The sequence below is a fragment of the Meriones unguiculatus genome, chromosome 14, assembly GCF_030254825.1.
Source record: "Meriones unguiculatus strain TT.TT164.6M chromosome 14, Bangor_MerUng_6.1, whole genome shotgun sequence".
NCBI lineage: Eukaryota > Metazoa > Chordata > Mammalia > Rodentia > Muridae > Meriones > Meriones unguiculatus.
In genome coordinates, this window is record NC_083361.1 from 83,622,547 (window position 1) to 83,754,591 (window position 132,045).

At 41.9% G+C, this 132,045-nt stretch overlaps 1 protein-coding gene across 1 annotated transcript; it reads right to left on the bottom strand.

The window, feature by feature from the left end:
* Positions 1-16,381: 16,381 nt before the first annotated feature.
* On the bottom strand, positions 16,382-95,566 carry Acer3 (alkaline ceramidase 3). The gene is made up of 11 exons (XM_021627093.2): positions 95,342-95,566; positions 63,115-63,225; positions 60,409-60,461; positions 58,327-58,379; positions 56,137-56,218; positions 50,998-51,033; positions 41,257-41,315; positions 28,971-29,072; positions 26,412-26,516; positions 22,245-22,290; positions 16,382-21,392 (listed from the first exon to the last, which is right to left on the bottom strand). Exons 1-11 carry the CDS (start codon positions 95,442-95,444, stop codon positions 21,339-21,341), a joined length of 804 nt encoding a protein of 267 aa, XP_021482768.1. The 5' UTR covers positions 95,445-95,566; the 3' UTR covers positions 16,382-21,338.
* Between the last annotated feature and the right edge of the window lie 36,479 nt (positions 95,567-132,045).

Genomic DNA, 132,045 nt, shown 5'->3' on the forward strand with positions numbered 1-132,045 from the left:
TCATGCTCACTGTCACAGTCAGGGCTTTTTGTTAGATTAGAATCACCCTAGGTATAGGACCTGTTGTTAACATAGAGCATTCTTTAAAGTCTTTATTAGATAAGTTGCATATAGGGGCTTGGGAGATAGCTCAGTAGGTAAAGTGCTTGGCATGTAAGCATAAAGGCCTGAGTCCCTAAAACCCTTGTCGAAAGCCAGGCATGGTGATACCTGCCTGTAATTCCAGCTCTGGAGAGACAAAGACAAGAGTAATTGGGGCCTTGCTGGTCAGCTTTAGGTTAATGGTGAGAGACTGTCTCAGAATTTAAGGGGGAGAGTGATGGAGGAAGGCACTGTAACCTCTGATTGGCACATATACCTGCACATGTACACACACTTTAAAACACAAAATGACATTAGCGCATACTGATTTTAAGAGTAGGGGTGCTGGAACCTAGGGCCTTATGCACACATGACCCCAGCCCTCAAGAAACTCAGCATATCTTGGGAGACAGAAATCATCTGCAAAATGAAAATGAAATTATAAGGCATGAGTAGAATGGCAGAGGAAGATTAGGGAAGGGCACCAAAGTAAACCCAGAAGACTTCCCATTTGAGCTGCAGACAGCCACAGTCAGTATTTCTCAATATTCTGTGGTTTGATGCAAGTGTCTTACGCTGGACCCACAAGCTTCTTCCTGCGGCCATCTGTATTCAGTGAGTGGTAAGCTAAGGGCTGGCCCAGCTGGCACTGCTGAATTTCTTGGCACTGTGGCCTCTGGGCACTGGAACATACATAGAGTCATTCCAAACAGCTCAGGGTCATAGAGCAGCCCAGATGAAAGGGGCAGAGAATCCAGAAATTCATGGTGATATTTAACCGATCACACTGAGGTCTGAAAATGGTAAGGGGTTCTTAGAGCAGACAAGGAGGTGTAGAGGGGGAGGAGGCACTCGGTAGGGGAGCATGCTGTGAGGCACTCCAGCTGTACCAAGGGTGGAGGGAGGACCATTAGGCCTGACGATGGAAAGACAGGTGAGAGGGCTGGGGAGAAGGGCTTTGAATGTCATGTCTAGACTTTTGCTTGATTCTCTAGAACTTTCACAGGTCCTGACTATTCTCATGGGTCTTCTCTAGCAGCCTACACTGTAGGTAAGATTAACAGATGGAGATAATCTAAGGTTCAGGGGACAGGGATAATGCTTACTGCTGAGGCCTACGTAGGAAGGGGCTCTCAAGGGTAGAGGGGGCATCTTCATAGCTTGGTGACTTACTGGAGGGTCTGTATGAATATTCACTCCTCAGGCTCCTTGTTTTTCTTACCTGGAGGGTCTGTTAGGGTCTGCATGGATGAGTGAGGGGTGAGAACAGGGCGAGTGGAGGTGGGAGGGACAGAGCAAAGGTTTCTAACGGACTGGTCATGGAACTCTGAAGACTTAATGGAAACTTCATGGAAGGGTGAAGTTCTGAAGGGGCTGTGAGCACTAGTGAGATCTGGGTAAGACCAGTCCCAGGAAGGGATTTAACCACATTACTCTCCAGGACTAGAGCCTACCATGTTTGAGGCCATAGCTGGGTGGCTGACTGGATTTGAACCCATTTTCAGTAACCCCCCTGAAAACTTGAGAGTAAGTTGAAGTAGAGAGAAGGATTCTTGGGTGCAATGTTATTAAAATAAAATAAAAACCTTAAAGGCGAACAGTTGTGACCTCTCTAAGTTTCTGGAGTGGCCAGAACTAATGGAGGCAAGGGTGTGGGAAAGAGTGCCTTTGAAAATATATGTGCTGTTCAGAGGGGTTATTAAAGCAAGCTCACGTCTTTCTTAACCTTCTCGTTTATAGCAGGTGGTATAAAAAGTCTTGTCCAGTGGCTATTCTTCCACACCTTAGCGTGAAAGACAGGAGTGTAATTTATTTCTTACTTCTTACTTACTTCTTTATTTTTCCAATACAAACAGGGTTTGTGGGCACAGGCCAGCCCTGATGTTTGTTCTAGGCCACACAGATCAGTGAGAGGGGATGGGGACAAGCACTGACTTTTTGTGTTTGCCCAGAAGTTATGAGGTACTCAACAGTCCCGGGCCAGGCAATCTATAACAAGGATACTGTTTAGAAGCCACTATTGGACTTATGTAACAGAGTGCCATTTCACAGATACAGAATCTAAATATTCGTTAAGTGACTTGGCCGCAATTACACAGCTCTTCAGTGGAGGACCAGGATCCTAGCCCAGGTTTTCACACAGGAAGCAGGGAAAGGCCGAGTCTAGCAGAGGATGGCCTGTGCGCTAAGCCCCCTCATGCCAATCATGTAGCTAGCTCTGCTGACAGCCATTCCCTGCTCAGCCTCGGGGCTCTCCAGGCTGTCCTCTGAGTGGCTGGTGTCTCTTTGAGTTGAGGTTCTGTTGACTTTGATCAACCTATTCATATCTGCATCCGTGAGAAATGGGATCTAAAGACCTGAAGGAACGGGGCGACTGCAGACTGTAGACAGCCTTTTTGCAGCTCCAGTGTACTTTTATACAGGAATGAACAAAGAAAGAAATGATCCAAGGAAGGCCGAGTTCAGAAAAACATGTAAATAAGCACCAGTAAGCATATACCAGATATTAGCCGAGCAGAACTTTCTCAAGGACAGACCAATATAGACACAATTGTCTGGCACATACTACACCTTATATCCAGGAAAGCATGGAAGCAAGGAAGAAAGCCATATCCAGATCAGGGTACAGTGAGATCGTGAAAGGAAAAGTATCGGCTCAAGACCAAGTTCAAGTTCTCAGCAAAAAGATTTATGTGCCCTAGAGGGACAGAGGGCAAGGATAAGGGACAAAAACAGGTGACAGAGGAAGAGGGAGCAGGGAGGGAATAAAGGAGAGAGGAGAAAAGGGCCAAGGGAGAAGGATAATGGGTTATTTGTCCTAGAGTGGGGCAAAGGACTTCCTCTAGATAGAGAGGAGACAGATGTGGCACTCAGCATATCCTTTTACTAAACTGGTTTCTACAGCTACAATCTGACATCCAACAAGAACACAAACATATCTCATAAATTGAATGCAAATATTTGTCACAGGAGGCAAGAAATCATGTCCAAAAACAATCCAGGAAACAAAATACACTTGAGGGTAAAAGGCCTTCTGCCTTTTTTCCTGGAGCCTCTCTACAGTTCTCTAAGCCATTGCTCACTATGCACCATTCTTTTGACCTTGTTCTGACAAGGGTCCCTTATCCTTCACCATTCCTCTACTGCATTCTGGGGTGACTCAGTTTCCAGGGCTCAGCCAGAAGTTCCTTCCGTGAGCTCCCTTATTTCCATTATTAGCTATGTTCTTCAAGTTTATGAGTTCAGCCCAAATTTCAGCTGAAGGTCAGACTTGTTATCACTATTATACTTCCCACCAGCATGCTCATACTGTACACCCAGGGAAGCCTTCTGGGGTGGTGGCCAGGCCTATGACTCCCACACTTGGGAATTTGAGGCTACTCTGGGCCACTTGTCTTACACTTTTTATTGATGTGATAAAACACTATGATCAAAAGTGACTTGAGGAAGCAAGGGTTTATTTCAGCTTACAACTTTCAGGTCACATTCTATTGATGAAGAAAGACAAGGCAGGCACTTAAGATAGGAACATGGAGGCAGGAGTAAAGCAGAAGGCATAGAGGAGCACTGTCCAGTGGCTTGCTTTCCCATAGCTTGTTCAGGGTCACCTGCCAGGGGTGATACACCCACACTATGCAGGGAACACCCACGTCAATCATTAGTGAAAACGATACTCCACAGACTTGTCTACAGGCAAATCTGATGGAGGCATTTTTCTCAATTAAGATTTCCTCTTCCCAGATATATTTGGTCATTGTGGAGCTCCTATCCTTTCCATATCACTAACTCCCCTTCTGCTGAAGGTTTGGTTATGAGTCTTAGTATCTGTTTTGAAACACTGCTAGGTAGAGTCTTTCAGATGCCTTCTGCAGTAGATTCCTGTCATATGTCCAATCTCCACCAAGAACCATGTATGGATATAACCTAGAACCTCTGCTCAGATGAAGCCCGTGGTAGATCAGTAACCAATTGGTTTCCCATAGTGAGGGGAACAGGGACTATTTCTGGCAGGAACTCAATGGCAGGCTCTTTGACCTCCCCACCTCCCAAGGGAGGAGCAGTCCTGCTTGACCACAGAGGAAAACTTTGCAGCCGGTCCTGAAGATACCTGATAAAACAGGGTCAGATGAAAGGGGAGGAGGTCCTCCCCAATCAGTGGACTTGGAAAAAAGGCAGGGAGGAGTTGAAGGAGGGAGGGTGGGATTGGGAGGGAATAAGGGAGCGGGATACAGCTGGGATACATGGTTAATAAAATGTAACTAATAATAAAAAAATAAAATTAAATTAAAAAAAAGATTTCCTCTTCCCAGATATGTCTAGGTTTTTGTCCAGTTGACAAAAGCCAGACAGTATAACTGAACCCTTATCAACTTGACACACAAACACATATCTATTCTATATTAGTTACTTTTCTATCACTGTGGTAAAACACTGTGAGCAAGGCAACTTAAAAAATAAAGAGTTAAAAATAGGGCAGTGGTGATGCATGCTTTTAATCCTAGCATTTGGGAGACAGAGGCAGGCACACCTCTGAGATCAAGACAGCCAGGGTTACACAGAGAAACCCTGTCTGGACCCCCCTCCCCAATAAAGTTAAGTTGGGCTTACAATTCCAGAGGTCAAAGAAAAGAAAATGGGAGACCAAAACCATTAGTACACAGCACTGATATGGAAGTCACAGTCTGCTTAGCTTTTGCTCTGAATTCCGGGATCTGTTTCTTCTTGTAGTACACCTTTGGTGGAAGGCGCTGTCTCTTACAGTTTCTACATTTTCTTCAACAGTGTCAAGATTTCGAAGGCAGAAGTGCACCTTTAATTTGAACATCAAGAGAAGCAGTGTCCTTACAAAGCTGACTGCACGACTGTTTTGAATCAGGAATGTCTAGCATGCTCACGTAGGCCTCTGCAACACCAACAGTCCACCCACATGGAGCTACAATCAGACCTCAAAAAGAAAAGCTGGGCAATGGTGGAGCACACCTGTAATCCAGCTACTCAGGAAGTTGAGGTCAGGAGAATCATGGGTTTGAGGCCAGTGAAATAGACAGGTGAAATAGACAGGTACACAAACATAAACAAACAAGCAAATAAAATATTTTTTTCATTCTTTTAAAATTTTATTTTATTTTATTAATTACACTTTATTCACTTTATATCCCCCCCATAAGCCCCTCCCTCCTCCCCTCCCGTTCCCACCCTCCCTCCCCCTTCTTCACGAATGCCTCTCCCCAAGTCCACTGATAAGGGAGGTCCTCCTCTCCTTCCTTCTGATCTTAGTCTATCAGATCACATCAGGAGTGGCTGCATTGTCATCTTCTGTGGCCTGGCAAGGCTGCTCCCCCCTCAGGGGGAGATGATCAAAGAGCAGGCCAATCAGATTATGTCAGAGGCAGTCCCTCTTCACATTACTATGTAACCCACTTGGACACTAAACTGCCATGGGCTACATCTGTGTAGGGGTTCTAGGTTATCTCCATGCCTGGTACTTGGTTGGAGTATGAGTCTCTGGGAAGACCCCTGTGTTCAAATTTTCTGGTTTTTTTGCTCTCCTTGTGGGGTTCCTGTCCTGTCCAGATCTTACTATTTCCCACTTCTTACATAAGATTCCATGCACTCTGCCCAACAGTTGGCCATAAGTCTTGGCGTCTGCTTTGATAGTCTGCAGGGCAGAGCCTTTCAGAGGCCCTCTGTGGCAGGTTCCTGGGTTGTTTCCTGTTTTCTTCTTCTGATGTCCATCCTCTTTGCCTTTCTGGATGGGGATTGAGCGTTTTAGTCAGGGTCCTCTCTCTTGATTAGTTTCTTTAGATGTACAGATTTTAGTAGGTTTATCCTATGTTATATGTCTATATGAGTGAGTATATAGCGTGTGTGTCTTTCTGCTTCTGGGACAGCTTACTCGGGATGATCCTTTCCAGGTCCCACCATTTACCTGCAAATTTCATGATTTCCTTATTTTTCATTGCAGAGTAATATTCCATTGTGTAGATGTACCACAATTTCTGCATCCATTCTTCAGTTGAGGGGCATCTGGACTGTTTCCAGCTTCTGGCTATTACAAATAAAGCTGCTACAAATATGGTTGAGCAAATGTCCTTATTGTGTACTTGAGAATCTTTTGGATATATACCTAGGAGTGGTATGGCTGGATCTTGAGGAAGCGCTATTCCTAGTTGTCTGAGGAAGTGCCAGATTGATTTCCAGAGTGGTTGTACAAGTTTACATTCCCACCAGCAGTGGAGGAGGGTTCCCCTTTCTCCACAACCTCTCCAGCATGTGTTGTCACTTGAGTTTTTCATCTTGGCCATTCTGATGGGTGTAAGGTAAAATCTCAGGGTTGTTTTGATTTGCATTTCCCTAATGGCTAATGATCTTGAGCATTTCTTTAAGTGTTTCTCTGCCATTCAACATTCCTCTACAGAGAGTTCTGTAGAATGTTCCCCATTTTTTAATTAGATTACTTGGTTTGCTGTTTTTCAGCTTCTTTAGTTCTTTATATATACTGGAGATTAGCCCAACAGATAAAGGGTTGGTGAAGATCCTTTCCCAATCTGTAGGCTATCGTTTTGTTCTGATGACAGTGTCTTTTGCTTTACAGAAGCTTTTTCAGTTTCATGAGGTCCCATTTATTGATTGTTGCTCTTAGAGCCTGTGCTGTTGGGGTTCATTCAGGAAGTTGTCTCCTGTACCAATGAGTTCTAGGGGTTTCTCCACTTTTTCTTCTAACTGATTTAATGTGTCTGGTTTTATGATGAAATCTTTGATCCACTTGGACTTTAGTTTTGTGCAGGGTGATAAGTATGGTATCTTTTCCTCCTTCTTAAAGGAAGTGCAGTGGTTTACATAGCCCTGGAGCTTCCCAGTGAGATGAATAATGACAAGTTTTTGTTTTTTCTGCTTTGCAGTTCCTTATAAATACCAAGGGCATTGGCCTCTTGTAACTTTCAGTACTTGGGAGGTGGAGGTAGAAGAGCTTAAGATCAACTACAAGTCTATACAGCAAAGAGAACCTGACACAAACAACTGCAAAAACAAAACAAAATGGCCCCTTTCATAAACATTTTAAAGTACATTTAACAAAATTTTAGTTTCTTGCAAATGGTGACTAAGCTCTAATTTTAGACAAAAAAAAAAAAAAAAAGACAAAACCCCCATTACATCACTGATATGATGCTGAAAAGACAGAGGTAAATCATTGGCAATTATAGTATCAACTGGCACCACCTTCCTCTGTTTTTTTAAATTTATTATTATTATTATTATTATTATTATTATTATTATTATTATTTTCAGACAGGCTCTCACTAGCCTATGCTGGCTTTGAACTCACTATGCAGCCAAGGATGAGCTTGAGTTTCTGACTCTTCTGTTTCCACTTCCTGGGTACTGGGACTCGAGACTGCATCACTGGGTTTTATAAAGTGCTGGGAGTGGGATTCAGAGCTTCTTATATGCTAGGCAAGCAGTCTCCCAACGGAGCCCCATCTCCAGCCTAACAGGCAAAAAATAAATAAACAAAGTGTTTTTCCTCTCTTGAAAATGTGGATTTGGGAATTAAAACTGTAAGATTTAACAAATAGTTGCTCTCAAGAGCAGAATAATATGGAACCACAAGATTCAGAATAAATCCTAAGACAAATGATTAAGACAGTCTTGGGGACAGACCAATTTCAGGAGATGTTGGTGTTATAGACATTTGTATAGGTATCTAGAGATTTTTGTGTGCTATGTACTAAAGGTTTTGCTCTCCCATTTTTTTTTTTTTTACTTACACCTCGTCTCAAAAAAAGATTCCTGTGTAAGGAAAACCCAAAGTGACTTGGAATTTTGACTAAGGCTAAATTGTAACATCTGATCTACTTCTGTTAGACTCCATACTAGCCTTTCAACTGTAGATTGTAAAACACATGCTTCTCTGTGATCCCCAGGAATCAAACAAAGGGGGAAAGGACTATGTCCTCTGATGGAGATGTTCCATGAATGTACCAAGGTTGGGTCTGCAACTATAGTGATTAATCTGATACAATACCTTTCATGTAGTTTTTTCCTCTTTAAAAAAAACTTAATTAATTAATTAATTAATTATGTATACAGGGTTCTGTCTACAGACCAGAAGAGGATACCGGATCCCATTATAGATGGTTGTAAGCCACCATGTGGTTGCTGGGAATTGAACTCAGGACCTTTGGAAGAGCAGCCAGTGCGCTTAACCTCTGAGCCATCCCTCCAGCCCACTAATTTTTTTTTTTTAAAGGGAATTGATTTCTATTTTCTAGAGTGAAAATGGCACACAGGATATTACCACATGCAAATCATCACAAAGTATTCATGTTAATCGTCACAAAGTATTCGTGTTTACCTTGGTGAGACACAGACAAACCACTCCCTAGGTATTTAACACTCTGGTTAAGAGGAGGTCAAAGGAAGGGAAGGGAGGAAAATACTGTCCAAACCTTATAATATCCACAAAAGAAAGACAAACAAAGGCATGGAATAAAGGTGAATTAGCCACAGCCTATAAATCAGCAGTGATCTCCACACAAGGGGAACAGAAACCTTTTTACTGTGTGAGGCCTGACTTTGGAACGGAAAATACCTGGCTTTCCGATGTCCATTCCATTTGCCTTTCTGAGTGAGGACTGATCATCTTACCCAGGGTCCTCCTCCTTGCTTAGCTTCTTTAGATGTACAGATTTTAGTGTGTTTAACCTTTATTGTATGTCTAATATCCACTTATAAGTGAATATATACCATTTCCTTTCTGCTTCTGGGTTACCTCACTCAGGATCATCTTTCTAGTTCACACCATTTGCCTGCGAATTTCATGATTTTCCTGTTTTTAATTGCTGAGTAGTATTCCAATGTGTAAATATGCCACAATTTCTGTATCCATTCCTCTGTTGAGGGACATCTGGGTTGTTTCCAGATTCTGGCTATTACAAACAGAGCTGCTACGAACATGGTTGAGCATATTTTGGATATATGGCTAGGAGTGCTATAGCTGGATCTTGAAGAAGTACTATTCTTAATTGTCTGAGAAAGCACCACATTGATTTCCAAAGTGGTTGTACAAAGTTACATCCCCAGGAGCAATGGAGGAGGGTTCCCCTTTCTCCACATCTTGTCCAGTATGTGTTGTCACTTAAGTTTTTGTTCTTAGCCATTCTGATGGGTGTAATGTGAAATCTCAGGGTTGTTTTGATTTGCATTTCCGTGATGACTAAGGACGTTGAGCATTTCTTTAAGTGTTTCTCTGCCATTCGATATTCCTCTATTAAGAATTCTCTGTTTAGCTCTGTACCCCATTTTTAAATTATATTATTTGATTTGTTGTTTTTTAACTTCTTGAGTTCTTTATATATTCTGGATTTTAGCCCTCTATCTGATATAGGGCTGGTGAATATCCTTTCCCAGTCTGAGGGTAAAAACTGGGAATAGGAAAGGAGCCTACCACAGAGGGCCTTTGAAAGACTCTACCCAGCAAGGTATCAAAGCAGATATTGAGACTCATAGCCAAACTTTGAGTACAGTGTAGGGAATCTTATGAAAAAAAGGGGGAGATAGGAAGACCTGGATGGTACAGGAGCTCCACAAGGAGAACAACAGAACCAAAAATCTGGGCAAAGGGGTCTTTTCTGAGACTGAAACTCCAACCCAGTATCATGCGTGGAGATAGCCTACAACCCCTGCACAGATGTAGCCCATGGCCACTCAGTCTCCAAATGGGTTCCCTAGTAATGGGAACAGGGACTGTCTGTGACATGAAATCAGTGGCTGGCTCTTTGATCACCTCCCCTGAGGAGGGAGCAGCCTTACCAGGCCACAGAGGAAGACAATACAGCTAGTCCTAATGAGACCTGATAGGCTAGGGTAAGAGGGAAGGGAAGGAGGACCTCCCCTATCAGTGGACTTGGGGAGGGGCTTGGGAGGAGATGAGGGAGTGTGGGAATGGGAGGGGATGAGGGAGGGGGCTACATCTGGGATACAAAGTGAATAAACTGTAATTTATAAAAAATAAATTTAAAATAAAAGAAAGTGTCTGGCTTTGGCTTTCACACAAAAGGTCTCCAAGATTTTTGAATTAGGATGGATTTTTTTTTGTATGATAGTTCCTGTCCTCAAAACAAAATTTATGAAAGATAGGAATTAAAAATGATGCTGTTTAATAAGATATTAAAGGTGCACCCTCATGTGTTCAAATGCAAGAACACTACCTTGCTCTGGCAGCTAAACTTTGTAACAAAAGAGTCACCCAAGTGGTATTGGTTTTAAAGACATAAAGGGGTTGTGGAGAACAGCTGAGACTTGCCAGTGTGTGACAGGGTCAGAGTTCCTAAAGAGGACTAGCCACCAGAAACAGCAGCTACAATTAGTGGAGCTGGCTGGATCCTAGACGGCAGGTTAAGTTACTGCCAAGGGTGGGGAGAGAGAAGTAACCCAAGCCCTTCGGGAAAGCCCAAAGGATTATGAGTGAATCTGATAATGAGCATTGAATTGTTTGCACTGTTGGAGCTTGGTTTTTGCCTTGTGCAGATTGTGGTTATGTCCTGCTTTTTCCCTCTTGAAGTAAAAAAAGGTACTTTATTTTTAATATTGCAGGAACACACAGTTGAGAGATTTTGAACTTCTTTAAGAGGAAATGTTGGAGTTTTAAAGAAAATTTAAATTAAAAAAACTGGATATTTTAAAAGAAATAGCTTTTAAAATATTTAAATTTGAGGTTATGGGACATTTTAAGTTTATAGCATGTCTTATACACGTGATCATCAATCAATCACTCAATCAAAGGAAGGCAGGCTAAAGAGTTAGGGCCACAGCTATGAACAGCAAACACTAAACACCAGAAACTGGGATATTTCTCTCTTATGATGCAGCAAGACAATGACCTAAGCAGTCTGATAAAATTTTTGGAGCACTGTTAGCTATAAGTCTCAGCATCTCCTCCAATACCGTGGTAGGTAGAGTCTTTCTGAGGTCCTCTGTGGAAGGCTCCTGTCCTGTTCCTTGTCTTCTTCTACTTCCGATGTCTGTCCTGTTGGCCCTTTTCAATGAGGATTGAGCATCTTCCCTAGCGTCCTCCTTGTTGTTCAGCTTCTTTAGGGCTATAGATTTTAGAGTGTTTATCCTATATTATATGACTAAAATCTACTTATAAGTGAGTATATATCATTTGTGTCTTTCTGCTTCTGGGATACCTCACTCAGGATCATCTTTTCTAGTTCCCACCATTTGCCTGCAAATTTCACGATTTCCCTGTTTTTAATTGCTGAGTAGTATTTCGTTGTGTAAATGTATCACATTTTCTGTATCCATTCCTCAGCTGAGGGGCATCTGGGTTGTTTCCAGATTCTGGCTATTACAAATAGAGCTTCTATGAACATGGTTGAGCAAATGCCCTTATTGAATGGTGGGGCATCTTTTGGGTATATGCCTAGGAGTAGTATAGCTGGATCTTGAAGTAGCAGTATTCCTAATTGTCTGAGGAAGCACCACATTGATTTCCAAAGTGGTTGTACAAGGTTACGTTCCCACCAGCAATGGAGGAGCGTTCCCCTTTCTCCACAACCTTTCGAGCATGCATCTTAGCCATTCTGATGGGTGTGAGGTGAAATCTCAGGGTCGTTTTGATTTGCATTTCCCAAATGACTGAGGATGTTGAGAATTTCTTTAAGCGTTTCTCTGTCTTTCAGTATTCCTTTGTTGAGAATTCTGTTTAGCTCTGTACCTCATTGATTATTTGGTTGTTGCTTTTTAACTTCTTGAGTTCTTTATATATTCTGGATATTAGCCCTCTGTCAGATATAGGGTTGGTGAACAGAGTTTTTCCCAGTCTGTAGGCTGTCATTTTTTTTTTTCTGATGACAGTTTCCTTTGCTTCACAGTTTCATGAAGCTTTTCAGTTTCATGAGTTCCCATTTATTAATTGTTGATCTTAGAGCCTGTGCTGTTGGTGTTCTGTTCAGGAAGTTGTTTCCTGTGCCAATGAACTCAAGGCTCTTCCCCACTTTTTCTCCTAACAGATATAGTGTGTCTGATTTTATGTTGAGGTCATTGATCCACTTGGACTTTAACTTTGTGCAGGGTGATAGGTATGGGTCTAGTTGCATTTCTCTACATATAGACATCCAGTTAGACCAGCACCATTTGTTGAAGATGCTGTCTTTTTTTTCATTGTATGGTTTTGGCTTCTTTGTCAAAAATTAAGTTTCCATAGGTGTTTGGGTTTATTTCTGGGTCTTCGATTTGATTCCATTGATCCACCAGTCTGTTTCTATGCCAGTACCATGTCGTTTTTTGACAAAGAAGCCAAATTTTGGGCAGGGTGCCAGAATCTTTATGGAAGAAGAGGAAAGTCCTGGAGGGGTTCAGGAAATCTACAAAAAGAACAACAGGGCCAAAATACCTGGGCCCAGAGGGTCCTGTAGAGATGGACACTCCAACTAAGGACTATACATGGAGAGGACCATACATGGAGACCCCCTGTTCAAAGGAAGCCCATTGGCCACTCAGTTTCCAAATGGGTTCCCTAGTAAGGGGTGCAGGGGCTGTCTCTAACATGAACTCAGTGGCCAGCTCTTTGATCACCTCCACCTAGGGGGTGCTGCCTTGCCAGGCCACACGGGAATATGATGCAGCCAGCCTTGATGAAACCTGATAAGATAGGGTCAGATAATAGGGGAGGAGGTCCTCCCTTATCAGGGGACTAGGTCAAGGGCATAGGGGGAGAATAGAGAGGGTAAGTGGGACTGGGAGGAGATGAGGGAGGGAGCTGCAGTGGGGATACAAAGTGAAGAGATTGCAATAAATAAATATATACATAAAATTAAATTTAAAAAAGAAGAAAAAAGTTTGGAGCAGCAACCTATGGGTCATGACCCGTTTGGAGTTGAAAGACCCTTTCATTCGGGTAGCTTAGGACTGTCTGTATGGCAGATGTTTGTACCGCAATTCTTAACAGTGGCAGAATTGCAGTTGTGAAACAGCAACAAGAGAGCTGCCTAGGTGGCTGCGTAGTAAAGGGTTACAAATGTTGAGCAAATGTTGGAGCTGTGGTGTTGGAGCTGAAGCTCTAGCTGCATCGACACATGGGGCACCTGTCTGTGGGCTTCCACATGGGCTGGGGCTTTCCTTCAAAGCAAAATTTGTGTGGAACGGTTTTTCATTTCACTGGGGCCTCCAAATGTAAAGCCAGAGATTTGCAAGAAAAAAACCAGCTCCACAATTTTGAGCCAAATTGAAGCAAGCTTTAGATATTGGTCATAAAAATGCACTCTGGCCAGGTCCACTGCTGGATTCCCAAGAAATGGCCATGAGTCACATTTTGCAGAAGACTTGAAAAGGCAAAACCCATAATTCATTGAATTTCCTATTAGGTCCAATAAGGGGCAAGAGTACATTCTGATGTATTTCCTGCCTATGTAACTCCTGCCCACAAGTGCTCAAGCACATGCAGTGCAAACAAATTTGTTGAGGGGATCAAAATATATGGCTCATTATTTTCCAAGAACCATAGCTCCCAACATTCCAGGAAGTTATCTTCCCTTGGGCATGTGGGGCTTACAGGTTAACTTTGGCCCTTATACATACTCCCACACAAAAACTAAACAAAACTTTAAGAAGCACACAATCCTTTCCAACTTTTTTCCTTACCAAGATTCTTTATGGAATCTATTCCTGTCTTCCATCCCTGTCTTACTTCCACCTGGAGCACTTGGAAATGATGGGCAAGCTCCCAATGAGTAGGCACCAGCTCCAATCTATCCCTTCCCCCTTCCTTCCTGTCAGTGGTTTATGGTAACCTGTGGTGGTTTGAATAAGAATGGTCCCCATAGCTAATATATTTGAATGCTTGGTCATCAAGGAGTGGTACTATTTAAAAGGATTAGGAGGCATGGCCTAAGAGGAAATATGTCATTAGGGGTGGGATTTTAACTTTCAGAAGCCCAAGCCAGGCCCAGTGACTCTTCCTGCTGCCTGTTCCTGATGTAGAACTCTCACCTACATGGTCTGCTTGCATGCTGCCATGCTCCCCACCATGAGGATAATGGGCTAAACTGCTGAAATTTTAAGCAAATCCCAACTAATTCTTGCTTTTAGTAAGAGTTGCCATGGTCATGGTGTCTCTTCATGGCAACAGAACACTGGTTAAGACAAGTGCCCTAGGACCACAGCTCAAAGAGCTCACTTAGGACTTGGAAAGTTGAGAGTGGCTTTTTGAGGCAGGCCGTTATGTGGATTAATCATTGTAGCACTGGCTACTTACAACGATTACAAAAACAATTAAGGTTCCCTACAAAAGACTTGACTTGTGGTGTACATCCCTCCCAGGCTGACAGCCTGCTGGGCTTCAAGGGGCAGGTCCTGGGCAGACGAGAGACCATCCTTCAGCAGCATCTAGCTGTGGTCAAGTGCATTTCCACAGCAAGGAGCCACAATTGGTTCCAGGACAACTGAAAAGGTCCATGTTTGAAAAGCAGCTGGGGTAAGATGCTCTGCCTCGGGCCCTGACAACACAGACCCTTATTTACCCAACATTAACTACTTCCCCATTCACACAGCTTAATTTGCAGGCCAGAGGGACAGACCTACTACTATGCTTTTAGCAGCCCATACTTCCCCTTGCTGTGGTTTCACAGTGATATCTCTGGGAGTAGGCCAAGCCACCTCTCCTACGGCATAGCCATTCTCATTCACTGCTCATGGAAAGGGTTGGAGACAGAATGAATTCTTGCCCCTGTGCCTGGGCAAACAGAGCTGGTAGGACCAAGTGATGGGGGTAAAGGTTACTTTAGAATCTGTTACAGTGAGTTTGATCAGCGTCGGATTTAGGTGAGATCTAAGTGTTCAAGTTTAAACTTGGCCACCTTTCCCAAGTTAAGTTAACTTAACAGTTAAACACAGTAATAGAGAGGGACATTTTTAAAAATTAAACTTATTTAGTGTGTAAGTATATGTCATGACACGTTAGTTGAGGTCAGGGAACAACTGACCTCAAGAGGGTTGGTTCTCTCTTTCCGCCACATGGATCACATTCAAGGATTAAAGTCATGAGGCTTAGAGACATGTGCTTTAACATACTAAGTCATCTCACAAGCCCAGAAGAAGTTTAAACATGGTCATACTGGGAGAATAGATGAATCTGATGGTCCCCAAAGCATTTTGTACATACTGGCATGAGCTTAAAGCTTGAATAAGAATTGAAAGAGACAACACATTATCTGGCTGGTGTTTTTCTCAATTCTGGTTCTACACGATGGTTCAAGAAGTTCTTAATGCTTGAGGAGATTTGACCTGTGTCTGTAACACATTTGGCAAGCCACCAGCCAGGAGTTAAGAAGAGGATATAGATTTCATGAACTGGGGTTACAGGAAGTTGGAGCTGCCTGATGTGGGTACTGGGAAGTAAACCTGGGTCTTTTGCAAGAACAAAAAGTGCTCTTAACTCTCCCCATATTCTAGTCCTATAAAAACTTTATGAAACTGTTACAAGGTGGGGATATAATATTTGGGCAATCTGGATCTGTTCCTAGGTCATGGTTATTCATGTTTGGTTCCAGAATAAACTTAGTCCCTTTGTATAAACTTAGCCAGATCTGTGTTGTGTTGTGCATGCGTGTGTGCATGTGCCTGTGTTTCTGGGAATTGAACTTAGGGCTTCACACATGCATGATGGGTACGTACTCTACCCACTGAACTATCTTCCCAGCCCTATGTACGTATGTTTGGCACTAAACATGGTGCTCCAAGAATGATACCCTTTTACCAGAAGAGTAGCCTGGCTTGCTGTCAGGTACCCAAATGTGCCCACTCTGCCCAGCTGCTTAGTGTTACCTCCTCAAATAGATGCTATTAAGCTTTTCCAGGGAGTTGGAATTGCTTGGCTTAGGCCACAGTCGACTGGTTTATTTTGAGTTGATGCATAGGAAGCAGTTACGGTGCCACTGTGGCTGTTTTCAGGGCAGAACATTTGGTTTCATTTTGTTTTCAGAATGTTTGGTTGTTAACTTCCTAGCATCAGCCTTTTGTCTCTTTGCCACTCCTCTGTTGTCTGATTTACAAAAGAATATTTCCAAAGTTGTCATTTGGTATCCCAGATGGTTTTGTTTCATAACTGTGCAAATTCAACTTATTATTTAAAAATTAGATAAATATAACTAAAGATAATTTTATTTTATGCTTCCCAAAATAGGGAAATTTCTGTCTCTCTCTCTCTCTCTCTCTCTCTCTCTCCCCCCCCCCTCTCTCTCACACACACACACACACACACACACAAACACACAATTGGAAAACCTGGGCAACAAGATCACAAATGGATAGCCTACTTTAATTGAAGTTTTAAAACATCTAAAGAAAAAACTGAAATTTTAATTTATAATTAATGAGAGTTTTAAAACTATATCTAAGGTAAATAAATGTTAAAATTAGTAAAAAAATTAATAAAAAACTTTAAAATTGTATAAGAACTAAAGACGAATTCTCAAAACAAACAAACAAAAAAAACCCTTAAGCGTTCTCAGGTTGTGTTTTTTCTCTATCAAAGAAAAGAACTGTTGCAGTCTATTTTAGGATAAAGCCTAAAGAGAAGAGACCCCATCCTAAAAACTCCCATCCTATCTAACTTCTTTACCTTGACGCTTTCTCCTCTCACTAGACCTTTCACCACCTCAACGAGGGAGTCTGAATTCTTCCGTATGAGTTCTATTTGCTGCCTGAAACCTGCTCTAATTGTGTCATGTCTGTTCATGGTAACTGTTTTCATGTAATCATCATAATTTTACATTCAGAAAGAACTAAATGACAAAAGTATGTGGCTATTTCATTCATACATTTAAGAAAACCCTACTTTATTATGTTTTTCTCTTAGCATGCTTAATTTCTTTCAAGTTTTATTTTATGTGTATGAGTGTTTTGTCTGCATGTATATGTATGCACCACATTTATGACTGGTGCCCTCAGAGGTCAGAAGAGAGCATTGTATGCCCTGGAACTGGAGTTATGAATGGTTGTGAGCCACCTCTGGGTGCTGGGAATTGAACCCAGGTCCTCTGCAAGTGCAACAAGTGTTCCTAATTGCTGAGCTATCACTCCACCCAACTGCCATCCTAATTTAAAACATGTAAGTAAACATGAATGTCTAAGAGATACGTAAAAAGGCCTAATAAGTACACACTGCCTTATAATAAATAGGGACCATTAACTCCCTGAACTTATTAAAATTATACTTTTTGCCTAACAAATGTTTCATGAAACTTTAAAATGCTACTTGTATATATAAGATGAACAACAATAATTGGTGTCACAAAACAAAAGCTCTATTAAGCTACTAAATCTTATACTGGATTCACAGATTTTCTTCCAAAATCAGTTCTGAGAAAGATTAAAATTTTATTTCATTTTTTAAATCAAGGTAAACAAAAATAAAACAGCATCAAAATGATTTATGTTGATCCAATTTTCTGAATGTTGAGTTAAGAATTCTTCTGTTGAGCCATGTGGTGCATGCCTGTAATCACTGCACTCAGGGAGGCAGAAGTAGGCAGATCTCTGTGAGTTTGAGACCAGCTTGGTCTACAAAGCAAATCTAGGACAGCTCGGGCTTGATAAAAAAAATAAAAAATAAAAAAAATTCTTCTGTTGGACTGATTCCTTCATAGGATTGTTCTTAGTGTACAAGTGATTGATGAATGTAAGATTTCAGGTAAGGCTGAGATACATCTAGAATGATGGTTATGTTTGCCAAAGATCTTTAAATTGAACTTCCTTTCCATAATGAAAATTATAGGAGTTATAATACCATCAAGCAGTAACATCAGAGTGGGTGTACTTTCCCTGTATGTTATAAAAAGGACATACTATTAAGTCTTACCAAAAAAGGAAAGTCTCTCTTATTTTGGTTACAACTCAGCACATTGCTAGAATCTTATTTCTCAGAAGATACAGGACAGAGACATTACACTGTGTCTGACACTTGGCTAAAAAGGGCACTGGATGTTTGGAGACAGGATGTAGACTGTAGAGGTTACTCTAAGGATACCAGTGTCCATAAGGCACAAGTCTCCACAGCCTCAAGAACCTTAGAGACAAGGCCACCTACACCTAGAAGTCACTCAAAGGATGAAGGACTTAAACGATCTCTTTAGAAAACAAACAGGATGCTTTAACTTCACAAAGGAAAAGATAAACTCTATTACAAATCTATCAGTACTTATAACCTTATGTTTTGGTTTTTTATTTTATTTTTTTCTTTTGGCACAGTTGGTACTCAATGGATACAGTCCCATGCTATCTTCCCTTTAATCCATTCCACTACTAGATTTTTTTTTTTTCTAAAAAATTGTTCTTTTGCATTTTGCCATGATTTTAATGCATAACCACCATTTGGGTATTTTTTTGTTTGTGGGTTTTTTGTTGTTGTTTTTAACAGTTTCAAGGATTATATCCATAACAATTTACACAAGCATAGCTATGGTTTTCCTCACTCTGGTCCTTTCTGGGGCCATTGGTTGGGTTGGCAGAGTCATATTTTTCTTGCTTAGATTCTTACACTGACATTTTAAAAAATGTATTTAGTTTAGGTGCATGGATGCTTTGCTTCCATATGTATGTGCATGCCCCACATGCATGTCTGGTGTCTGCAGATGTCAGAAAAGATCATTAGAACCTTAGAAACTGCAGTTATGGATTTTTGTGAACTACCATGTGGCTGATAAGAATCAGACCTAGGGCCCCTGCAAGAGTAGTTAATGCTCTTAACTGCTAAACCATCTCTCCAGAAAAAAAATTCTTGCATTTTTTTAATCACATAAAATTTATGTCTTCTAGGATATGACAGTTTCAAACTTAACTCATTATAATACAGGGATCAAACCAACTCCCACAACAAAAACTCCAAAGCCTTCTCTCCAACCAACAGATAAAATAGGAAGACAGTTTTAGTCTCTCTTTGGTAAGGATTACACCCTTCATTAGCATGGAAATTATACAAACTATATTATCTCCCTTTAGCTCCTCAAAAAAGATTTTTGGAACCACAGCTCTGAGGATGGGGGGTAAAGTGAGGTAGGAGAATAGGATGCTCTAGAGGCCAACAAACAAAAACCAACCTAAAGGAAGACTGGTTTCTTATACACTCAAATACAAATTTGCCTCACAATGAGATTTTACTGCTATTACTTAGTACTCTAAGTCCTAGATGTTGCAAAAGTTACAAGTTAGCACTGCTTCAACCCTTGTATTTCTTCTCCTCAAAAAAAAAAAAAAAAAAAAGAAAAAAGAAAAAAAAAGAAGGAGTGAACCCCTATGCATAACAAAACAATGTGCTTTAGAAAGCCCTACCTTCTCTAATTGCAGAAAAGATGGAGGGTATGGAAATGGCCTATAAAGGGTGGAGTTTCTCTTGGCCAGGGCCGTGGACACCCTTCCCAGTCTTTGGACCCACTCCCATTCTGGGGAACATTTTTCTTTTATCCTAATAAAAGGTCTCTATTTCTATCACTACCCATATGTCCCTGGTCCAGTTCTTGTTCCAGGACACAAGAACCTTGGAATCTCACTGCATGTATTGTGGACTCTGATCCACACCTGTAATGGAAGTACAACTTAGGTTCTTTTAGGTTTATGTTTGGTGTGTCTTGCTTTCCTAAAAGGTGTGTTTGTTTAATGGCCATCCGGGATGCTAAAGGAAGGAAACTAGTACTTGGGCTTTAAAAATGCCAGTGAGCAAAGGAAACATTTTTTGTTTTAAAAATATACCAAGGCTACTTAACGAATCAAACCTTTTTTTTCTTCCTTTCTTTCTTTATTTTTGAGACACAGTTTCACTATGTACCCCTGCCTGGCCTGGAACTATGTTAGGCCAGGCTGGCCTTAAATTCACAGAGGTCTGCCTACCTTTGCCTTTTGAGTGCTTGGATTAAAGGCATGCATCACCCTGCTAGGCTAAGACTACTCAGATTGAAGATTGAAAAAAAAATGAGAAGTTTTTTAAAAACCAATTTTACATGAAAAAAAAAAACAAAAAAACAAAACAAAACAAAAAAAAAAAAACAAAACCAACCTACTTTTCTTTTGAAGCCATAGCTCAGGATGTAGTTAATAGATATATGATTCTTCATTTACTGTTTGTGAGAATCAATTCAATTTCTTATAGACTCAAATCCAAACTGGAGCCGTTTGCCTCACAATGAGATTTTACTGCTATTACTTAGTACTCTAAGTCTAGATGTTGCAAACGTTACAAGTCAGCACTGTTTCAACCCTTGTATTTCTTCTCCTCAAAAAATGAAGGAGTAAATATTTTAGTACAGTTCATGCAGAACAGTCCTGACCATTTTACTTCTAGTTAACTTATGTGCCAGGGTATAGCCTTGACTTCTCTGAGAACTGGAAAATACTACATAATGCAAAAAGTGAAAATTTTACAACTTTCCCTGATAACTTTACTTAAACTATGCTGGCATACAGAATATGGGTAGGCTAGACCACCAGTTAATTTTGCTAGACACAAAAAGAATAATTTGAAGATCAAAGAAAGCAAAACACGAGCGTTAAACTGGTGAGAGGGGCCACGTTCCACAGGTGCCATAGAGAGCTTCTGAGGGGATGTTACACGGCCCACCCCTTGGATTGGCTATTGCCACAAAGCCCAAGACAAATTCTTGGAGGTAATGAGAACAGAGCCCACTCACTGGCAGGTCGGAGTTTGCTTATAGCACTCCAGCTAGCACCAAGGCAGACAGTGAGGAGCCACCTAGAAACCCACAGCCAGGACTTCCCCTTCTTTATAATATTGGAAAACCATCTGTGACGTTCTAAGTCAAAGCTGACACAACTAAGTGCTGGCTCACAATCAACCATCTGGATTTTGGATTTTGCCAGTCCTTAATGACTTTGTTCAATATTTAATCAAAATTAATAAAGGTATAATTAATATGCTACTCTTGTAAAAAAATAAAAAATATTAATTTTCCATAAATGACCAGCGCAAACTGTTAACGTGTTAAGAAAAGCCCAACCTTTCCACCATTCTAGAATATAAATATACACTATCTGTTTCTCTGTAAGCATCTTAGGTCCAGAACAAATGAGATAAAGCCAGGAGATAAACACCCAATAGACCAATTGCTCATTCTCTGTGTAGCTGAGTCATTCCTCTCTTTTGATGGGCATGTTGTCTTTGAATGGACAAGTCTTTGGGGATTTCTTGACCATCTCGCCAGAACCACAGTAGGTGCTTTGTGTTTTCTTGGTAAAACAATTCATCAGTGCTTCCTCTGAGGTTCAAACATGATCACTGGCCAGATTCCAAAGAGAAACTGTAGAAACAAGTGAGGACAAAGTGAGAGAGGGAAAGATTATTCTATGCTGAAAAGAAATGAGGAAGAACAATCCCTGGAGTCTGGGTGTAACAAATGTTAGGTTTGTTACTGTCAGTCGCCTGAACATACAGCAAGGGCCTCCTGACTTGCATCAAAACTACTTTCACTTAATGTATTTAAATGTATTTAAGCATCCACTTTGTCAAGCATAGAAGTAGGCATTCAATCTGTATGTCTTAAAGGAAATTTAGGTATGTGTGTTTATGTGTGTGTGTATGTGTGCATGTGTGTATGTAAATGCAGTGCTGTGGAGGCCAGAAGAGGGTATTGGGTACCCTAGAGCAGGAGTCAGAGGTGGTAATGAAGCACCTGACATGGGTACCGGGAATGGATATTGGGTCCTGTGAAACAGCAGGACGTATTTTTACTGCTTAGCCATCTCTCCGGCTCCTTAATTTCCAATTCTTAAAATAATGCTTTTTATTACATAAAATAATTATTATGTAAATTATTATATGTAATTATTATATAAATAAAATAATGTAAACAGCTCCATTTTGTCGAAGTAACTCAGGCTTAAAGAAGAGGCTTGTCTAAGATCTCAAGAGTAGTAAACGGACAATGACCACTTCAGATTTGAGGTCTACTGTCTACTGCTTCCAAAGTCTGTGCTGCCCCTCTATTGTTCCATAGCTCTCTTCCATCTGTGAAATGGCTGTATCATTTAAGGGCCTGAATTAGTTCACCATTCACTACCACATCTTGTCTACTTCTTACATCTGCTGCCTCTTACATCTGTTTGACCTTCTCAAGACTACCACCACCCTACCCTTTACCACATACACTTACCTTCACTTTTGGCCTGTACCTCAGGTAAAGTGTTCTTGTATATAAACTGAAATAAAAGTGGAAAAATTTCTCAGACAAATCAACTCATAGCCTCTAATTTCAGGATGTTTGTAGTTTAGAATCTAGCATGACATTTTAATTCCCCATATGATTGGTATCACAATTCCATCTTTGAAAATGCAGCTGTAAGCATTAATTAAATAAAGGTATGAGAAATGCAGAGAGGTAACAGGTGTTTTGGTGTCTCTCTTTTAAGTAATTCTCTCTGGGAGGTGAGATTAAATCAGCACATATGACAAACATTGCTGGATTTGTCCCTGAAAGATAATAAGTTGTCTGTAACATAAAACATATATAGTTTTATGTATACTACACTATTTAAATGTATTCAAATAGTAATAAAATATATCATGACAACATATACAAAACCTAATTTTCTAGTATTTCAAATAAGAATACAAAACTCAAAAGAACCTACTAGTTAAATTTATAAAATTTAATATGACTATCCTACATTTTCCTGTCCTAAAGCTAGAACTGCAACAAACGACCGTTTAGATGTAACCTGGACATTGGCTAGTTGTAAGACTTTGAACTTGTTAATTGATGATATTTTTAAGTATTTATCCAACAAAAAGCCTAGACAATTGCTTTTAGCAGAAAGTTTGTTAGCATAGTCTAGGCTGACATTAATGCAAAGGTGGGTGTGGTGGCAGTTTCCTGTAACCCTGGTACTCATTAGAGGAAAGCAGGAGGGCCTTGAGTTTGAGGCCAACCTGCAATAATTTCAGGCCATCATTAGTCTACATAGTGAGAGCATTAGCCACCACAGGGATACAATACTGGGAGTCTCCAGAGAACCTGCCCAGCCCATGGACTGACTGTAAAGCCAAGTGTGTCCAGCTGAGACTCTTGTTACCCAAAGAAGCTACTAAAATGAAGACAGCTTTAGTGAATCTTGACTAGGAGTCCAATATAGGTGCCTCTTGGGCATAAACTATAGCAAAGATGAGTGTCTACAAGCTAAAGTAGGCCCTTCCCTACCTATGTCTATCATTGACCATCTACAAGTTTTGAGAGCATATAAAGAAGCTGTTCTAAGGCTTGCTCTATTTCTTTTTCCTGTTTTTTTCTGCCTCTGTGCATCCTCCTTTTACTTCACTTTTAGTGGTATTTCCACTTTAATATATATATGTTTAAAAAGCAAGACTCGTATTTTCACTCCCTCTCCTCCTCTTCTTGGTATTTTGAGGAAGGGTTATATGTAGTTCAGACTTGCTTGCAATTCACTATGTGGATGAGGACGCCTGATCTTGAACTTCTAATCATCTAGCCTCTATCTCAAGTGCCACTATGCCCCATTTTATGTGGTGCTGGGGACAGAACCAAGGCTTTGTGCATGCTAAGCAAGTATCCAACAACTGAGCTACATTCATATCTTTCTTGCCCTTTTTGCCACTGTTTCCCTCCTTTCTACTATATTATATACTTTTACTTTACCGAATTTTTAAAGCTTTTATATTTTTATTTTTTTATCTCCCTTCTTACATTTATCTAATTTTATTTTCAAACTTTGAATAATGGGAACTCTCTTGTTGCTGTTTTGAGACAGGTTATTATGTAAACAAAGCTGGTCTCAAACTCACCAGGTACAGCTGAGAATGACCTCTGAACTCTCAAACTCCTGATCATTCTGCATCTGCTTCCCAAGGACTGGGATTACAGGTGTGTGCCACTGTGCTCAGCTCGGTTTTTTGTTTGTTTGTTTTCCTTTTTCTGACCTCTTAATCTTTTTCCTGTTCTTTTTTTTTAAATCATAGAAAAATGTACTCTGCTTTTAATTTTGTAAAACTTGTTTCCTTTGCTACCTTAAATTTTTGCTCAGATATGCATGCAGACATATCAATTATTTAAGGACCATTGATTTAAAACGCATCATACAAGGCTGAATGGACTGAGGTAAAAGAAACTAAGGTATTGTCAAAGCTTTACATTAATAAATGGCCATCTTTTTACAACATTCCAGATAAACGAATGGAGACCTAGAAATCTTCAGTCACTTGCCCTAAACCTGAAGGTTTAACTAATTAAAGTCTGTCCTTTCTGACTTTCTTTCCCTTAGTCATTCTCTCCTGGATCCCAGAAACAACAGTTCTGATCAATAGGCCTTATCTATAAACAACTTGTGATGATTTGAAACTAGACTCCCAACCCCAGCTCTGCATGGCCATCTGAAGTTAATAATAAGATCAAGATTGCTTACCTATGCATGTTTCTTGATCCTATTACCACTTTTGTTCCTTCCCATTTAAAACGAGAAGGTCTTCAGGACCTCAAAGATTGAACTGAAGACACTGGGTCTTGTGGTACTTTCTGCCTATAGCTGTAATGAATATAGTCTATAACATCTTTACAAAGATGCTATACCATACCAGAGATCTCCAATGAACAGCCATAGTACTCCACAAGACTAAGGCACCCTCCTAAATCAACATAAGACACTTCTTCTAAGCAGGTTATTAATAATTAATAACATTTAAGCTATAGCCCTGATTTCCATTTTAATTGTCCCAAGGATTTCCTTTTCTTTCTGTGCTAGGCTCTTACCCAGGCACACGTACCAACATGCTGTACCTTAACAAGTTTGTTTTCCCCAGCTACAATAGTTCCTCAGTTTTGTTTCTCATGCACTTGCTGGTCTTAAAAAAACATGGTTTTCATTCTGTAGAATGACCTTCAGCCTCCATCAATTTTCCCTCTAGATAGATCAGACCAAAGCCATGAATTTTTGGTTTAAAGAAAATTTTCTTTTCTTTTCCTTTTTTCTTTCCTCCTCCTCCTTCTCCTCCTCTTCTTTTTCTTTTTCTTCTTTTGTTTTTGACAGGGTTTCTCTGTGAAGTCCTGGCTGTCTTAAAACTTGCTCTTTACACCAGGCTGGCCTTAAACTTGGAAATCCGCCTGCCTTTGCCTTCTGAGTGCTGCGATTAAAGGCATGCACCACCACTGCCTGGCTTCTTTTTTCTTTTAATAGTTCAGTTTGTTCCCAAGAAGAATCTAAGGCTAAGTGTGCTATTGGTGAAAGATCAGAACGTATACATTCATCCATTAAGGAGTGTTACATACTAAGAGCAGACTACAGGCCAGGGGTTACTCTGCACATTTGGAAAGTGCCAATGAATAGGTAAGCCCCTGATCCGGATGAACTTAACCAGAATTTCGGACAAAAACAAGTAAATGCAAATATAACTTGTCATAAACACTTTGAAGGGATAGTTCAGCAGTTAAGAGCACTGGTGGCAGACTGGAGAGATGGCTCAGTGGTTAAGAGCACTGTCTGCTCTTCCAGAGGACCTGGGTTCAATTCCCAGCACCCACATGGCAGCTCACAACTGCTGTAATGCTGATTCCAAGCGCTCTGACACCTTCACACTAATGCACATAAGAGAAAATCAAATAAACCATTAAAAAAAAAAAAGAGCACTGGTGACTCATAATCATCTGTTGCTCTAGTTCCAGGGTATCTGATGTCCTCTTCTGGCCTTTTGAAGGTACCAGGCACACACATGGCACACAGAAATACATGTAGGCAAACCATATAAAACATAAATAAATAAAATTTTTAGAAACAAACAAACAAATGAATAATGATTTGAAGAAATATAAGGTCTCCTAAGCGGGAAAAGAGTGATACGTAGGCCTGACTGGATGGGTGACCAGTGAGAACTTAAAGTCCATTTTTGCCGTAAGTGTCTAATCCTAAGAAGTCTCCTTAAAGGGAGCAAAGGGGGCAAAGCGATAAGCAACTTACTTCTTGAAAAGGGTCCCCCTGCCCCTGGAAGGTCCAGACTGAAAACTCTGAGATCACATACCATCACTCCCTGTTGCCACTCATCAAGGCTTGGGTATAACTGGGTTTCTTGGATACTAGTCAGCTGTGAGCCATTCACTTTCAGAATATATACGATAGAATCCCCAATTATCAGCAGCTCCATGACCCCATACACATGACAAAAATGTAGGAAAGGATTTCTTATGGTCACCAAATGGCAAAGGCAACACTGGAATATAAATCCTGATTCTGTCTCCAACATTTTATATTTACACCTTCTCACTTGATGTCAAAAAAGTAACATTCTTCCCATGCTAGGTTAAAAGCCTTTTTCTTACCTGAAAAGGATGTGAAGATAAGAACCCAGGCCAGTTAAAATATGCCACCATGCATGAAACTGTGTTGTAACACCTAAGAGAGGGTGCACTCTCTTTCGAAAGTTCCTGTGTGGAGAAGGGGGAAACCACAATGTTACAATTGAAGATATACTGGTGCTGATATTACATTTTGAAATATTCTAAAATACAGTAGTTATTTAATTTCTTTATATCTACTTTTCTAAAAGTGTATTGTGAAAAACAGTATTTCCAGAAGTTTTATGAAGAAATGACTCAAATTAATGTATAAAACAATTTATTGACAGATTATTTTAGTGCATATTAATTAAAGGCCTTGAAAAGTCTTACCATAGAATCTATCTTTTTGTTCCAGGTAACCACGGATCTATGGAAATTGTTTTTTAGGTAATACTTTATTACTACTCTGAAACAACTATTTCCTGGAATACACTATGAGAAACACTAATCCAGCCAGCCATCTGCTCAGGAAAGAATACGCACACATTTCCTTTCATCTCAGGATACCACTATACAGTCTATAAATTCCTTTCATTTCTATGGTTTCACATCTTAAGTGCTCCATTGAGGAAGCAGTCGTTAGCAAAACTATATATGGCAGGAACTTTAAAAAGGTAGATTAATTTAGGCCCCCAAGTTGACCCTAGTAGTTCAGGTGGGTCCCAAATTCTTTTGATTAAAGAAGTATATATCATACTAATATTTGTTAGAGAAGAACACCAATGTGAAATGCCAACCCGAGGCCATAATGTAGGAGGTGAGTGGATCAGATCCAGGGGATGACTACCCGCTTAGTACACATGTTCACTCTCTTAGGCATTCTGCTGGGTATTTCTAATTCAGAAGCATGTATTAAGATCTTGGTTTCTTACTCTTCTTTCCACCCCGGACCCCAGGGTTTCATGTAGCCTAGGCTAGCCTTCAAGTCCTGGAACTCCTGCCTACAGTGCTGGGATTACGGGCACACACCACCATATCCAGCCAGATCTCAGTGTCTGCTTAGATACAGGGAGTGCATTTACTCGTCTACATTTGCTTACACAACTTTTTACTGCAGGGATCTAAGCAAAATATGTATTTACTTAGCTACCTTTAAAGTCTCACATTTATATATGCATCTTTCTAATACAGGAATCTACAGAGAATGTCAGACATATGCAGAGGTATGCAAACTACGAGCCATTTGTGGTGGCACATGCTTGTAAGTCTACTACTGGGGAGATGGAGGCAGAATGATAAGGAATTCAAGATCATTCTTGGTTACTCAGTGATCTCAAGGCCAATGTGAGACCCTGTCTCAAAAAGAGTCACCCTCGTCAAAAATAAGAAAATAATAACACATCTATTATCAAGCTTCAATAATTATCAAATTATGCTAAATCCATGGTATCTGAACCTTTGTCTATGTCTCTCTCCCATATTACTTTGAGGAAAATTCTATATATTTTATATAGAATTTATGTATTTTCTATATTTAAATAGAATTTATATATATTTTATCACTAGATATTTCAGTAGATGCCACTAGAAAAACTTCTTTAAACCATAGTTACAATACTATTTTCACATCTAAAATATTAACAATAACCCTTTAGTATAAAATATGTAATTATTAATCAAGTAAACATTTGTTTATGCTTCCACAGTGAATCAAGATCACAAATGGCTAAAGCACTGTTAACCAATGGCCCCTACATTCCTTGCTTTTGTTTTTTGGTGTTGGCAATCCAACCCAGGGTCTCATGCATACTAGACAAGCACTCAAGCATCTGAACAATGCCTTTAATATTTCTCGTTAGTCTTACTGTTAGGTTATACTTCCCTCCTTCTCCCCTCCTGTAATTTATTTGCTACAGAGACCAGGACATTCAACTTCTAAGTTTCCAATAGTCTAAACCTTGCTGATTGGCAATTTCCTTCAAAAGTTTTACATGCATTTCAAATGCTTATTAAAAATCATTTGTGTTTACTCAATGAAGCAGACTAGACAGCTTTCCTTCCTTCCTTCCTTCCTTCCTTCCTTCCTTCCTTCCTTCCTTCCTTCCTTCCTTCCTTCCTTCCTTCCTTCCTTCCTTCCTTCCTTCCTTCCTTCTTTCTTTCTTTCTTTCTTTCTTTCTTTCTTTCTTTCTTTCTTTCTTGAGACAGGGTTTCTCCATGTAGCCCTAGATGTCCTGGAACTCACTCTGTAGACCAGGCTTGCCTTAAACTCACAAAGATCTGCCCGCCTCTGTCTCCCAACTACTGGGATTAATGGTATGTGCCACCATGCTGGCTTGTTGGGTAGTTTTCAAAGATACAGTAAATCTGTGATTAACTACATAGGTTTGTGATGCACACATAAAAAAAAAAAGATTATAAAATATTCTGAGGTTAAACCTTCAGGCAATTTAAATAAGTATTTCCAGAGTTTAATTTTACTGTGCTATACAATGTCAACATTGGTAAAAATTCATTTTAGGACACTTGTTTCTATACGCCTACAAATTCTCTGCTTAATATAATGCCGCCAAGATTGTTTCTAGGAATGAAAATATATCTTACCTCAGTGAATCACAAAAGATGTTATCTACATTCCACAATAAAAATCCCAATAAAAAGATAGTCAAGGATGTATAGCCTAGTCCTCTAAGCCATGGATAAACCCTGTGGAGAAAAGAGAAGCAACATGACAAATCTTCAAGTCACATCATGATCAGAAGAAAGAGCTGGAAGTCATTATTTTTGTGAGAAAGGAAAGTCCTCAGGAGACCAAGAGCAACTCATTTATTAACCTAATACCTTTGCCAATCCTATGTTACATACTTTAAAAAGATTTTTTGAGATGGGTCTTGCAATGTTGTCACTCAGGCTGGTCTCAAATTTAGGGGCTCCTGCAGTCCTCTTGCCTCAGCCTCCCAAGAAGCTGAGACTACAGCAGTTCACCACTGTGCCTGGACATTTCCTGAACACTTAGCTATTTAAATGTACTGAGAGAACATGACCCATCAAGACTGTTAAGTAAAAAAAAAAAGACTGCTAAGTATATGAAGTAGATAATCCAATATACTTGCCCAACAGTTTTTCAGTGGCGGGAAGAGGTAAGGGGAAGGGGGGTTTAGGGGAGGGTGGCTCCAGCAGGGGAGGGTGCTACCCTTGAAGAAGACTGAAGACGTCCTCCTCTAGTCAGGAACTGCCATCCACTTCAAGGGATGCACATGGAGCAGTGAGGAAGGGAACACCCGTATAGCCCGTGAAATCAGCCAAATCAACCCTGGTGATCAACTGGGTGACAAATGTCACAGCCAGATCAGCCTCTCATCCAGCAGCTAGCTGCTCTTCCAGAGGACCTGAGTTCAAGTCCTGGCATTCACATGGCAGCTCACAACTGTCTTTTCAAGGGATCTAACACATTCTCACACTGGCAAAACATCAATGCACGTTAAAAAAAAAAAAAAAAAAAAGGAATTACCATACATTGAATCACTTTCTTTGCCACACTGGCCTACACACACACACTCCTAAATCACAGAATATATACTGAGTTCTTAATGTGTCAGGCATAGTTCTAAGCATTTCAGTGGAAGGCAGTTAATATGAAAAGGCCCTGCTCTCAGGAAACTCACAGTATGGTTAGGCAAGAAATGAAAACAGTATTAGTTATGTTTTGAGGAAAAGTAATTGGGAGGTGATATAGAAGTGTTTGTTTGGATGGGGAACGTCTCTGTCAAATCTGCATGTATATACCTGTGAGGCAGGTATTTTTTGCTTCACTGCTGAAGAAGCCAAAAGGTAGTGAATTGCTTAAAATATAACAGCAGCTTATTCATTTTTTATAGCTTTAATAAAGTACAGTTATTTATTTGTTTGTTTGTTTTTTGAGACAGGGTCCTGCTAGATAGTCCTGGCTGGCCTGCAACTAGGCTGATCAGACTAATCTTGAACTTTTAACTATCTTCCTGCCTCTGCCTCCAACATACTAGGATTATAAGCATATACACCAGCATATCTGGTTTAGAACATACATATTTAAAAAGTACATCTAGGGACTAGAGAGAAGGCTCAATGTTAAGAGCACATACTGAGTTTGGTTCCCAGTATACATGTTAGGCAGCTCACAGCTACCTGTAATTCTAACATCAGTGATTCCAACACCATCTTCTAGCCTCTGAAGGTACTGTCACTTACTTGCCCATACTCACATACAGACACACCCACATAAACACAATTAAGAATAAAATAAATTTCAAAACATGTACATGTGAATCCAGGCTCAGTGGCTCACATCTCTAATCTCAGACTTGGGAGGCTGAGTCAGACAGATGCTGTGGTGGGAGGCTACCCTGGGCTGTGGGGAGAACCAGTCTCAGGAAGACAAAAACAAATTAACAGAAGGTACATGCAACTACCAGTGTGATAAAAAATAACGTATTTCAGAAAGCTAGAGTGGTATGGGGAGGGGGAGAGGGCAGGAAGACAGAGACTGAGGATGGAATCATACTAAGGGTTCCCCTTATTTGATGACTTCTTTCATTTGGTATTGATACTTCATAGCATATACATAGCACAATTTGTTTGGCTGTCCAAATGTTTTTTGTTTCCAGTTATTGACCATTACAAATAAAGCATCATGAACATTCCTAATTAAGACTGTGCACTTAAGTATAATTTCATTTCTCTTGGGTTAAAGGTAGGAAAGAAATGGCTTGATTGTATGAGATAAAATGCTCAGCTTTTCAAGACCCTGTTCAAGCATTATCTCCCTTTTTCCCTTTCCCATCTCTCATCCCTGGGAAGTCCCCCAGGCAGTGGGGTTAAGAGATGGTACTAATTTACACTCTACCAGCAAGGTACAAGTGGTTCCCGTTGTTCTGAATCCATGCACACCTGGCCTGTCTGTCCCTTTCATTTTAGCCATATCTCTAGTAGTACAGTGGTATTTCATCGTGGTTTTTTTATGTCATTTCCCCCCAAAAGTAATAAGGGGTATTGCTTTCTGTACTTATCTGTCATCCATGTATCTTCCTCAACATGGTATTTATTGTTTGAATTGTAAGAATCCTTTACAGATTTGGGATGTAAGCCCTCTGATGCATATATATATTGGAGATACTCTGCCTTTTGTTTTCTGAACAGTCTTTAAAAACCAAGTTTGTCATTTTTTTCAAGCCAAGTTCTTGCGAGGGTTGCCTAGCATGGCCTTGAGCTTGAGCTACAGGCTCACGTTATCCTCCTTGATTACTAGCTTGGCTTCTTGCTCGTGCTACATGGTCTGGCAAAAGTTTGTTAATCTTAGTTAACTTAAAACTTGAATTCATTATTTTTTCTTTATATTTTGTGTCCTAATAAATCTTTGACTAATTAAAGTTTGCAAAAACTTGTCCTGGAAGTTTAATAATTTTATCTTTTACATTTAGTGACATGACTCGTGTCTGTTGTACTTTTATAATGGGCTGAGAACACAGTTCATTTCCCTAGCAGGCATTTAGGGTGTGCAGTTGAAGGATACCTTCATTTATAAGACCAGGTATAGTGGCCCACACCTGCACCTGGGTGGCTAAGGCAGAGGTTCATACACTTGAAGTCAGTCTGGGCTACATACCAAGAGAAGCTCTGCTTCAAAAAAAGAACTAGTACAACTGGCTGAAAAGATCTTTTCTATTAAGTGACTGTCCCACATATTAATTGAAAATCAAGCCAGTATGGTATGTTAGTCTGCTTCAGATGTCTCATAGTCTATGCTTACCAGCTATAGTACAACAGCACCTTGCTGGTACAGTAGAATAAAGCAAGCTTTGAAGTTCTCCCCATCCTCTCTTTGGTGCTGAATGCAGGACCTTGTACATGCTAAGCACATACTCTACTATACCCCAAGCTCCAGACTGCTAATGCTGTTCTTATCTTTACAAACCATTCCATCCATTCTTGGTCTTTTGTAGCCTATGTAAATGTCAGAATCAAGTTTTACATTAAAAAAGAATTCTTTTATTACTTTATGTTTATGGGTGTTTTGCCGATGTGCATGCCTGTGCACAAAGTATGTGCCTGTTGCCAGCAGAGTCCAGAAAAAGACATCAGATCCCCTGAAACTGGAGTTACAGAGAGTTCTGAGCTATTATGTGGGTGGTGGAACTTAAACCTGGTTGTCTGGAAGAGCAGCAAGGGCTCTTAACCTCTGTGTCTGGCCTGGTTTGTTTGTTTTAAGACAAAGTCTCATAATGGAGCCCCAGTTGGCCTGGAGGCCTCTTATATTTTCTTTGTATTGTTTTGTTTTTCAAGACACGGTTTTTTTGTGTAACCCCAACTGTCCTAGCTCTGTAGACCTGGTTGTGCTCAAACACACAGAGATTCACCTGCCTCTTTCCCCCCAAAGCTGAAAACACCTGGAATTCTCTATGTGGACCTATGGTTAGCCTGCTTCCCCAGTGCTGTGACTGAAGGTATATACCTCTAACCTGTAAGGGAGTGGATCTCTCAATTTATGTAGTTCCTTTAGTTTCTCAGCAAAAAACTGTTGTTTTCAATGCACAGGTCTGGCACATGTTGGAAAACTGTCCAAGAATGGAGTCATGTGGGAAGAAGTCTGAGCATTTGTGAGAAAACTTCTAGAAAACAAGACAAGAGTTTCTTCAAAAACACATTGTTCTTGGAATGTTACCCCTTCCAGGTGTAACAGATAGGAATGAGCTTATTTCAGATTGTTTATTACAACTGGGTGTTGTTATTTGCTTATATGCCTCTATGGAAGAACAGGTTTTGCCACATGAGGCTTGTCCTTGTGATTGTACACTTTACTCTATGACTCTTCTTAACACTCAGAGTCTAAATTCTCTGATTCTCTGAATAAAGTTGGCTATTGCATGAGACTTTAGTTTGCCTCACTTATTCAGCTCCATCCTCCCAGGTCCCACCGCCTCTAGAGCAATAAACATACACACATTCATTACTTTTACTCTAAACATTTGATGTTGTTATACATTTACATTAAAAATATCCACTTTCTATTCATTCCCATTAATACGTAGGATAATTTCCCACCCTCCTCAGGCTAGAAGGATGGTTCAGTGGTTAAGAGCCCCTGCTGTTCTTCCAGATGACCCATGGCAGGTGGCTAGAAAGCACCTCCAACTCTAGTTCCAGAGGAATGCAATCCCTTCCCTGGCCTCCACGGCACCTGCGCTAATATGCACATACACACATGAACCTAGAAATAAAAATAAAGTAACTCTTAAAAAGAAATACATTTTCTTCTGAATCCTGACTAGCCTTCTATAATTGATTCATTTCACTCATTTCCACTAGGTTTTTTGTTGTTGTTGTTTTGTTTTGTTTTGTTTTTTACTAGCCTTTTGGGTACATTAGTCTTTTAGGTGATTTTTTTTTTTTTGGTACATTACCTATGTTATCCTCAAACATGTTAGGCAGGATTTCCATCAGCATAATTCTGAGTAAAATGATGATATTATAATAACCTTATTTATTCTAGATATTTTAAGAATTAAAAAAACTTCACATCTTTGGTATGGTATATGCTACAGAATTTATAGGCTAAGAAAATTCCTTTTTGCTACCGATTAGTAAGGTACTTTGTTTTTAGATTGTGAACATGTATTGAATTTTCTAGGATACTTTCTGTAAATCTACAAGCATATAGTTCTTTTTCTTTTTAAGATATGATAAATAGTAACAGATTTTTATTTTATTGTTTTAGCTGTAAATATTTGCGTTTACATGATTTATTTTCATGTCTTTATCTACGTTCACTTTTTGTGGCAGGGGCAGCCACGGAACTAAGGATAGCGTGGTACTCATAGCGGATGATGATCTTGAACTTCTGGTCCTCCTGTCTCGCTACCAAGCGCTGTGATTACAGGTATGTACTACAATCCCTGGCTTAGCGGTGGTTTTCTAAACTTACCATTGCCAATCTTCAGCTCTCAGGAGAAGAACAAAGCAAAATTCTTCAGTGGGGTGAAATGAATGTCTTTGGTTATCCAGGTAGCAGGGCACGAAGGAGAGAGCAAGAACTTCATCAGCACATGGTCCGTGCATGCTCAGTACAGACAAGATCATGGAGACACACTACCCATACAGCAGGGCATGGGAATAAAATACATAGAGTTCTCGAAATACTGTGTCTGATGTGATAAGGCTTCATTCCACACTGGCTGCCAGAATGGTATAAAGCTGTCATCTAAGAAGTCCTTCCCTTGAAACCTGTCTTCATCTCTCTCCTGGGTTACTACCTGTCTGGAATCCCATGCCTTCTTCCTGTTTGTATTATTCTCTTTTTGGTGAAACAAATTTTCTAATAGGAAGATGTTTCTGACCAACAATCTATTGAATTTAAATTTTTTGAAAACTTTAACATGAGAACATATTTTTCTCCATATTTTGATGCTAGTTTGGTTGACTACAGAATTCTAGGTTAGAATTCTTTCTTTGGAAATTCAATGGCACGTCTTCAAGTTTCTAATGTGGCTTTTGGAAATTCAAAGCCATTCTGATTCTACTCATATTTCCCATGCTGCTTATTCCTGCTATTGCCTGAAACCTGAAAACATTCTGTCATGCAAGGTGAGGTTCTTGGCTTAAGATTTGGCTTTCTAGGTCAATCTAATAATGTTACTAGAAATCTCTAGTTTTTAAGATATTTACTGACTCAAGGGGAGCGAAGGTGGAGTGCCGAGAGGACACTGTGTCTGATGAACAGGACAGCAGTCACTGAACACTGACCAACAAACCAAACTCTGGGCCCTAAAACACCAGCGATTGTGTTTCCCAGGTGAGAGGAAATCCCACAACCCCACAGTGTGGAAAGCAATCAGGTCCATTCTCAGGTCACCCAGCTAAATCCTGGAAGAGTTCCTGGGTTCCGGCAGGTGCTGAGTCACCAGCCCAGAGCTACACACCGGCGTGTGCTGATCACTGTCCCAGACTGAACTGTGGGCCCCACAACACCAGAGACTGGGATTTCCAGTTGAGAGAAAACCCCATGATGAAGGAAGCAATCGGGACCCATCTCAGGTCACCCTTGGACAATCCCTGGAAAAGGTCCTGGGCCGCCAGCCCAGAGCAGGGTGCTCAACCACCAGCCCTGTGACCTGCCTGTGTGCCTCACTCACCATCCCAGAAAGAACTGTGGGCCCCAGGGCACTAGAGACTGGATTTCTCTGTAGGGAGGAAACCCCAGGGTAAGGGAAACAGCAGGTTCAACCTCAGGGCAGTCAGCCGACTCCTCAGACTCAAAATTTCTGCGGAAAAGTTCCTGGATTCCTACAGGTGCCCAGTTGCCAGCCCGAAGCCACTTGCTTGCACCTGTGCGCTCTACTCACCATCCCAGACTGAACTGTGGACGCGAAAACACTACAGATTAGGTCTCCCTGTCAGGAGGAAACCCCACAGTAGGCGAAACATCAGGTCTTCCCTCAGGACACCCAGCTCTGGAAAAGTTTCTGGGCTTCTGCAGGCTCCAGGCTCTAGCCTCCAGCTGCATGCATGATTCCTTTGCTCACCTCCCATTGATTACCGCTTGGGTACTGGGGCACAGAGCTCCAACCTCAGACCTACAGAAGCCTGGGATCCATGGGATCAGCCCCAGACACTGCACCAAGGCACAACCTGTCTCCCTAGCTAAACGGACCAAACCGCGGGGCTCCCTGCTTCTTCAAGTGGGCTGCGCCCAGCAAACACAGTTTAAGAGCAGCAGCAGCAGCCCACTAAATTCAGAGCAAGAAACCCAGCAGCAGGGCAGCTGTCTCCAAGACTTCTCCTGGTGAGAGGAGAGCCTCCCTGACTACCAATGACCAGTTACCACACAGGTCCAAACACCTAAGGTGAGCTGTGGCAATTCCTGAGAAGCACTGGCCATTTCGTGACCATACCTAAAAAAGATGAGAAAGCCTCCTTCAGAAACAACCATCTTCCTGTCAAGGGGATTCTCCCCACCCCAGCACTCCAGGAGGTACCAGAAACTAACAGCCAACACCTGAGACAACCAGATGGATAGAGGCCAGTGTAAAAGCACAACCAACAAAAGCCAAAGCAATATAGCATCTGCAGAACCCAGCCATCCAGGGGCAAGCAGCCCTGGAGACCCTATCATAAATGAAATCCAAGAAGATGACCTTACATCTATGCTTATGAAGAGGATAATGGGGGGGGGCGCAAATAAAAAACGTAAAGAACTAGAGTAAGATAAAGTCAAACAGATTATGGCCATCCATAAAGAAATGGAGAAAGATAAAGTCCAACAGATATGGCCATCTATAAAAAAATACAGGAAGATGCAGCCAAACAGTTTGTGACCTTCAGAGAGGAAGTAATTAAGTCACTGAAATAAACAAAAGAAACAGAGGAATGTTCAAACAAACAGGTGAAGGAATTGAAGGAAAAACAGGAAAATACAGTCAGACAGGTGAAGGAAATCAACAAAACGATTCAAGATCTGAAGATAGAATTGGAAAAATTAAAGAAAACACAAACAGAAGAAATCATGGAGAGGAAGAACTTAGAGAAGAAAATGGGAACTACAGAGGTAAGCATAACCAACACACTACAAGAGATAGAAGAAAGAATCTCAGGTGTGGAAGATACAAAGGAATAAGTTGATGTATCCATCAAAGAAAATGTTAAATCTAAAAAATTCCTAACATATACCATCCAAGAAATCCAAGACAATATGAAAAGACAAAACCTAAACATAATAGGAATAGAGGAAAAAGAAGGTTCCCATCTCCAAGGCACAGAAAATATTTTCAACAAAATCACAAATTTCCCCAATTTAAAGGAGAGGCATATAAGCATACAAGAGGCCACAGAACACCTAATAGACTAAACCAGAAAAGAAAAATCCTCTCACCACATAATAATCAAAACAGTAAGTATACAGAAAAAAGAAAAAAAAATAGTAAAAGGTGCAAGGGAAAATGGCCAAGTAACATATAATGGCAAAACCATCAAACCCATCTCTGACTTCTCAACAGAGACCATGAAAGTCAGAAGGGCCTGGATGGATATCATGCAGACCTTAAGAGAACACAGATGTCAGCCCAGGATACTATACCCAGCAAAACTCTCAATCATCATAGATGGAAAAAACAAGATATTCAGTGACAAAAACAAATTTAAACAATACCTACCCACAAATCCAGCATTACAGAAAATACTAGAAGAAAAAATACAATCCAGGAAAGCTAACTACACTCAGGAAAACACAGGAAATAACCTCACTACAGCAAAACTAAAACTAGCCAAGCACACAACCAACATCAAAATCAAAGGATCTAACAGCCACTGGTCATTAATCTCTCTCAACATCAAATGGACTCAACTCTCCACACACCTAAGTCACAAAGATAGACATTACCTGAGAGTAAAGGGCTGGAAGACGGTTTTCCAAGCAAATGGACCCAAGAAGCATGAAGGAGTATCCATTCTATTATCTAATAAAATAGATTTTCAACCAAAATTAATTAAAAGAGATGGGAAAGCCACTTCATACTCATCAAAGGAAATGTCCACCAAGAAGACATCACAATTCTGAACATCTATGCCCCAAATACAAGGGCACCCACATTTGTAAAAGAAACATTAATAAAACTTAAACAACACATAGATCCCCACACATTAATAGTGGGAGATGTCAACACCCCACTCTCAACAAAGGACAGGTCAACAAATCAGAAATTAAATAAACGATGACTCTAACAGAGGTCATAAATCAAATGGACCTAACAGACATCTACAGAACCTTTCAGCCAAACACAAATGAATTTACCTTCTTTTCAGCACCTCATGGAACCTTCTCCAATATAGACCATATACTTGGTCACAAAGCAAGCCTCAACAGAAACAAGAAGATTGAAATAATTCCTTGTATCCTATCTGATCACCATCAACTAAAGCTGGACCTCAACAACAGAAATAGCAAAAAGCCTACATTCACTCACATGGAAACTGAACAACTCACTACTCAATGACAGCTGGGTTAGGGAAGAAATAAAGAAGGAAATTAAAAACTTCCTACAATTCAATGAAAATGAAGGCATAACATACGCAAACTTATGGGACACAATGAAAACGGCTCACCCAAAAGCCCTAGGGAAAAAAGAAGCAGACACACCCAAGAGAAGTAGACGGCTGGAAATAATCAAACTCAGGGCTAAAATCAATAAATTAGAAATAAAACAATTCAAAGAATCAATGAAACCAAGAGCTAGTTCTTTGAGAAAATCAACAAGATAGACAAACCCTTAGCCAAACTAACTAAAAGGCAGATAGACACTATCCAAATCAACAAAATCAGAAATGAAAAGGGGGACATAACAACAGACACTGAAGAAATTCAAACAATCATTAGGTCTTACTTCAAAAGCCTATACACCACAAAATTTGAAAATCTAAATGAAATCGACAATTTTCTTGATCAATTCCACTTACCAAAGCTGAATCAAGACCAAGTAAATAAATTAAATAGTCCAATATTCCCTAAGGAAATAGAAGCTGTCATCAAAAGTCTCCCATCCAAAAAAAAGTCACAGGAATGGAACTCAGACTATCAGTCTTGGTGGCATGCACCTTTTACCTGATAAGCCATCTCACCATCTAAGTAGTATTTCTATGTAAACCAGGCTATTTCACTTAGCACAATGTTCTTCAGGTTCATCTACCATAAGCACTATTTTTGTTTTGTTTTTTTCAAGATTGGGTTTCTTTGTGTAGTCTTGACTGTCCAGGAACTTGCTCTATAGACCAGGCTAGTCTCCAACTCAGAGATCGCTTGCCTCTGCCTCCCAAGTGCTGAGATTAAAAGTGTGGACCACCACTTCATGGCACCACATGTATTCTTTTGGGCTTATACACTCTGGAGTTTAAAGGAAACAAGCCAGTAACTGAAGTCTAGGCACAGTTAAGGTCTCAACAAAATCTACTTTCTCCAGCCAACGAAACATATAAAGGGACAGCTTAAGAAGACAGAAAACTTAAATTAATAAGCACTTGCTATAGTCAGACATCACAAAAAAATGTAGGTCCTTCCTCAAGACATGCAGCAAATGGACAGTCCAGACTTCCATCCTTATTAAGTATGCAGGAAGTAGAGGCAGAAGGATTACAAGGATTCAGGGCCTGCCTGGGCAATACAACAAGACTGTCTTGTCTCAAATAACAAAACAAACAAACAAACAAAAAACAAACTTTTTGTTTTAGTTTTTAAAGAAAGCATACTACAATTAAAGCAAAAATCATAATGTTATCTGATATGGTTCTAAATTTATATAGAAGATTTTTCAAATAAGTTTATTTTAAATGGAGCAAGATAAAGGCACTATACATATTGAATTATTCTCTCTTCCAACCCCCAAATACATTGAATTTTTAACCCTACTACTTCTTTATGACCTCATTTCTCACTAGGGCCACTGATTGATATTTCAAATGAGGTTATATTGGAACAGGTCCATATTTCATGAAGACTGGTGTCCTTACAATATAGTCATGTGAAGACACATGGAGAAGACCATATGACAGCAAAGGCAGAAACCGCAAATTAAGTACTGCCAGAAGTGCAGGCTGTCACGTCATAGGCTAGGAAAGCAATGTAGCAGCAGAGCACTCGGCTAGTAGGCACAAGGCCAGCTCCGTCCTGCACCCTGCCTCCTCGCGCCAAGTGCTTCACAGATCATTTAAGAACTAAACATAAAACATAGTCTTTAATAAGAACTTAGGAGCAGACTTTAAATAGGGCCTAACTGTACAGCAGGTGCTTAGCTCAATAATTAGTCTGATCTGTGTGGTTTTCCCATTTTTGCTTCAAAGTAAGCATTTTATTTTGAGATGATGTAGAAATGCATGTATAGTATAGTATCATAACCAGGAATTGACCCTGACACAATTCACATACAAAACACACCAGCAGAAGGATCCCTGTGTTGCCCCTTTATCACCTCATCTACTCCCTGCCCCCAACTTCTACTCCGTCCTTAACGCTGGCCAATTACTAGTCTTCTATTTTTATAGTTTTGTCATCTCAAGAAAGTTTTATCAATGAAATCATAGAGAGTGTAACCTTAGAGGCTGTCTTTGGACCTCGGTGTAACCCTCTGGGTCACAGTGCGGACTTCTCTCTTGCTGAGTGCCATCCGTGGCGTACATGTGCCACAGCTGAGTGACTTCCAGTTTGGGGATGTGAGCATCTAGGTGCAGTTTTTTGTGGGTTTTTGGGGGGGGAAACACGCTTTCTTTTCTCTGGAATAAAGCCCCAGAGTGAAATTGCTGGGATGTATGGCGCTACTTAACCTAGTAAAGCAAGTCTGAGAAAGAAACAAAAACATTTTAGATTCTCTTATTTTTCTAAAGAATGTATTTTATGTATATGAGTCCTCTCTCTGCATGTATACCCACATGCAGAAGAGGGCATCAGATCCTGAGCCACCCTGTGGTTAATGAAAATTTAACTCAGGACTTCTGGAAGATCAGCCAGTGTTCCTAACTGCTGAGCCATTTCTCCAGCCCAAAAAAAAAAGAGGTTTTTTTAATGTAGTACTTTTCAAAGTCTAACATCCTAGTCAATGTTATACATATAAAAGCAGATGTCTTATAGTTTTCTTCAACTTTCTTTAATTTTAGAACTCCTGTTTCTATCTGATGTACATTAAATAAATCACATGAAGAATGAGTCTTCCATGCATCATAAATAAATGCTGGGTCATACATCATAAATAAATGCTGGGTTCTATCACTATCCTGTTAGAGTTAGGTTTTATTTTATCCCAATTTAAGCTATAGACTTATTGTTATAAGCCTGAGTATATTTTTATCAGAATGTTTATGGCGAGCCCAAACTACTTACCATGTAACAATATAAATAGAACGGAGGACTAATATAAAGACCAACATTCCATACATGACCTGAACAGGAAAGAAAAAGAAAGTAGTTAGTGCAATTCTTCTTTCCTACCTACCTACCCATTCATTCCATCCATTGACCAGACATAGACCAACCATCCATCCATCCATCCACCTGGACTGAACCCCATTTCTTTACTAGGTCCTGCACTGAGTTACTGTATCCATAGCTCCCTTTTTCCTGTATCTTTTATTTCACATAAAGGCTTACTATGTAGAACAGACTGTTCTCGGACTCCAGATTCCCCTGCTGTAGTCTCACAAGTGCTAGGACTATAGCTGTGTGCCAGCATGTCCAGTTTAAGGTCATCTTTTAGAGAGCAGGGAGGGCCAGGTGCAGTGGCATATACTTGTATTTTCACTACTCTAGTATTTTCACAGCTTCTAGTATGACACTGGTTAAGTCAATCTATATAATATGCATGAATAGGCAGACATATTGCATTTATGTATATTTACATACAGTGAAGCATATAACATATCAAAATTGGTATTTATCATTTTTCCAAATGTGCTGATCACATTAGTTTCCTTACATTCCTAATTAATGTTAAAGGGCTGGTGTGGTGGTGTGGTGGTTAAAACCATTGCTTGTTTTTTCAGAAGACCTGGGTTCTATCTCTCACACCTGCTTAGCAGCTTACAACTACCTGTTATTCAGGTTTAATGGATCCAACTCTCTCACACAGACACACATTCAAGCCAATCACCAATGCATTAAAAACTGTGAGATGCCTACTTTATGATAAAATACACAGAGAAGCATAATAGAAAAAGTTAACCCAAACTGCTTAGATTCTTGTTTCTCACATTGTTCATCCTGTGCTTTTACAAACCTGAGGGTCAAGTGAGAAAAGACAAGTCACCATACACCGATGTACCATATCTGGGAACCAATCTTTAGCAGACATCTAAAATTATCAGACACTGGGAAAATTAAGTAACTCCTTGAAACAGCAGACAGTCTCACTCTGAGATAGCATTACTGATTTGTCAATTTGCTGCTAAAAATTGCTTCACTGGCTTCTTAGGCATTTTTTATCTTACATACAATTTTGTTGTTGTTTCTTTGCTTTAAGATATACTGGTGCATCTATTTAATGTGGCAGCCATGTAATTAGAGTATTACCTTATTTTGAAAGACCATCAAATTAAATCAGTCAGTTTGGGCTCTCATTTGGAGATTTCTACTAGATAACTGTGGATGTAACAGTAAAGTAGAGTTCTAAGTACTTTTGATTCTCTGGAAAATTGAATCTGACCTGCAGATACTTTTGGTGTTTATCAACCCTTTAGATGTTATTTATCATGGGCAGGAATTTACATGTCATTTGATATCTTACTCTATAGTTTTAAATGTTTGTTTTTATGAATGTACATGACTTGCCTGTATGAATGTGTATTATGTGCATACCTAGTACCTGCAGAGCTAGAAGAGGACATCAGATCACCTGAAATTGGAGTCACAGATGGTTGTGAGTTACCATCTGGTTGCTGGAAACTGCACCTAGTTCTCTGTAAGAGCATCAGCATTTTTTTATTTCCCCCCAGAGCTGGGAACTGAACCCAGGGCCTTGTGCTTGCTAGGCAAGGTGCTCTACCACTGAGCTAAATCCCCAACCCCTGCATCAAGTGTTCTTAACCACTGAGCTATTCCTCTAGCTCTATGTAGGTTTAATATCAAACTGTACTATTAAGTTTAATGAATGCAAATATTAAGCTGCATTCTTATATTGTTTTCATATGATACTTACAAAATGATACATTTTCTTGTTTTCAACATTTTTAAATGCTTTTAATTTATTGCTACTGGGTGTGTTTGTGTGCGAGAAATACGTGTAACTGTGGGTGTGTATATGTAGAGGCGTGCCTTCTATCAGGGAACCCAGGGACTGAGTTCCGTAGCCAGGCTTGCTCAGTAAGAGGTTTTACCTGCTGAGCCATTTTGCTGGCCCATTTTCAGTATTTTTATAAATCAAGAAATTAAAAGATTAAAGACAGGAATAAATTTCTATATGGCTTATCAACTGTCAAGAGATTAAGATTCTAAATTTTCAAGGCAGTGTTTCCTTATGTAAGTTAGCTTCCCCCTTCTGTTTCAAATACTGGATAGTTGTGTCACTATCAAAAGACCAAACAACTCACTTATCAGTTTGTTTGTTTCTTCGTGGTGCTAGGGATTAAACCCAAAGCCTTCTGACTAAGCAGATATCCTATCACTGAACTTTCACTCCTGCCGCGCTAATCATTTATCTTAAAATTAAGAAATCAGCTTCAACAAAAGCTGCCATTAGAAGAATGAAACAGGCTGGGGGTAGTGACACTCACTGTAATCCCTATACTTGGAAGACTGAGGGAGAAGTATTTCAAGTTTGAAGACAGCTTGGGCTGTATAATGAGACACTCTCAAAAAAGACCAAAACCCAAAAAAGAACAGTGAAAACATATGCTATGTGTTATGGCTATGTATTATTATTATGGAATAATATCTGCCAAGTATAGTTGTCACCTGTATTCTGCAAACATTTAACATTATGCCACATTATTTCTGTGTGTGTGTGTGTGTGTGTGTGTGTCCCTCCCCACCTAATCACTTATTTATAACTAAACATTTAGGTGCAGATTGCCCCCAAACAAGGATATCCTATTACATATCCAAAGTATAAACATGGAAACTATAACAATGATGGTACAATACTCAACAGCCTTATCCAAAATTTAGTTATCTTAATATTTGTAATAGGCAAACCCAAAAAACAAGTAAGTGAGGCATGGTTGTTGATGCCTTTAATCTCAGTACTCAGGAGGCAGAGGCCAGCTGTGAGATCCAGGCCAGCCAGCTATTGCTACATAGTAAGATCCTGTCTAAAATAAAATACTACACAGGGCATGAAAGTTACATTCAGTTATCACATCTTTCCATTGTGCTGTTGTTGTTGTTGTTCTGTTTTGTTTTTGTCAACTTGACACAAGCTAGAGTCATATGGGAAGAGAGAGCCGCAACTGAGAAAACGCCCCTACAAAACTGGCCTGTAGGCAAATCTGGAGGACATTATTATTATTAAAGATTGACGTGTTAGGCCAAGCCCACTGTGGGTGGTGCCACCCACAAGTCCTGAGTTATATTAAAAAGCAAAGTGAAGTTTTCTGTAATAGTCTCCATCTGTTGCAAAGAGAAGATTCCTTGATGAGGAGGGAAGACTACACTTACTGTGGGTAGAAGGACAAATGTTTATAGATTTTGTTAGGGATTATCCTGGTTCAGTAAAGTAATAGTTGTAGATTCTCCTCCAATAACCACAACCAATCAAAACTCTATAGAGTTGTAGAGCCCAGTCCTAATGAATACATCTACAAAACAATTCCTACACCTAAGGCTCAGGAAATATTGTGGAAGAGGTGATGCTAAGATTATAAGAGCAGGGCCATCAGGGAGTTTGCTCTTAGATTGTCTCTCTTAGTAATGTTAGACGCTACATCCATCAAGTCTCACCAACATGACTGTCCAAATACAAGCTGAACCAGGATGACACCAATGAACATGACAAACTGGACAGGAAAAAAAAAAAAAAAGCCTATGAGGCCTCAACCTTACAAAAGAACTGTAGGCAACTGAGGAAAGTTGGAAATGGGAGAAGTGGTCTTCTCAAGGAAAGAGCACACCAATTGACTGTCTACTGCCAAATGATCACCCTGAAAACATACGTACAGGTAGCAATATATGGACCAAAGAGGTTATATTTAGGAATATATTTGTATATACATATATACATGCAATAACAATTAGTTTTTTAAAAAGAGGCCATGAATTTGAAGGAGAGTGAAAGGAGTATATGGAGGGAGGAAATGGGAGGGTAATTAAATTATAATCTCTTAAAAAAAATATGACCTGAGCAATCCATGAGACTCTGATTGTCTCGGCTCAAGTTCCTACATCTAGGCTCCTACTTGAGACCATGCCTTGACTTCCCTAAATGATGGACTATAAGCTGTAAGATGCAATAAACCCCTTTCCTTTCAAGTTGCTTTCGGTTGTGGTGTTACTGCACAACAGAAAGCAGGCTAGGATACTCTCTGAACTCTTTTTATTACATACTAGTTCCTCATCCTCCTTGTGTTTGATGAATTTAGCTTTTGTGGCCCACACAATCTATTATATGGCCGAGGCTGGACTGACTTTACATTCCTTTTGCCTCAGCCTTCAGAGTTCCGGGATCACAGGATGGACTGTCTGGCTTATGAGTTTGATATTTTTAAAGGTTATAGTCAAGTTACTTTGGAGAATTTCCTTTAGTTTGAGTTTGTTTTATATCTCTTCATGATTTACTAAAATGATTCTGTATCCCAAGTGAATCACATAAAGAGAAACATGATCCCATTTGATACTTATTACCGGTGATACTAAATTTATTGCAGATTTTTCTAAATATAGCATCCAAACCAGTCCATATTATTATTGACCTTAAATTCTTTTTTTACCGGTTATAAAACTGCTTTAATGGAAACTCCCCCAATACACCATCTGGGACAGGGAGGAATGTGGCCAGGGCTGGCCCCAGGGCAATACTGAGTTTGTAGTTGTTACAAGTTGTACATCTGTCACCATAAAAAACTGCCACACGGCCTCAGCCTCACACAGGTATAAAAATCATAAATATTTACACTCTTGCTGTTCCTACATAGAACCGAGGTCCAAGGAGGGCCTCCCACAGAGGCAGGCTAGGATGGAGGTGCACTTCCGGGAGGGGCAGTAAGGCCTAGAGGTCACCCCTCGACTGGGCCTAGTCAAAGGTGGGCAGAAAACAAAACTTTGGTCCAAAATCTAAAGGTAGGAACCCACCAGTCTCAGAGTTTCTTCTTCAGATGGAGAAAGTGCCGGCGACACAGAAGCTGAAAGTATACACATACCATTGTATCACTGTTATAAAAAAGTTACTTAAAACGATATCTCTTGCATACAAACGGAAAAAGATGCGAGTATTTTGTCAAGTGGAAATATTGCTAGGCACAGGTGTCTGTGACCACACAGAATAGAATATAAAGGTCACATGAAGCTCGGCAGCTGAGGATGGCTGGGCCCTCTGGACTGGCCAGGGACATGGGAGAATCACTTAACTTGATTATAAGGGTGGGAGTGGTGGCCCCCACTCCTGTACAGCATGGGGAGCCTAAGGTGCAGGCCACCTGGCTCACCTACAGGTCTAGAGACAAGCAGCCTCAGAGAGTGGGTGTGCGGCCATGAGGCATGCTGGTTTTGTAAGGCACAGAAAGCGGCTGTGTTTGGGACACCACTGTGGCTTCATGCCTGAGCCCCTCAAAGCATGGTGCAGGGCCTGACTGGGCCTCTGTGGCCCAAGCCATCTCCTGCCACAGCAAGATGGGCTAGATTTACTTTTTTAAAAAACAGGTAATGTGATCTTTCTTATAAAAAAATAAAATCTGTAAGGTCTGTAAGGTCACCCCGGCTGCTTTTTAAAGTGGCTTTTCTGGAATGGGGGAAGCTGTCACAGGCCCACAGGCAGCTAGATGGTGGACTTGAAGAAGGACACATGGAGGTGGAGATTCTCGCCCAGGTCATGGTTGTGCAGGTCAATCAGTACATGCATTGTCTCCTCAACAGAGCCCATCTGGATCAATGCCATCTTGTGGTCCTTCTGGAAGAACATGGAAGCCTTTGACCATACCACCATTGCTGGAGAAGAGCTTCTTGAGTTTGTCCTGTGACACAGAGGGTGGGATGTTGGAGAGGTGCAGGGTGGCTGAGCGTGGAAAGATGTTCTGGAAATCCTTGGAGCCTGGCTTCTGGAAGTGGTGCAGAGACGAATTGCCGCCGTCTTCCGTCAGGCCCTGGTCCTCCTGCCCCTCACGAGGCAGCTGCACACTGATGCTTTGACAGTGTGATTTGCACTGACTTCCCATGCAGCTGGGGTCTGTTCGGGTGGCTCATGGCCAGCTGGGCCTGGCTGCCGTCTGGCATCTGTATGAGTGCATTCTTCTTATTAAACAGGATCTTCACCTGCTGCACATCACCGTAGACATCAAAGAAAATAAAGAAGCTTTGGGATGTGATTCTCAGGATTCAGGATGCTGACCAAAAGAATGGAATTCCCAGAGCCTGCCAGGCCTGGGATGGTTGTGGCCAGCTGCGGTAGCAGCAGCAGATGGTATGGCCAGAGGGGCCAGGGCTCCATGGACATGCTACCTGAGGGATGGCAAAGGTGGGAAGGAACCTCCTTCTGCATACGGAGAGGCTCACATTATGCCAGGCACACCAAAGGCTGCCCATGGTCTGATCCAGTGAAGGCTGCCTGTCTCCAGAGGCATGACCTTAAATTCTTAGTCCATCCTCTTGCCCCATGCTCCAGAGTGCTAGGATTAGAGCTATACGCATCAGCAAGCCCAAATATCTCCTTCTATATTTGTAACTTTTTCCAACAGTGAGAAACAGCTTGTTTGCTGAATTGCTTGGTAGTTTATTATAAAGAACAGTAGAAAGGATGCAGATAAAAAAGACATCGCAGAAGGCACACACATTTTCCATGCTCACTCTGGGCATGCCATTGTTCTACTTTCTGGAAACATTAATTTTGACTTTGTGTGTGTGTGCATATGTGCACACGTGCATGCACATACATACACACGCTGAGAACACTGAGCTATCTTGATTTTTAATCTCTGGGCCTAAGATATAAACTACAATGGACATGAGCAGACTCAGTTTTCAATCTGCTTCCCTTTTTATCAGCACATATTACTATTATATGTAGAGAAGAAAATAATTTGTACTGAAAAACACATAGCTATTACAATATGGATAGTTACATTGATAATTTATTTTTATTATATAGAACAGATTCAAATAGGCCTAAAGTACAAAACAGAAAACTGATGGTCGTTAAATTATAAATCTTTCTAAATAAAATAGCAAGTATATAATGATAGAACTACAAATTATGTCACTGCGAACTACAATAAATAAGAAAGTGATGATGCCATTTACTGCAGTGTCATGAGTACATTTGCTTTCAAATGGCCTGAAGCAAGGCCCTATGAGGAAGCTACAGGTTTTATTTCAACAAATAAATTACAGTTAGATTAGTACTGTATTTATTATGTATTATTACTGTATTTTCTATATAAGCATTTAAAAGCATAAGGTATTTGACCCTCCTAGGATATATGTATGTATGTATGTGTGTGTGTGTGTGTATGTATGTATGTATATATATGTGTATATATGTACGTTAGCTAGTTTGTTGAAAGAATGATAGCTGGAGTTAAGTATTAGTTACTTTTCTGTTGCTGTATCGAGAACACTATGACCAAAGGAACTTAGAGAAGAAAGGGTTTATTTGGGCTTACGGTTCCAGAGGGCTAGAGTCCATGATGCAGAGTGGAGATAGCAGGCTACAAGAATGGTGGCTGGAGTGCAAGCTGAGAGCTCATGTCTCTAACCACAAGCAGGAGGCAGAGATCAAATACAAAATGGCTCTAAGTCTTTAAACTTTTAAAGCCCATCTCTCGTGACATACTTCATTTAAAAGAGACCACCTCTTAAACCTCCCAAATAGCACCCTCATCTGGGGAGCAAGTATTCAAACACCTGAGCCTGTGGGGAAGATTCTCAGGAGATAGCCAACCCCTGACATTATTAACCATACTCTACTATGCTTGCATATGGGATCCTAGCATAACTGTCATTTGAAAGGCTCCACCCAGCAGCAGATTGAAACAGATGCTGAGACTCACAGCCAAATATTGGGCAAAGCACAGGGAGTCTTGTGAAAAAGTGCGGTGAAGGATAGAAGGACCTGGGGCGGGGAGGACAGGAACTCCACAAAAAAGAGCTACAGAGCCAACTAACCAGGGCCCAGATGGGCTTGTGGAGACTGATACACCAACCAAGAACTGGATCTAGGCCCCCTACACAGATGTAGCCAATAGCCAGCTCAGACTTCATATGGGTCTCATAAGCAGGGGGAGCAGGGGCATATCTGTGATATGGACTCTGTTGCCTGCTTTTTGACCACTTGCCCCTGGGCGGGGCTGTCTCACCAGACCACAGGGCAAGAGGATGCACTCAGTCCTGATGTGACTTGATATGCTGGGGTGGGTTGGGGGGGGGCTCCCCTTTTCTGAGAAGTAGGGAAGGGGGGTTGGGGAAAGAGGGAAGAAGGGTGGGCCAGGAGAAGAGGAAGGGGGCTATGATTGAGATGTAAAGTAAAATAATTAAAAAAAATCTAGGTTATGATTCTAGCTCTGCCTTTTAAATACTGTATTTGTTGTCTAAAGGCAACTAATTTCATATCTGAACTCATTTCCCTTAAGATATGCAAACTAATTCCTAATTTGTGGGGCTATGAGTGAGAACAGAAGTTTGAAATTTGTATGGTATCAGGAACAGTACTTCATCAATAACTTCCACCTCAAAAAATACATTCGATATTTTAAGGAGAAAATATGAGGAATTTGTAGTTTAGTCTTTTCTACATCATATTATCATAAAGACTTTTTTTTGGACAAAAGATCTATCATAGACTAAGCTGACCTCAAACTCACTATGGAGGAAGGCTGGCCTTCACTTTCTGATCTTCTTTCCTCCATCTCCCAAGTGTTGGCATTACAGGTGTCTAAGGTACCTAAGTACCACATTAGGCTTCATAAAAAGACTCATGTGTGTGTATATGCATGAAGCTTCAGGGTTTCTTTGGCTTCTAAGAGTGATACTGTACCTGTATTACTGAACACCACATCCAGCTGGATTGTGACATTGGCTGTACCAGGTATATTCCTATTACCTATGCCTAGCTCCTCTCTGCTGCTTTGTTTTAAAATTGGGAGGGGTGGGAGGGCAGGTTTTACCATGTTTTAATCACAGCACTCAGAGAGGCAGCAAACACTGGTAAATCTCTGAATTGAAGGCCAGCTTGGTCTACACAGAGCTCCAGCCCAGCCAGGGCTGTAGCCAGTGTCATCATGTAGCCAACACTGGCCTTGAACTCACTTTATAGCTGAGCATGACCCTGAAAGTCCTGATCCTCCTGCTAGGATCTCTTAAGTATAGGAATGTGCCATCATTCTAGGCCAGTTCTTAATCCATGGGTCATGACACTTTCGGGGGATCAAATGACCCTTTCATAGGGGTCGCATATCAGATATCCTGGTAATCATATATTTACATTACAATTCATAATATTAGCAAAATTACAGTTCTAAAGTAACAATGAAATAACTTTATGGTCAGGGGTCAGCATAACATGCGAAACTGTATTAAGGGTCGCAACATTAGGAAGGTTGAGAACCGCTGCTCTACACTAATAGTGGATTCTTGACATTTTAACCATTTCATTTTCAAAAGTTGTATCTGCACATAACTTCCTAGAGAAGGAAACCACTGACAACAAGCATTTATTGTTAAACAATTAAATGTTTCATAATTCAAAAAAATGATCAGGCTGGAGAGATGGCTCGGCAGGTAAGGGCACTTGTTCTTGCAGAGGACCCAGGTTTGACTCCCAGAACCCACATGGCAGCCCCAAACCATCTATAACCTCAGTTCCAGGGGATCTGATAACTTCTTCTGACCTTCTTAGGCACCAAGCAGGCAGGTGGTATACAGACATACATGCAAGCAAAACCTTCATATAAATAAACATAAAATAAATAAATATTTTAAAAATATTACCTGATGAAATATGGGCTCTTTTACTTTTAGGTAAATCTGAAAAATATTAGAAAAACAAAAGTGAAGGGCGGTATAAAAATCTATTCCACCATTCTGCAAATCCCACACCTCTCCTTCCCCCATGTTATTCCAACCAGATTCCAGCCACATAAAACCAATCAGATTAGGTGGCATGGCACAGAGGGCTAGCTCTGCCACGACAAATGAAACATGTAATATTTCAAATCAGTGATGGACTACTTCAACATCGGTCTTTGTGTCATCATCAAGGAGGGTGAAGGATGCAAGGTTATTCTTGAAGGGGGAATAAATCATGCTGACAATCCCTGTACCAGATTTGTTCTGCACTAAAAAGAACACTACACTCAGAGCCCAAAATGTGGGCACTTGATTACTACAGACCTTCACCACGTGTCATGTGACTTAGAAGAATTGATCCTTACCTGAGGAATGGAGAAGAGCAGCATGGCGGATGCTCAGCTAAGGACATGAAAGGATCTAGACAGAGTAGCTACCAGTGAGTGAAGACACTTGCACGCACTTCTGGGCTCAGTCTGCTTCCAAGCTATTCCCTACCTAGATGGACCTCCAGTTCCATAAACCCAAGTTTCAGGCTCCAGTGTTTTGTGGGTGCTAAGTTCAACGCCTTCGTAAGATGAAATACGTACATACTGTCTACAGGAGCACACTTTTTAAATGACACAGTACAGGGGACTCAAAATTCACATCAACCCTTCAGTGACTTACACTGCCATGACAAAGTTCAGGTTTCTTAACTTGACATTCAAAGCTTCTCACTGCTCCTATGCTTCTGTCTGGCCTCACTGCAGTCTTCTCCTCTCTCTAATCTCCAGAGAGCACTGTGTTTCTGGAATGCATCACTTTCATGCTCCTGTATCTGTAAACGTATGGCTCTTCACTTTGTTCAGAAATACTTCCAACTGGCAAATACTTTTGAAAATTCAACACAAATTATTCCTTCTTGATACCTTTTCTGATCTCTTTCAACAGAAGCAACTGTTCACCATCTACCTAGAAGCTTTATGGCGGTGGCTTTCCTAGTACTACATCCCTTTAATACAGTTCCTCATGTTGTGGCAATCCCCAACCATAAAATTCTTTCACTGCTACTTTATTACTGTAATTTTGCTGTTATGGTAAGAGAAATAAAATTGAGAGAGAACTAAGTAAAAATATTACATCCAAATTCACACCCAATTGATTCTAAAGCTTGATTTGTTTCTAATTAAAACATCTCTTAACTTACAAATGGGTCTAGTCTTGACTTTGATAGCAACTTGCTAGGTAAGCTTAGCTGGCCAGACAAGTCACTGACACTCTAGAGATTTCTTTCCTTCATTAATATCATAGCATGACTTCTTTGTGTCTCTGAATTTGTAGGAGTTGTTCATTATTAACTAGAACAGAGTTTAGGCAAAGGAGTATAGGAAATCAGGAAAACAGTGATGTGTTTATTCAAGACACGGTTTGTCTGTGTAGCCTTGGCTGTCTTGGACTCACTTTGTAGACAGGCTGGCCTTGAACTCAGAGATCTGCCTGCCTCTGCCTCCCCAAGCGCTGGGATTACAGGCGTGCGCCACTGTGCTTGGTGACATTTCTTTTCAGTAGACTGTCAATCTTCACTTCTCTTCCCTATTCACAGACAACTATTAGTTGCTGTTTTTACACTTATTTATTGTATGCGTGTGACAGCATGAGTGTGACGGTATGAAGACAACTTCCAAGGATAAATTCTTCCTGTCCATTATGTGGGTTCTGGGAAACGAACTCAAATCGTTAGGTTTGAAGGCAAGTACCTTTACCTGCTGAGCCATCTTGTCATCCTGTTTACTTTTCACTCCTAGAATTTTCATACTCTGTGACATGAGGCTTTCTTCTTTTCCTGTATCTCTGATTGTTGTTTTTAGTCTCCTTTGCTGGCTACAGTTCTACATGGTCCTCAAATGTCTGCATTCCATAGAATTGTATCTTTTTATTCTTAATGTTGTATTTACTTTGGTAACAGTTAACCTATCCCCATATTTCTGATTCAACCTACACCCCTCAACCAACTCCCAAATCTGTATCTTTAGTCAAGCCTACCTGTTAAGCCTTTGGTATCATTAATACTGGACACTTGTAACTCAACAAATAATAAACCAAATTATCCATTCCTATACCACGGCATAAGCTTACTAATATCTTTCCTGAAAAAAGACGCTCATAGTCGAATTATTTAATTTCAATTAAAAAGTTTCCCTTTTATTACATTAATTTAGTGTGCATGTGTGTACATGGCATTCATGCCATAGCCATGTGTATACAAATGTATACAAATCAGAGAATAACTTGCAGGAAAGACGTCAGCTCTCTCTCTTTCTACCATTTAGATTCCAATTACCAAACTTAGGTTGTTAGGCTTAGCAGCAGGGGCATTTACTCACTGAGCCATTTTGCCAGTCCAGTTTTTTGTTGTTGTTGTTGTTGTTTTGTTTTGTTTTTAAGGATATATAGCCTAGTCTAGTCTTAAACTTATTATATAGTTAAAGATGACCTCAAACTTGTGCTCCTTCTGCCTCCACCTTCCTAACTTAGGTTTTGGGAATGCACACATACACCAACACACTTAGTTTCAGTCAGTGCTGAGGATGTAATCTCGGGCTTTCATTTTACCAACTAAGCCACAACTACAATCTTATTTTATATGTATATTTTATCTTTTAATTTTTGTTTTGTTTTTGAGAGAGGGTTTCTATGTGTAGCTCTGGCCACCTTGGAACTTGCTCTGTAGGCCAGGCAGGCCTCAAACTCAGAGATTTGCTTGCCTCTGGATCTCAAGTGCTGGGATTAAAGGCATGTGCCACCAGTGCCCAGAAGTTTAATTTTACATTTTAAAATAGGGACTCGGGTAGCCTGGCCCTGAACTTATTTGTAGTAAGTAGGAATGACCCTTACCTCATGATTCTCCTGGCTCTGCCCCCTGAGTGCTGGGATTACAGGTCTGTCTCAATATGCTGGGCTTCATGTTTTAATTTTAAAAGAAGGTCTTGCTAAGACTATGCTAGTCTCACACTTGGAGCTGTCATGCCTTGGCCTGCTAAGTGCTGAGATTGCAGGCATGCATCAGCACTTACATGGTTAACAGGCTAACACCAGGCCATAAGCAGAGGAGCCATTCTGTACTGTTGTTCTGTTTCTACCCCTTTCTATTCAATGGGTCATACATCCCACAGATGATGTATGTCTGCTTCTTTGCATCCCCACAGCTACACTACTTCAGTCTTGTTCCATATTTTACACAGTATGCAAAATTCCTGCATTTCATTTCCAGACTTGTTTAATCTATCTTTTGTAAAGTGATTTTTCTAAAACTTGTCTGATTACATTTTTTCTACTTTGTGGATCAATATTACTTAGAGGACAAATTTAAACTCTTAAATTTAGCACACATGGGACTTTATAACCTGACATTTTGTCTAGCTCACTAGATTGCTAGATTTACTGCTTTCCTTTTCCATATGGCAATCACCTATATAAAACCTCTCTCAATCAGACCCATGATAACATAATTGGACAATGAAGGCAAAGTATTCAGTAAACATCTGGCACACAGAAAGTAATTAAAAAAAAAAAACAGCAATTCACTAAGGTTTATGTGCATGAATACAGAAGACTAAGAATGATTTACCACACTGTTGCCCAGTGGCCTGAAAAACTCCTTGAGTTCATCAGTTAAAATCTAACTCAAAGAAACCTTCTCTGAAGCTTGCCCTGACCTACTCAAACAGTATTTTCTTTCGTTTGTTTGTTTCTGTTTTTGCTTCCCGAGACACAGTCTTTTGACGTAGCCTTGGACAGCCTCAAGCCATCATGCCCAGTTCAAGCAGTAACCTTTGTTTTTGTTTTCTAAGTTCTAGGTTCAGAACAGAGAACATGTAGGCCAGGCCAGCCTCAAGTCCATGTGTGATCCTCATCAAGCAGCCTTTTTTAAAATTAAAATTAGGAAGGAAGTGGGGGCATGCTGAGACCAAGCCATCAGCTGAAGCTGATCTAGAACACACTGTAGCTAAGGCTGGCCTCAAACTCTTTATCCTCCTGCTTTAGCCTCCAGGTGCTGGTTAATAAGCATATAGCATCATCTTGGCTTCAAGAGTAAATTAAACTTTAAAGCGACTTATTTTTATTATGTTTTAATTATTTGTGTGCACACACATGAACACTGCTGCACATGAGTGCAGGTGCTGTGAAGGCAACAGATCCCTCTCAAGTTAGAGTTAGAGGTTTGGAGGCACCAGATAGGGGAACAATGGGGTCTTCTCTAAGAGAGGTATGCACTTTAACTATTGAGCCATCCCTCCAGGCCCCAAATTAATGTTTTTAAAAATGGTTCAGAAAGACAAAACTTACATCCATGTCTGATATGGTAAATGCACCCACGTGCTCTGACCCTCTTTTCCCACGTTGCTATGCCCGTTCTATGTTTATTCCTGCAGTCGTTTTCTTTAGTCACGTCTAGCCCCCTAACAGACTGAGTTCTCTCATATATAGCAACTACTTCTTAGACACTTTTGTTTTTCTAGTACCTGGCACAGATTTCCAATAAATGTTCCAATTAATATGTTTAATTCAAGGTTAACAATTTAAACAGTCACAGTAGGACCAATGTGGAAAACCCGATTTCTTGTTTTTAACAAGAGGTAGAAAGTTCATCCTTGAAAAAAACTAAATATTTACTTTTCAATATTTTCTTCATCTTTGAGCACTGGCTGTTATTGCAGAGGACTCAGATTCACTTCCCACCACCCACACGGTGGCTCACAACCACCCACAAAACTCCAGTTCCAGGGGAATGCCTTCTCACCTCTGCAGGCACCAGTCACACAGATGGTGCACATACATATAGACAGAACACACACACACACACACACACACACACACAAGAAAATAAATAAATCTAAAAACAAAATTTTTAGAGTTTTTCAAAGTAATTTTGAAAAAGAAATAAAGATGCAAAGTCTAAAAATGAGACATCCCAATCACAAAAAATATGCCAATTTCAATAACTTGATGTAAATACTGGAAACTAATTATTCCAGTCTCCTACACAACACACCTAACTGGAGATAAAGTATGACTTACCGTGGTTACTATTAAACTGAATAGAACTAGGGTAAAAAGCAGGTGGTAGTTTAATGAGTTCTTTGTCTTGAAACATTCAAACCTTTGAAATAAGAAAGAAAGGAATTTACTTTATAATGTGTAACTAGGAAAAACTGAACGCCCTTACAACTTGCCCACAGGCCTTTAAGATCCACAGCACTCACCATCTCTTCCCTCCCGCCCTCCGTGCCCACCTTTAATCCCAGCACTGCAGGCAGAGGCCATCGGACCTCTTAGCTCAAAGCCAGCCAGGTCTACAGAGTTACACCCAGAACTATACAGAGAAACCCTGTCTTGAAAAATCAAAAAAGGGAGGAAGAGGGGGAGGGAGGGAGGGAGGGAGGGAGGAAGGGAGGGAGAGAGAGAGGGAGAGAGGGAGGAAGAAAGGGAGGAAGGAAGAAGGAAGGAAGGAGCACTGAACTGTATACAGATTACAAGAGGCTAAGTGAATCACCAGCAGCCACATGACTTTAGCTGAGACAATGTAGTTTTCTATTATGGGCTATTTCTGGGGATATTTAGTGTCCCTCAGAGACTGTTTACCCACATAATGGCATGTCTGTTAATGAAGCTCTGCTCACAATCTTTAGAAAGTTACTAAATTTTTCTGTGATTTACTTTCTTGTTTATAAAACCAGCTCAGTACCTACTGTACTAAGACAGTGCAGAGTGGGCACAAAGCCCATCCATAGCTGAGGAGCTACTGGCATTTGATAGCTGCTGGGAAAGAGAAAGTCCGTTTTCTTATGGTGTGAGCACTATACTCCACACCCAGAACGCTCCATACCCAAGAGTAGCCAGCCAGCACAAACGGGGCTTGATAGGTTAAAAAACAATAACAATAAAATAGAACATAATACTGGGTACTTAGGGAGATATGAATGGATCTGGAAAGTTTAGGGAGAAGAGGATAATCAAAATGCAGTGTATGAAATTTTCAAACAATAACTGAATATACTTGACGTTTCAGGTAAGCTTTGATTAAGAAACAGTTTGTGGGCTAATGAGATGGTTCAGCAGATAAAAGCAATTACAGTTCAAGCCTAAATTCAATCTCAGGGCACCAAAGTGGAGGGAGAGAGCACACTTCAGAAAGTTGTCTTCTGACCCCAACATGTACACTGTGGTACATACATGTACAAACACTAATAAACAACAACAATAACAATAACAACAAAAGAAACTGGTTCTGGCTCAGCAGTTAAGAGTACTTGCTACTATTGCCGAAAACCTGAATTTAGTTCCTAACATGTACATGGTAGCTCACAACTCTCTATAACTCCATTTCCAGGGGATTCCATATCCTCTCTGGCCTTCTCATACCAGGCATGAACATGTTGCACAGACATACAACCAAGTCAAATGCTCATACATATAAAATAAAAACAATCTTTTAAAAAAGCAGTAACTAAATAAGAAACCATTCATGCTACCCCAAAACTTTTATGGCATTCTTGAACACATTCTTCACTCAAGAAAAGGCAAAATGTATATTTCAGTCAAATTAAGATAGTGAGAGACCAAAAGATAAAGTAGCAGCTATTGTTAAGACCTAAAGTAGGTAAGGTAAAGAAGTTTAGTAATGCCCTGAGGGGAAGAGCCACCTCACTGCATTCTTTCCCCACCCACTGGAGATGCAGTTGCTAGGAAACTGGACCCTCCCCCTAGGGAGGGACACCTGGTCATGGTCAATGGTCTGGGAACCTTCCTATAGCCAATCGACTCAAAATGTAGCATCTTGACCAATAGATGCTTGCCAGGCAGGAATTGCCCCTGCCTTGGGAATGCTGGGAGGGACCAGAATCTATAAATCACCCAACTAACCTGGGGACGGGGTACTCAGCTCCCACAGCTTCGGCGGTGGGTGTTGTGGGCCCAAGCTGCAGCTTGTAATTTACAATAAAAAGACCCTCATGTGTTTTGCAACGGAGTCGATTCCTGTAGATCTTTTGGGGGCTCGTGAACTGGGTATAACATTAGCATCTACACTAGCATTGGGGTTTTGACATCATAGTTGTTAGTATAAAACATCCCCCAAAACTAAACTCATCATTAATGTCACAACTGTTTAATCTTTTATATTACATATCCTAGTATGTAATTGGACCAAAAAAAAAAAAAAAAAAAAAACAACCCACATTGGACAGAATCTTAAATATAAGTACTCACATGCAGTATACAAATATGCAGCAACTGTAAATCATGGGGAGTTCATCCAGTAACTACATGAGGCAGAGAAACAAAGATGTGAGCACAGTACAGCTAGAATTATGAAAGTCAAAATAAAACTTCACAATGATTATGACTGTCATCTCTTAAGCTAGGGATGTACCTCAGTGATAGAGTGCATTCTTAGCATGCACAGGCCCTGGGTTCAATCCTAGCTGCTCCTCCCAAAATTATTACTTCTTAATTTCTTTTACTAGTTGTTCAATATATTCATCACTACCAAATTTACTTGTGTAGTTTGTTGCTTTTGAACCATCAAGGTTATCTATCCATCCCTTCTAAGGCACACATCTAAGTGGCACTATGACTGGCTTTTTCAGAGAGCAGCCTTGTAACCAGAGTCCAGGCCAAGAAAACTGGAAATGACTGTGAATGTGCAGGTTTGAGAAATATTTAGGAAATAAAGAGATTTGTTGTTAATTTTAAAGAAAGGTGAGATAAAAGAAACTATAGATGATATATCAATTTTCTTGCCTCACAATTCAGATATAGTAGTACAGTTTAATGAGATTATGAAAACAGAAAATGACAAGAGCAATTTTCAGCATTCTGCGTTTAAAGGACCTAACATAGATAGTATGTAGAAATGTCAATAAGGTGATGATAAGCACAGGAGAAAAGTGTGGGCTGCAGATGTTTGTGGCTTACTTAAAAGGACTACATTTACAGAAATATAAACATTCATTCATTTGCGTGTGTGTGTGTGTGTGTGTGTGTGCGCACGCGTGTGCGTGCGCGCTTGCATGTGGAGGCACTCTCCATCTTGTATTTTGAAACAGGGCCTCTCACTGATCCGGAGCTTCTAATTAGTGTAAATCGGCTAGCCATAAAGCACCAAAACTCTGCCTGTCTCTGTATGGGATTACAAGCATATGCTACCACTTTTGGCACTTTTCTGTGGATTCTGGGGATCGACTTCAGGTTCTCATACTTGCATGGCAAGCACTTTACTGACTGAGTTATCACTAAGGCCCCCATTTGTTCATTTTAATTTTATTCATTTATTTAGCAGAGAGGAGCATATTATTGATCATGCATATGCCCAGCACGTGTGTAGAGTGAGAGAACAAAATATGGAAGTTGGTTCTCTTCTTCCACCGTATGGATCATGGGGATCACGCTCAGGTTAGACTTGGCAGCAAGCACCTTTCTCAGTCTTCTTACTGCTTATTAATTTTTTGTTTAGTTTCTAAAACTGATTTATTTTATTTGTGTCAGTGTTTTGCGCCTTCATGTACTTATATGCAACTATGTTTGTGTTTGGAAAGGGGTGCTGGATCCACTGGAACTGAAGTTACAGATGGTTATGAACTCCCATGTGAATGCTGGAAACCAAACCTGGGTCCTCTCTCTATAGCTGGCATACAAAATAATCAGTTTTGAGCTTCAAGATATCCAGGGCTACACAAAGAAACCCTGTCTCAAAAACTAAAATGACAACAATAATAATTTTGTTTTGACATTTCTGTGTGCATATATCATTTATTCAGATAAGCCTGAAGCTGGGGCTGGTCAAGTACTTGCCTAGATGTGCCATGCCTGTGTTCATTTCTAATACCATAAACAGCAAGGACAAAGATGGGTCTGGTAAGGGCCAGATTGCAAATCTTAGTACAAAGTTATGAGTTTAAACTACAGGCAGAATCAAAGAGCTAGTGATGATAAGCCAAAAGGTTCAAAGGACTAGATATAGAACATTTTCGCAGCAAAGACAGCAACTCAACAAGGCCCATTCCATCCAAATGGATGCCACTGATCCATGAAAGACTGCAGGCAGCTAAGAATACAATGTTTTTGTGAACTGCTTACGACTTTTTAGGATACCTCCATGTAACTGTCTTATTTAAAGATGTTCTAAAATTACCTATGTCTGCATAGAGTTAGCATAGATACACAGAAAGCCATACTACTTCTTCATATGGTTTGAGTTCTTTGACCTGAAGTGAAAAACCTCAAAGATGACAAGTCCCCACTTTTATTATCCTTTACTATATATAATCACTTACTTTTGCCATTACTCACCTGCATCTCATATTTCAGAGTCATGTGGAAACACCAGGATCCTGTTCCTACCACTGAAATTAAGACAGACAAATAAAAAGATTGGCAAGAAATTCTTTGGGGGGCATATTGTCAGAAGACAATAAGACATTTTAAAGTAGTAAGCTTTGAGGAAAAAGAAGTTTAAGGTCTTGTGACGAAATACAGATAATGTTGAGTTAGTGCTACGACTGAGGACTTTGTCACAGAAGAAAACAAGCAGAGTAGTTTTTCTAAAATTCTCTCTATAAGTAGTTGACTAGACCAACAATACTTTATTATTTCTATAAAGTACTGGATGCTCAGGATAAGCTTTAATGTGCATAGATAGTCAGCTTCTTTTAGCACTCCCTTGTACTTCTCTGATCCATAAACCCTAGCAATATAATTTAGAGAGCCACAATATCATATATACAAAACTACTATAAATATCTGAAATGCAACTCTCTTGAGAACTTTCTTTAGATCCTGACAGCCTTCAGTGTATTGCAGTCTCTATGTGTAAATACTTAATACACTAATTTTGCTTCATTCTGACCTATTCTGTAATTCTTTCTGCGGCATAGTCAAGGATCCAAGGGAACATATCATATCCTGGTGGCAGTTTTGGGCTGTGTCTCTTTGTCATAAATAATAGTTCTATGTACTGAAAGTTTTATGCGATGCCAAATGTGCTGACCACTATATAAGCCCTGGGTCCTTCATCTTTATAGAACCATTATCAGTTACCATCTGGCCTTCATGTAATTCACTGACAACAAAGAATTGCACACAGCATACAGCTATTAAGTAATAAGGAAGGGATTCTAACTCAGGTTCCTTTCTAAAATACTTTATATATAACTTATGTATTTAGGAAATAATTGCAGAGGTATGTATAGAAAAGACATAAAGACATTTTCAATTTTCTGGCCAAAAAGTGGGCTTTGTAAGCTCGGTAGGACTTTTATAATAAATACTGTTATCAATAGTCCATACATCCCAGAGATGTGACAGTTCTCTGACTGCAGCAACAGGAACTGAAGCTGACACTGATTGCTTCAAGATGTGTTATGAGACTGTCATGGTTGAACCTACGCTGGTGGCCCAGACATGCGTGCACCTCCCAGCAATTCCTCACAGAATTCGGACAGTTCCCCAACTACAATAAGATAGATCAGAGCTTTGAGCCAAGCAAAGGGTAAAATTCAGATTCACTCTCAAGACCAATGTCGGGAGACAGATAAGCCTCTGTGCCGCTGCTCTAATATGCGTGACTTCTTTTGAATATGTGGCATATGAAGCAGAGCCATCCCGAGCCCCTGGTGGAGGGTCCCTTCAACTAGGCATTGGTGTGCACTCTCAGGATAATCCTCTGAGGCCTCAGGTGCCACTGTGGTTGCTCAGCTTCTTACTGAATTGTGAAGCTTTCATAGAGACTCTTATTTCACCATCTTATGGACATTATCTCTCATATGTTATGGCTTTGGCCATTTATTTCTCCATTTGAGACTGTTTGCTCAAGTTAGAAAAGTTATATTATAACATCTTTTTAAATGAGCTGAGAGAAGAATTACTTTCAACCAAAAGGCTTTGCTTTTGCTTTCCTTTAAAAAGTAAATTTGACCCAGGCACAGTGTATGCCTGTAACCCCAGCACTCAGGGAGGCAGAGGGAGGCAGATCTCTATGAGTTCAAAGCCAGCCTAGTCTACAAAATGAGTCCAGAACAGCCTAGGCTACACAGAGAGGCCCTGTCTCAAAAAAACTAAAGGGAGAAAAAAGAGATAAAAAGTAGTTTTGTATGGAAAGAAACTGTTCTCCTCAGGTTAGGGAAGTCTATTTTATTCAGAATAAAGGTTATGAATAGTTTATAAGATTCTTAGTTTATGCTGCCCCCTTCTGTCAGTTTTTTACATAGCTATAGCTATCGATGATATTTATTTTTTATATGCAATAATGTTTAACTTTTTTTTAAAGCATCCAAAAGATAACAGAATGCTACAAACTATGTTTAAGTAGAAAAGGCTCTTGAGCTTTCATTGATACAATTTTTTAGATCTTGTTTTTCTGACAAAAACGTTATATAATTTATTTTATTTTATTTTATTTTATTTTTTTGTTGACACAGTCTTGCTTACATATACCAAGGTGGTTTCAAACTCTCGATCTTCCTGCCTCAGTCACTGAAGTGCTGGGATGATAAGCATTTCACACCATGCTCAGTACCTATACACTATTTCAGAGGTTAAGATATATACAGCATAAACATAAGAGCATTTTAAGATGTAATTTAAGATAGAGTTTAGCTCTTAGGGTAAAAAGCTGGACTAAGAAAGGGGAAAAGAAGGGAAAAAAACAGGCAGAAACACACAGGAAATTTCTATTTTAGCAGCAGTGGTATATTTCCTTTAAAAAGAGAAAGTTAAGATCTGAAGCAAATAAGAAAAACTTCTGATTTGACAACGATGGATAGAAAAACATCTGTTTATTTTATTACCTCTATTTTGTACAGTTGAAAAAGTCTGAACTTTTTCAAAGTTACTCCAAAGTGCTGTTCAAGTCATTGTCAAGGTATGAGGAGTTTCAACTCTAATGTTTCAGCTCAAAGTGTATTCAAGTTGTATACCAGTAACTGCATTTAGAAATAAATGAGCATAACCACCCACATGCAAACTGCACACTGTTTTCAGATGAAGTATTCTACATACCCATGAGTGCCAAATAAGCAGCAATGTACCGCTTTTCCAGTCCATCTCTAATGCTCTGAATTGCACCAAAAAATGGAGGTATGATCATAATCAGGTTACTCACTGTATTCCCTACAAGAGAAAAACACAAGACATTTAGATTAACCAGTAACACTTAAGGACATTTCATTTGGTCTTTAGGAATAGTTAAATAAGGAATTCCTTTGAGAGACTGTGATAAGATATCAAGGTACTTCATTCAATACAAATTTCTCAAAATAATAAAATAAAAAAGATATTTTCTGACAAATGAAACTAAGAGTGTTTTAGAGTATAGTAATTTAAGAGAAGGATCCCAGAAAAATCTCACACATACAACAATAAGTTAGCTAAAGATGGATATCTATACCAATGCTGCTCAGAGTGAGTGATAATATAAATACTATAACATAAAATAATTAATGATTATATGAATAATGAATAATTTTGGCTGTACAATTGAAAAGCAATCAACAAAAAGTCCACATTTTATATGTTTTGTAATATTTCATTTTTCTGGTAATGTTCTTAGTTTCCAGGATATGAGACAACAGATTTTTAAAATTTAATTTGTCTATAATGCAATGATCTTATATGACTTTTGTTCTCATTTCAAAAAATTTCTGAAGTACAGCAAAAAAGCTCAACAAGGAAAAAAGGTGTCCTGATTTTAAACCCTGGGGTCCATATATATGGTGGAAGAATCCTTCACATTGTTTTCTGACTTCCACATGTGTTCTGGGCTGCACATGCATGTATGCAAATAAATAAAACATTATAAAAAATAAAAGCAAAGTTCAAACATGAGTAGCAGAACAAAACCAGGTTACAAAAGTGAGGAAAACAAGGAAAGAAATAATTAGATAATACAAATTTTATTATAGGTAGAGATGGGTATCACATTATTAATGTTTCAAGTGAATAATTTCAATATAGTTAATAAGATAAATTATCAAATAATTGAAAACATAAAATTGAGATACTTTCTTAAATAATCAAGGATTGAAAAAGTATATTTGCAACACATCTTTTCTCTGGAACCAACTAGCTAATCTAATGAGCCAAAATAAGGACATTAACGATGAGAAAAGATGAGATAAAAATCTAAGAAACAGGAGCTGCAACACAGAAAAGTAAAAGTAAAGGACTGCTGTCAAACATCAGTGATGACACAGCTGCAAATAAAGCAGGAAAGCCAAAAACTGCAGGAAATCTCCATGAAAAAATAAGCAATTTGAAAGTCAGAAAGGTTGTCAGTTATTTGGTAGTAGTATTAGAAAATCTGTGCTAGAGTTTAGTCAAATGGGTCAACTGAATATTAATGGTAATATTCAGTCTTCTGTTGGATATTAGGTTAACTCGATTACATGTAATACTGTAAAGAATACCCATGCACAGTTGGTCTTATGTGTCTCTGAATTCTGTATTAGTGGATTCAACTCACCACATACTGGAAATATTTTTTAAGTGTGTATACTAAACACATACTCTTTCTTGTCCATATTTCCTCAACAATAACGTATAGTAACTAGATAATACAATCTTACACAGTATTTACAGTGTGTTAGCTATTATAATAATCAGCAGATCTTGATGAATATTGAAGGATTTGTGCATATTATATGACAATATAATGCTATTTCACATAAAGGACAAGCATCTGCAGATGATATCTACTAGCAGTCAGAAGAAGGCATCAGGTCCCCTGGAACTAGGGGTACAGGAGGTTGTGAGACACCATGTGGGTGCTGGGAATTGGACCCTGGCTCTCTCCAAGCGCTATGGTGCTCTTAATCTCTGAGCCAAGTCTGCAGCCCTGTGTTTTTAAAAAGCTGATTTTGGAGTTGGAATTTATAGCTCAGTGCATGCTTAGCAAGCACAACACTCCGGTCCAGTCCTCAGCCCTGAGGTTAGGGTGGGAGCAATGAAGCAAAAGAAAATTAAAAAGTTGACAAAAATAGACATAAAAATTGCTCTTTTAATGAGGAATTATATATATGATAGCCAATTTGGATTTACTAAACAAAAATAATACACATGATTGCAGACTTAAAGCATTTTTATTATTAAAAACTGCTATTAATCAGGTTCTAACCATAATTGGTAAACCATGGAGCAATTTGAACAGGAAATGTTGACAATAAAGAATTACTGAAGGGTCCAAGATGTACTACAGTTGGTTGCATTCTTGCCTATCATGCATGAAACACTAAATGCTAGGAATTGATTCCCAACATCCCACTAACCAGGCATGGTGGTACATGCCTATACTTCCAGCACTCAGCATGAAGATAAAAAGTTTAAGATTAGACTACATAGTAAACTGAAGGCCAGCTTGGGCTACATGAGACTCAGTCTCAAAAAATAAAAATAAATAAATAAATAAATAAACTGGAGCCAGGTCACCTGGTATAATATACCTGTAATCCTAACACTTGGGAGGCAGAGGTAGAGGATCTCAAAATTTCAAGGCCAGATTATTAATTAAAAGAAGAAATCAAGAGTAGCTAGTTGTTAAGAAGTAAAGAGAACTTTGTAGAATAAAGGAAGAGTTGGTGTAAGGAGAGCAGAGCTACTATCCTTATCCACTGTGGTAGAGCAGCAAAAGAGGATTCTTCAGAGCTGAGATGCAGAACATCATCCATGGTTCACTGAACAGTAGAGAAGCTGCTGTGTGACCAGCCAGGGATGTGTGAGACCCTGTTACACACACACACACACACACACACCTACCTTACCCAGAAATCTGCCTTCTAAGGTGACAGCAAAAGTTGACCACCAATTGGCTACTATGTGCTTTGGATTAAGCTCTGGACCTGGGTACTGGAGAAGTTTCCTGCACTTGTAGGAGCTACTAATGTCAAGAAGTTGCCTAACCAGAACACAAACACTAAGAAAAGCCCTTCCTCCTTGCTGTGTATCTCTACTGCCCTCCACTGACAGAATTTAACCTCTGCTAGTTGTCAAAGGAACACTTAAAGGTAGTATATAGAATGAGTACTGAATTGGAGCAGAACAGGCTCATAATTTGACCACATGGTCCCCTGCTCTTGGAAAGCTCTAGAATGTGTAGGAGATGGGGCTTAGCTAGTAAAAACAAGCCATCAAGGGCAAGCCCTTGAAGGTTATGCCTAGCCCCTGATTTCTGTCATGCACTCTGCTTCTTGGTCCACCAGGCCTTCATGCCTACCCTACAACAAGCTGAAACCAAAATAAGTGTTCAAATTGTTTCTGTCATGTATTGTAGTCAAATGACTATAAAGAAACTTATATATATGGAAAGGAAGAAAGAATGGAAGAAAGGACAATCTGCAATTACTAAGTTTAGAGGAGAACTCCGAATGAACATACACAAGCAAGATGTTTTGTTTTAGCATGACAGTAGGTGGAGCTACTATGTTCAGCAGGCTAAGTGCCCAGTATCTGGCAAAATAGAACCCTGAGGTGACTAGATTCTATAATTTGGAGTTTAGATGAACTTACGACTATATAAGCATCTCCCAGTGCTAAGGATCAAAATACAGAGGCATTAAAACCTAGTGAAACTGCAAAAAAACACCCACTGTGCTTTACTGATGCTTTGAAAAGCTCTCTAACAGCCAGCAAATGAGCTATGTGAAAGCTGTAAAGTTACCTGTAGCTTCCTCAAATTTCATTTTGCAAATATTTTCATGAAATGTCCAAGTAATGCTAAAAATTCCTATGACATCAGAGCTGAAAGAGGACAGAGAGATCTTGAAATTTAATCTCTCTATAGTAGTCAACCTGCTGTTCTATGGTGGCAATTTATTAGCTAACATCTTAGTTTGACAATCTGTTAAGTTAACAATATTCAAACAATTAAATATTAAGGAAATATGATCAGATGGTGTCTCAGTTAGGGTTTTTATTGCTCTGACAAAACACAATGACGAAAAAAGCAAGTTGAGAAGGGAAGGGTTTATTCAGCTTACACTTCCATATTGTTCATCACCAAAGGAAGTCAGGACATAAACTCAAACAGGGTAGGAAACTGGAGGCAGGAGCTGATACAGAGGCCGTGGAGGGGTGCTGCTTATTGGCTTGCTTCCCATGGCTTACTCAGCCTGCTCTCTTATAGAACACAGGATTACCAGTCACCCACAATAGGCTGTGCTTCCTCCACTGATTAATTGAGAAAATGCCTAACAGCTGGATCTCGTGGAGGCAGTTCCTCAACTCAGGCTTCTTCTTCTCTGATGACTCTAACTTGTGTCAAATTGCCACACAAAACCAGCCAGTAGAGATGATACATATATGTGTGTGTATTCGGTCTCAGCATATCCAGTGTCTTCCGGGGAATGCATGGTGGTTCACACCTTTAATACCAACACTTGGGAGGCAGAAGCAGGTGCATCTCTGTGAGTCTGAGGCCAGCCTAGTCTAGTACAGGACAGCCAGGGCTATGTAGAGAGGCCTTTCTCAAAACAAAACAAAAGCAATGCCTTCTGGCCTCTAAGAGTGCCTGCACTTATACACATACCCACATAGGTACATAAACAAATGCAGATAGTTAAAAATAAAAAAGTAAAACAAAAAACAAAAGCAAACCCACACCTTGACTTATGAAAAGTATTTTTCACAGTTTAAAAAATTTTAAAGCCATACACTATAAAAATGAAATACACATTTTAAATTGCAATGGAAGCATATTTTAGGCTTTTGAAGAAATACAAGTAAGGAGATAAGAGAGGAGCCAAGGCTCCACATCAGTCATGACTGAGTAAAACTCTGACCTTATGATAAGATGGAGGTTACAGGGGAGGGGAGACTCAGCAGAAAAGTACTGTCTGTATCCAACTCTGCCTTAGAAAGGGCCAAGGTGAACACTAAACAACAAGAAAAGACTTTAAATAGATCACATGATCCAGAAGAACAAGGGAAGATGGTTCTCAACTCACTGGAGGAATATTTGTTGAATGAAAATATTAAGAATTATCCACAGGTCAAGAAGGAAAAGTTTTTAAACCATGCTGAGCAATGAAGAGGCACACTGAAATGACAAGTTCTGAAAATGATTATTTTGATGATCCCAACTTCCTTGACATTTTAATTAAAACTTTTAGAGCCCAGCTCTAATCTACTGATATTAGGCGAAGATTTTTTTCCCAACAATCTTACAGAAAACCAGCTGCTCTTCTTATAGCCCATAATGTTCTAACCTTTTTTAATTTTTTTTAAGTTTTATTTATTATGTATATAATGTTCTGTCTGCATGTAGACCTGATGCCAGAAGAGGGCACCAGATCTCATTATAGGTTGCTGGGAATTGAACTCATGACCTCTGAAAGAGTAGCCAGTGCTCTTAACACTCTTAACCTCTGAGCCATCTCTCCAGTCCCATGTTCTAACCTCTTATCTAGCACTCAGCCCGAATTACCTTGTGTAGAGATCTCTTTTCACTATATGTCTTATTATCCAAGAGCAGTGGCCTTATATTCATTCACTCACTCAAATGGTAAAAGGTTCTAACTACAAGGTCATCTATTTGGCACAAAGAATAAGGGCACCTGTCCTGACTCCTAGCCTGCTGGCATGAGTTCAGTTCCTGGGAGCCACACGGTAGAAGGGAAGAATAACTCCTATAAGTCGTCCTCCACCCTCCAAGCATATGTGACAATTCTGGAAGTTCAAGAATGTGCTTTCATTTTACTCTCAGGCGTGGGGCTATGGAGCTGCTTCGGACTGCCCACTGCAGCCAACTGTGACTTGCCTTCTCCTCTAGCAGAGGCATGGTTTTGCCAGCTTCAGATAGTTGCTGCGATTGTGTGATGTTTGGGAACTTTTCGGAGAGGATACAATACTAGGGCCCCAAGAGGCAGGGGATGGGGGGGGTTGTTTGTTGTTTATTGTTTCTGGAGGCTGCTGAGATTTGTTAGTAGCTGTTGAAAAGAAAGAAAGAAAGAAAGAAAGAAAGAAAGAAAGAAAGAAAGAAAGAAAGAAAGAAAGAAAGAAAGAAAGAAATTAGACTCACGGATCTCTCTCTCTCCCCTCTATCCTTTTTTCTTTCCTATCTAATAGGGGTGAAACTGGGGGGATAAAGGGTGGAAAAAAGAAGAACCCACAAAGTAGCAAAGACCAGCTACATGCAGTGGTGAGTGCGTAACATGTGCTAGTGTTACTTTCTGAAGAGATACGATAAAGCAGCAGTTCTCAACTTTTCTAAAGCTGCCCCGACCCTTTACTACAGTGGTAACCCACAACCATAAAATCATTTCATTGCTACTCCATAACTGTAATTTTGCTACAGTTAGGAATCACAATGTAAATAGCTGATATGTGACCCTCAAAGGGGTCATAGCCCACAAGTTGAAAACCACTGCTAAAAAGGAACACAAAAACAATAGTCTACATGAAACTAGCATCAAATTTATAATACTTAAAAGCTAATAAATATTGGGACCAGAAATGGTTCAGTGCTTAAAAGCACTTGTTTCTCTTCCAGAGGACCTGGGTTCCATTTGCAGCACCCACATAGTGGCTCAAAACTGGTCTGTTACACCAGTTCAAAGGTGATGCAATGCCCTCTGCTGGCCTCCAAGAGCATAAGGCACACAAGTGGTGCACAGATATGAATACAGGCAAAACATTCATACACATAAAATAATGCCAATAAAAACTATAAATAAAATAAGCCTAATAAACATTATTTTAGATGTGTTCAATTACAATTAATGGAATAATTTTTTTCTCCCAATTTTATTTGATGTAACAATTTCATACATCAACTCCAATGTCATCATACTTTTTCACTCACTCTACATTTACTTATAATTGGAGTGCATAAGGGGCTGGAGAGATGAGTCAATGGTTAAGAGCACTCACTGCTCTTCCCTAGGACCCAAGTTTGGCTCCCAGCACCCATAATGGGGGTTCATAACTAACTGCAACTCCACTCCAGAGGATCAGGTACTTTCTTCAGACCGCTTCTCTTCTGGATTCTCAGGCACCTACACTCATACTTGAATATGTACACAAAATTCAAAATAAAACTAAATCTTTTTAAAATGATGCATTTGAAGTTTAATTAATAAGATGGGACAATTTAATACTACTAAAATTTAACCAATGGCACCATTTATACTTTTATAATTTGTTTTCATTAAAGCTTTTACGTTGGTATAAATAATTTCCTAAATTGCCTTAAAACATGTAAATTTTTTTAATTTGTTACTTTTACTTATTTGTGTAGGTGAACAGAGGGAGCCTGAATGCCAAAGTGTGCATGTTAAAATCTGCAGGCGGAATTCAGTTTTCTCCTTCCACCCTGTGGGTCCAAGATCACACGTGGGTTGTCAGGCTTAGCAACAGGAGCTTTTACTCACCCTCTGAACCATCCTGACAACCCCAAAAGTTTTAAAATTTATCATATAGTAGTCACAAGAGGGAAAATATTTTCCTGACTCCTGTTATTCTTTGAGACTCTAATCTAGTAATCTAGGTTTCAAAACTTAAAAATAAAATTATCAGTGTTATCTTTAATGTGTAAAGATTTATTTTTAAATTCTGTGTATGTATTTGGGTCTCCATGTGGGCATGTGTATATGGGTGTCTGTGAAGGCCAGAAGAGTCAGATGCCTCTGCAGCTTGAGTTCCAGATAGTTGTGAGCCACCCAGTGAAGGATCCAGAAATGAAATTGTGTCCTCTGCAAGAGCAGTACACCCTCTTATCTACTGAGCCATCTCCCCAGCCCCCTACCACTGCTTTTTAAAAAAGAACTGCAGATTATCACTCTGTATGAGATATTACAGTTTGTATAATTAATCTTTTGGCACATACACACTAACATGCACATAAATAAAATTATGTTAAAAGCTTCTTATTTGAAGTCGTTTAAAAATACTGTGAACATGTCTTGTTTCCTTGGGCTGCCATACAAACTACCATAGTCTGGTGTCTTTACCATTTATTGAAAAGGCTAGAAACCTTAAATCAAGGTATCAGCGGAATTGTTTCCTTGTATAGGCATTAAGAAAAAACTGTCCCCATTTTCCTGAGTGGCTGCTGGCATTTCTTGGCACTCTTTGGTTTGTAGATACATTATTCCAATCTCTGCCTCCATTTTAGTCTGTTTTCTTCTACGTTACTGTGATTTCTTCTTCTTACAAAGATACCAGTTATTGAATTTAAAGCACCCTAGTTCGGTATAAGCTAATCCCAAGATTTTTAATCATATCCCCAAAGACTCTATATTCAGATCAGGTCACACTTTGAGGAGCCAAATGGACATGAACTTCAGGTGAACATTATTTAATCACCACAGTATCATTGAACATACTTTTTTGTTGTTTTGTTGTATTTGGAGACAAGGTTTTTCTGTGCAACAGAGCCCTTGCTGTCCTGGACTTTGTATACCAGGCTGGTCTCGAACTCAAAAAGATCCGTCTGCCTCTGCCTTCCATGTGCTGGGATTAAAGGCATGCGCCACCACACCTGGCTCCATTGGACATACTTTTAAAAGAAAAACATAAAGTTTTAAAGCAGCAATTCTTTTCAAACTAAACTGTTTTTAAACTAAAGAATAACATTCACAGTTCACCAAACAGTAAAACAAGGATATTTTTCTCGAGAATTCCTTAATTGCTTTATATAATACAATAAACATAATTTAGAACATATTTCTTTTGAAATTTATTTTATGTGTATGAGTGTTTTGTCTATGTGTATGAATGTTTTGCCTGTTGTATACATATAGCACGTAATGCAGTGTCCAAAGATTCCAGAAGAGGGAGCTAGGTCCCCCAAAACAGGAGTTACATATGGTTATGAGCTGCCATGTGGGTTGCTGGGAACTGAATCATGATCCTCTGCAATAGCAGCAAGTGCTTTTTAAGTGCTAAGCCATCTCTCCAGCCCTTCGAATATATATATATATATATATATATATATATATTTATATTTATATAAATATATATATATTTAATCTGTGTATGTACTAACCTACAGGATGAATTGCTGAGTAGAATCTCCTCCCAGATACTACCTAGAATTTCTTTTTAAGAGATGCTCCCTATGTGTAATGGCTGCAAGCTATAGAGCTTCCAGATTTCTACATTCTCCTGGCCAGTTCTCACACCAAACCAAGATTCTGTGTTGTGAAAATTAGAATCAGCTGCAATAAACACAGCACTCTCTTGGATATTTACATTATAGGAAGGTATTGTAGTTAAAGTTTAGGCATCCGTATTTAGACCAAATATACTGTAAAATCAGAAAATTACCTGATGAAACACCATATGATAGCTGAGGTTGAAGAAAGCATGCTTAGTAACTATAAATGAACTGGTACTAGGAGTCCCTACCTGAAGTTCTGGTTTAGACTCTGGGTTTGGAATCCAAGAAGACCCTGATCAGCTAGCTAGGTGAGGTGGCAGATAGGGAGGTTAGTGGATAAACTGGTTTCAGGTAAAACTGAATTTCTGTAATTTTTTAAAAGAGTTATACTCCTAACTCTTGAGTGTACATTTGTTTAATCTTTGTCATGAAATTATCATTAAGTAAAATTTACATAAAGAACTGCTACATATAAGTATGTAGTCATCAGATTACAAGGCTGTTCTCTAGGCAAAGCACTCATGAGACTTTTAAAATATGAGTTTAACTTTTTTCATGAACAATGATCAGATCAATGATACAGACATGGGGGTCTATGTTTGAACTAACCAGAAGACTACAACTTATCAGGTCTTAGTATAGTATCAAAGAGCATCCACAGTTATTGAGAAAGGCTACCAGCCACCTGTGTTTAAAACCTAGTATTTTTATAGACTTGAACCAAAACAGTATTATAGATTAAATGCAAAGTAAAAGGGAGAACCAGCTGACTTTTACTAAGCCTAACGCTAGAGACTTCTAAAATATATAAGGGATATCATTCTTATTTCTAAATTTAATTATTATTGTGTCACAATGTGCAGGAAGTGTGTGGAAGGCACCTGGGCCACAGTCCGCCTGTGGAGGTCAGAACTTCGTGAAGTCAGTCAGGTCTTTCTTTTCACCTAACAGGTTTCAGGGATTCAACTTAGGTAGTCAGATTCACAAGGCAAGCACCTTAGCCCAATGAGCCATTTCACCGGCCCTCTGAATAATTTTTAAGAGCAGGAAGAGATCCTACGAGCATAAAGTTTGAGAAGAACCAGATACAGCACTAGATGAACACACTCCCACAGTCTGGCAGATCTTTCAGTGTTGGCCAGGATTGGGAGTGGGAGAGTCTCTCTTAGTAAAAGTTCCCATAATGTACTTCTGTCTAAAAGAGTTGGCTCCACTTGAAATGTAGATCAGTGACAGAAACCCGCCTAGCATGTGGTGGTCATGGATTCAATCCTTAGCATTTGAAAGAAAAAAATTCAGTTGCAGCAGTAGAAAGAAAATCTATATGCAGAGGATTCTAGAAGTCTTTTGTGGGTCATTAATCATGACAGAGGAGGACAAAAAACAAACAACAACAAAAAATAAGTCATGAAAGCCTCTAGTGTAGCTCTGAGTGTAGCTCTGGATACTTCAGCTTTTAGATGACAATAAAAATCCAATAGATGATTCAAGCTTAAAAAAATGTTCCAAGAACTCAAACCCTTGAAAACAATCATCTTTTGCAAAGTCCCTTTCATTCCCTAGCAACAAAGAAGCTTTCTTATACTAAGTATCAGAAATTTAAAGGAGCAGAATTAAATACCAGTGGTAGAAAAAGGGTTCACAAATGGCTCCAGATACAAGAACTTTTTATATTATACAACTCCAAGGTTTTCCACATCTCGGTTGTTTAGTGATATGAAAAAATGCAAATAAAAAGATGAACATGAGCCAAAACCATGATCTCGTTTTTAGTACTTACAATTTAATTTCATTTTATTAGCTGTGCAGTACTTTAGTATAAGGCTACATCATATTTTGTTTATACAATCTTTTAAGCAACCAACATTTAACTTGTTTCCAATTTTTACTACAACAGTCAATGGCACAATCAACAAAGTAGACACACACACAAAGTATTTTTAAAAAATCTTATGGAAGACTTCAAACACATGCAATCGTTTTCACTTTTTCTACCTATGAGTGATTCAACCTATAAATTTAAGGAGCATGAACCAAACCAAGTATCAGCTGTTACAAATGAGGGGACAAAGGCCCCATATCAGCTGGCTTTCCCGAATTTATACGGGAAGCATAAAAGCCATCCCCAACTAGTGCCCTGACTAAATGCCCCTTTTCTTAACCCTTTTTTACTTTTCTTCCTGTCATGTTTTGTTGCAATTTCAGAACACTAGACACTGTGTCTAGTGTTATTTACCTCAGTGTTCTGGAGGTAAATTCAATCTTGACAAGGACTTCATGCTGCATCATAACTTGGCTGATGAAGTCCGAGGAGCGGTGTACACAATAGTAAGGGAGATGTCAGGCTCCGTCTTAAGATAAACGATCAGTGTGAGGAGCACCCATAACCTAATTACTTCCAAAGAGTCTCAACTCACGACAATGCCACATTGGGAATTAAATTTCAATATGCGTTTTAGTGGGCATAAAATATATTTAAACCATACCATTCTCATTGTTCCCTTCCTGGTCCCAAAAAAATCTACTAAAATTATGTTCTTCACCGTTGACCCTAAACAAAAGTACAAAGTCCTATTCACTATCTGGCAGTGTTTTTCACTGGTGACAGAGAATTTGGGTATAGATATAGAAATCAGAACTACAGTTGAAGCAATTAGGGAGTTATAAAAAATTAATTAAAAGAGGGCAGCAGACACAGATCAGTGGTAGAACACTTGTATGGCATGCATAAAGTACTAAGTTTAAGCCCAACACAAATGTAACACACACAATAAGACAGATTGGAAAGTCCAGATATATACCCAAGTAGATTGAAAATGTAGTATAAAATAACATTGGGGTTTTTTTTTAAATTGTTGGAAGAAACATTTAACAAATGGTAAAAGGTAACTGAACTAAAATGATCTTGAGAAAAATTAAGCTCAATCCTTTTTCCATATCGTATACTAGATTATTCAAATATACTTCTGAATATGTAAGAGCACTCGGACATAAATCTTGAAAACACTACATACTACATGGGTAGCAACACAAAATAGCCCACTGAGAATTTCAACCTGGAGCTCTCCTGAAACCTAAATTGAACCGCTGGTTCAATTCAGAGACAAGCAAACCTGTGCACAAATTAGGGTCCTTTGATATCTTCCATCGCTTCAATGTCTACCTGACCTTCCTCTTGCTATGCCCTCTCGTATTCCATTAAATAAAACTTGATGATGAATATGGTTCATGAAGATGAATGAGTCCTTTCAGATACTCAAGCCTGTAAAATCTTTATAATAATATTTTCCATAATTTTCACAAATATTAAAACAGGCCATGTAACCTGCTCATATTTTTATAAAACAAAAAGTGTCTACATCTTATACTGTTTCCTGGCTTATAATAAATATATTCACAACCACTGATATTCACTTCCCAAAGCAATCCTAAATGTATGAGAGTACTCATTTACCACTGACGCTCAAAAGAAAAAAAAATGTCTTGTCCATAGTTGTTCAACTAATGAAAACACAGAAGTAGATTCAAAGTTAGGACTAAGCTTAATAATTGTACTATGTTGCTTCCAAAATCTGAAACAATTTCATACCTATTATAGCAGCACAATAACTGAGGATTTAAGGTAATATCTCCTATGCTAATGAGCCTATCTATAAATATAGATAAAATTATCTCTTTACCAATAAGAGGGTAGTTTTAACAGCAATATACAATGTTGATGCTAAGAGAGTAAACATCTCCATCTCTTCACTCTATAATATATGAACACCTATTACAGAATTTAAGCATTGTGCTGAGTAAAGCTTTTAGCAAAACAAACATTTTTTAAAAGAAAATAAAATAAGTTTTCAATTCATAAGCAAAAAGGAAGATAATTTGAATTTGAAAGATAGCAAAGACTTAAAAAAAAACTAAACAGGGTCTCACTATATAGATCAGGGGCTAGTCTGGAACTCACAAAGATCCACCCACCTTTGCCTCCAGGATGCACAAACATATCCTGAATTTATAGCAAAATGTTAAGCCATTAACCAGCATTTATATGCTACTTTAGAGTTTTGGGAAGTCATTCCTTATCTAAACCTATAATATATTGATAAGCAAAAATTAAGCAATTTGTCTTATATAAAAGATCTCAGCCAGGCAGTGGTGTACCCACTACACCATCCCTATCCCTTCTAATCCCTCAACACTAGCTAGGAGAAAAAGAGGGGAAAGGGGGTGTTGATATCATCAGACTACTTCTGCTCATTAGGGGCATCGAGTTCTTTGGGGCATGTTGTCAGAATCTCTCCAACCAGCAACCAGCAATCCAGCAATCAACAACAGCAGCAGGAACAAACAGCAATCAGTAACAGCAGGGGCAGCAGCAGTAGTAGGGGAAGCACCAATTGCCCCTTCAGAGTGCCTCTCTTGGGGCTCTGGCATTTATGTCTCCTCTGTGGAGTCCCCAGAATTCCAAATGTAAACTAGCCTTGGCTGGCAAAAACATGCCTCTAGTAGAGCATGAGGCAAATCACAGTCAGCTGCTATGGGCAATCTAAAACAACCCTATATCTCCTACTTGGGATTAAAACAAAAACATATTCACATAACATTTCTATGTTTAAAAACAAAACAAACAAAATTCTCACAGTGGTGGCACATGCCTTTAATCCCAGCACTTGGGAGGCAAAAGTAAGTGAATTTCTGAGGCTAAGGCCAGCCTAGTCTACAGAGCTAGTTCCAGGGTGGCCAGGGCTACAACAGAGAAACTCTGTCTTAAAAACCAAACAATCTCAAGGAAATGTCAGGATTCACACACGAGGATACCAATTACAAAATTTTTATTCTCAGGGCTGGAGAAATGGCTCAGTGGTTAAGAAACTGTGCTGCTCTTGCATAGGACCTGAATTTGGTTCCCAATGCCATGTCAGATGGACCACCTCTAACTCCAGCTCCAGGAAATCCACTGCCCTCTTCTGACCTCTGACGGCCACTTTATGTATTATGTATTACTCATGTATACATAATTTTTTAATCTTAAAATGTCTATTCTAATTCTACTTTAATGAACTGTTTTTTCTTATGTTATTGTGAAGTGTGTGTGTGTGTGTAGCTGTTAAATAATTTAGAAAATAAAAAAATTCAGTAAGCCTTTGCTTATTTTATTAAAAAAAAAAGCTTTTTTGTTTTTTTGTTTGTTTGTTTGTTTGTTTGTTTTTCAAGACAGTGTTTCTTTGTGTAGCCTTGGTTGTCCTGGACTTGCTTTGTAGAGCAGGCAGTCTTCAAACTCACAGAGATCCACCTGCCTCTTCTCTTCTTCCCTGAGTGCTGGGATTACAAGTGTGTGCCAACGTGCCCAGCTTTAAAACAAAACAAAAAAACTATTGACTTAGCATTTTAAAGTAAAATAAGTTACTTAAATGTAGTAAAGATTTTAAAAATTAGTAAAGATTTTATTCTCTTCATTATTGATGACTATAAGTTTGTATTATAAATGTATCTGATTAAGTATCATTACCCTTCTAGCTATATTCAATGTATTTCAAACATTTTTGAAGTTATACACCAAATAAAATAATTCTTATTAGTCAGCTTCCTTGTGAATATGAATAACAAAACCAAATAGTTAGATTTATATACATTTACACAGGAAATAAGTTGTGGAATTCCTTTGAAAATATGCAACTTATTGCTTATGTGTAGCAATGTTTCTGTCTTCAACAGCATGAGTAGCTAAGTATTCATTTTCAAAGAGCAAAAAGTGAAAAAAAAAGGGATTATGAATTTACTGAATTTACTTAACTAAGCTCTTTAAAGGTGTTTAATTTAAATCTAATTCCTAAGTAGTGGGGGAAAACCCTAACAATTATAAATTTAAATTTATTTATTTATTTTAATTCTAAAATCCCCCAAATGAACTTAGGCTATTTCTATCAGAATTTCTGGACCAAGTTTCACTGGAAGAAGATATTTTTTTCTCCTAAGGTATTCATTCATTGACCAAGCTTAAGGTCTGGGGTGTACAGAAAGACAACTGCTTGATAGAAAACCAAAGAAAACAGAATAGGTCAGCCAAGTCGAGTGAACCATGGTATGGAACAGGTTTCTCTGGGATCCAACTAAAGAAACAGTATTACCAAACTCACACATAATAAATATTTTCTTGGTCTTCTCATTAAGTTACAATCTAAATACTGCACTTTACAGTTTACTTAAAATAAACAGAATTAAATTGAACAAAATGCAAGTTAAAGAAAAGCAAAGGACACAGTTTTTATATTTTTGGAATCACAATAGTAACTGATTTATATGACATCCTTTGATATATAAAATGCCATCTGTGGGTTGGGTGTTATTATCCTTATTTTACTTACCAAAGAACTTGATCTCCAGAGAAAGCATATAAATTGCTCCTGTAGTAGAAGTTTTGGTTGTGTTGTGTGGATATGTTTTTATTGTAGTCCCAAGTATAGGATGGGTGAATGCTTTGTCCATAGCTGGTAAACAGCCTTGTGAGAGTCACATGATCCCTGTCAACAGGAAAGTGCCTTGTGCAGGGGGCATGGGTTTTGCCAGCTGTACATCCTGGTTCTACTCTGAGAAGGTAAATAGGAGCCCACAGACTGAGGCCGCTCTGAACCACAAGGCTTTGCATTGCTTGGCTATGCTTCACATCTCAGGCTTCGCATTACTACGCTTGGCTTTGTTTTGAGAAGGTTTTAAAGAGAAATGCTCCAGAGATCCCTTCCAGTAGGCTGCTGCTGCTTTTTTGTGATGTTTTTGCTAAACGTGTCCTTGCTCCTGATTAATGCAGCTACCAGTGTTTGCCACTGGTTACTGCTATTGTTAACTGTTTGACTGGACTGCTGGTATCCTTAAAAAAATCGCCCCAAGAAACTACGTCCAAAGAGGTCCACATTCCCCATCCTTATTGACCTTTCTCTCCTACTGAAGGTCAATGGGTTGCAAGGGAGGTAGAGGTGTTTACAAACCCTGAATAAAATAGGTTTTTGAAAAATCAAACCCTACATGCTCCATGTTGTATAGCTGTTATAACGGAATATCTGGACTTAACCTCATGTCAAAGACAACAAGCTATGTTCCTCCTATCATACGAAATTGGGAAAAAAAGGGGAAATCAAATACAGATGAAAAATACAGGTGTTAATCTCTACTAATAATTCTAAAGGGAGAGCAAACTATATGTATATATGTATAATCCTGAACTTATCTAAACTTCTAAAATGTATTTATTTGTATGCTTTATCATCAGAGAAATACTACTGTTGAAGAATTCTTCATTGCTGTAAAGAATCATTTATTGGGTCTAGAGAAATGACTCAATGATTAAGAACACTTGTTGCCCTTGAAGAAGACCCAGGTTTGGTTCCCAGCACCTACATGATGGTTCACAACCATTTATAACTCCAGTTCTGGGCAATATTATACCTTCTTTTGACCTCCATGGTCATCAAGTACACATGTGGTGTACAGACATACATGCAGGCCACACACACAGAAAATTTTTTTAAAAAATCAAGTGTATAATATTGCAAAGTGTAAGAATCAGCAAAATGGGCTGGAGTGATGGCTCAGCTGTTAAAAACACTGGCTACTTTTGAAGAGGACCTAATTTTGATTCCCAGCACCCACACTGAGCAGCTCACAATATCCCCTGTAATTCAGGGGATATCTTCTGGCCTCCACAGGCTCCAGGACTCAAGTGGCATAAATTCACACTAACACACACACATACACACACCCGGGGGAAAAAAAACTTAGAAAAAAAAGCATCAGCAAAAAAATAAGTAAAGAATCACACAAAGATGAAAAAAAAGCTTAAATATAAGTATTTTTATAATGTTTAAAGAAATAAAAGGTAACAATAAAAAACAAGCACAAAAGAAAAATTATTACCAACATTGAGACAAATGTGGAAAAAATTAATCCTCTAGAAATGAAAACTATTTTAAAAAACTAAAATAAACTTTAAAATTAGGAGAAAAATCAAAATAAGGCTGAATTAATTAAGTAGAGGGCAGGATAGGGTAGGACACACGAGAAAAGACCATGTGAACAGACACGAAGCAATGAAACTGTGCTCTGTCCAAAGTGTAACGACAGTACCACATAAAGTACGAGCTTTACACGGCTGAGGGCACATCAGAAGGAGCCGAGGCAGATCATGTTGAACACCCCAACACTACACTCCTATTATGCTGATCCTGCTTCAACTGTCATCTTTTAAGCTCAGGAACAATTTCATTAGGGTTTAAAATAAAAGCCCTGAGAACAGGCAACCTGTGAACCTCAGGAGCTGCCCAGAGAAGACGACTGGAGGAAAGAGGGAAAATAAAACCATGCTGTTTAAGTTGGCAGGAAGGACACATGACAGAAAGGATAGCTTTACAGAAAGTAAGGAGCCCAAATGTTGGGGAAGCCCAAAGTGTTAAAGAAAGCGTGCTTAGAAAAAGATAGAAGAAGGAAAAACCTATGCTTTTCTGACTAATTTAGAAAAATAGGCAAACTTACAAAGCTGTGACTCAGTATGCTACTAGATGACTTTCCTATCTCATACAACTATCCACATATTTACATGCAACAAAACTACTAGTTTTAAGCAGGGCATGTTGGCACCCACCTGTAACCCTAGCACTCAAAGAGGCAGAGGTGGGCATATCTCTGTGAATTAGAAGCCAGCCTGGTCTATAAAGCGAGTCCAGGACAGCCAAGGCTACACAGAGAAACCCTGTCTTGAAAAACAAAAAACCAAAAAGACAAAAAACAAACAAACAAAAAAACAACAAACAAACTACCTACTAGTTTTAAAAACATATAAGTTCTTGGCCAAGAGAAAACAAATAGCTATTTAGCAATATGTAAACAGTCCCAAAATCCTTGCACTTCACATACATAAACATGTTGGAAATTTTCAATAAAAATATTTTTTTTTGTTCCCAAGACAGGGTATCACTATGTAATCTAGATAGCCCTGGCCAATGCCTTCTGTAGCCCAGGCTGGTCTCAGATTCACAGAGGTCCACCTGGTTCTGCCTACCCAATGCTGGGATTAAAGGTATGTGCCAACCCCAAGGCTTAATAAATACATTCTTAAATACACAGTTTAACTCTAACAATATTAAAACTCAAGATCCTTCTGAGGAGTGTGGCACAAAAGGAAATTAAAAACCAATATGGTAACCAGGTTATGACTGCCCCAAAAGAATAAGGAAAAGGGCATGAATTGCCTGTTTTGGTACCATAGCAGAGTGAGATGCAATGCAGACACTGGAATAGGATTGAGGCCTTGAACAGTTTCAGGAATGAGCACCAGGTCTGTGACTCTGTGACATACTTAAGGGGCTACCTACTCACAACTACATGAAATAAAAGAGTAACCATTCACTAGCCTAGAAAAGCAAGAGAGCTGATTCATAATGACCTTGTTACAGGTAAAAGAAACAAATAAAGACACGATGGAAACAATAATTATTTCACTTGGGAATATAAAAACAATGTGCATAGCAGGGCCTGGGGTCTAGGCTTGTAAACCCAACTAGTTGGGCAACTAAGATAGGAGAGTAGAAAATTCAAGACTTACCTAGGTGACAAAGTGAGTTCAAGGCTAGCCTGGACAACTTAGTGAGTGAGACTGTATGTTAAGACTAAAAAGAAAAAAAAAAAGGCTGGGGTGTAGTTCACTGATAGAAAATTTACCTAGCATATACTCTAGGACAGCTATGAACGTAACCCAACAAAAATACCTTAAACTTATTTAAAATTGAATGTTTTAAAATTATTATTGTGTGGTATGTGATGAAGGAAGGGGTGTGTGTGAATGCCACAACATATGTGTGGAGGCCAGAGGACAACTCTGTGAAGTCAGGTCTCTTCTTCCATATTTATGTAGGTTCAGGGAAAAACTCAGGTTGCCAAGCTTGTGCTACAAGCACTTTACCTAACGAGCCATCGTACAAGCCCCTTACATAGCATTTCGTTTTGTTTTGTTTTGTTTTGTTTCATTGTTGTTCATTTGTTCTGGGGGTTTTTTGTAAGTTATTTGGATGCCACATCTTGTAATAATGTCAAAAGGCCCAACATGCCTAAGAGCGCAACCTCTAATGCAATAATAGAGACACCAGAGAAGCTATTAGGCCAGACAAAATATCTGATGTATAAACACAAGCTAAATTAATTCAAAAGACAACAGGAAAAGAATGGAGGAATAAAAGCAAAGAACAAATGCAAAAGACAGTAAAAAAAATACTAATAATGTCATTATTACCTATAAACAGACAATATATGCCGATGAAAAGGCAGAGATTTAAGCCAGGTGAGTCATGCTTATAATCCAGTATACAGGAGGCTGAGACAAGAAGATCCTCAGTTCAAAGCCATCCTGAACTATAAAATACGATGCTGTCTCAAAAACTAAGGAGAAATTGTTAAAATGACAAAAATGAATATGAGTCAATTATAAATCCTACAGAAAAAGTTCTTTATATTTTTAAATGTAAAAATATACAGATAGGTCAAAAATTAAAAGGTAGGAAAGAAAAGCCATGCCAACATGAACTATAAAGAGTTGGGTGATTGATGACAGGAGCACTAAAGAAAACAGACCTCATGACTTAGTTATTATCAGAGGAAAGAAATGACATGTCATAGAGGTAAAGGGTCAATAGTTTAAGCTAATCAATGTGTATAGTCAATGCTAATATCAAAATTTTACTATGTTTAATTCTGTAGTTCTGCTTTGCCCTTTTAACTTTACCTAGTCACTACTGTTAAAAGCAGTCTGTTGTGAGAAATTACAGAACATGTCTAAGACCTAAGAGTTCACATCTAGGATGAGTCAGTGACTGTTCCCAGCTCTGCAAACAAATTATTTCAACTTTAAGCTGCTTACTCACTTTCAGTGAGTGAAATACCTCTTTTGATTATTATGCATACATTATAGAGATCAATTGAATGATGCTTATAAAATTCTAGGAAGATAAAACAGCTTACAAACAAGTACTACACTTTTTTCTTATTTTTTAGTCTCATATTCTAAGACTTAAAAAAGTATGGTATAAAAAGTCTCCCATCCAAAAAAAGCCCAGGACCAGATGGCTTCAGTGCAGAATTTACCAGACCTTCAAAGAAGAGCTAACTCCAATTCTCTTCAAACTATTCCACAAAATAGAAACAGAAGGAACATTACCAAACTCATTCTATGAAGCCACAGTCACCTTGGTACCTAAACCTTACAAAGATTCAACAAAGAAAGAGAATTTCAGGCCAATCTCCCTTATGAACATTGATGCAAAAATACTTAACAAAATACTTGCAAACCGAATACAAGAACACATCAAAGATATTATCCACTATGACCAAGTAGGCTTCATCCCAGGTATGCAGGGGTGGTTCAATATACAGAAATCCATCAATGTGATCCACCATATTAACAAACTGAAAGAAAAAAAACACATGATAATCTCCCTAGATGCTGAAAAAGCATTTGACAAAATCCAACATCCATTCATGTTTAAAGTATTGGAGAGATCAGGGATACAAGGCACATATCTAAACATAGTAAAGGCGATATACAGCAAGCCTACAGCCAACATCAAGCTGAACGGAGAGAAACTTAAAGCAATCCCACTGAAATCAGGAACAAGACAAGGCTGCCCACTCTCTCAATATCTCTTCAACATAGTGCTGGAAGTCCTTGCTAGAGCAATAAGACAGCTGAAGGAGATCAAGGGGATACAGATGGGAAAGGAAGAAGTCAAATTATCACTATTTGCAGATGATATGATAGTATACATGAGTGACCCCAAAAACTCTACCAGGGAACTCCTACAGCTGATAAACACCTTCAGCAAAGTGGCCGGATACAAAATTAACTCAAAAAAATCAGTAGCACTCCTGTATACAAAAGACAAAAGGGCTGAGAAAGAAATTAGAGAAACAACACCCTTCACAATAGCCACAAATGACATAAAGTACCTTGGTGTAACCCTAACCAAGCAAGTCAAAGACTTGTATGAAAAAAATTTCAAGTCTCTGAAGAAAGAATTAGAAGAAGATATGAGAAGATGGAAAGATCTCCCATGCTCCCATGCTCATGGCTTGGCAGGATTAACATAGTAAAAATGGCCATCTTACCAAAAGCAATCTACAGATTTAATGCAATTCCCATCAAATTGCCAACACAATTCTTTACAGACCTGGAAAGAAAAATTCTCAATTTTGTATGTAATAACAAGAAACCCAGAATTGCTAAAATAATCCTCTACAATAAAAGATCTTCTGGAGGTATCTCCATCCCTGATCTCAAGCTGTATTATAGAGCAACAGTTATAAAAACTGCAAGGTACTGGCATAGAAACAGAATGGTGGATCAATAGAACCGAACAGAAGACCCAGAAATAAACCCACACACTTATGGACACCTGATTTTTGACAAAGATGCCAAAACCATACAATGGAAAAAAGATAGCATCTTCAACAAATGGTGCTGGTCCAACTGGATGTCTACATGTAGAAAAATGAAAATAGATCCATACTTATCACCCTGCACAAAACTGAAGTCCAAGTGGATCAAAGACCTCAACATAAAACCAGACACATTAAATCGGCTAGAAAAAAAAGTGGGGACTACCCTAGAACTCATGGGTACAGGAGAAAACTTCCTGAACAGAACACCAACAGCATAGGCTCTAAGAGCAACAATCAATAAATGGGACCTCATGAAACTAAAAAGCTTCTGTAAAGCAAAGGACACCGTCATCAAAACAAAGCGACTGCCTACAGATTGGGAAAGAATCATCACCAACCCTTTATCTGACAGAGGACTCATATCCAGTATATATAAAGAACTAAAGAAGCTGAAAAACAGCAAACTAAGTAATCCACTTAAAAAATGGGGAACAGAGCTAAACAGAGAATTCTCTGTAGAGGAATATCGAATGGCAGAGAAGCACTTAAAGAAATGCTCAACCTCATTAGCCATTAGGGAAATGCAAATCAAAACAACCCTGAGATTTCACCTTACACCCATCAGAATGGCCAAGATGAAAAACTCAAGTGACAACACATGCTGGAGAGGTTGTGGAGAAAGGGGACCCCTTCTCCACTGCTGGTGGGAATGTAAACTTGTACAACCACTCTGGAAAGCAATCTGGCGCTTTCTCAGACAACTAGGAATAGTGCTTCCTCAAGATCCAACCATACCACTCCTAAGTATATATCCAAAAGAGGCTCAAGTACACAAAAAGGACATTTGCTCAACCATGTTTGTAGCAGCTTTATTTGTAATAGCCAGAAGCTGGAAACAGCCCAGATGCCCCTCAACTGAAGAATGGATGCAGAAACTGTGGTACATCTATACAATGGAGTATTACTCAGCAATGAAAAATAAGGAAATCATGAAATTTGCAAGTAAATGGTGGGACCTGGAAAGGATCATCCTGAGTGAGTTGTCCCAGAAGCAAAAAGACACACACAGTATATACTCACTCATATAAACATACAACATAGAATAAACCCACTAAAATCTGTACATCTAAACAAACTAAGCAAAAGACAGGACCCTAAATAAAATCCCCACCCTGAAAGGCAAAGAGGATGGACATCAGAAGAAAAAGAAAACAGGAAACAACCTAGGAACCTGCTACAGAGGGCCTCTGAAAGCCAGAAGAAGAAAACAGGAAACAACCTCGGAACCTGCCACAGAGGGCCTCTGAAAGCCTCTGCCGTGCAGACTGTCAAAGCAGATGCTGAGCCTGATGGCCAACTGTCGGGCAGAGTGAATGGAATTTTATGTAAGAAGTGGGAAATAGTAAGAGCTGGAGAGGACAGGAACTCCACAAGGAGAGCAACAGAACAAGAAAATTTGAACACAGGGAACTTCCCAGAGACTCATACTCCAACCAAGGACTATTCATGGAGATAACCTAGAACCCTGACAATGCAGCCACTTCTGATGAGAACTGATAGACTAAGATCAGAAAGAAGGAGAGGAGGACCTCCCCTATCAGTGGACTTGGGGAGGAGTATGCATGCAGAAAGGGGGGGAGGGGGGGACCGGAAGGGGAGGAGGGAGGGGCTTATGGGGGGATACAAAGTGAATAAATGTAATTAATAATAAGTGTAATTAATAAAAGTTAAATAAAAAAATTTTTTAAAAGTAGGATATAATTTTACACAATAGGAAATTAAAATTACTCAAAACTCAACTTCAAACACTATTTTCAATTACATATTGCTGAATAGCCAATCCAAACTTCAAAATTTCAAAAGACAATTTATTATTATCTCTCATAGAACAATATGAACAATGAAAGAGACAGATGTATAATGCATATGTAAACAGCTAGTTTTGAAAAAGAGTAGTGTGCATGAGAGGGAGGGTAGTGAAAAGACGGAACTAAGAATAAATAAGCTAGATAGCATGACATGCAAGTATACATTCACAGGAACAGTTAAAGTGAAAATAACTGAAGCAAAATACTGACAGTGATGTGGATCAGATGCTTTATGTGTAAATCGGGCATGGTGGCACATGCACATATTCCCACTAGTCAGAAGGGCCAGTGTGGGCTGCAAAGGTCAGCCTGTGCTACATAGCCAGACTCTGTCTAAAAAAACAAAACAAAAGAAAAAGCAAAAATAAAAAAACTAGAGCCAAACAGTGGTAGTATGTGCCTTTAAGCCCAGGCAGAGGTGGGTGTAGTTCCAGGCCAGCCTGGTCTACGGAATGAGTTCTAGGACAGCCAGGGTTACATAGAAAAACTCTGTCTCGAAAAACAAACCAACAACAACTATCAGCGTAAAATAAAGAAAATTCTGGTAGTTTCTAATGCAACAAAATACATATTTACTTTATGTCCTAAATATTCTAATTGCAAGGACTTACCTACAAAAATAATAAAAAGATTCATCTAGTAGGCAGGTGTGGTGACACTGCCTAAAACTCTAGTGCTTAGGAGGCTCAGGAAGACTGCTACAATTTCAAGGTTAGCGAGGGCTAAATAGGAGATACCATGACAAAATAATAAATAAATAGAAAATAATAAAGTAACAAAAAATGCATATATCCACAAAAAGACTTGTTCAAGAATGTTCATAGCAGTTCTGTTGATAATCATCAAAATCCAAAAACAGTCAGACGGCCACCCCAGCAGAAAAACGGGTCTGTATTTCATTTATAGTAAACTACCAATATACAGCAACACAGATGAATCTCAAAAACATTCTGCTGGGCAAAGAAGTGTTACATCAAACAGGAAATACTAGATGATTCATTCTACTTATACGCGGTTCCAAAACAAGCAAATCTACTTTATGGGAGGGGAAAAATCAGAACAATGGTTGCACTGGAAAGGAAGGAGGAGGCGACTATTAACTCAGAAAGGATATAAGGTTCATGGCAAGCAAAGCTCCCTACCTTTCTCTTCCTCTCCTCCAACACTTGCTAGAGAAAATATAAAGCCTCTAGGGCTTCAGGCATGCTAAGCATTCACTGTGCTAGAGCGCTACATCCCTAACCCAAAGCTGTATATCTTGAGCGGGGTTCTGTTATACAGAAGTATTGATTTCTCAGCAAATATAAGTTTAATATTTATGCAATCCATTGAATAAAGACTTTACAACATAAAAATTGAGCTTTATATAATGCAACACATGTGAAAGTTTTTAAGGGAAGTGTAGTTTTCTGTAATTTTGAAATATGTCAAAAAATAAAATGATGGGCAGAGAGAAGAATATATATATATTATAAAACAGGTACAATAAAATGTTAAAGTAGAGCATAGGTAAATGGACATGTACTTCAGCATTCTTCCAAGTTTGTTGTATGTTTGAAATTTTCACTTAAAAAAAAAAACATTAAGTTGAGGGTCTGGAAAGATAGCTCAGTGGTTAAGGGTAATACTGGCTGCTCTTCCAGAAGACCCAAGCTCACTTCCAAACACCCACACAGTGGCTGGCAACGCTGTAACTCCAGCTGTAGATGTCCTCTTCTGGCTTCCTTGCACATTAAGTATGCAAGCGATACACAGACACACGTGCAGGTAAGACACATAAGATAAACAAGCTAGAACAACCACGATGTAAAGTCCTTATCTCACATGCCTGAGATCCTGGGCTTTTCAAATTTGAGGGACATTTTATAGAAAAGAAAATGATACTCAGAATAAAGTCATGAGCACAAGTCTGAACTGGAGCAAAGTTCCAAAGTCTGGTATACTGGCCTTTCTACTATCCTGTTGCTTTTCTCCACACTGAAACTCCCAGGGTTTTCATGTCATCATCACTGCTCTTATTGTCTCCTTCTAGCTCTGTCATTTTGTTGAGTTCTAAATATGTCTGTAGTCCAAGACAAAATTGTAAACTTACTGAAAACATTTGAGGGTTTTTTTGGAGTTTATGGGGTTTTTTTTAACTCAACTGTGTGTTTCTCAAGAATAAATTTTGTATATGGACAGTGCAGTGTTGGTGTGTTGCAGTGTCAAAAGTTAATCACATCTATTGTAGTCTTTGTAAATCTGTTTCAGGTTTTTAGTTAAGTATTTCATTCTGTTCCAATGTACCCATAAATATATTTCTTTCTTTTTTTTTTTAAAGATTTATTTATTTATTTATTACTTATACAGGATAGTACTTACATACCAGAAGAGAAGGCACCAGATCTCATTATAGATGGTTGTGAGCCACCATCTGCTTGCTGGGAATTGAACTCAGGACCTTTGGAAGAGTAGTCAGTGCTCTTAACCTCTGAGCCAGCTCTCCAGCCTCCATAAATATATTTCACCACAACACCCAAAACCATTTTCTTTCAGTCTATGAGTTGGATATATTAAACCTAAATCTTTTTGTACCTAAAGTTGATCTTTCATTTGTCCTTCCTTCAGCTGGCTTATGGTGCTTTTGAGCTATAAGTTGAATGAAATGTTGCCTGTCTGCTTTTCCTTAGGTAAAAACTCCTCTTGGGGCATGCAAAATATCTCAGTGGGTAAAGGAATCTGCCATCAAGTCTGAGGAACTAAGTTTGATCTTCATGACCAGGTGGTCGAAACAGAATTGACTCTTGCAAGGTGTCCTTTGATAGCCACAAGCTCATGCACGCATATACCAGGGAGGAAGGAAGGGAGGGAGGGAAGGGGGAGGGAGGAAGAAGGGAGGAAGGGAGGGAGGGAGGGAGGGAGGGAGGGAGGGAGGGAGGGAGAAAGAGGAGGAAGGGAAGGAGGGAAGGAGGGAGGTAGGGGGAGGGAGGGAGGGAAGGAGAGAGGGAGGGAGGAAAGGAAGGAAGGAAGGAAGGAGAGAGAGAGAGAGAGAGAGAGAGAGAGAAAGAGAAAGAAAGAAAGAAAGAAAGAAAGAAAGAAAGAAAGAAAGAAAGAAAGAAAGATTGATTGGTTTTAACAAAAGAATTATCTTCTTTAAGGTAACAGGAATGTCACCTCTACCAGCCCACAGAGACCCAGGAGTAAAAGACTCCTAAAGTATATTCACTTATTTCAAGAAAAATGTTAGGAGCCTGAGAGAAGAAAAAAAAAAGAAAGGAAACAAAAGTAAGAAACCAGATACCCCTAGTGACATATCTGTGAGAGACAACTGACTAAAGCCTTTCATCCTGAGCTACAGAGGGAAAGAAACAAATTCCTCCCATCTAAGTGAATCTTATAATAAAGCCATTAAGAGTGAGGACTGCCTACTTGCTTCCTCCTGGGTCCTATAAATAAGATTGGAGAGTGGCAACAAATCCTTTAGGAGAAACAATACTTAGCTCAAACCATCCCAACTCCAGAACAAAAGGGAGATGGTTAGGTGATCATGCCATTCATTCTTTCCACCAGTAAAGGTGGGTCCAAACACGTTCCACTGACAGATGAAAGCCATAACTAAGAATTTTAAAATATTCCTTATCTTTTTGATAAATAACTCCTATAAAATATAAATTCGTGAACATTTCTTTATCAAATACATTTTTAAAATGAATTTCACTTGAAAGGAGCAGTGTAAATAGGCCTGGAATCTCAGGCTTGCAATTGCAGCTACTCTGAAGGCTAAGGCAGTAAAAGTTCAAGGCCTGTCTGAACTACACACAGTGACTTCAAGGCTAGCTGGAGCAAACTAGTAAGATTCTGTCTCAAAATAAAAACAGAGTTGAGCTCATTGGTATAGATAGATAGGTAGGTAGGTAGGAAGATAGGTAGGTAAATAGATAGATAGACAGATAGATAGATAGATGAAAAGTAGATAGATGATAGAGATAGACAGACAGGTAGGTAGAAATATAGACAAATAGGAATAAATATATAGATACAGCTCTAGCATACATGCAGCTAGGTTAAATCTCTAGTCTGGGGGAGGGCAGAAAGTATGCCCATTGTTTATATCTTACTGGTTTCTCCAACTACAATGGACAGAGAGGCTGCCCATATATAACAGTTCTACAGCCTGACATGACAAAACAGCTCAATAAATATCTACTGAACAAATGATACATTCTGAAAAAAATTCAAAGGCAGGGTCTCATAATGCCTAGGGTGGCCTCAGACTAACTCGGTAGCCAAAAACAGCCTTGAGGTTCTGACTCACCTGTCTCTGCCTCCCAAGTCCTGGAATTATAGGCATGAGCCACCACACCCAGCTCCCTAAATAATTTTTAACTGAGTAATTTCTTCAATAAGACAGTAATAAAAGCTTGGCACTCTCCTCCTTCTTTAGGCAATATTTCTTCTGCAATATTTAAACTAGTAGTACTTAAAATGCCACTTTCTGTAATGTGTACTATGGTAGAAAGCTGTCAGTCTGAATACTGCTTCTACCACTATTAAATAGTGGTATAGCCATATGCCATTGAGGAGGTAACTTCTTTCAGACCTAGTTTCTCATTTTGAAAATGGGGTAGCAACATCTCCTTAATAGGAAGATTATTAACATACAATCTTCACTTAGCAAGCAGAGTTCTAATATGTTCATATTTTAGTTTGCCAGAATTCAGTTAAATAAAAGCTATCCAAATAAATATGCTACATACTTCACTGTTAGATCGTCAACTAAATATAATTACATAATTTTGTGCCTGTATGTGACCAACTAAGTCAATTCTTTCAAAGCAGGTTACTTTCCAAGTCATTGAAAAACTGGCCAACAATGGGGAAAGGGCAGCAGAGAAGCAAACTCCAGTTGACAGAAATCCCGAAACAAATGTAAACAGGGTTATAAGAGAGAACCATGGAAATGTTGATACTGCTATCAGGTAAGATGTTCCGACTGAGGAACTTAGTTAAGGCAAACTTATCAACATAATGAACACAGCAGTTACAGGGAAAAAGTAAAGATAACCCAGAAGAATGATACTGGCCAACAACAAACAAAACTAAGTCAATCCTATTTAAAGGAACTCTTGGAGATATTTCACCATACGGAAAGTGCAAAGAATAAAGCAGTAGATTATCCAGACTCAGAAAGGATTTGTCACTACAGAAGAAATAAATTCATTCCAAGTTATGCAATGAGAAGGCAAGCACTGTCTAAACTATACTATAATACTATACTAAAATAACTATATAAGTTATTTTACAAAGAATAAAACACTCTTGTGCATGTGGTGGCAGAGGAACACGTGGAGGTCAGAGGACTACTTGTGGGAGTCAGTTCTCTCCCACCTTATATGTTTAGGGAAGTGAACTCAGGTCATCAAGATTGGCAGCAAACACTAGGTAAGTGAGACATCTCGCCAGCCCTGTTTGACAAAAGCTCTTCAAGTTTACAAAACAACTACAACTTTTCAACTATTGATTATAAGATTGCTTTGGGGCCACCAAGCCTGATAAACTGAGTTTGATCCTGTAATCCACATGGTGGAAGGAAAGAACTGACTTCTGCAACCTATCCTCTGGCCTCCATACAATGTGGTACACGCACACCCCCTCCACCACATAAACAAGCAAACAAACAAATATCCTTTGCCTGGTTTTAGTTTGCACTGTTATTTGTATAGTCCCATAAGAAACAGGTAGCACTTACCCCTACAACTTCTGGCACATCAAGGGCCTTGTTATTTCATAACTAAAAACTCTCTACCCTTCTCCCGGGTACTTACAATATTTTCAAATAAAAAGAAGTTTGAATCAATATGGGCTGCTACTTAAAGGATAGCTTTTCAGGACTAAGAGCTTAATTATTATCCAAAATACACATACTGTAATGCCAAAAGATGGCTGAATAGCTTGAATAGTTGTCTAGTCTATCTTTTGTGATAATACAGAATTTCATGTCTGTTCTCTCTTGAATGCAAGGGCAAAAGAATAAGTGTAATAAAAGTAAAGATGGAGAAGCAAAAGTGCATAATAGATTTAGAATGCAATCTCAACCTAAATACTATTTCAATACAACTTAGTGCAATCTTAGATAAATCATTTCTTAAAAATATATGCTCTAGGGCTGGAGAGATGGTTCAGTCATTAGAGGCTAGGCTCACAACCAAAAATACAAGAAATAAATGCTCCTTCCAGGGACTATGTCTGACTCCTGTTCTGCCAGCACTCGGGATGCTAAGACAGGAAGAATACCAAAGTTTGAGGTCAGCCCAACCTACACAGTAAACCCCTGGAGTATCTGGGATACAGAGACCCTTTCTCAAAGCAAAACAAGATAAAATTAAAAATTAATAAAACACTTCAAGTTCTTAATCTGTGAAATAGGCATAAATAATACCTTCTTCATAGAATTACTGTAAAACTCAAAAAAGAGAAACATATCAAGGGCTTAACTAACTGTGGTATACAGTAATTATTTAGATAATAACTATTATTATCCTTGATAATACTATCATTAAAACTATGTAAACTTGACAGAGCTAGAGCTACACCTGTCAGGAGTACATGGTATTAACCACTTTTTGCTTGCTTTCTTATTTTGGATTTTTTGAGAAAGTGTTTCACAAAGCAGAGTCTGGCCTTGAACTCCTAATTTTCCTGCTCCCGCCTCCTAAGTGCTAGAATTATATAGGCATGTACCAATATACTCAGCTTTTTAAATCTGCATATTATTCAAAGGCCAAACCCTCATACTCTAATTATGATAGATATCCACCACTATGTTACATGATCGGGCGATTTGTCTCAACTCCTTCAGGTCATTTTCTCCCAAGGTATGTACACAAAGGGTTGTCAACACATTCATTTACCCTCTTCATGCAACCCTTTTGATTGCTATGTCAAAAAACTTCCGACAGTCTACTCAGTTTCCTCTTCTGAGGACATGCAGAAGTAAAGCCATTTCCCATTTCTCAAAGCCAAAACACTAGTGTCTTCCTCTCTCACGGTTCACATGACTCAACTGCCAGTTTTCTCTTTTGATTCTAATGTAAAACCTTGGTTCTAAACTAAAAGTCTTTATTACTAATGCAGATTAATAAAACTGCACAAGGCTAATTCCTTTACCCGATTCCTCCTAAAGTAAATGACATAGGTGAGCAATGCCTATTTTAGCACTTTCAGTGACAAAGCTCTTGCTGCCTACCCCTATGCCAACTTGTTCCAGGCCAGCATCACCAGTTAGAAAGTTTTCTCTTAAGCTGAAACAAAACTCCTTCCCTTTGCAGTTATTTTCTTCCACCCATTGCACCTAACTACATTCTAGAAAAAGTGAATGAGCTCCAAGTCCTTCCAATATTTGAAGACCCGTAAGAAGGGAAACATAAAAAGCTACACACTCCCAGCTCAAAGAACATGAATTTAAGTCTCCCTGGTGGTCATGAGCCTCTGGGCATTCTTGCCAAAACTATCTAAAAACAAACTGCCAAAGTGCTTCCTTTGCCAATGTTTGGGTTGCCAAGTAATTACCCTATAAATGATCCCTTTGCCATTTTTTTCTCCTTTACTGAATAAAAACTATTATTTTAAACTAATAGTTCAGAAAAAGTGACGATCAGTCTAAATCATGGTCTCAAAGGTATGGGACTAACGCCCTGAAAACTGCAAGACTTTCTGTGGGATCATCTGGCATGAAACTCTCCCTCCAGAAGGACTCAAGAACAGAATGTTAGCAAAGAGTTTTGCCTCAGGGCCTAATAAAGTGGGTCCATTCAAAAGAAGGCAGTAGCAACCAAAGACTATTCTCTGCTCCTTGCCAGAAAAGATAGATAGAAAGAAAGATAGATAGATAGATAGACAGACAGATGATAGATAGATAGATAGATAGATAGATAGATAGATAGATAGATAGATAAAACACTGTGTACACTGTGTTCTCAAAAGCTAACCAAACTCCAAACTGTGATGGAAGTGGCAGATTTCTTTCTTGCCTGGCAAGACAAAGACACACACACACACACACACACACACACGAGAAAACCCAAACCTGGCCAGCAGCAAATCGCAGACTCTGAAGATGCATTCATGGAAATAAGTGTCCTCAGATGACCATTAACCCCTAGAAAGTCTGATAAGCTAGGTGTAGAGGAGGAGTAACGAGAGTCTTTCGTGCTCTCAGAAGAGTGGCTGGAGCAGGAAGGCAGTGATTAGGTGCTTCGGCGCAAGACGAACAGTGACCTCCGGGACTTGAAGACACCAGGTAGGGGTGAAAGTAGGAGTAGGAGCGGGAGTGGGGGCGGGGGCTTTGGCATTGAGGAACCGAGGAACCGTAACTGTCTCCTGGAAGTGAGCGTGGTCTGAAGAGATGAAGGAAAGGGCCCTGAAGAGTTTCCCAGACTGGGAGAGGACGGAGCCAGGGCGCGTCCGCTTCTCCGTGCCAGGCTGCCTGAGGCCGGGCAGCAGCAGGGCGCTGGCGTTCAGGGCCCTCACGGCGGAGACCTCCTCATCCCCGACCTCTGGGCGGGCAGGGCAGGCCTGGCAGCAGCCGCGCTCAGGTAGGAGCTCCTCTTCCCAGCCGCGCTCCTCCCGCTCTCCTCCGAGGTCCGGGCGCGGCTCGCACGTCCCCGTCGTCCCCAACATGAAGGCCCCCTGAAGCCAGCCCGGGGACGACTGGCGGCCTCGGCGGCTCCTCGGCTTCCCCCGGCCGCGCACGCCCCGCCGCCGCTCCCGGGCCTGGCCTGGAGCCTGCCCCCGCGGCCAGGTTCGCCCTCCGCGCTCTCCGCACGCCGCGTCGCCCCTCGGCGCGCGCCCCCCCGTCCCCGCCGCAGGCCCCACTCACAGAACTCAGCGATGAACACCGTCACCACATAGTTCTCCTCACACCAGTCCAAAGTGGAGGTCGTCGGCCCCCAGTAGCCTTCGCGGTCCCCGGCCGGAGCCATCGCGCCGCCGCCGCCTCGCACTCTGCTCGACCGCTCCCGGGCCGGCTCAGGCAACGCGCGCTCGCCGGCGCCCTCCTCCCCTACCCGATGGGCCAGGGCCGGGCTAGAGCCGTCACTGAACCTGCCAAGCAACAGGCCCCGCCCACCGCTCCTCTGGGCCGCCCCGCCCTCGGCAAGGCTCCGCCCACCGCGTCCGGGGCAGGCGCACCGGGCCCTTCCCGGAGGCGCCGAGTGATCCCCTGGGCCCGGGGAGGTCGGGGCTCACGGGTGTTGAGGGGTTGCGAGCAGAGGGAGGAGTCAGGGAAGTGGGAGAGCCCGGCAGACCTCGGCGCGCCCGTGGAGCAAGTTTGGAGGCTTCTAGCACCCTTTATTTTCTGTCCGGACGGGACCAAGCCTCTACTAGTGTCGGGGCGGTCTGGTTTAATTGGGGCGAGAGTGAGAGGAAACCTTTCTCTAAACCACAGGTCACGTGAAACTCACGGTGAGGCGCGTCAGTGACTAACTCTGGCCATGGGCCTCAAACGAGGCGACTGGAGCCAGCCAGCACTCCCCCCCTAGGCAGCTCCAGAGATTTCTAGGAAGTCACTCTGGGTGTCCTGTGGAGACAAAGAAAAGGGGCAACAACCCAGAATGGACAGAATAAAAAAACAGGAGGTGTTGGGATCCTCTAAAAGCATATACTGGATAAAACGCTAAAAAGTTTGTGACTTCCCTTTAGGCGTCTGTGCACAGCATGTTCTTAAGTGAGCTCTACTCCCTTGTCAACCACCGTCCTCTTGCTGCTTCCAGCATCAAGACTTGAATACGCCTCAGCCTCCAGAGCGGGCTACTAAAAACACAAACACAAGTCTGTGAGACAGCTCAATGGGTTTGGCAAAAGGCCTTTACCACACAAGCCTGGCAGGCTGAGCCTGACTGAGTCGGGAAGCCATGTAAAAATGCAAGGAGAGAACTGACTTCATACACTTGTCATCCTCTGACCTCCATACTGGCAACATGGCACACATGTCTTCACACACACACACAATAATAATAATAATAATAATAATAATAATAATAAGAAGAAGAAGAAGAAGAAGAAGAAGAAGAAGAAGAAGAAGTGAAAACTTAAACATGACAGATACATACTGCTGCCTTTTGTGTTCAGCTCCATCGAACTCTTCCTGGGCTATGAAGGTACAGCTCAGCTTCCCTAGTCCTGCCTTGCTCCTGAATTTGGCCAGCTCCCCACTTTTTAAAAATCTAGCTCCTGGAAGACCTCCCTAACTCACACCCAAGAGCCCCTTAGCCCGCTGTTCTTATCCTACATTCCTGTGGTTGTGAATAGAGACTTTGCTTTTCATACTTTGTGATCCAGCCTGCAAGATTCTGCCTGGCCACACTAGGAAACACAGCGTACAGATCAAGGATTGGATAACTGTTATTTTCTAAGTGAGTCAGATGAGCTACAACCAAGGGGGTGGGGGTGGAGTGATTGTCATTATTCACAATGGAATGTCACTCAAATAGGTTTATCAGAGGTGATCCATTGTAAGTCAAGGTACATCTGTATTTGCTCTTTTAAATTATTAGTTAAGCCAGGCAGTGGTGGCACAAGCCTGTGAATCTAGAACTTGGGAGGCAGAGGCAGGCAGATCTCTGAGTCAGAGGCCAGCCTAGTCTACAGAGTGAATTCCAGGACAGCCAGGGCATCAGATTCTCAAAACAGAGTTACAGCCAGTTGTGAGGGGCCAAATGGGTGCTAGGAGTTCAACCCAGATTCTCTGGAAGAGCAGCCAGTTCTCTTAACCACTAAGCTTGTTCTTAAGCTCCAATATTTACTTTTCAAATAAAAACAACAAAAACCCGATTTTGAAAGCTTTCAAACAGATTACAAGAAATCCATTCTATAGTCTTTTTTTTTTCTCAGTATGAAAAATGAGTGACACCTGAAGTATACCTATGGGCTGCATACAGACACATCATGCACACACACACATTACATGGGAGCTGGTGAAAATGACTTGGACATCTACTAGGAACCAAAACTTAAGCTCAGGGTTGGGAATGCAGATTAGACCAGCAATGCTCCTGTATTTTAACTGCCAAAATGAAGTGTGACAAGACACCCTAACAAGTAAGACAGCAAATTTGTTTTGCAATGAATGCTTACTGAACATCTACCATGTATCAGATAGTATTGTGGGCAGTTGAAAAGACCCAAACAGATGTACATACATACCCCATGGATCCAAATGGCTATAACAAGCTCAGTACCTAATACACTCTGATCCTAGATAGTTCTGATCTGACAGTCTGATAAACCAAGTACTGACTTGATCCATTTGGTGAAACTGACCTGGTGAGTTAGAAATTTCTCCCGAGGGCACCCGGATAATAGCTGGGACCTAGGCAGTCTAATGTGAGGGTCATATTTGTATCTCCTGTGCTGGTCCTCTCGGAGCTCAGAGGAAGGGGGTCTGAGCTGAGCTGAGTAGAGGACTGTGGGTGCTCTAAGGGCCAGCCCCATGCTGGGTTTCACTCTCCACCTGGTATAGAGAAACAAAGCTTGGCAGATCTGCTCTATTTGGAACCCAAAGGATTTGAAGCAAGAGCTTGATGTAGGTACATTTCTGGAGGGAGGGCAGATAACATTGATGGGCTACATTTGCTGAAGGGAGAGAAGATCAACATAACTGGGCAGGACCTGAAGCTCCTGAGCTAGTGAACAGCACTAGTGATGAAGGAGGGACACATTGCCCAGATTACTAACACATAGAAAGCAACAGGATTTGTCAGGAACTTGAAGGAAAGGTTAAGGGAGAGGGACAAGATGGAGAGTTGGGCTCCAGCCATCCCCAGATGCTGGGAAAGAGCTGAAAGTGAATCTGGCTGCCATGAGTTGGGCAGTCTGTACAAGAATGTGTGGAGAGACATTTCCGGGCAAGAAGACAGCCTGCAAGGGCGCAAAAGGGCAAGAGAAAGGCAAACAGAATGAGACATTTAGAGTGTGTGTTTGTGTGCAAAGGCAGGAGCAGGGTGAGAACAGCGATCAGCCTGAGGATTGAAAGTTCTGGCCTAATGTACTATAATGAGATCCTTTGTGTGTGTATCTTAGCAAAATCAAAAGGGGAAAAAGTAAAATGTCCAAATACGTGTGATAGGCAAGATAGGTTTCCAGGTTTGCGAGGAGGTCTTACAGTTGGGGGCAAGATGGGGAGAAAAGTCAGGCAAGTCAAGCGGCTGTGGCAATAATCTTAAAGACTGGCCAGGTCATGGTAAGTTGTGCCACAGCCCTGGGCTGTTCTTGCACCGGTTTTCCAGGACAGATCTCCAGGGCTCACTGACTAGTGAGAAACAGAGAAGAGCAGAGGTTCTCAGATCAGCCCCTGAGCTAAATGTGTCTTCCTGGTTGGTAATTACTACACAGAGCCAAGCAGACATTCGGTTAAGCACCTTGAACTTGATAAAATAACATTGTGGGCCCGAGTAGTCTCTGAACAACCCCAGATGTTTTGCTTCATTTTTAATGAGATTATAGAAATGTCAGCAATATCAAAATAACCTAAGGATTCTTGCCCTATGGTTAGGCATGCCTCCTTTCAACATCACTGGGGAGCCGTCCCTGAAATTCATCCCCAAACTCATAAGGACCATTTACATATGTGAACATTTAAGTGCCTGCTCTTCACATCTACCTCAGATCTGTCAGTTACCACCTCGATGGTGGCTTGAATCTTAATCTCCAACCCACATCAGTCTCTAGGGCTTTCGCTCTTGAACCAATTAAGATCATAGTTTGCTACAAATGACGGAAAAATAGTTCCAGCATCTTAACTAAAAAAAGAATTTTTTTTTCCTCAACGAGTAGAGAGGCCAAGTTCCTACCTCAGCTGCCCAATGAAGAAAGTCTTCTTGCTCTTACTACAGGGCTTTCGGCCCCATGTGAATAGCTACTGCTTGCCCAAGTATCCAACTGTGATCCAGCAGGAGGAAGGAAGGGCAAAGACAAGGGCAAAGGGCACATACCAAGGTGGACCTGTCCTTTGTTATCAGGAAAACAATATCCCTTCCAGAACCTTTACCCAGGGATATCCATTTAGAAATTTTTGATCAGAAGCAACCATTTGAGAGCTCAGAGACAGTGACAGAGAATCTGGGAAGACTGGCCGAAGAGTCTAGGAGAGAGTTTGGACAGCGTTATCACCCCAAACAAAACTGACTTCTGTTAGGAAAGAACTCATCCAAATGGCCTCTGAGCAGTCCTGTCGGCTGTTTCACAAGGATCTCAAATTCAGTGTTTTAGAACTGATCCCACCATGTCCCCCAGCGTACTGGCTTCTCTGCTGGTGGTTTCGTTACTGTGGGGATGAATGCAGAACCATTGTCCCAGTTTGCTGAAGAAAGAAGGTATGACTGACAGCCAGTTCCCCCATCCTGTCACACCCCATCAGTATTTAGTTCCTGTGGATTCCCTCTCTGCCCCCTTCCCCCTCCCCTTCAGCCTTGTCTCGGTGCAGGCCTTCATTGCCTGCCTATGCTCTAACATCCCTGAAGAAAGTCTTGTCTTGTCCCACTTCACAATCTGCCAGAGAACCTGCTCCTAAACTCAAAACTATCACCATCCCTCTCCAAGTAATAGCTATGATTTTCCATGACCTATAGAATAAAGTCCAAACATCCTGACATTATCTTCAAGGCTCTTTGTCACCTGGCTCCGGCCACCTCTTAGATCTCATCACATTTCTAAAATATTCTCTCTCCCTTTAAGAAGGTCTCTTGGTCTCCTCTTGTTCCTGGGCATGCTTTCTGGGGAAACTCTCCCTGATCCTTCTGTAACATCTCTCTTTGCACTATGATCATCTGCTCCTGTGGTCCTCATCAAAACTGATCACCTGCCCTCAAACTACCCAGCAGAATTATGGTTTGTACTAGTTCACAAACCTGAAGAAGCAAACTGCCCCACAGTGTATGCTTTGAGCAAGCAACATGAGTCACTGTGAGACAGATGGTCTGCAGAAACCCTGAGCCTGGATCCAGACAGCCTCAGGACAAGGAAAGTATCTTGACTCCTGGTATGTTTCCAGTATCCAGAACAGTGGTAGTTGCGAAGTGAACCTCCTGTCTGCCTCCAAACCATTGGCCAATCTCTTCTGCGTTGTCTCAGCTGCATAAAACAATGACAACTATTTACAGGGTAGCAAACTGATGTCAAACGTATCAACTGATGAATCAGCCAAACTCTTCCAATAATTCTTGTTATCCTCTACATCAAGTGCTGGGATTGCCACTGAGTGCTGCTTACCATGTCTGTTTCAGTTCATCCTGGTGCTTGAACTCAGGGCCCTGTGCATGCCGGACAAGCACTATGTCAGTTACGCTATATCCCAGCAGGGTCTTGCATTATGGCTGAGGCTTTTTCCAGCTCTAACTCTTTAGCTCCTTCGCCTGAAATTACACGGATATTAGCAGCACCCTATTAAAATTACTGTTGGGAGTAAATGTGATAATGAGTCTCAGGCACTACGGAAAATGTTTGATCCAATAGCAAGAACACAATATATATTGACCCATATTGTTACTTCTACTATTATAACTATTGTTTGTGGAATACTTATTGAATTCTAGCCAGGCATTTAAATGAACCCATGTAGATACATAATTTCAGTTAATTCTAAAAAAAAAAAAAAATTATATATATATAAGTATCACTATTCTTGTGTTTTTTTTAAGTATTTTACTTTTGTGTGTGTGTGTGTGTGTGTGTGTGTGTGTGTGCGCGCACATAGACTCAGATACCTAAAGAAGAGGGTATTAGGTACCCTAGAGCTAGAGTTAGAGATGGTTGTAAGCCACCCACCCAACATGGTTGTAAGCCACCCACCCAACATGGGTTCCAGGAACTGAACTCAGGCCCTATACTCTCTAAGCACTGAGTCACTCTTCTCATTTTACAAATAAGAAAACAAAGGAACAGGGAGGCAACATAATTCACATGGGGTAGCAGAGAGGAGCAGGTAGAAAAGACTGTGAGCAGCAGTGAGTGGGGCAGGCCAGAGGTAGAGCTCCAGCTGCTGCCTGAAGCCCCAGAGGCCTAACTCCAGCAAAGCTGAGGTTCCTGACTTCATCACAATAGATGATCTCAGGACATTGAGGCTGGGTTTTAAGTACTCAGTAGGAGGGCATTTTAATATACATTAAAGCACAATGGCCAACAGAAAGATGTTGGGGGGAAAGCTAAAACACACTAAGAGTCCTGGGTAAGAGTCTTAGCAGTAGCCGTTTGTGGGCCTTGGAGGCCTTTGGGATGACATTGCTCGTGGGCTCCCAAGAGACCTTTGTTCTTTTCCTTTTTTAATATGTGAGATTATGGGCTGGCTCTAGAGCAGTGGTTCTCAACTTTCCTAATGCCGCGACGGTTTAATATAATTTTTCACGTTACAATGACCCCCAACCATAAAATTATTTTTGCTATTTCATAGCTGTACTTTTGCTACTGTTATGAATCATGATGTATACATCTGATATGCAGAATATCCCAGTGGAGGGGTCATTTGACCCCCCAAAGGCGTCAAAATCCACAGGCCGACAACCACTGCTATCGGGGTACCTTGGATAGATTACAGTATGATATGGTTAAAAAAAAGTCACAAGTGAAAAGAGAGGAGTGACTCCTGCAGGCTGTCCTCTGACCTCCTCACGAATACTGTGGGATGCACTCGTGTATGCGAACACCCATGCACACTAACTAATTAACTGACGTAACTTTAAATCTAAAAAGAAGCCAGATAAGTTGTGGTGCACAGTTTTTAATCCCAGTGCTTGGGAGGTAGAGGCAGGTGGATCTCTGACTTTAAGGCCAGCCTGGTCTACAGAGTGGGTTCCAGGACAGCAACGGCTGCACAGAAGAACCCTGTCTCAAAGAAACTAAAACTGAAACAAATAAAGGTTGATTATCCCTTATCCAAAATTCTCGGAACCAAAAATAATTTTATTTCATATGTATTGAGGTCTTGCCTGCATATGTGTGTGTGGGCCATTTGCATGTCTCGTGTCCAAACAGGCCAGAAGAGAGAGAGCGTCAGGTCTCATGCAACTAGAGTTAAAGATGGCTGTGAGGCCCCGTGTGAGTGCTGAGAAAGGAATGTGGGTCCTCTGAAAGGGCCTCCAGTGCTCTTAACCACTAAGTCATCTCTCCAGCCCCTGTACAATATTTTTGATTCACCTGCATTCCCACCACAAGAGCGCAAGAGGTACCCAGTCACTGCTCAAAAGGTTTTAGATTTTGGAAAATGTTGAATTTTTTTCATTAGAAACAGCAGTCAGTCTGTATAAGAAAATATGTAGATGTTACTAAGCTGGTTGAGTGTGGAAATTATGCCATTCTGTGCTGTGTGTGTGTGTGTGTGTGTGTGTGTGTGTGTGTATCTTAAGTAGGTAATAATTCATAAAAGCCCCCTTAAAGAACAGACATGCTTTGGGGTCCAGAACTGCTCCAACGTTCCCTTGAGCCATCCGTGCTGCCTGCTGCCCGTCATCAGCTGCCTCTCTGGCTTCTTGGCTGCCTGGGATCTTCTCACTGAGGGACCTTTGAGATCTGTTGCCTTCCAGCTCAGAAGGGTGGACACTAAAACGATCTGGTCTGCAGCTCCTCCTGCCCCATTGTGGGTACTCCAGCTTCCAAGTGCAGCTGAGCCCCAGCCCAGAGCAGTTAGCTCTCGAGCCCAGCTGAGCCAGAATCTGAATCTGACCATCGCCCTGTCCAGCTCTGGCTAGGGTGGAGGCCTATGGCAGGGGAAGACAAAGGTCAGCAGCCCACACACCATCTTGCCCACCAGGCCCTGCCAGCTCTCTGTGTTCCCTTGGGAGCCATGTATGCCTTGTGCAATCTCGGCCTTGCTATTGCAAACCTCAGCCAAGGCTTCACAGGACACTGCAAATTCCCATTTATAAAAGAGCAGGAAATCAAAGAATAAGGTTTTTTTGTTTTTGTTTTTGTTTTTTGTTTTTTTGTTTTTACTTCTGTTCCTTAGCATGTTTTCAAGACAGGCTCTCTTGCAGCTTAGACTATATATATAAACTTGTCATGCAGTGATAGAAGTCTGCTTCTCCTGCTTCTGCCTTGGACGCTGGTGTTATAGGTTTGTGCCACTGTGTCCCACTTGTATGCACTGGAGCCTGAACCCAGGACTCTGGGTGCCAGGCAGGCACTTGACCAGCCAACTACATCCGTGGCCCCAACCATCAGAGGTTTTCTGTATTGGAACTAGAGAACACTTGAATTCTGATGCATAAACTGATAAAATATTTGTTCCCTTCAGAAACTACAGAGTCTTGGGGTTAAGGAAAAGTCATCTTCAGATCAGATCAGAGTATGCGTGTGCGTGTGTGTGTGTGTGTGTGTGTGTGTGACAGAGATTTGAACTTTTCATTGATTAATTCTGTTAGTCAACATGTACCTACCCATGCTCACATATATTCATACATACAGTGTGTGCTGTATGTATTACTCTCCCCAGCAGGCTCTCTTCTTTTCCTCTCATCCCTCAGATACCCCACCCCTTATTACTGCCTGTCCCTCTCCCAGAATCATGACTTTCCGTCATGACACATTTAGTTTAACCAGGGCCATCTGTCTGACCATTGGCTTGGAACGATCCCTTGGAGTCTAGTGAGGTCTCCAGGTCATCAGTGACTATGTAACTGAAGGCAAAGATTCCCCTCTCCTTGAATCTATCAGTAGCAAAGTTTCTTGTGCTACTGGATTGCAAAAATTGGGCCATTGAGATGGTCCCTCAGGTAAAGTCACCTGCCACCAGTCCCGAACGCCTGAGTTTGCTCTCCATGGCGGAAGGAGAGAACCAACTCCCTCAAGTGTGGCACGCACTTCACCCCTGTGCTCAACAGTAGGGCTCCTTCCCAATCAGGCAAAACTCCCCTCGGGGCTAATGAAGTGTGCGCACTGGAATTAGTCGGCTGATTGAGGCGCTTCTCTTCCTCCTTGGACAATTAGTGTTAACTTGCCCACCAGCCTTCCAAAGTCATTTTGGTAATTTAAACAAGGATAATTGAGATTTGATCTCTACCTTGTAAAATATAAAACATGGTTTTGGTTTGGTTTGGTTTGGTTTGGTTTGGTTTGGTTTTTTTTTTTTTTTTTTTTGGGGGGGGGTTTACAAAAGGCCCAGACATTTGAGCTGTTATTACAAAATATCTCACACTGGGCAATTTATAAACAACAGAAATTTACTTCTCACACTGATGGAGGCATGCTTGTGCCGTGGTGTGTGTGTAGAAGTCAGAGAGCAGTTTTTAGGAGCTGGTGTGTCCTTCTACCGTGTAAGTCTCGGATAATAACACATCTGGCTACAGTACTGAGCTTGAACTTCCCAGCCTTTCCCCACTAAATCCTTTATTTATTTTTTTTTTATTTTGCTTTCTTCTATTTTGTAGTCCTAGGATTTGAATACAGGACCCCAAGCATGCCAGACAGGTTGCACTGCCACCGGGCTGAAGTCCCAGGGTTTTTGTTTGTTTTCCTGTTGTTTATTTTGAGACAGTGGCTCTCTAAATTGCCTGGGCTGCCCTTGAGCTCCCTCTATAGCCCAGGTAGAGCTTGGATTTGCTATTCTCCCACCTCTACTTCCTAGTGGCCAGGAATATAGGCCTGTGTCACCAAGCCCAGCCGAATCTTTTTTTTTCTTTTTTCTTTATTTTATTTTATTTTATTTTATTTTATTTTATTTTATTTTAGGTATTTCGGCCCATATGTATACAAGATGCTCAGCATTTGGGAAATTAGTAACTCGATGAAAACTATGCAATTTCTAAGGCAAAGACTGAAACTCAAAGGCTGCGTCACCAAGCTGTCTGCCAGCCCATTGCCTTGAATGAGACCTCACGGAGGAAGTGATGACTTCAATAGCAGAAAGTAAGGGCTCTTGAACAGGAAACGTTGAACTTGGCTCTTTCAGGGTGTATCTCTTATCTCTGGGCCTTGGTTTTCATTTCTGTAAAGTCAGAAGAGTGACACCAATAGCACTTGGTGGTTGGACAGGTCACACGGGTTTGAAAGTGCTGCTTAAACTTCAAAGAGCCAAGAGGGTGGTGCAGTGTTTAGGAAGCTAAGGAGACCAGGCCCAGCATGACACCAGATGTCGGAATCTGGAGAGATGAAACAGAGGGTATGGCTTGGCTCACCCGGAGCAGTATCTTAAAACAAATCATTTAACTGGAACTAACCCAGGCACTGCATTGGGAAGTGGCTTGGGTGAGACTCGATCCTTTCATTAAATGCGTCACTTTCTTTTGGCAAAGCCATGGACTGGGAGAAGAAGGTTTTCTGTAATCTGAGATAAAGGGTGCTGCAAGTCCCTGGAGAGGTGCCCTAAAGTTCCCGTGGATGAAAGAGCTAGGTCTCAGTTCAAAGAGTTCCCAGGGAGGCTGACAGCCGCAAATGACAGAGTAACCCAAGTGGTCTGCAGAGCTGTGGGTGGCCCAAGGGGGTGAAAGGAGGTAAGGGTCCATGGCTTTGCACTAACTCGTCAGAGATCTGGAGGTTGGGGGCCCGGACTGGTGGGGCTAGAAGGGAAAGCCTAGTGGGATGCCTTGGGGAAGGCAGTGGACTGTGGGGTCAGGATTTATCTGGAGCTTGTAGAGGCTGTGTTGGTTTGAAATACATGGGAGCTGAATCAGGGTCACAAGTTCAAGCTTAGCCTGAACTACAAAAAGCAAAACAAAAGCTTACTCAAGGGGCTATGGAGGTAGCTCGGGAGAACCCTAGCAGGGGCGAGCCCCCCCCCAAACAAAGCCACGCACTCAAGGCAGATGGTATTTTCCAGAGATGGCTGCGTTCAGTCCCAGCGTGACACTGGCATGCTTCCACTGAGAAACAGTCTATTCACTGCCCTTGAACTGTGCAAGCGAGTCTGTGTAACCGAGGACATGGTGCTTTGGTGCAGGGCACACTTCAAAGGAACAGACGCTGGATTGTTGTCATGGGGACATTGGTGGTGGACCTCCACTTGACGTGGAAATGAAGGGAGACTGAGGGACAGAGGAAGGGGGAAATCGACAAAAAGGGGAGCATAGAGAAGGTGGGAAGGGATCATCACAATAATATGTTTGTAAGGATACACAATTCCAGAACGTGTTTATGAGTACTTTATTCATGCCTGTGTTTAGAAGAAAGAAGCATTCATTGAAATATATTCAGGAATATATTTTTTCGAAAACCTAGGGGCCAGGTACGGTGGCACACACATCCGAGCACTCAGGAGGCTGCAACAGGTGGCTCTCTGTGTGTTCAAAGCCAGCCTGGTCTACATAGTAAGTTCCAAGCTGGCCAGCGTTTGTATCCCTGTCTCAATTTTAAAAAGAAAAGCTGGCATGGCAGCCCATACCTGTAATCTGGCACCAGGAAAGCTGAAGCAGAGCTGTGAGTTCAAGACCAGCTTATGCTATATAATGAGACCCTGTATCAAAATAAAAAAAGAATATGATTACTATACTTACTCTAGAAAAATATGATGTAGAGTATTAAGGACTTTTATGAGTGTATTATTTTTCTGCTCCTACATCTCTCTGCTCCTATGGTTTCACTGCTCTCCATTTCCTGCTAACTTCCTCTCTCCTTTAGCTTTCTCCCTTCTGGCACCCTGGGTCTCTTCTTGGGACTTGGGACAGCCCTACTCCCAGAGGGAGCTATCATCTGCTGGTTCTGACCCCTCTCAGCCTTCTTCCATGCAGGGGATCCCTCATACCACAGCAGCAGAACTAAGAGCAAAGTAGAACAAAGTGACAAATCTTGAAAATCCTGTTCTAAAGACAAAAGGAAGACGTCCTATCCAGCAATATGGGTGTGTATACATACATACGTGTGTGTGTGTGTGTGTGTGTGTGTATTCTTGATAGCCGAAATAAATTTGGTGACCTACTCTGAAACTTAGCCCTGTGGTGACTTTCTCAAAGAGATGTCTTTGAATAATGAAAATGACCTACTTTCCTCACAGAGAGTGTCTTTAGGTGTGGCTTATGGGAGCACTCAGGAGAGTCAGAAACAAACCTGGATCTCAGTCTAGCACATAAGCAGCAAGCAGCCATAGGGCGCTGTCTAGAAACCCAGAAGATGTCAGTCATATTTGTGAGGCTACACTTGATATCAATGTCCCTGCCATCAGCCACCTTCTCTGCCCAGAGGTAACTGTGTCAAACATCATTTGGGAAAGAGAGAAAAGGGGAAAATAGTTATCATGGTTTAAAGGTCAGAAATAGAACGGGGCAAACGAGGACCTGTAATCCCATCTCTGGAGGCTGAAGCACCGCTAAACATTTGAGGTCAGGTCAGCCTGTGTTTACCTATGGAGACCCTAACTCGCTTCTCCAAAAGAAGAGAGTCTGTTTGGGTCTGTTTGGCACTAACCCTAGCTCAGGAGACATCTGAGGAGTAGCTGAGAGTGGAGAGGCAAAATCAGGCCCAAGAGGAATGTGGCATAAACTCTGAATGTGGCAATGAGAGGCTTGTGCAAGGCTGCTGGGTGGAGCTGAGACAAAAGGAAAGCCTACTCAAAGGCTCTCCTCAGCCCGCAGACAAAACTATGTGGGGTTGGTCTCCCTCCAAAGCAGCAGACTTGGGAGGCAGGAGGACTCTTTCAGGACACCTTTACAAATGGCAATAGACTTTGCAAAGACTGCAGCCTCATCTATTAAATGTGGGTTACATTTGTGTGTGTTGAGGAAAACACGCAGAAGCGTGAGAGAGAAGGGAGGAATGGAGATGCAGGAGGCATGAGGAAGTGAGAGCAGGCTCCCAATCTTGTATTCTTTGAATGCCACTTGAGTCACAAATGGAGACAAGCACTGCATAAGGCCCTAGGTGGCCCAAGTGTGAGAAGTCATGCATAGAAGTGCTGTGGGGATGTGAGGAAAAAACCTTGGAGTCTTGGTGTGCAGTGCTCTGGGAAGACTACCCTGGCAGGGCAGAGATGCCAAAGTCCAAGGAGTTGCTGTCTGGGGGTGTGTTGTGGAGCAGAAGGGCAGGAGGGGCAGAGAGGAGACATGGCCAAGACAGCCAGGGGTGTGGTGAGCCTTAAACACTGTCCTGAGGAGGATGGGAGTGCAGGTGGACAGGGGCCAGGGAGCAGACAAAGAGGAGCATAAAGACATCTGAGCAAAGCGGGGGCATGATCTCAGTAATGTCAGGTCTCCTATGATGCTTGATACAGCCAGAGGACAAGCCCTTCCTGAGTAGAGACATCAGCAGGCGGCGGCTGCAACCCATGACTATGTTGTCAATGAGGTTTCTGGCAGAAAGAACACAGCCAAGGGGGCAGTGCTGTGGAACACAGCAATGGCGGCTTTGGCTGTACACACATGCTCATTATTTGTTAACCAGGCTCTGCTGGAATCAGGGGTGTGGGCAGATGGGGCGCAGTTATGGATGCTGTGCTGGCAAGCTCATAGGCCACTGGGGAGAAGACAGAGAGGAAGCAACATTCTTTGCCTTTGAATAGGTTCTGGGACCCATGCCAAACACTGACAGCCCACACGGGTGGTCCCCTTCGTTAACGTTAACGGCACTGCAGTCAAATTCCAAAGGATTATCTTCACTTTCAGGTGGGGAAATAGACTTTCAGGGCCATTCAGGCAAGTCCTCCAAAGATAGCGTTTTATCTCCTATGCCAGGTGTCTTCATGGGAGGCATCCAGCTCTCTCTCCTATTTGCTTTCCTTATTACATATGTAGATGTCAGTAATGACATGACTTGGTAATAATTCACAGGTACCGGGAACTTCTTCAGATACTTTATCCATATTTTATGTGGAGTCCTTCAGTATCTACTATAAATCTATCACTGAAATACCTAATTATTTCCATTGTAATGAGAAAGCAAGGCACAAAAAAGGTAAATAACTTAAACTATTTTAATGATATGTACGTGTGCGGAAGGTGGTATATGTACATGCCAGCACAGGCCCTTGAAGTTCAGAAGAGGGCATTAACTCCCCCTGGAGATCGAGTTCCAGGAGACTGTGAGCCCGCTGAGGCGGCTGTTGGGAACTGTGTTGGGTAGGTTTTATTTTATCAACTTGACACAAGCTAGAGTCCATGGAGAGGAGGAGTCCTCAACCGAGAAAACACCCCTGTCGGAAGTGGCATGTGGGCCAACTTGTAGGGCATTTTCTTGATTGATAATTGATGTGGAAGGGCCCAGCCCACTTGGCCAATGCCATCCCTGGTCAGTTTGTAAGATAGGGGTGTATAAAAAAAAAAGTACACCGAGCAAGCCACAGAGCGAGCACAGCAATATGCAGCATTCGTCCATGGTCTCTGCTTCAGTTCCTGCCCTCCAGGTTTCTGCCCTGACCACCCTTCATGAAAGACTATGCTTGTAAGGAGAAATAAAGCCCTTCTTCTCCAGGTTGCTTGCAGTTATGGTGTTTATCATAGCAATAGAAAGCAAACTAAGACAGAGACCAAACTCAGGTCCTCTGGAAGAGCAGAGCATGCTCTTAATTGCTGAGCTATATCTCAGCCCCAAGGCTAAGCACTGTGTTTGAAGGCAAACCTCCAGCAAGTCGAAGAGGAGACTTGAACTGAGACAGTCTGGCTTAGTGCCCCCAAACAGTGAACACATGACTATCTTATGAGTTAAAAAATGATGCCCCCTAATCTTTGTGTTTGCGAGAACCGGTCAGTGCACCCTCCTCACCTAGCAAATCTACGGTTGGGCACATAGACCATCCATAGTCCTTAGTCCTAGAGGGGTGGGAAGAGCACAGGTGGAAGGTTTAAGCCTGGGCAACCAGCTTGAATTCAGTTTTAACATTATGACTCTCTGGTGTGTAGACAGTAAACCACAGGTATGTATGTGCAAGCATGAGAGCTGGCCAAATGAAAAGTGGTAACTTCCTCGGAGGAGACATGGTGGTGCTGTGGTCAGAGTGTGGGCGTCAAAGCTGACTAAAAGTTCTGCTTTTATCCCTTGGAGAGATGGGAGACCAGGGTTTGTAACTGACTCTCGGCTTCAGAGGTAACTGACACTGTTAGGTCTCTGGACAAGTCTCTTCAGCTAGGCCAGTGTGCTGTGCTTGGGCTCAAGAGACTACGGCCAAGTCCTTAGCCTGCTTACATTCCTCTAATGACCCCGTTTGCCCTCCAAACCATGCCAAGGCCCTGCATGATGCCACCTGAATCCACAACACCTACTGCTTCTGCTACTTCTTCCCACTTTAATCTTTCTTAGTCACACACAAGCCTCCTCTTTGTCCTCCAAAGAGTCAATCATTAGCTGGGAAGATGGCCCAGGGGATAAAGACAATTGCTAAAGAAACCCGTCTAGACATTAGCCCTCTGTCAGATGTAGAGTTGGTGAAGATCCTTTCCTAGTCTGTAGGCTGTCATTTTGTTTTGATGATAGTGTCCTTTGCTTTACAGAAGCTTTTCAGTTTCATGAGGTCCCCTTTATTGATTGTTGCTCTTAGAGCCTGAGCTCTTGGTGTTCTGTTCAGGAAGTTGTCTCCTGTGCCAATGAGTTCAAGGCTCTTCCCCATAAGAGCTGGACCCAGGGGGAACTGCAGAAACTGATGCATCAACCAAAGACCATTCACAGAGAGGACCTAGACCCCTTGCTCAGATGTAGCCCATAGGCAGCTCAGTCTCCAGGTGGGTTCCCTAGTAAGTGGAGCAGAGACAGTCTCTGACATGAACTCGGTTGTCTGCTCCTTGATCACTCCCCCTGGTGGGGTGACCTAGCCAGCCCATAGAGGAAGAAGATGCAGGCAGTCTTGATGGGACCTGATAGGCTAGGGTCAGACAGTATCAGAGGAGGACTTCCCCTGTCAGCAGACTAGGGGAGAGGAATAGGGGAGGAAGAGGAATAGGGGAGGAAGCGGGAGGAGGTGGGACTGGGAGGAGTGAGGGAGGGGCTACAACTGGGATACAAAGTGAATAAATTGTAAGTAATAACAATAATAATAGCAGTAATAAAGAAACCCATCTAGAGACCTAAGAAGGACACCATACCTGACGACTTGAGTTCCATACCAGGCTCTGCATGGCAGAAGGAATCTGACTCCTACAGGTTGTCCTCTGACCTCCTCACACACTCTGTGGTATCTGGATGTGTGTGCGCACACACACACACACACACACACACACACAATAAAATTATTAAAACCCAGTTCTAAGGAAGAAAATGGTCATAGATTCTCCCAAATTCTTATTTTTTACTTTGTTATTCATTTTTATTGTATTTTGAGGCTGGATCCCATGTAACCCAGGCTTGCCTCCGATCCTGTGCCTCCATGCACCACCGCCTCCAGCTTATGCTGTGCTGCTGGGGATTGAACCTGGGGCTTCATGAATGCAAGGCAGTCACTCTGCCAACTGAGCCGCTTTCTAGCCCCTTTACTTACTGTTTTTGATCTACATTTTCTTTTTTTATTAATGTTTTAGTAAGCACATAAAATGGTATTTCTTTAGGATATTTTCATACATAGCATACTAATCTTTGTTTTTAATCCTGGAGTTACAGAGTGCTGACTTCTGAGCCAAGCAACATGGGTTCTAGCAGCAGCTCTGCTCTTTGCTTTCCCTGCCAAGTCACCTAGCCTCCGGAGCTCTTGATTCACAGCTAGACCTTGAGAGTAGTGGGATACCTCTATGAGGGGGACATTGAATTTATTGTGTATAAATGCCCGGGCACAGCTGGCCCTCAGGAGATTCCCAGTCTTCTGGAGGGGCTCTGTATCATGAGGCTGTTTCTACCTCCAGGCTGCGCTCTCCTGAGGATACACTGTCTTCATCATTTACTCTGTGCAACTTGCACAGAGCCGATGTTCAGTGTGGTTTCTTGTTTGTTTGTTTTAACACAGGGTAAAATGGACTCCGATGCCCTTGTCTTGATTCTGGCTGCTATACCAAAATCCCAGACCCAGCCGCTGAAAGTGCCAAACCAAGTAGGCTGACCAGCGCTGTTCTGGAGACTGGAATCCATCATGGTTGTGTTCTGGTGAGGCCTTCTTCCCTGTTGGCAAGCTGTTGTAGAATCATTGTATCCTCGTGGAAGAAAGACGGCTGAGAGGTTTCTCTGTGGTGCTTTTACTGGGCACCTATCCCATTCATGAGGTCGCCATCCTTACGACCTAGAAGCCACTGTCACTTCTTGGCTCAGGATTTCAACCGAGACATCCCATTAATAGCCCCCATTCAACAATAATTTGTGCAACACGAAAGGCAAAGGCATCTGGTCACACAGCAGGTGGTGGCAGAGCACCACGTGAGCTGTAGGGAGCCTGGAGCTTTTGTCCCCTCAAGACTCTGCTGCTTCTGTCTATTCATCGCTCACACACAGCATTCTGGAGCTTGACCCAGAGGTCAGAGACAGCAGCCCAGCTCCCTAAACTCAGGAGGAGTTTCAGGCTTCGAGGGAGCTAGCAACAAAGAGGAAGCCCTTCATGGGCCTCATAAAATGTCTTCACACGCAGCCTTGTTATGATAAACTCTCTCTGAAATAAATTCACCACTCGGAAATACAGGCAGAGTCACCCGGTTTCATCCCAGCCTCCAGACCTGACACTTTTTCTGTTTGATTCATAAGCCTTTTGACCCCACTTAGGGCCTGGCAGGCCTTGTGATAGGTCCTGGATCCCTGAGGCAGAGAGGTAGATCCCCCTGGGGTGTGCTGGGTTCCAGGCCAGTGAGAGATCTAATCTCAAAAAAGGATGACACATCTGAAGAACAACACCTGGAATTGTCCTCTGACCTCTGACCTACGCACACACACACACACACGGAAACACTCACATACACATACTAAACAGATAAATACAGGTTGTAGCAATTTGGGAGTCTAAGATAAGAGGATGGCAAGTTCGAGGCCAACCGGACAGTTTAAGGAGCTTCTGCCTAGCTCATACAATCAGAAGGGCTCGTGACACAATTCAGTAGCAGAGTGCTTACCTAGCAGTTCTGAGACCCTGGGTTCAATTCACAGCACTATAAACAATCAAGCCAGCCTCTTTAGGTCTTTCTCAGTCTGGTCACCTGTTGCCAGTGCTGGTCACATCACCTAGCACCTTTAATCTGCAGCACATGTCCTTTCCAGCGCTGAGGGCCAAATCAGAGCCTCACACAAGCTCTGCCACTGAGCCACACCACACCCTACAAACAGCGGCTTTGTACCTCCTCCCCAGTGCGAGACCTCGATGTCACTCACTCATCATAAACACATGTATCCAAGAGAGAAATCTTACCTAAGGTTTAGACTTCTTCAAAATCTACTTCAATACAAGAGGAAGTATTGCCAGGGCTTCTCTGTCTGTGCCCTCAGCTTCCCTAGAACTGAGCCCAGTGGAAAAGATAGCGGCTGCTAAAGCCACCAAACCAGCACCTCCTGTCACCAGTGAAAAGTGGCAGATTTTTTACAGATTTTTTTTTTTTTTTTGAGACAGGGTCTCATGTATTCCAGGCTGGCCTTGAACTCACCATGTAGCCAAGGATGACCCTGAAATTCTGATCCTCCTTCTTCCACTTCCTAAGTGCTGAGATCTCAGGCTTAGACCAGCAAACCTGGTTTATGCAGTGCTAACATTCAAACCCAGAGCTTCTTACTCTTCTTACTCACTCTATCAAGGGAGCTGTACCCCAGCAGTGTGTGTGTGTTTGTGTGTGTGTACACACCTGTGTGGAGATGTGGTGTACATGTAACACAGTGTAAGCATGCAGGTCAGAGGACAACCTTAGCTGTCTGCCCTCACCTTCCACTTAGCAAAAGGCTCTCTCTATTGTTTTCCCACGGTATATGCCAGGCTAGCTGACCCACTGGCTTCTGGGGTGATCCTCCTGTCTCTACTTCACATCTACCTGTAGGAGTGCACCACAGAGTCTCATGCTATGTGTCTGGGCACTTGAACTCAGAAACTCATGCTTGCATAAATGCTTTGTTTAGTGACTAACCTCCCCAGGCCTCCCGTCCCATCCTCTTCATGTTTCATTGTTGTTGTTTGGTTCAGAGTCTCACTATGTAGCCCAGGCTGGGATAGAACTTGGGAATCCTTCTTCAACCCTCCAAGTGTCGGGATGACAGGCACAGGTACCGTGCCCCGTGCTGGAGCAGATGCTGCTTTCGGGAGTCTTCACAGAAGCTCCCGTGAGCCCCGACTCACCTTTCACGACTTAAACTCTTGCACACGTTCCTCTTCGTTTGTCACGTGGCTTTGTGGATTCCAACACGCAGATCCCCATGGCAAGGTATGTTTACAGCAGTGGCATTAGGCTGGCAAGATGGTTTAGTGGATAAAGGCCCCTGCACACACAAACACACTCACACGCGCATAAATACACACACAGACACACACACATGCGCGAGGGTACAGTCCCAAGGGGAAAATATAGAAAGTAAGCTTTGTTTGCCCCTTGGCTCTTTTCATCCCCCTTCTCTCCTGCACAAGGGTAAGGGGCATAGGCACAGCAAACAGCAGGATACAGCCAGTTGTTACTCTGCTCAGAGACCACTTAGGAACTTCCTTCTGAGGCCAAAGCACGATTATTGAAACAGTTAATTAGCCATATGATGAACTGACATTTTTAAACTATTATGATTCTAAGGTTCAACAATATCCCTTGAAGCACAGTGGCTCAAGCCCATAATCCCAGCACTCAGGGAGGCAGAGGCAGGCGGATCTCTGTGAGCTTGAGGCCAGCCTGGTCTACAAAGCGAGTCCAGGACAGCCCAGGATACACAGAGAAACCCTGTCTCAAAAAACAAAACAAACAAACAAACAAAAACCCAACCCCTCCCCAAAACAATATCCCTTGAAATTTTGGCCTTCGCCTACCCTGGGATGAGATGTGGGAGGTGTCTGGGGCTCTAAAGGAACACCTGGCTGCAGAGAGGCTGCCCAGTACTATGCCTAGTCCTCCACTATAGTTAGAAGAAGGGGGCAGACCCCCGGGACAGCCTAACATTGGCATCAGCTTTGTCCTGGGAACTTTCTCGGGCTAAAAGGGTGTTCAGCTGGGAGGAGGACATTGTGTGCACAGAGCTTCAAGGAAATGCATGCCCTGTTAGGTGGGGCACTTGGGTCACAGACCCAAGTCACTGTGACCCAGATCCCGACTAATACCCAGGGCTGCTTGTAGCCTTGCATTCCTTTTCTGTGACTCACTGGTGTTAACTCTCTTGCCAAACTAGCACTGAACAAAGGAAACCCCAAATCAAACACCACTTACTGCAGGATAGAGACTGCTCCTTGGAGGTGAGTGTGGTGCTGCTTTTGGGAGGAGGCTGCCCTGCTGTCGTTCTGGGCCCTGCACCTGCTTCCCTGACCTAAGCCAGAGTCTGGTTTCACTAGGGTCTGCATCCCTGGGAACCAAATGCCCAGGACCCTGCAGAGACCACCTGGAAAAAGCCTGGATGGCAGAACAGGCTGGCTCTGCATCTCTCCTGGCACCTGCTCTGTGTGCCTGATTCTGGAATCAGCTGTGACCCCTTCACTGACAGCTCAGGCCAGGGCACTGGGAGGTCACAGTACTTGGAGGGACTGCAGAATTCAAGACAGACAACAGCTGGGCATGGTGACACACAGTTATAACCCCAGCACTTGGCAGGCAGAAGCAGAAAGGTCAGGAGTTCAAGGCTAGCCTTTACTACATGTCTAGTTCCATGCTGACCTGGGCTACGTAAGACCCTGTCTCAGATAAATAAGCAAACGCAATTTAAGGCAATAGAATATAGTAGACTCCTCTTTTAAAAACTTCTGTTAATTGAGTGAGTCACAGGTACTCCTGGTTAAAGCACACATAGTTTAGACCGAAGAAAAATATTTTGACTTTTCATTTTAGTCTGTGGTATAAAAAAATGTCTCCCGTGCTGGCCATCTTAGCAAAGATTTCACTCAGTTTCTTCATGGTATCTGAGGTTGGGGAGCGCATGGTGTGTGTGTGTGTGTGTGTGTGTGTGTGTGTGCTGGGAAACCCAGTGAGCAGACCATGAGTACACCCCGCTGAGGGTCGGGGTTGTGAGATTTCATTGCAGCTGAAATGAGAACTGTTTCTTCCTCTGTGTCTCTGTTGACTTACTGTGTTTATGCAGAAAGTTCTTTAGGAGATAAATGAGTATCAGAGAGGAAATCTGTCCTTTCCCTTTTAGCGCGGGAGGCCATGTCAAGACCTGAACTAGGGCCCTGGATTTCTGTGACCGTTTCTTCTAGGCTGTTCCTGGGGAAATGGTCATTGATAAATGACAGCTGACTGGGGCTGGCACTTTCAGCCGTGTGGTTCCTGTGCTCTGTGGTTTGAATGTTTGTGGCCCCTGAAGAAGAGTTCCCGTATGTTAGTGTTTCCTGGTGAGCCTCTAGGAGGGAAGTGGCACCTCTTCAGGTCCCACTTGGGAGGCGGAGGGGGGCACATGTGTGCCTCGGAGCCTGGGGGGCAGCAGGGCCTGGCACAAAGACTCTCAGGTGGGAATGGACTTGTTGAGCCTATACTCAACACTTTTCCCCAGAGCCTCAGACTCTGACGGGGACTCATGAACTCATGAGTAAGTTGTGAGTTTTGTTTTGGTGTGGGTGTGTGTGTGTGTGTGTGTAGGTCAAAGGTCCATGTCAATTGTCTTCCTTAATCACTCTCCATTGTTTTGTTGTTGTTGTTGTTGTTGTTTTTCCCACAGGCTCTCTCACTGAACCTGGCTGGAAGTCACTGATCCAGCTAGACTAGCTGGCCAGCAAGCCCCAGGGACCCTTCTGTGACTGCTTCTCCATCACTGAAATTACAGGCTTACAGGGCTAAGCCTGGCCTTTCCCACACAGTCCAGGTCCTCATACTTAACTAAGCCCTTTACTGACTGAGCCATCTCTCCAGCCCCACTGATTTGGTTTTAATTCTTAGCTCTCAGCCTGAACTGAAGCCACAGGGATGTGGAGCAGAAGGAAGCAGGAGAAAGGGTGATTGCTAGGAGACACAGTGACACGTCTGCTCAAATGTCAGAATGACTAGATAAGAACTGGTCTAGAAACAGCCACTGAGTGACTCACGGTCCCCAAGGCCATTGGCTAGAGAGGCTGCTATGCCAGCTCAGACCAGATGCCACTGAGTTAGTGGCTTCCGGGAAAGGAAGAGCCGAATCAATAATGATTCGGCTGGGAAGAGGGATGGAACTTTTTGCCAATTTTGGTTAAGTGTCCAAGGTCAGAATAAGTGTGTAGACCGTCCCTCGGAAGGTGTGAGTGTGCTCCAGGTCCACAGGCTGGGTTAGGACGACGGGCTCTCAGCTGCAGAACTCTCCTGACTCTAAACTTGCTGGTGTGCATCTTGCCCAATGGACCCTGCGAGAACTGAGCACCACAGATCTGGGGCAGGCGGTATCATGACTAGGTATGGGACTTAGTGATTTCTTTACAATCCTGTGTTAATTCTCTCACTGTCTGAAATTAAAGTACCAATATATTCAAAAGATTTTCAAAATTGGTTTCCATCCTCATTAGCGAACCCAGCCAATCAGTGGGCTTTTCTGCCTGTTGGTGATGCTGGTGTGTTTTGAGACATGGTCTCACGTGGGCCAGGCAGGTCTTGAGGTCCTGGTGTTCCCAGAGTCACAGGCATGCATTCCTGGCCTCAGTAGGTTTTCATAACATAGCTACTGCGTGTTCCTGTGCCAGTTCAACACTACCTGAATTTTATCTTTCCTCTTCTGAGCTTTTGGCCTTTTCAGTTCATCTTCATCCTGCCTGAGGTAAATTCCCTTAGCCCTCCTAAGCCAAATGTCCTGATCAGTTTGCTTCTGGCTTCTGTTCCATCTGGGCCAGGGCACAATAACCAAGAGGAATTGTGCAACTGGAATCCAGAGAAGCAGATTCTGTCTCGTCCCTCAGGGCTAGCTCCCCTGTGTGACTGTGTACCCAGAGCGCAGGTATGCTCTTAGACATTTATTCAGACTTTCGGTCCTTGCTGAAAGTTAAGATTCTGAGCCTTTATATGTCTGCTATGTCCACTCGGGCACGCTCTTAATCTTTCTTCAAATCCTCTACCGAGACCACTTCTGCCGTAAGGCATTCCTTGTGTCCTGCAGGCTGAGGTGACTCCATTTCTCCCTACTCCCAGCTTCATCACCACCATCACAAGCACTCCTGAGAGCTAGACTCAGACTGACCTATCTCCCTGACCCTTAACCAAGAAAGAAGAAAGGAAGGGGGTGGGAATTGACGGAAGGAAGGGTGACCATTTTATATGACGAGAGCCTCTGTCTCGTTCTCTGCTTTCTGTCATGGGTGGGTCCCGTTTTGTCTGAGTCCTCTCCCAGCCCCAATCCCTGCATCAGCTCTGAAGTGATTTGGGGTAGACACTCAGCACCTTTAAATGGGGAAGCTGAGGTCCGAGGAGAGGTGACTCACACAGGGTTCCCTCTGTACTCCCACCAGGACCTGTCTCCTTCCTTCTACCCCTCTCTTCCTCAGCCCCTCCGCACTGGCATATCTCCACAATGGCCAGGAGAGCAGATTTGGGCTCCCCAAGGAGTATGAGCATGATGAGTGTATGGGTGGCTGTGTGCAGTCTCCCCTGAGTGAGAGTGATTGTGGCTCCCAAAGGACTCCACACCAGGGCCAGAGCATAGTCTTCTCTATGCTCCGTGTTCATAAAAGGGGGACTTCATGTCCCACAAGTAGCATAGTGTTAGACATACCAGCCATCTACCGAAATGGATCCTGAGCCTGCTTGGTGACCATGGGTAAGGCATCCACAGTCAGGAGCACAGAGGAATGAGCGCACATACACACGCTGTTTGCTCATGCTCAGCTTGATTTCTCTGTTTAGTTCTCTGTGCAGTTCAGATCTCCTGACCTAGGGAATGGTGCCACCTACACTGGGCTGAGCCTTCCCACGTCAGTTAACTTAATGAAGACAATCCCCACAGACAGGCTCACAGACCAATACAACATAGACAATCCTTCATTAAAACTCTCCTCCCACGTGATAGGACATGATGTGACTAGATGTTTGAAGGTCCTGCCTTAACTTCCTCGAAGTGACGGTCTGTAACATGGAATTGTAAGATGCAATAAACCCGTTCCTCCCTAAGTTGCTTTTTGTTAGGGTGTTTTCCTCACAGCAACAGAAATAAAACCAGAACAAGTTGTCCTTTCGATCTGAAGTCTAAAAGGCTATTTTTGCCTAAACCTTGATCTTAAAGCTTTATTCCATATTCTTTTCTAAAAGTTGTATTTTTGTATAAGGTGTGAAATTTGTTTTGTTCGGTTTTGGCTACGGGAGGCTTAATTGTTATGGTTGGGCAATATCTGATCTTTATTGTTCTGCAGGTTACTTAAATAATTATGCTACTGATGAATCTTTAGGTCATTTAAAAATAATTTGTTTTATTTTCTTTTATGTACATTGGTATACATACCAAATTCCTTGGAACTGGAGTTACAGACAGTTGTAAGCCGTTATGTGAGTGCTGGAAATTGAACCCTAGTCTTTTGGAAAAGCAGACAATGCTCTTAACCACTGAGCCATCTCTCCAGCACCCTCTTTTGGTCATTTTTAATGTTTTTGTAAATAATGGAAATAAATACACTTGTTATTAGATCTTTTTATTTATCTGTGATGGTTTCATAAAAGGGGGGGGGTTGTTTTATTTTTTGTTTTTGTTTTTAGAAAGCTGGATTTTACTAAGTTGCCTAGGCTGCTTCCGACACTTGGACTTCCAACATTTCCCAGCTTGTCCTTCCCAGTAACTGAGTAAATCCATTCACCTAGCTCAAGACAAATTTGTATTTATTTATTTACCTATTTACTGAAAGGGGGGAAGGCACAGAGAAAGCGCATGTGTAGCATGCGTATGTGTGGAGGTCAGAGGACAGCTCTCAGGAGCTGGTTTTCCCCGGCTCATCAGGCTTGCCTCCGCCCACTGAGCCATCTTGATGCCCAAGGGAAGCAGTTCAGAAGTAGAAATACCAGTGTCATTTAGAGACTTTAGGTTCTATTTAAGGAACTGGTCTTCAGCAAAGTTGGACCATTCACTAGTTGGGTCTGAAACAGCCTACTGTCACCTGCGTTTAGGAAGTATCTCCTAAAAACTCAGGAAAGTCACTACAGATAGGACTTCTACCCTGTGAGAACTTGTGTTTCTTTTCTGGGGACAAGTGTAGGAGGCAGCTGCAGGGGCATACTGTTCCCAGCACCTCTCTGAGACGCCATCTCCTTCTTCTTCCCATCTGCCATTCCAGTAGGCTAAGTTCAGGCATCAGACTGCTGCTCCTCGCTCTCCTGTCTCTCTTGGAGTGGGGTCATGTCCCTTTTGGGAGATCATACGACCCTTTTATCTAAGACCATCGGAAAACACAGACACTTACATCATAAAGGTAGCACAATTACAGCTATGAAGTAGCAATGAAAATAATTTTATGGTTGGGGGGCTCACCACAACATTAATTAACATAATTAAAGGGTCACGGCATTAGGAGGGTTAGATCATCTAAATTCTCCCTCAGACCACGGTGGCTTCATCTGCAGGGAGCTAACAATGCTAATACTGCAACTTCCACACCAGGCTTTCCGGAAAATCAAAACCTACCATGATGCTGCAGCAGACATGCCAATACCGCATGCTTTCTCTTATATGTGGAAACAAGATTTAAAATGGCCCCTGTGTGTGTTTATGTTCATGTGTCTATATATGTGCATGCATGGGTCACGAGACTGAAAAAGGATCCTGAGAGAAGAGGAAGAACCCTGAAGGGAGTTCTGACGGGAAGTCAGCAGGGCAGTGGAAGAGGTCTCAGAAGAAAGCAGATTAGCTTGAGGAAAGAAGGGAGCCAGCTGGGGGGCGGGGGAAGAGCATGGTGGGCAGTGAGGGAGGGGAGGAAGAGCATGATGGGCAGTGAGGGAGGGGAGGAAGAGCATGATGGGCAGTGAGGGAGGGGGGAGAGCATGGTGGGCAGTGAGGGAGGGGAGGAAGAGCATGATGGGCAGTGAGGGAGGGGAGGAAGAGCATGATGGGCAGTGAGGGAGGGGGGAGAGCATGGTGGGCAGTGAGGGAGGGGAGGAAGAGCATGATGGGCAGTGAGGGAGGGGAGGAAGAGCATGATGGGCAGTGAGGGAGGGGAGGAAGAGCATGGTGGGCAGTGAGGGAGGGGAGGAAGAGCATGGTGGGCAGTGAGGGAGGGGAAGAAGAGCATGGTGGGCAGTGAGGGAGGGGGAGAGCATGGTGGGCAGTGTGGGAGGGGGAGAGCATGGTGGGCAGTGAGGGAGGGGAAGAAGAGCATGGTGGGCAGTGAGGGAGGGGAAGAAGAGCATGGTGGGCAGTGAGGGAGGGGAAGAAGAGCATGGTGGGCAGTGAGGGAGGGGAAGAAGAGCATGGTGGGCAGTGAGGGAGGGGGAGAGCATGGTGGGCAGTGTGGGAGGGGGAGAGCATGGTGGGCAGTGAGGGAGGGGAAGAAGAGCATGGTGGGCAGTGAGGGAGGGGAAGAAGAGCATGGTGGGCAGTGAGGGAGGGGAAGAAGAGCATGGTGGGCAGTGAGGGAGGGGGAGAGCATGGTGGGCAGTGTGGGAGGGGGAGAGCATGGTGGGCAGTGAGGGAGGGGAGGAAGAGCATGATGGGCAGTGAGGGAGGGGAAGAAGAGCATGGTGGGCAGTGAGGGAGGGGGAGAGCAGGGTGGGCAGTGAGGGAGGGGGAGAGCAGGGTGGGCAGTTAGGGAGGGGGAGAGCATGGTGGGCAGTGAGGGAGGGGGAGAGCATGGTGGGCAGTGGGGGAGGGGAGGTGAGAACAAAGTGTAATGACACATATGCTTGAAGATGCTGTGATGAAGCACACTGCTTTTTATGCTCATCTAAAATATTAATCAAAAACAAACAAACAAACAAACAAACAAGGTGGGTCAGACACCGCACTCTACACTTTTAATCCCAATTTTTGGAAGGCAGACATTGGATATCTGTGAGTTCAAGGCTAGGGTGGTCTACATAAGTGAGTTCTGGATCAACCAGGGCTTCGAAGAGACCCTGTTTCAAGAGCAAAAAGGTGGGGCAGGGGAGGAAGGAAGAGAAAGAGCAAAAGAAGCAAACACGCTGCTAACCAGTCACTTTTAATTCATTTTCCTTGCTCAGTTTTTGTTTTTGTTTTTGGTTTTGGTTTTGGTTTTGGTTTTGTTGTTGTTGTTGGCATTTTGGATACATGGTATTTGCTTCATTAGTGTCCCTACTGACTGTCAACGACCAATCCTAATGAGTCTGGATGGGAAATGGCTCTGTGTTTAGGGGACCCAGGAGACAGACAGTCAAAAGAACTTAAGTACGAGGGTCTCACCAATGAAAGGAATCGGAACCTCCTACGGAGATGCTCCCAGTGTTGAAGGAACAGGTGACCCCATGCTTGAGGGTTGTACCTGGTTGCCTTGGAAATGCTTAGCTGAGGGACTCTGGGCTTGGCGTCCCAGCTGCAGGTTGCCTGGTGCCTGGGCAGCTTCCTGTCTGCTTTCCATCCTCTTCTTTGAATAGAGTCCTTAAACAACTCCCCTATCCCCCAAGTGCCAGAAAGCCTTGCTCTTTAAGCCCAGGTTCTGTCACTTATCAGTTATGGGGCCTGGGGCAAACTGTTTGCTCTCTCTGCCCCTGTTCCTTATCTATAGATAGCTCTCTGATAAAGCAAGAATGAAGACATCACAGGGTCTGGCATTCATTCACCAGACTCATTTTGTTGATAAGGATTTTGTTTATTTCTTCACATTTTTTTTAACTCCAAAACAGTCCAAGAGCTGTACATGACTTTCCATCTCCATTTCCTCCACTAAGTTGCCATTGTCATGGTTGATTGCAGTGACGTCTCTAGGGCACCTCTGCTCGGTTCTGCAGCCACGGCCAGCGATCTCTGTTACCCAGGCAGCCTCCTCTGAGTGGGGGAGAAGGCACACCCCCACAATGCAGCCTTGGGGCGCGGGACAGCGAAGGCCTCTGTTCTCCTCGCAGAGTGCCTTGTTGGCTTTGAGGCACTCACCTGCCCACTGTCCCTCGTTCACGTGTGAGGTCATTCCATTTGCGTTCCCTTCTCTGGAAAGCGTACCTGCAGGGCTGGGTTGGCCTCCATTCAGGCTGTACAGGTCAGCTAGGAGTGCTGAGACCTGATTCGGTCCTACGGGCCTGGACTCATCGCTTCTGTACCCCTCTGACAGCGTTTACTGTGGTCTTGCTCACATGTCCAGCCAGTGGGCCATGCTCTGTTCCTTCCCTACCAGATGCCAAACTAGGACATCAGGTACTTTTAGTCACTGCTCTCGCCTCAGCGCCCATCCCGGGGTCTGGACACAGTAAACTCCAAAACAAAACAAAACAAAAAAACAAACAAACAAAAACCAAACAAACCTATTTGTTAGGGAAGCTGGATTAGTATTTTTCAATTCTGTGAAACAGAGAGAGTAAAAGTTCTTGCACCAGAGGGGCTGATGTGAAGGCAATGGAGTCCCTGGTAACTGTGGAAAGCCGCTGCTCATCAGATACGTGCTTTTGAGTTTGTCCTCTGCTCTCGACCTGCGGGATCCTCCAACTCGCCTCTTGCCACCACAGTAGGAATCGCGGAAAAAAGGAGCCCAGGAGCTGCCACCAGAGTAGGAATCACAGCGCCACCTGGCGGGCATTCGCTCCATGACACGCTTAGCCGGCTGCTCTTAGTCCCACCCTCTCGGACCAGCCCAACTGAAGTCCGCCGCCGCCTGACTGCGCAGTCACTTTTCTACCTGGTATTGCTGTCCTCTGACTCCTTCCTGAGATGGGGGACCATGAGCCGGGGCTGAATTTGGCCTATCCCTGGGTGCCCCAAGACTGGCTGAGGGGTCTCTGTCAAATGCAAGGCTTTAAAGGACAGTAGCAGAGGCATCCAGGTCCACGGAGAGCTGAACCGACTCCCACCCCCATTTCTACCCCCACACCCCGACCCCACCTCCCCACCCCACCCCACCTCTCGCTGGTCCACTGGAGAAAGGGTTTGTCCCTCAAGTTAGCCTCCCAAAAAAGCCTTTTGGCCAGCTTGCCAGCTACGACATCATCTTAGCTCCCTTTTATCTCTTGTCTAATCTTTCATCTTTTTTTTTTTCCCCTTTTGTCAACTCAAATCACTCCAAGGAGAGTGGGAAGAGGGCACTTTGGATGGGGGCTGGGGACATCCCTGCCCCGCTTCCCTCGCTAAAGGTTGTGTGAGAGCTGTGTAAACTCTTGCCTCAGCTATGCAGTAGAATCCTCTGGATCCACTTAGGACCTGAACCCCCACCTCACCCCGCCCCACGCGAAAGTTTAAAGATTATGTAATCCTGAAGCTAAACTGTGAGGCACTTGGGAAAATAAGGGGGTTTCTGGGTCTTTCTGGTGCCTGGTGACGACAGCATGTCGCTGCAGACAGCCCCGAGCTGGGGAGTAATCATCCTAGCCAGACTCAAGAGAGCCTGGCCTTGTGCTCCTCCCTTGGTTAGCAGATAAGTGGAATGATGGACCCCAAGACACTGGAATTTCCCCCATGAGTCCCATTCCGGGAAAAGCAAAAGGCAGGGCCTCTGATGACAGGCATAGGAGGGATTTGTCTCCCAGAAAGAGGTTTCTTGCAGCGGAGGGAAGGACCCCTCAGAGCCTGGGGGCCATGGATTGGGGTGCAGAGCTCATACTCATCACCAGTAAGAAAGGAGGGCAGAAGCAGGTGTAGGTCAAGGGGCTAAAAAGCAGACGGGAAGTTCACGGGGGTCAACTGCCCTATCCCAACTTCAGACTGTGGGCCGCACTTGCTGCCTGAGGCTCGCGGTATCTACCCCGGAGAAGGAGGGAATGGAGAAAAGCAGGCAGGGAAGGGGGTCCCACTGGAGGGGAGCCAAAACAGACACCGGAAAGCTCAGAAACTGGATTCTTTCATTTATTTAATTTTTAAGTGTTAAAATGATCTTTTAAAAAATCAGATTTATTCATTTTATTTTATGTGTGCTTTGCCAACATGTATGTATGTGCACCACATGCATGCTTAATGACCACGGAGGTCAGAAGAGGAGATAGGATCATCCAAAACTGGAGTTATGGGTGGTTGTGGGCCACCCATGTAAGTGCCGGGAATCCCTGGTCCTCTGCAAAAGCAGTGAGAGCTCTTAGCCAATGAGCCATCTCTCTGGCCCCTCTTTCATTTTTTTAAATTTCTTTTTCTTTATGGGCATGTGTGTATGTGCACAAAGCATGCAGATACCCATGGGGGCCAGAAGAAGACGGAGGATCCCCCGGAGCTGGAGTTTTCGGTGGTGGTGAGGCACCTAACATGGGTGGTGGGAACCGAACTCAGGTCTTGTGCAAGAGTAGGAAGCACTCTTGACTATTGTGCCATTTCTCCAGCCCTGCAAACACTGCTTTCTGCCCCGAGTTTGCAGTACAGCTTGGGGGGTCTCTAGACCGCGACCTAGCCACCAGACTAATTTATTAACTCAGCAGATAATTTATTAACCACCACCTGCCTCTGAATCAGGCCCCAGCCGGGCATTAAGGACCCTTTAGGGAAACACAGATATTTACAATAAATAGTATTCATAACAGTAGATAGCAACGTTAGGAATGAATTAGCAACAGAATAATGTAATGATCCAGGGGGTCACTACACCGTGAGGAACTATTAAAAGGTCCCGGCGTTAGGAAGGTTGAGAACCGCTGCTCTAAGAAGCCTGCGAGGCACCTCCTGTTGGAGCCTGAGTTGGGAGAACAGCAGAGGTTTCAAGATCAGTCTGGTCTATGTAGAACAGTAGTTCTCAAGCTTCCTAACGCTGTGACCCTTTAATACAGGTCCTCATGGTGTGGTGACCCCCAAACATAAAATTATTTTGTTGCTACTATGTAATTGTGATTTTGCTTCTGTTAGGAATGGTAATGAGAATATCTGTGTTTTGCGATGGTCTTAAATGACCCCTGTAAAAGGGTCATTTGATCCCGGACCCAAAGCTTGAGAACCATTGCTTCAGGGAGTACCAGTCGCTTTTATCAGCATATAATAAGTGATAACAGTGCCCAATGGTGGCTCATGCCTTTAATCCCAGCACTCAGGGAGGCAGAGGCAGGTAGATCTCTGTGAGTTTGAGGCTAGCCTGTTCTACAGAGTGAGTTCCTGGACAGCCAGGGCTACACAGAGAAACCCTGTCTCAACAAATGAACAAACAAACAAACGAACAAAAAGTGTTGTGAATATCACCCCACTGGGAGAAGGTGGCGTGGAAGCTGAAGCAGGAAAGACAGAAACTAGTCAGGCTGGAGGCATGAAGACAGTAAGCCACTCACTACCCCTGCACTCCAGGCCCACAGTCTATTTTCCTTTGCACGTCAGCAAAGGTAGGTCTGGAAAGAGCCATCTCTGAACATACTCAGAACCCAAATCCCTGTCAGGTCCTCATCTGTCCATACCCCCTTCCTCCAGCCTCGAAGGTCACTCTCATGGGTTTTGGAGTGTGGGACAAGCTGAGGAAATTATGGTGTCTGTGTGACCAGAGAATATTTACAGACTGAGCTAAGTATGACTTTCCTCACAGTCTGTGGAAGAGGAGCCTCCACTCTGCCTGGGAAGGCTGCTGGGTTCCCATAAGCTCTGCCTACTGTTGCTCTTGCTTGCTCCTTGTCCAGCTCCCTCTAGTTGCTCAGGAAGTCCATGGGTATGAGAAAGGCACAGGGGAGGGTGAAGACACCCAAACAGAACAGTGGGTCAGCCTGAAAGAGAAAGGAGACCAAGGGGAGGGGATAGGGCTGAGCCGGTAGGGTGGTTGTGATACATGTATATAGAGGTGAGCCTTCAGCCCCTAAGACACTTGGTCAGCCAACTTTGGTTCTTGAAAATGGCAGTATTCCAGGAGTATGTCTTTTTCATCTACAATTTTCTTTGTATCTTCAACCACCCCATTTCCCACGGCTACATTAACAGGAGGGCAGGAATGTGGCAGCAGGCTGGGGACCTGTGGTGGGTGTGACATGGGTTGAATTTGCTATGAGTTACGCTCATTCAGCTGAGTTGCATCAGCCTAGAGCGGCAACCATGTTATCTGCTTTTCATTCTGCAGTGAGGCAGGGCTCAGCTGATTGGTTCCGCCGCTTCAGCTGTCATTGGTATGAATTCAGCTGGGGTCTTCAACTTGCTGGGAGAGAGACTGAAGTTTCTTTCTCTTAATGTAGTCTTGGGGCCTTTCTACATGTTCCCAAGTAGACTTTGTACATGGCAGTCCAGAGCTCCCAAGGGGGGAAAAAACAACCCAGATTCTCTTAAGATTTAGTTATGCTGAGGGAGGAAAAATATATTATGAAATATATCATATATATTATATATCAAATATGTTTTATTATATATAATAAAATTTTATACATTATGTGTTATATATTTATTCTATCTTATATAATATATATCAGTTGTGAAGAGTTTGCCTATCAAGGCTCTGTGCTTAATTCCCATGTACCACAAAAATTAAAAGTTTAAAATAAATAAGTAAATAAAAAAGTCAGGTTTACACAATGCTTCCACATTATCTTGCACTTAAGGTACATCTTCCTATCATATGGTTATCCTGTCAGCACTTAGGAAGCTGAAGCAGGATGGTGAATTCCAGGCCAGCATGGCCAACTTATAGGGTGAGACCCCTGCTTCAAAAACTGAAACATGGGCTGCAAAATGGCTCAGAGGTAAAGGTGCTTGCTGCCAAGCTTGACAACCTGAGCTCCGTCCCAGGAACCACGTGGAGAGAACAAACTTTCAAACTGTCCTCTGATGCGTGTGCAACCACACAAACACAGAGAAACAATATATGTGATTTTAGAGAGAAAAAAAAGACACAAAGTAAGAATATTGTACTAATCAAAGTGATAGGTTCGGCCCAGATTCAAGATGAGCGTGAAGGCCAGGCTGTGAAGTCCAGGCTGTGAAGAAGGCCAGGCTGTGAAGAGGGCCAGGCTGTGAAGAAGACCAGGCTGTGAAGGCCAGGCTGTGAAGAAGGCTAGGCTGTGAAGGACAGGCTGTGGGGCTTCCTGGGGCCACTAGCTTGATGAAGATGTCTCATTGACAGCAGAGAGGCAGTAACCTCTCTCCCACCACCTCCCTCATGGGCCTTGCATCTTGCCTCTGGCATGTCAGTCTTCACCTTAGAGAGTGTCTCTCGGGATAGCACACTGATGGGTGCTTCACTGGCTCCATGAAGCATCGTGTGCCCCACTTGTAGACTCACCCAGACATCTCGTCACTATCCCCTGCTAGTGACACTTGGTATCCTGGGCCCCTGCCCATCATGGAGGAGCCTCAGACAGCTGCCATCTCTTAAGCCAAAGAGCAATCAATGGTGGTTTTCAGGCAGAAGTCCAAGCTGTCCGAAAAGGAAAGGAGAGGGCTCCCACGTCTCTAAAGTCTGGTGTGTCGGCTCCAACCGCCGAGCCCAGGCAGGGAAGTCCCTCAGTACGGTGCTGCTTCCATGTTCCCTCCCCCTGGGAGCTGGCAGGCCCACGGGAAAAACAAAAGAGAAGGAGGAGGAGGAGAAAGAAAAAGGGAGGCTTATATATTTGGCCAAGGCAGAGTGTGGTTCAAAAGAAAACTGGATGGATAACATTTCCTGGAGGCAGCACTCAACTACTGTGAGCACCATGCTGAATTTTGCCAATGCTGACTTCCTTGGGAAGAGCCACCATAGCTTTTTTTCTTTTCTTTTTTTTTTTTTTTTTAACAGACAAAAGAGTCTGGCTAAAAGAAAGGGGTGGGTGGCTTCCTCGGGACACAGCAATGCCAGGCTTTGAGGCCAGATGACCTTCTTCTGGAGCCCAAGGGCTGTTACCAAGGTGTGCCCAGTCACTGTCTTCATTAGGGAACCCTGTTCTCTCTCTCTCTCTCTCCCCCCCCCTCTCTCTCAGCTGGGCTTTCCACTCTTCATCTTAGCCGGAGAATGGAGCCCTCATTCATCACTCAGCTTAGTGACTGCTTCTAAGAATCATTAAATTAGAAAATTGTTCTTAGCTTGATCCTTCAAGTCTCTGACCAATATCTCTTCAGTGTCTTCCCATATCAATGTATATAATTATCATGTATGTGGTATACACACACACACACATACATACACCAAGAAACATAACATATCCTTGTCTTCCCAGTTTGAACATTTTGGCTAATGAGTATGTGACATAAAACGACAAATAGTGTTGGGAATTAGAGAATAAACACAGGAGGAATTCCCCCTCCAAGCTTGGCAAACACAATAACTCCCCCTCCCTCCCACAGTATCAGTAGTACTTAAATAAATAAAAGGTAAAATAAAAAGAGAAAAATCAACGGGGGTCACGTGACTTAGCTGGAAGGTGTGTGTGTGCCCACTTAGTGTGGGCACAGGGCACACTGATTGCTAGCTGGGCCACTGGGGGGCAGCACCAGACAGATGTGGCCAGCATTGGACACCTTCCCTTTGTGGACACTGGCCATGAGTGGAGTCATTATTGATAGGATAAACATTTGCTCCCTGGTGAATGTTAGCTAAGAAGGAATGTTGATCCTCAACGGGCTAGGCCACATTAGCCTCTGTTGACCTCTACTGTCATGGACATCACCCTTGGAAAGGAACTAGGTACACGTGGACTTCACAGGAAGTGATGAAACCTCTGCGTTACATCCCTGGTGGTCTTGCGAGCTGGTCTGATGGCACTTGGACAGGAGTTTCTGCCCCTCTGCTACTTTTTTTTCTGAGAGCCCTTTGGCCCTGGCAATATGGAGGAAGTGGGGAGGAGGGGTGTGTGTGGCAGCACCCAGAGGGGAACTCCTGTTCCAGAGGAATTCCTGCTCCAAAGATTCCAATAGGCTCTTGCACCAGACTGTCCCGTCGTTCTCACCACACTAGGCATGCCTCTGTCTCTCTCTACTAACGAGATGACCAGTCTGGGAAGGTGGCTTTGTGGATAGTGGCAGCTTAGAAGGGACCTTGCTTTCTGGCTCTCCTCTTGCTGTTCTGAAAATTAAAAAAAAAAAAACAAAAACAAAAACAAAAAAACAGTGAACAGCATTGTGTCCCAGATTCGTAGAGCCAATTCTGAAGCACAGAATGCAGTCACCTGCTGTAGGACCTGGGTCTGCTCCTTTACAGGCTTTAGCCTCACATCTGTGAAAAGGGGCAGGAGAAAAGTGTGTAACTCTGACCTTGGCTTGCTCTGCTGGAGGGTCTAGACGGAAGGTCTGATGGGATCTACTTAGAGCTGTATAATCTCCCCTATCTGCAACAGAGAAGTGGCTCCAACCTAACGGCTTTTTGATGTTCCCGAGCACCCTTCTGCTCTCGGGTCCTCAGCCGTGCTGTGGCCCCACTCATGAGCAGCGACAGACAAGGGGAGAATGAGGGCAACCGACAGATGAAGCTAGCCCTCGGCTGCTTTCTTCATTTATATGGTGACAGAAATACTCAGTGCAGTTGTAAGGGGGGGGTACTTTGGGAGCACCTCATTTAGTGACTGCCATAGTTTTCGGTTCTGCACAAATGTGACAAATTCTCTCTCTTCTTGTGGATAAGGATATTTCATAGCCTTCCTCCGCCTGTGGACGCCGACCCGGGGTGTGGCCACCAGCTGGCGCTGCAGGCCAGATGCCGACCCAGAAGCACTGCCCGGGAGGCTTTAGGCAAGCAAGAGGCTGTTGGTGTTCTGATGTCTCCTGTCACAGGGTGGACCTGCAGGCTGATGTCTGTGCGCCCACCCTCACTTCAGGAGCCCCGGCCCTGCACCATCTTCTTTCTATCACTTTTGAGAGAGGGTCTAATGTGACGTAGGCTCACCTCCAACCTTGCAGCCCAGACCCTCATGTAAGCCATAGTCCTCAGGAGTCCTGGCATCACTGGTGTGCACCACCAGCCCCTGCTCCTGGTGCAGCCTGAGTGCTGAGTGCTATTTTTCTTTCTTCTGGATTTGTTCTTGTCTTTAAGATTCCTGTGTGTGAGCAGGACTTCACAGAGAGATCTTGTCTCAAAACAAAAACAATGCCTTCCGCAAAGCAGGACTTTGGGAGGGTTCAGGCCTATCGGGTAACAGTACCATACCTCCCCAGTCCAACATTTGAAGCCTCTCCTGCCTGGCAGAGGGCTGCCCTGTGCCCCACCTGAGCAAATATAGGGCATGGGACTCTCCCACCCCAGCTCTGTCTGTGCTTATCAGGTACCAGCCAGGGTTCAGGGTTTGTGGTCGATAAATCTCCCATGGTGACCTTACTGGCAGGAATACCCAGTTCCCACTGTTGGGTTGTTCTGGACCCTGTGCCATTAACCCCTCACCCATGAACTTTCCTAAGTGCTGCCTCCTCGTTCTAATCTACTTGTCACGAGCGATGCAGGTCCTCTGTGAGGCTCACCGGCTCAGAGCTTTTCCTTCCTAGGGATCTTGGTGTGTCCCCAGGGCAGAGACCCCAGGTGTAATCTTTTGCAGGTCAGCACAGGGCCTGGCTTCGAGTAGGTACCAGCAACAGATTGCTGTTGGTGTGGATGATGGTGCTGATACTTCCCTAGACTGGCCAGTCAGAACCAACCTGTTGGCAACCCAAAGCCCACAAGAATCTGGAAGGGAGCCGTCACGGAAGTATGCAGACAGGAGGTATAGCACCACAGCAGCTTAATGCCAATGATGGGCAAAG

Excerpts from the sequence above, each read along its gene's own strand:
- Acer3 (XM_021627093.2), bottom strand. The coding sequence starts at position 95,444 with ATGGCTCCGGCCGGGGACCGCGAAGGCTACTGGGGGCCGACGACCTCC. Across the intron at positions 56,219-58,326 it reads TGCATATTTGTATACTGCAT|GTTTGAATGTTTCAAGACAA; the intron begins GTGAGTACTTAT and ends CTTATTTCAAAG. Across the intron at positions 29,073-41,256 it reads TCTATTTATATTGTTACATG|GGTTTATCCATGGCTTAGAG; the intron begins GTAAGTAGTTTG and ends TTTTCTCCACAG.